Source organism: Python bivittatus, unplaced genomic scaffold (assembly GCF_059951505.1).
Source record: "Python bivittatus isolate LINGU-HERP-01145 unplaced genomic scaffold, Pbiv_v1 ctg000580_np1212, whole genome shotgun sequence".
NCBI classification, from domain to species: Eukaryota; Metazoa; Chordata; class Lepidosauria; order Squamata; family Pythonidae; genus Python; species Python bivittatus.
This window is the reverse complement of record NW_028277087.1, coordinates 18,605,920-18,750,098: the sequence shown is the minus strand read 5'-3', so window position 1 is coordinate 18,750,098 and position 144,179 is coordinate 18,605,920. Positions and strand designations below refer to the sequence as shown.

At 39.0% G+C, this 144,179-nt stretch overlaps 1 protein-coding gene across 1 annotated transcript; it reads left to right on the top strand.

Annotated features, from left to right (window-relative positions):
* Positions 1–62,050: 62,050 nt before the first annotated feature.
* Positions 62,051–132,518, top strand: PELI2 (pellino E3 ubiquitin protein ligase family member 2). The gene is made up of 6 exons (XM_088149700.1): positions 62,051–62,385; positions 90,841–90,970; positions 116,850–116,951; positions 119,966–120,163; positions 122,106–122,294; positions 124,625–132,518. The coding sequence occupies exons 1-6, from the start codon at positions 62,309–62,311 to the stop codon at positions 125,189–125,191; spliced, it is 1,263 nt and encodes a 420-aa protein (XP_088005826.1). The 5' UTR covers positions 62,051–62,308; the 3' UTR covers positions 125,192–132,518.
* Positions 132,519–144,179: the final 11,661 nt, after the last annotated feature.

Here is a 144,179-nt window from a genome sequence, read left to right as displayed (position 1 = left end):
TCTTCATGCTAAGTATCACATTGACTAAAGTCAAAGCACATCAGTCAGTATGGCCTTTGCACATTACAACTTCAGCATCTGAATGACTCTTGAATTTTAGAAGTGAGGAATCAACCCCAACTTTTCCTCTTTGCTTTTTTTTACAACCACAAATCCCAAGTCTGGACATGAGTCGTTCCACTCAGATTGCTGCCTTGGCCAATGACTTTTTCATCTCACATTATATTGTTCATACCTCTGAGCTAATTGTACTCTTACAAATTTGCCTTTCTTCCAAAAAACCAGGAGATCTGTAGTTTCCATTTTCCATAATTTTCCTTTTCCCCAGGTTCTAAGTTGCTAACAGGGATGTGTACAGTGAATGGGAATGCACAAGCCAGATCTGCTTTCTCAGACATTTTTTTTAGGACCACAGAGAAAAGAAGCTTTTGTTTTTTATAAATTAGGATTGCTTCTTGCAACCCTTCCTCATGATACCAGGAAGACATCTGGGTTATAGGTAACAGTGGAGATGGTAATGAATTTTGACGTGCTCGGCAGTCATCTTATTTTAGCCATTATTTTAACCATTCAAACATCTAAATCATGGTATTGGAGTTTTGTTTTTTTTCTATTCCTAACAAGTTGTATTGGAAAACATTCCACTTCACTCCCGTGGCTGGATGGCGATAATATAACAGTGTTTATAAGAGTAAAGCTGTGTTTGCAAAATCACATTTTGTGATTGTGCCAATCATGTTTTAGCTTAATGTGTTACGTAAAAACAACTTGTGTAGTTAGCTTATGGTTAAGTGTGCTGTGTGAACTCAGAAAATTGGGACCCAGGGGTATCCACAGCAGGGAGCTGGGTCAAAAAGGGCATGATGCGTGCCACAAGAGGCAAGGTTTTGATCATGTAGTCATGGCTGCCATTTCGACTTTTTAAACTCCTTTGTGGACACCCCTGATGGGACAATTAAAGAAACCATGGTTAACTGTGGATACACAAATCCTATAAACATAGCCATGGTGTCTCTCCCAATTAGGGGCTAAGCTTCCCCCTTATAAGTTTCTTTCCAGACAAGATTTATTGAGATATTTCATTTGAAAATGTGCAGTGAACCAGATTCAAAGTGGAAAAGGTGATTCAGAGCATGTGTGGGCATGTATGTCACACCTGTTGGCATTGCCTTAAAGAAGCTGCACCCACACATTTTGATGCCAGGTTTCTATTACAATAATCTAGTGGCAAAGAATATAATTAAAAACTGTCATGCAGTAAGGTAGGAATGATTATAAACTTGAAATAATTTTAGGGGATTTTCTCAGGCTCAGAGAGCTTCCCTGACTTTATGGTAATTTCAGGTATTCCCAGGACTTTTAAAAATGTGTTTTGCATATTTGTTTAATATCCACTTCTGTCTCTTTGAAACATTTTATTCTGTAATTTTTGGCATGCTGTTAATGGTCATTTTAGAATACTGTGTGTTTAATTGTATTTTTTCATTTCCAGTAGAGCACACCTGTACAAATCTAAGATAATGGATGAACAATAAATGTGAATATTGACAGCTCTTTCACTAGATATTAGCACTGCCTAGGGAATCATTTAAACATGGTACCACCTCCCTCACAGTTAATTGCAACAATCTCTTGGTAATATTTCCATGCTACCTGTGGCAAAACCAGGTTTATTTGGTCCAAAATTACATAATTTCTTCTTAAGTTTAATTTTGGAGAAAATAAATATTGTTTAAATTTCCGCTGCCATTGGCCCAAAATACTAGTCTTTTTTATTTTTTTATATAATTTTTATTTTATAACAAGATTATAAAAGGTAAACAGAAAGACAGAAGGTAAACAACCAAAAAAATACAAATTAAAAAAAAACTAATGAACTACAAAAAAACCTTAACAGAACAAAAGATAGAAAACCATTATTAAGCATTTAAATACATCACGTATATATCATATTTTAGCTGTTGTATTAAAAAAAACTGGTTTACAATTAAAAAAACCCCTTGCAATATTATTATTATTGTCAAATGGGAAAAATAGCATGATAATATTACTCTATTGTTGTAAAATATCATGAAATCTATATTAAAGAAAAATATAATGCTTCATTTTCTGATTAGTAGAGGAAAATCCTCTTTTTGAAAACAAATAAATTACACAGCGTATTTCCAAAATCCAATCCTAAATAGCTGGAATAATGTCACTTTTCTGATTTCTCAAAATAATTCTCTTAGCAACCCCCCATGTGTGGTACAACCATAATTCCTCAAAGACAGTCAGATTCTAGAATTTTGGAATATAATTTAACATAACATTAACATTTCTAACATTGATGAATTTCCCCATAAATCTAGTTAGATACATTAATTTTTTTTCAAAAAAATGCAAGTAATTTACAGGACCACACCATACAGGTCAGTGAACCCCCCAATTTTTTGCATCCCCATTAAAAGAAATCTGATGTCAATCCTTTCAAAACATTCATTGGAGAATCCAATAAATTCAAAATACAATTTTTGGTGAATCAATTTTAATTTCAAATCCAGTGATATTAAGAATTTGTAACCATTGATATAACCATTATAGAATACTCCAATTTTTTAGTCCCTAAATCTCAGTGGTATCCTCTCTGAAAAAGTTATGTAACTTTTGGCAAAGATATGTTATAGGTTTAATTGGATTCCATCAATGAAGCAGGCACCCTGGATACATCTGAAGCAGCCAAAACATCTGGCCCACATTGAGCCATCAAAGCATGCCAAAGTTGAAGATATGTCCTGTTGTGAGTTAGAAAAACCAAATTGTTTGAAGTTGGAAAAAAAATCCTTAAAATAATCATTACATCTATATACTACTAAAACTCTCATTGTGTTTATCTGTTTGTCTGTTTGTACCCTCAAGTTAGCCCAAATGGTGCATTATACCCCAACAAGTTTTTTGAATCAAGGTACCTACAACCCATTAACTTAAAGAATGTGTCAAACATCCGGGAATCACTACTCCTGTGGAACTGAAATTTCCACAACCTTCAGACCAGTTTTATTCGCAAAGTTGTGGCTGTTGCAGCATCCCCGCACTCACATGATTATGATTTCTGATGCTCCCTGACAGCTTCTCACAAGCAAAGCCAATGGGGAAACTGCAGAAAGTTGGAAGTCGCTCATGCTCTCACTGCTTTTTTGCCCGCCTGTGGTCATTCTGTTTATCTGTTTAGGTAAGTAAATATTGACTTATTACTGAAGTTCATTTGCCACTACAATTATTTTTCTATTTATATATACTGTATACTCTTGTTATATGATCACAGGACCGTCCAGCATTGGGGTAAAAAAAATATGGTCAGCCTACAATTTAATGTTCATTCTGGTCACATCAGACTGCACTACCTTCCTCTCAAAAGATGACCCAACAGGTCACAGGGTTGTCTAGTATTAACTAATTTAAAGCGTCTATCCTAGCTTCTGCCCACACTTTCCAATAAAACATTTTACCACCTATTTTTAAAGTAGAATTCTTCCAAAGTGTTAAATAGTCATGAGCCTCAATATCAAAATCCAGCCTGAACCCCAATAGAGCCCCCAAATATCTCCCAGCATGCACCCCTGGAAATAAAGCACCCTTCTTAGTATATGTTGGTCCACAAACTTTTCAGGACATAAATGAAAATAAATAATAACTTTCCAGCAAGGCCCACGGAGGAGGATGCTCTACTACATTTTCATTCCATGTACTTATGGCTGAGTACATGAGTAAATCTCAATTTACTAATGAAATCTTTGGTGAGAACCCAGAAGGGAAATCTTGGGAGTTCTTTTTTTTTAATACATAAATAATTTTTATTAAAGATTTTTTAAAAAGGAAGGCAAAAACTAATACAAACTAATATAAAGTAAGAAAAAGAAAAGAAAAAGAAAGATCCAAGAGAAAGCTAAAAGTACAAGAAAGGAAAAAAGGGTAAAAGAAAAATAGAAAAGAAAGAAAAAAGATTCAAAGAAATAGCTTCCATTCTTCTTTATGGCAGTTATAAGGACAATTATAAATTTACCTCTTACTCTATGTTACAACATAACTCTCTTCTTTCTATAAACTATCCTGTCTAATCATCAACACCATAAATCATAAGTTCATTTTTTGTGTTTCAAAAAGTCTATAAGGGGTTTCCAGTCAGCAATAAATATAGATATTGTCTTTTCTCTGATCAAAGAAGTCAATTTAGTCATCTCAGCAAGTTCCATCATCTTTACCAGCCATTCCTCCATTGTGGGTAATCCCGAATCTTTCCATCTTTGTGCATACAATAATCTTGTTTTTGTGTTTTTGGGCATAAAGAATTTGTATCTATTCCATATTCTCAATATGGCACTTCTAACATAATGATTTTTAAATTCACATCAACCTTGACTTTATCTTACCACAAATCTCTATGCCACCCAGATCTCAGGTCATGTCCTTCTAACTCCAAAAGCCTTCTATTTCTCAGCAGCACCCACTCTTTCATCCAAACCAAACAGCAAGCTGCAAAATACAATTTCAAACCAGGTAAACCCAATCCTCCTCTTTCCTTTGCATCTTGTAACACCTTATATTTAACTCGTGTTTTTTTCCCTTGCCACACAAATTTAGACATATCCTTCTGCCACTCTTTAAATGGTGCATCAGTTGTCAAAACAAGTATTGTCTGAAATAAAAACATCATACCTAGAATTCATTTTTATCACAGAAATTCTCTCCAACAATGACAGTTGTAATTTCTCCCATCTTAACATATCTTTTTAACTTCATTCCATGTCTTAACGTAGTTATTTTGAAATAACATACAATTCAAGAGAGAGTTTTTATGCTGATGTATCTTTTATCAGCTTTTCTGGATAGCATAGTATCTTAGGCCTGGAAGGGAATATTATAATTTATTTCCCATTTATTCAGAGGAGTAGTTGATTATGAACAGTTAAAATGTTATTTAATAGTCATATTGTATGAACAGATAGTGCAGACTATGTCCGCTGTTTCTGCTTCAAGGTGTGTAAACCAAACTCCTAAGTGCTTCATTATAGGGTTTCTTTTTTCTATTATATATTCCTTATTAACCCCTTTCCTTTTTCCTCTAGTCAACTGCCAAGTACTTGCCTCTTCTTTTAACCCTTCCTTTTCCTGCGTTTTCTGCCTCTATTCAAACAAACTGATTATTTAATCTTTATTTGCTTCAGTTGAAGGCAAGCCCAGAGTTGCTACTGAACTGAGCATCCTTGGAAATCTAAATTATAAAATCAGTGATAAGACTCAATTATTGTTTCACCCATTGTCAACCCTTCAGGGTAGACCAGATCAGGAAAGAGACCCCATTGGAAGACTAGAACTATACTTTAATGAGATAGGCTAATAACAGAATCTTGCCAGCCTGATTGAGCTTTACTCCCCTTCCTTTTATATCTCAATGAATCAGGGAGGAGCCTGCTGGAGTCTCTTCCAGATACTATCTTGTTTCCTGGGACTTAAGGAATATTTTAGCCCTCTTTGCTTAGGTAACAGTTCATGCCTATTTCCTTCAAGATCATCTCTTGATGCTCTACACCAGTGTTTCTCAACCTTGGCAACTTTAAGATGGGTGGACTTCAACTCCCACAATTCTCCAGCCAGCATCTTAAAGTTGCCAAGGTTGAGAAACACTGCTCTATACCCATCCCCACCCATCCTTTCCCCAAGCTCCTGTTTCAATTTTAAAAAGTTCTTTATTGTCATTTCCACTCATCTATAGTGACAGTTCCTTGAGTAGTGGCATGTACAGGGAGGGAGTAAAAAAAATTAAGATGGCAGCCACAGCCATGTGATCAAAGCCCACCCTTTTTTATGTGCTTCACAACACAAAAAACAGGCAGGGCTTCAATTGTGTGGTTGTGCGACCATCTTGACCCTCCCCCCCACGGACACCCTTGAGTTAGAGAAAGGACTATATTAGTTAAAGTATAGGTGGGAGATACCAGTTGGATTGTAAGGGCTAGCAAAGCAAGGGAAGGATGACAGTGAGGATTGATAAAACCCATTTTATCATTTCAAATTTCTACCACCTCATTCAGACATAAGTGCAGGTTGTGCACGCCCACCCAAATTCAAAATGAGTTGAAATTATACTGGGATGATGAATCATAACACCTTTTCTGGGAATATTTTCTTAATTTTTTTTTTCTCATTTCAGTGCTTCATTCCTCTTTTCTCTGACCTTATTAAGGGACTACATAGGAAAACAAAATATATGTGAGATTATCTGGAACAGCTGGGGCAGCACTTAGAAAATCAGTCCAGTGACACAGATTAATGAAAATTGCTCCAACAAAGTGAGGGAGGAGGTGTCTATTATTCACAAATGCCCATTAAGTCCAGAAGTATGTAATTTGCGTCAATTTATGCATTTCAGGAATGTACACAAAAGATGTATATGGAATGTAATTTGCATAATGGCGTCATTGCACAAATGATGTAAATTGTCATGGATGCTGTAAAATTAAGATGAAGTTTACATAAATCTAACTGTAGTCAGGACTACAGATACAACTGATTGGTCCGTTCTTTCGGAGGAGGTCCAAATGGAAATTTTGTCTGTTGCACCCACAGTCTGCTAAATGGGGATCCAAGACATTGAGGTTTTACTATATGGACACAAAACTAGAGAAATGTAATTAGGCTGGGTTCACATAAGGTGTTAAACACTAAACTCCAATGAACACAATTGGTATACTTATCATACAAGAGTTACCACAATCCAACTCTTAACATTTTGTTTATGCTTATGTTTATTTATTTATGTTATTTAAAGTTATTCCCAAATGAACAATGTATGGGTTACCATGATAGCCTCATTCACACAGTAGGGTAAGGCAATGCCCAGGTTCTTGCTCCAGAACTTACTCTTACTCTTGTTCTGGAGTTCATTAACATCAAGGAGATCAAACTTGTTCTACTCAATCTGCTTATTAGCATCAGCCGTGATCTGTACATGAAGGCTACCAGATCTCAGCTGCAAAATTCTGGATGGCCACTAGATGGCAGTTAATTATTGTTTTAATGCATGGCTGGCTGGGGAATTCTGGGAGTTGAAGTCCACACATCTTCAAGTCGCCAAGGATGAGGAACCCTGTTTTAATGTATTTCTTTGCTGCCATCTAATGGTTGTACAGATTTTTGCAGTCCAGATCTATTAGCCACAATAAATCAGTCCCTCTAAATATGAAGGTCTCTTCTCTAAGTTAAAGAAAAAGGTGTATTTTCCCTTCTTTCTGCTTGTCTATGCCAGCATATGAGCAAAAGTGACATTGAGTTGTGAAACAGATACTGCAATGATTAAGAATGAACCAACAGACCAATGTTAAACAGGCATTAATTAGGTGGGAGCTTGGTCTCTGGCACTAAACTTCAACTCTCAGCAGGCTCACATCAGACAACATTTTCCATTGTTTTGCTGAATGGATTCTAGCAACAACATCTGGAGCAAAATGTTGTTAAGTAAAGCAGGGCAACGTTTTGCTGAAATCCAGGGCTATACACCAAGCCAAGTGAATTTCAGGACTTAAGGGTAATTTCTGGGATCTTTTCAATCAAATATCCCCTGATTTGATTTGACCTGATGTTGCCAGCCATTTAATCTCTTTGTATTGGTGTAGTGCTGTTGCATTTTTATTTTTGTAATTTATATTGTTCTTGCAGCAGCATAGAAATATGCTTAATAAATAAATACTGTGTACATTTCTTAAAGGCTATTGTCTCTAAGGAGAGAATAAACATGATGAGAACTGTACTCTTCAACATGATTTATGCATCACAATAAGCTAGAATATTTTATTTTGGCTTAATATGTGGCATGATCCTAGTCACTATGGTTTGGAAACCATGGCTTCTGGCTTAGCATGCTATATGAACAATCAATTGGGGTTTATTCAGTAAACCATAGTTAAGCATAGCATGGCTTAGCATGATATGTCAACCCAGCTATTGCAATGTGTAACCTGCAGCACATGGTTTTCACATTTTCTGAAGCAGATCACTATGACTTGTTCAACAAACCATGATTTGGAATGATACATTCATGTAAAACCTATTGATTTATTTACTACCTAGCTGCTATGGATTGAGAAGCTAACTCTGGATAGGTTTTCTTTATATATTAATTTTTATTAATAAAAAAATAGAACATTAATAATTTAATGTTTTTAAAAAAACACAAAGAAATCAGAAATATCTTGTTTTATTATGCAAGATTGAAAACCCTACTTCAGTGGTGGAAACTATGACATACAATTTTTGATTTGTTGTCTGAACTTGGAATGGCTCCCCATTTTGGAAGCCAATCTTTAAATCCACATCAAGTTTTATTAACTGGGCTTGATGAAAAGCATACTGGTTAATTTGATGATTGCAGGCAGACGTCACAAGGGCCTGGAGAAGTATAGTTTTTCTATGACTACTAAACCCATGGGCTAAATATTTGACCTAGGTTGAAATATACTTGGTTTATTTGGTTCTAAGAGATGAGTGAACAGAGAATGGTACAGTATTGTCCTTCTGGACTTGGGTGGTGACCTTCTTAGCAAACTTCACTTCACAAGCAGTTTATTAAGATTTTAAGCATTAGAACAAATACTAGATATGAGTACACCAGTTAGCTTATAGTGATGAAATATGTTTAATATTCACTGGTGGAACCTCTGAGGCAGCTGCTTATTGAAGATTCAGGCAGGGGCAGGTACAAAATCTGGTGTAGAGTAATTCAATTGCTAGGTGGACATTTCCACTCATATACTTGTTGTTGTTCAGTCGTTAAGTCGTGTCCGACTCTTCGTGACCCCATGAACCATATTGCGCCAGGCCTTCCTGTCCTTCACTGCCTCCCTGAGTTTGCTCAGTTTCATGCTCATTGCTTCAGTGATGCTATCTAACCATCTCATCCTCTGCCGTCCTCTTCTCCTTTGCCTTCAATCTTTCCCAGCATCAGGGTCTTTTCCAAAGACTCCTCTCTTCGCATTAGGTGACCAAAGTATCTGAGCTTGAGCTTCATTATCAGTCCTTCCAATGAACAATCAGGGTTGATTTCCTTTAAGATTGACTGGTTTGACCTCCTAGCAGTCCAGGGGACTCTTAAGAGTCTTCTCCAGCACCACAGTTCAAAGGCATCAATTCTTCGGCGCTCAGCCTTCTTTATGGTCCAGCTCTCACAGCCATACATTACTACTGGAAAAACCATAGCTTTGACTATGTGGATCTTTGTCGGCAAGGTGACGTCTCTGCTTTTTAATATGCTATCTAGGTTTGCCATAGGTTTCCTCCCAAGGAGTAAGCATCTTTTAATTTCATGGCTGCAATCTCTGTCTGAGGTGATCTTGGAGCCCAAATAAATGAAGTCTGTTACTGCTTCCATTTCTACCCCTTCTATTTGCCAGGAATTGATGGGTCCAGATGCCATGATCTTAGTTTTTTTAATGTTGAGTTTCAAGCCAGCTTTCGCACTCTCCTCCTTCACCCTCATCAAGAGGCTCTTTAGTTCTTCTTCACTTTCTGCCATTAGGGTGGTATCGTCCGCATATCTGAGGTTATTGATGATTCTCCCTGCAATCTTAATTCCGGCTTGTGATTCTTCCAGCCTGGCATTTCTCATGAAGTACTCTGCATATAGGTTAAATAAGCAGGGTGACAGTATACAGCCTTGTCGTACTCCTTTCCCTATTTTGAACCAATCGGTTGTTCCGTGACCGGTTCTAACTGTTGCTTCTTGGCCCGCATACAGATTTCTCAGGAGACAGGTAAGATGGTCTGGTACCCCCATCTCTTTAAGAATTTGCCACGGTTTGTTGTGATCCACACAATCAAAGGCTTTTGCATAGTCAATGAAGCAGAAGTAGATGTTTTTCTGGAACTCTCGTGCTTTCTCCATGATCCAGCGAATGTTGGCAATTTGATCTCTAGTTTCTCTGCCTCTTCGAAATCCAGCTTGTACATCCGGTAGTTCTCGGTTCACATACTGCTGAAGCCTAGCTTGTAGGATTTTGAGCATAACCTTGCTAGCATGTGAAATGAGTGCAATTGTGCGATAGTTTGCGCATTCTTTGGCATTGCCCTTCTTTGGAATTGGAACGTAAACTGACCTTTTCCAATCCTGTGGCCACTGTTGCGTTTTCCAAACTTGCTGGCATATTGAGTGCAGCACTTTAACAGCATCATCTTTTAGTATTTTAAATAACTCAGCTGGAATACTGTCATCTCCACTAGCCTTGTTGTTAGCAATGCTTCCTAAGGCCCACTTGACTTCACTCTCTAGGATGTCTGGCTCAAGGTCAGTGACCACACCAGCATGGACATCAGGGACATTAAGATCTTTCTTGTATAGTTCTTCTGTGTATTCTTGCCACCTCTTCTTAATCTCTTCTGCTTCTGTTAGGTCCCTGCCGTTTTTGTCCTTTATCATGCCCATCTTTGCACTAAACGTTCCTTTGATATCTCCAATTTTCTTGAAGAGATCTCTAGTCTTCCCCATTCTATTGTTTTCCTCAATTTCTTTGCATTGTTCATTTAAGAAGGCCTTCTTATCTCTCCTTGCTATTCTCTGGAAATCTGCATTCAGTTGCTTATATCTTTCCCTTTCACCCTTGCTTTTCACATTCCTTCTTTCCACAGCTATTTGTAATGCCTCATCAGACAGCCATTTTGCTTTCTTGCATTTCTTTTTCCTTGGGATGGTTTTAGTTGCTGCCTCCTGTACAATGTTACAGACCTCCGTCCATAGTTCTTCAGGCACTCTGTCTACCAAATCTAATCCTCTAAATCTATTCATCACCTTCACTGTGTACTCACAAGGAATATGATCTAAGTCATACCTGAGTGGTCTAGTGGTTTTCCCTACATTCTTCAAGTTAAGCCTAAATTTTGCAGTAAGAAACTCATGATCTGAGCCACAGTCAGCTCCTGGTCTTGTTTTTGCTGTCTGTATAGAGCTTCTCCATCTTTGGCTGCAAAGTATGTAATCAATCTGGTTTCGGTATTGACCATCTGGTGATGTCCATGTGTAGAGTCGTCTCTTGTGTTGTTGGAAAAGAGTGTTTGCTATGACTAGCTTGTTCTCTTAACAGAATTCTATTAGCCTTTGCCCTGCTTCATTTTGTGCTCCAGGGCCAAACTTGCCTGTTATTCTGATTACTCCTTGACTTCCTACTTTAGCATTCCAATCCCCTATGATGAAAAGGACATCTTTTTTTGGTGCTAGTTCTAGAAGGTGTTGTAGGTCTTCATAGAACCGGTCAACTTCAGCTTCTTCGGCATCAGTGGTTGGGGCATAGACTTGGATTACTGTGATGTTGAATGGTTTGCCTTGGATTCGCACTGAGATCATTCTGTCGTTTTTGAGGTTGTACCCCATTACTGCCTTTCCCACTCTCTTATTGACTATGAGTGCAACTCCATTTCTTCTAAGGGTTTCTTGGCTACAGTAGTAGATATAATGGTCACCTGAATTAAATTCACCCATTCCTGTCCATTTCAGTTCGCTGATTCCCAAGATGTCGACGTTCAATCTTGTCATCTCATGTTTGACCACATCCAGCTTGCCTTGGTTCATAGATCTTACATTCCAGGTACCTATACAATATTGTTCTTTACAGCATCGGACCTTCTTTTCGCTTCCAGATACATCCACAGCTGAACGTCCTTTCGGCTTTGGCCCAGCCGCTTCACTCTTTCTGGAGCTACTTGGAAATGCCCTCCGCTCTTCCCCAGTAGCATATTGGACACCTTCCGACCTGAGGGGCTCATCTTCCGGTGTCATATCTTTTAGCCTTTTAACATTGTCCATGGGGTTTTCTTGGCAAGGATACTGGAGTGGGTTGCCATTGCCTTCTCCAGTGGACCACATTTTGTCAGAACTCTCTGTCATGACCTGTCCGTCTTGGGTGGCCCTGCACGGTATAGCTCATGGCTTCACTGAGTTACACAAGCCCCTTCGCCACAACAAGGCAGTGATCCATGAAGGGGACTCATATACTTAAATCATCCTCAATATCATGAAATACAATCAATCTTGGAAAATACGTACAGGTATTATCCCTTCCTTCCTATTTATATCCCACTTTCCCTTCAATGCATATGTAGCACTTCCTCCTCCAGTTGTTTTTCCCAGCAGTAATGTGCCTATGAGGGAGGTTAGACTGAGAAGTAGTGCTTGTGCTCACACAACACATTCACACATGGTTAACTGAATCATAATTTATAATGGGTCAACCAAATATTTTGGGTTTGCATAAATGTCAGTGAACCATTAACCCACATGGGCTAGATTCACACAAAATACTAGCTATGGTTCAGGGTGCATGAAAGAGTGTAATATGAGCTGAAACCCAGTCCAGGATCTTAACTACAGAATCTCTAATATGTAACTCAACATTTAAACTTTTTGTAACGGACCACTGAATTGCTGCTTCAGGATTCCCCAGTCAGGGGAATTCTGGGAGTTGAAGTCCACATACAGTATCTTAAAGTTGCCAAGGTTGAGAAACACTGTCCTGGAGGACTGGCTTATCCTCGCAAATACCTTTGAAGTGATGCTTCGTCAGGTCATAGCATCACTGTGAAGCTATTGTGAGTTCAGCTGGTGCCAATACCTAAGCAGACTTTGGCTGATCTCAAAAAAGCAGGATTAGACCTGGTTAGTACTTACAGGAGAGCACCACAATATCCCATAACTGTAGAATAGATTAGGAAATTGAAATAAAAACACCTTGGAAGAAGCTCATGGCAAATTATTTCCTTACTATTGCTAAAAGGGAGTTGAGTTTAACTTGACTGAGTCTTTTCTTTTACTGTATTATGAATTTGAAAATTGTGCATCTCACAAACAAGGGCTGTGTCTTCCACTTTGTGGAAGGTGGGGGTGGAAGAGAAGTGATTTTTTTTAAAAAGTCCATTCTGTCTCTAAAGTGATGGCATATCTTTGAAAGTTGCATAGTAGCTTGCTGGCACATGGATTTAGAATTGGACCAAATTGTTACAAAATGCTTTATCACTTGTTCAGGAGGAAGAGGGGAAAAGTATTCTGGAAGGAGAAAAAAACTCTGTCTTGCTAAAATGGTCACCTCTGATTTGCAGAGAATGGGTCTACAGAAGTGCAGCAGCATTTAATGGAGATTTGAAATAAACTAAGTATGGTGAGAACTTCCTTCTGAAGCTGCTGCCAAATTTCACCACTACCAAAAATTATCAGTAAAATTTCCCATTATTTTGGGAATTGTAAGCCATAAAAAAAAGGCTTTACGTAAAGAAATGCACACAGGAAAAAAACAATCTCTGTGAAAAATGAATATTCCACCCCCGCCTGTGGGACTCTCAGCTGACAAAGCCGCCCCAGCATTATAGACTTGAGTATTACATGGTGGCAATGTTCATACAACATAGTAAACTGTGATTTGCTTAACTAGGTTTATTGAATAAATCATAATTGGCTGGGTTGACACAAACATATTAAGCCACAAACAAACTACATTTGGGCATAGCATTTTGAATGAACCTAGCCAATGGTTTTAGAAAAGCTTAGGTTGGGCAAGCTTTCTTAGGTTTAAAATAGGAGTTTTTTCCAGCTTTCAGGTAATGCCTCATGTGCAGAAATTGCAATTAGTAACTAAGGTTTGTAAAATATTGATCTGGGGAGTTCAGTGGAAAATCAGTCTATTTATGCAATTCTTGGGTGATCAGCAGTTACTAACTAGTCAGTTTGTAGATAGACATTACTTGCAGAATGATGAATATAAATGACTGTGTTAACTGCACCTAAAAAAGTTTGCATATATTTAGTTCCTGCATTTGAAGACAAATGCTGGAAGAATAAAAGTTTTATTTGGCCCAATAAAATCAGTAATGGTCCTTGGATCCTGAATTCCCATAATTAACAGAAGGGTTTCAACAGAGAATTGGGATAAAAAGTATGCAAGAGAGGTGACTTGAGAATCATGCATCAGAATTGCACAGGGAATCATTTTATTCCAACTATTGAGCCAACTGCTTGTTGCCATCAATTACATATTTTTTAGTGCTGTTTGCTAATTAAAGTTATTTACCTTGGAAAGTAGGAAGTGGTTTCTTTTCATCACTCACAAGAGTTGCATTACAAATGAAGCTGAGCTTAGAACTTCTGCTTAGAATAAGGGTTGCACTGAGGACAGCCGGTACTGTATTGTATATCAGACTGAGGATAGCCAGTATTGTATATCAGACCACATTAAGGTAAATCTGAATGCAGAGCATTTCTAGATCAGACCAAATAGTCCTTTTAATATAGAGTACGTTTTTCTCAGCAGCCAGCCAGATGTTTTAGAGAAGTTCACAAGCAGTTCTTCAACTGGTATTCTCAGGTAAACTGCCACAGAATGTGGAAGCTCAGTTATCTCATCCTAAAACCTGTAAATGCTAGTGGGTACACTGGCTGTAGATTGGGCCTCCCATCTCATCTTAGCTAACGGCCATTTTCTCTCCTTTTTGAACTTAGGGAAACCAAGCCTGTGAAGGAGGGGTTCTAGGAATCTGTAACAAGAACCTTTTCTGTACCCTCACTGAACTATGCTCACTTGACTGCGGCTGACCTCGAAATATAAGGAGCACAACTGGATCACTGTGAACCAGTCATGACTTGCCCGTAGCTGACTAACAGAGGGCATTAGAAACACCACCGAGTCCTACCCATGAGCTCCAGCAACAGGAGTCTTAAAAGAATCCCCTTGCTAACACTTGGCGACATGAGAAGTCTCTCCCCAGCAAGGTTTTGCAGAATGTCTGTTCTGTTGGCAAAATGATAACTACAGAAGAGGTGTGCAGGGTACTACTGTGTGTGTATACACCCACACACACATAGTGGCTGGATAGCGAAGTGGTTAGAGCACTGCCTTTGACGCAGGAGACCAGGGTTCAAATCCTGGCTGGTACCTACCTTACCAGTAGGGGTCCTTGGGCAAAGACCCCCTAATGCTTTACCTGCCTACCTCAAATATGAGAGTGACACAAACTGAGAGAATCAAGCTGGCTCGAACGTCCGGATTAACAAAGTCCGTGTCAGATGCTGGGGAACCAAGGCAATCTGATGATAAGTGGGCTACTGGAACAAATCATACATGGATGAGACAAGAGAACTTGGAATCGATGGAGTGCTACTACAATGAGAGGGGATATATGAAATGTATGAAGGAACTATGGATGGACAGAGGACCTACTTCCACACTAAGAAACAACTAGTTACCCAGAGCTTCAGCATAGTGAAGAGGAAGCTGCTCTCATATCTTGAGATAGACCAACTCCACATTACAACCCAGACTCAAGCAGACCTGGAAGAACAACTGAATGTACAGCCAACACCTGAAGCTGGAATGTCATTGCCACCCCCTCCATTACAGAACACATCAACTGATATGAGGCATAAGATCATGGACAAACTAGCTACAGTCAACCTTCGAGACCGATTACCAAGGCTCAGTGGAGAAGTACCATCAGATAGTATGCTAGAAGATGCCAATAGAGCCCTCCAGACAATCCTTACTACCACCATAACTCAAACCAATGAACTGGTATATGCTACAGCCGCTGTAATCCAGGAAATGCTTGGCTACACGATCAAGAAGAACAGCAGTACATACCTCCCCCGTCCCCAGAAAACGAGGTTGGAGGCTAAGATCAAGGCAACTCGAAGTCAGTCAGCTGGTGGAACTACAGAAGGGTGTGGGGATTAAGGATAAGACTCGGCTACTGAAAAAATACAAGGGCCTGACTCCATCTGAAGCCCTACAGACTGCTAAACAAAGGCTCACAGCACTGGCTGCCAGGCTAAGGAGATACACTAGAGAAGCAGAGGCCAAGAAGATAAATGCCCTGTTCTCCAAAGAACCATGTAAGATGTACTCCCAACTGCAGTGCAACCACACAGTAACAGCAGAGCTACCAGCAGCGGAAACGGAACAGTACTGGAAGAACATATGGAAGAAAGAGAAGACGCATAACACCAGTGCAAAGTGGCTGCAGGACCTGAAACCAGATAGCAATCTCCCAGAACAGGAACCAGTCACCATCAGAGTAGCAGACATCCAACAGCGGGTCAAGAACATGAAAAGCTGGACAGCACCTGGCCTGGACATGATCCACGCCTACTGGCTAAAGAAACTAACAGCAGTGCGTGAACATCTAGCAACACAGATGAACCAGCTGCTAGCAGCAGGCTCCCACCCATACTGGCTAACACAAGGAAGGACAGATCATGAAAGACCCTCACAAGAGAACAGCACCATCCAACTACTGGCCAATAACCTGCCTCCCAACAACATGGAAAGTTCTATCAGGCATCATAGCCGCCAAGCTATAAGACCATATGGGCCAGTACATGAACACAGCTCAGAAGGGCATTGGGAACAACACCAGAGGCTCAAAACACCAGTTGCTCATAAATAGAGCAGTTGGCCGAGACTCAAGGTCTAGGCAGACCAATCTGAGCTCAGCCTGGATTGACTACAGGAAAGCCTATGACTCAATGCCACACACATGTATCTGTGAATGCCTGGTGCTCTACAAAGTCAACAGGACACTAAGGACCTTCCTCAAGAACTCAATGGGACTGTGGAAGACAACACTGGAAGTCAACTCAAGACAGCTCACACAAGTGGCCATCAAGTGTGGCATATACCAGGGTTATGCACTGTCCACGCTGCTGTTCTGCATAGGCTTAAACCCCCTCAGCCAAATAATCACAAGGACTGGATATGGGTACAAGTTCAAGAGTGGAATCACCATCAGCCACCTCCTCTATATGGATGACATCAAACTGTATGCTAAGAGTGAATGAGATCCACCTGACATGGATCTACAGTGAGGGCATTGGAATGTCATTTGGACTGAAGAAGTGTGGCCAGATGATAGTAAAGAGAGAGAAGGTAATTAAGACTGATGGGGTGGAACTACCAGTGGGCCACATAACAGACATAGAGACCAACTACAAATACCTTGGTATCCCACAGTCACATGGGAACCACAATGAGAAGGCAAAGAAGACAGAACATCCAGGTACCACCAAAGGTTAAGACAGGTCCTGAAGAGCCAGCTCAATGGGAAGAACAAGATCCATGCCATCAACACGTAAGCCCTGCCAGTCATCAGATACCCTGCCAGTCATCAGATACCCTGCCAGTATAGTGAGCTGGCCAAAGGAGGAATGGAGGCTGCCAATGTTAAGACCTGGAGGTTTCTGCCCCAAGTCCAACACCCAGAGACTGTACACCAACCGCAAAGAAGGCGGGCGGGGTCTGATGAGTGCCAAAGCCACTGTCCTGGACGAAACCCGGAGCATCCAGGAGTACATCACTAAGATGGCACCCAAAGATGAGCTGCTGAGAGAATGCCTGAGGCAGCAGCAGACATGGGAGGAAGTTCAAGTAGAGGAAGTACCATGGCAAGACAAGCCCCTGCATGGGATGTGCCACTGACAGATAGCTGAGGTGGCTGAAAGGGCCGGACTAAAAGACAGCACTGAGGCACTGATCATAGCAGCACAAGAACAGGCACTAAGCACCAGATTTGTAGAAGCAGAGGTCTACCACATTAGACAGGACCCAAGGTGCAGACTGTGCAAAGAGGCCTCAGAGACAGTCCAACACATAGTGGCAGGGTGTAAGATGCAGGCACAAACAGCATATACTGAACAGCACAACCAAGTAGCTGGCATTGTATACAGGAACATCTACACAGTGTATGGGCTAGAACCCCCCCAAGTCCAGATGGGAGATTCCACAGAAGGTTGTGGAGAATAATAGGGCTAAGGTCCTCTGGGGCTTCCAGATCCAGACGGACAGGCAGGTACTGCCCAATCAACCAGACATCGTGGTAGTAGACAAGGACCAAAAGAAAGCAGTAGTGATAGATGTAGCAGTGCCAAGTGACAGCAACATCAGGAAGAAGGAGTATGAGAAGCTGGAGAAGTATCAGGGACTGAAGGAAGAACTAGAGAGGATGTGGAAAGTAAAGGCCAAAGTGGTCCCAGTGGTGGTAGGAGCACTTGGGTCTGTGACTCCTAAACTGGGAGAGTGGCTCCAAGAGATCCCAGGAGCAACATCAGAGCTCTCTGTCCAGAAGAGTGCAGTGCTAGGAACAGCTAAGATACTGCACAGAACCCTCAAACTCCCAGGCCTCTGGTAGAGGACCCGAGATTGAAGAAGACACATACCACCCATAGGGGTGAGAGGGGAATTATATATATATATATATAATACATATATATATATGTATTATATATATACATATACATATACATTGGTCGGGTGGTTTTGTTGGAGGACAAGCTACCATGTGTGTGTCGTTGCGAAATGTTGCGTTTTGCAACAAGGCTGTGCGTGGGGACAAGAGGAGAAAGTTGTGAAGTCACGATTGCCCTCCATAAAGTTCCTCAGTTGATCCTTTTTTTTTTTTTCTTCTGCAGATGGTGAATTTTTTCATGGCTCGCCATTGTGTATTCATTGCCTTCTCAATTTCATTCTTTCACAGTTAAAGGTGTCTGTGCGTGTCTTTGGAAACCCAACTCAGCTATTTCTGCTCTACTAACTCCCCTGCTTTCAGGACAAAAGAGATGTTTTTCCATCTTTCTCCTCCTCCATCTTGGGGGAGAACAGCATAGATTTCTTTTGTGTGTTAATGCTTAACAAAAGCAAGTGACTTTGTTGTTTTCTTCCCCATGTGGTTTCTACAAAACAGGCTGAGGAGTTGCTTAAGTTGATTATACCTTTGGATCAAAGAGACAATGATTGGCTCCACACTACAGAAGATTGTTTACAAAATGTAGAAAACTGCTTTCTATTTTGCCCGACCATTGGGCCACCTAAATTGATACAGTCTAAAGGGAATGGCAGTGGCTTCCTAGCAATTTTTTGCAGAAGACCTTCCCCTGCTGTATCTGGAGTTGAACCTAAGGCCTTTAGATGCCTCCCATCCCTCCCATGTCAAGTGGGATTTATTCTTTCCATGAAAAATATTTGCTAAGAGCTGTGCTTAGAACAAACCGACAGTCTATTTAGTCCAGGAGAATGCATAGAAACCAAGGAAATAGACAGTAACCAATTGAATATAGCTTACTCCTTAGGTAAAGTGGTGTTAAAAATAGCATAAAGTGGTGCTAAAGCACATGGAAGGACAAGATTTGCTAAAGAATCAGCTTGACTTCGGCATAAATCCTATTCCTAAATTTTTGGAGTTCTATTAAAGCAGTGTTCCTCAAACTCGGCAACTTTAAGATGTGTGGACTTCAATTCTGGGAGTTGAAGTCCACACATCTTAAAGTTGCTGAGTTTGAGAAACACTATATTAAAGTGTTCACAGATCTGTGGTCAAGGCTGAGGCTATATTCGCAAGATATGCTGTGGGAAAAACAGACAACATGAATCTGGATAGTGCCATTTTTAACGTCTTCTGGGCCACATTTTACCCACAGTTTCAGATTCAGTGATCTTGTTCCCATAAACTGAGTCATTGAGAAGTTAACATGTTGTGAGAATACCAAAAAGGGTCAGAGCATTCTGCTCGCTAATCCTCTGGGAGTTAAATTTAATCTGAACCAGACCCAATTGGACACAGGGGTACACTAATACCACTAGTCATTTGAATACCTTTTGCAATTCTAATCTTCCAAGAAAGAACTGAAAGAAAGAGCAGCTGAAAAAGCAAACCTATCCATCACAGATCTGACTTCCAAGCCTGTCGCACAAAATATATTTCTTAAGCACAGACAGGCTGCAAAGGACAGTCCGTGCCCTCTGCTCCCTAGGAGATGCTTTTGGGCCCAGTTAGTTTGATTGCAGAGATGTCTGGGGTGGGGGGGCGGGGGGGAGGTCAAAAAAATCAAGGAGCTACAACTGTACAATCGAAGCCCAGCTCTGCCAATTTTTGACATGAGTGCTGGCGGGGCTTTGATCACATAGCCATCTTAACTTTTTTGACCACTTGTGGATGCTTCTGTGTCACTGTATACCGCCAACATCACTGTTAAGGAAATGTGACTGCACTAAATGTGTTATGAGAACAGGGCCAGTGTACTGAGTTAAAAAATGGCCATACGCTGGATCCTTTTATCCTGGATGGTCTGTTTGTTACAGGCTTCCAAGACCACAACTGTTCTGAATGCTCATAACACAGGGCATCTGAAAACTTGGGTCAAAAGTGGTATGCAAGGAGTGATATGAGCATATGCCAACTACAGTTTTCTCCTTGGATGTCCTGCAAACAAGTCCATTGTTTAGTAGGATTTTCAAATGGCTTATGATAAAGCACCTCACCAAAAATACCCAGGGAAACTTAGCTTTCATGGCATAAAAAGAGATCCTTTAACAGTTGTTAAAGGACAGAGTAAGTGCGTTTGTACTGCATGTAAATATTACTTGAAAAAGGCTAAAAATTCTGAATGATACTTCCCTGGGAATACAGGTAGTCTTCATTTAGCGACCACAACTGGGACTGGCAACTCAGTCATCAAGCGAAGAGGTCGCTAAGTGAAACTGTGACTGTGCTTACGATCTTACTTCAGCTTGCCTTTGCTTTATAGGCCTGCAAATGTCATAAATGTGAGGTTTGGTCGCAAAATTACTTTTTCATCACTGTTGTAACTGTGAATGGTTGCTAAATGAGGCAGTTGCTAAATGAAAACCCGTAGCCATCTTATCTTTTAGCAGTAGAAGTTGCTTTGTTGTAGAAGGCTCAGCTGCTCAAAAATATAATTCTAGTCTTCCTGCAGAATTGGTTTCTTGATCTGGTCTACCTCGTAGGGCTGACATAAAGATAATTGATTAAAACCTCTGAGATCTACTCCCATCAATATAAAAGAACATTGGAATGTATCAAGGATAAAGAACTTGCTGGTTTCTTGCTGGTGAGAAGACTTGTTTTAAAGGACACTAGTCTCATGATGCTAATAGAATGGATGCAGCTCAAATATTTGACCTTTTGGGGACCCTGGAAAATAAAAGGGGTGACATTTTGCCCCTGAGAACTCTCAACAAACTTGTTATAATTTGGGGGATGGGGCAGAGATTCTCTAGAACTAAAATGATTGCATTAAACCTCTGCTGAACTTAAGACATATTTTTTTTAAAAAACACACAAAATTCATCCCAAGCCTACCCCACCCCATCCCCCAAGAAAAAAAGGTTCTCTGTCCTTGAGGGCTACTAGATCTGGGCTGCAAAACCCCAGATGACCACTAGATGGGGCAGAGTTGGAGTTCTCTGTATCTGTTTGCTGCTGGATGTCTGGATTTTTGCACCCCAGATCTGGGAGCCCCATTAGACCCTGGGGACTCTGGACTCAGCACAGACCACCAAAGGGGTGAAGAGGGTTGGAAGTGGGCTGTGGACTGCCGGTTATGCATCTTGATCTGTTATGATCAGAAACCCTCCTTCTCTTGGTTGCTGAACGTCAGCTTCCAGGACTGTCCGGCATGGTCCATGGTGAAGAATGTTGGGAATTACAGTTCAGAACCTTTGAAGGGTTACAAGTTGCCTACCCGTGGGCTAGATGGACAAAGACTTAAGTTTGCATAAAGCAATTTCACATGTTGCTTGGTGAGGGAAGGGATAAAAAACTTTCCTGCTTCTTCCCCATTTCGTTTAGCAGCTCTGCTTGCAAGGCATGGGATTATGTCACTCTGTGCCTATGGATACCTACTTCCAGGTTTGCGTGATTTTGTTTTTTTCCTGTCCCTGTTACTGCAAATCTTCCTGCTTCCCCCAACTCTTTAAATTTTTTTTATTGGAAAGTTCAAAATCTTGATCCTCCGCACCCCATTGAAACTTTGCAGCCTTGATGTTCCAGCCTTTGCTGTACAATCACCTTTAGTGTGTGAGGTGGGGGCTCTGAGTGGAAATAAGAAAGTATTCCCAGAAGCGTCAAAGAATGGTCTAATTCACTGAGAACAAGGTGTGCCAGTGTTCAAGGGACGCTGCTCAAGTTTTAAAATTCTGTTGCTGTAAGCAAAACCAACTTAAGAAGTTGTCACTAAGTAGTAGGAAACAGCCGAGCAGAAATAACACCACCAAAAAGAGAAGGGAAAAATACCAGGATGTATTTACAGGGTGTATTTTAGGTTTCCAGTGTTGTTTTGATGCCATTTCAGGAAAGAATGTAGCCATAGACAGGTGATTAGTTTCTAGGTAGCAATACAAATAGATGCTGTTTGGTGGGCAAGCCAGCCCAGGGAGAGTACTAAAATAAACAATTCCAGTTGTGGTGATGTGGCAATGAGCTGGGGACTCCTTTCCCTCTCTGTCCTCCTTTTTCTCAGGGGCCAGCCAATTTTGTGTTTGGAGACAGACACTGAATCTGCATTGAAAAGAATGCGTGTCTATTAATGAGTCAGCAAGAGGCTCACCAGTGACATCAGTTTAAAAAAGGAGGTTCTGTTCCACGTTTGGAAAAGCCATACCTGTGTGCAGTCTTCCCCAACCTGGGTGCCCTCCAGATGTGGGAACTCCCACTATCAACGTTCTCAGACAGAATGGCCGTGGTTAAGAAATCTGGAATTTGACACCCACAAAGTTGGAGAACCTTCCCATAATGCTTTGTTGTTTCACTGTGGCTGGTACATGATTGAAGTCCAAAGAGACTTCATAGTCATGAGCTAAGCTAGCCCAGCTTTTTTCAACCTGATGTCTTCCAGGTGCTCTTGTGGCAGTTATACTGGCTGGGGACGATTGGTATCTGGAGGGCATTAGTTTAGGTGAGACCGGTAAGAAGTTCCTGCAAGAGAAGAACGGAGAAGCAAGCACTATGTTAAGGGTGCATTGAAACGTATGTTTAAGTGTCCCCTTCACTCACATCAAGACTGGTGGTACTTGTGGAGTTTAGGGCAGCTATGGACATTGGCAGCTCTCCAAATATTCCCATTAGCTGTAGACAGCATGGCCATTGCAGAAATCAGGATGAGAGTTGCAGTCCGACATCATCTGGTGGTCTAAAGATTGTTCACCTTTCGTTTGGCTGGGGGTGGGGGGGGGGCAGGGGGTATCAAAACAGAAGCAAAACATTTGTCTTCCTGGGACTAGCAGCATTTCTTGGATGGGTGAATGCTGCATTCCTGATCCCATCCTTCTGAAATCTGTAAGAATTATGCTCTAGGAAAGGGTAAACAATCTTGTTTTTTTCTTTTCTGTCGTTATCAAATGGCATAAGTCATACTATCCTGAACTGAGAAAGGAGGGAATTTGGAAGTTCTTTATTTCTTTAAAACGTTTATGCTATATTCTTTGGCTTGCAAGTCTCCCAGATATGTTTATAGAGTAAATAAAACAAGACAGTCCTTGCCCTCAGGCTCGCACACTGAAAGGATATGGCACAGAAGGAAAAGGGGAAAGGAAAAGGAAAACAGGCCTCGGTCCTTAAGTGCTCTTACAATGGCCTGCTGTGATGGAAACAGATGGTTTTGCTGATCGTTCTCACAGGACGGTCGGCCCCAGTGACCTTTGAAGAGTGGGGGGATCCCAGCTGGAAATAACAGCAAGGAGCAGAGCTGACCGTGTCTCTGTGGCTGCCTTGTGTTTTGACACTTCCCTTCTTTAAATACTTCCTAGAAAGCTGGTGACAACAAATAATGATTTCTGAGATTTGCATCCAAATCCTGTTTCCGCATCATGTTTTTCCTTCATCTGTACTCCTTTTGTCCCAGAATGGGACTGGGTGAGGAGTTTGTATGCTGGCCAGAGCCTTGGATAGTAAACTGCATTTAAAAAATAAGGAGGAAATGGGTTGCAGGTGGGATAAATGCTATTCAGATGTCTTCTAGGTCTGGAATGGATGCTTTATGTCTGCACTTTCAAAATGTTCTGGTCCTGCAGACCTTTTCTGGATCTGACCCAAAAGAGCTAATTAGATGTTGCAAAGGGCCTTTCCGGAAACGTTGGTGAGCTTTGGCTCTGTTCAGCTGGCGCAGTCTGTAATTTTAGCTAAGAACTCTGTTGTTCTGCCAGTAGCTGATGACAATTCATGCTATTTAAAAAGCAAAGATCAGGACTGATATCCAAATAATCCAGTTATTCACCAGGAGTTATGGAATGTATTGAAATCAACATGCTTCAGAGAGAGAGAAACGGACCAAGCTTATAAAAACTGCACAGCATTTCACTACACGATGCAACCGAATGCCTTAACTGAGGTCAAACCTTGCTTTTACTGCCAGGACGCACTTCTGAAAGGTGTAAGAGGACACCCTTCTCATACCAACAGTCACTGCCCAGGCTGTTTCTGTGGGCTGTCTCCCCCCACTCTTAATTATGTTTTAATTTCAAGGAAGAGAAGAGAGATTGTATGTGATCAGCATCTGAAGTGGAATATGGTTCACTAAATACACTTTTTTTTTCTTGACAGTAGAGAAAGGAAGAAAATATCTTGAGGTAAGATTTGCATTCTAATAAAAGGCAGGCTGTGTTATGAAAATCCCTGTAATGTATTCATCCCTGTAAAAATGCCCATAAATCTTTATTTGTATGTTAATAGGTTTCAAATTAATGTTGAATCACTATCTAAGGATTCATGCTGAGTTGCCACATTCCTCTTTGGCACATCTGGGGACTCTCCAGGGAAATGCTGTTCCAGAGGCCTGGGAACACAGCCACGTTTTCAACTGCTTGTGGCATTCTTGTAGGATGGGATCAGAGAAGGTGCCTGCTCTCTAAAACAGCATCCCCCCTGGAGCAACTATCCTACAAGAGTTCCTACAAGAGTAAGCAGCTGAAAAGATAAAACAACAAAAATATGTGCCAGTGAGGATTTACCTGAGGCTCTTTCCAATGAAAGTAAGGCAGTAAATATAAAAATTTAAAAAATAAATAAATAACAGGCTGATCCAGACCAGGGAAGTTGCCATCAGTTCCCACTGAAATCAATAAGGCTTAAATTGTGGCTAATTTATAATCCAGTTCACCATGAATAATCGCAAATATCAATAACTATGTTAATAAACAGCATTGTGCATCGGATCTGGCCAAATCCCAAATTGAACTGGATTATTTTTGTACCAATTCTATAGCTCTGCCAGGAGCAATGCCTTTTCAGAACAGAGAGTCATGAGGCTCTAAATCAATGTTTCTCAACCTTGGCTGCTTTAAGCTGTGTGGACTTCAACTCCCAGAATTCCCCAGCCAGCCATGCTTAAAGGGCCAAGGTTGAGAAACACTGCTCTAAATGTTTCTTCTCAGGGTGCTGCATAGAGTCCCTGCATCTCTAAAAAAGATTTTACTTTTAGATCTGTGTCTCCATAGAACACTAAGGAGGTGAGAGGGAAGTGGAAGAGGCAAAATGTGGCATGACTATCAGGGCTACCTTGAAAGTTGGGGAAATGTTTCATTGGGAGACTCTGATCAAGAGTTTTGAAGATGGAATATTGAATGTTACATTACCTTTTTGTCTGCAAATGCCATCTCCTTCTGTTCTAAAACAAGAGTTACAAACATGTTACTTATTTTTTAAAAACCCATAGAATTTAAAGAAACATAGCTCCAAAACGATTACATCTCTTTCTGCAGAATACCTCAGAAGGTGCTATTCCAAAGAATTTCTCTTTGGACATGAAAAATAAAAATTAAGCTGACTGTAGGTTTCAGTGGGAGGCAGAATTTTTTCCCCCAAATCTTGTTTCAGAAATGTATCCTGAATTCAGTTGTCAGCCTCTGATGGATTCTATGTCAAAGCAGCCTATTTTACAACGTGGGGCCAAAACCAAATCTTGTGGTTAATTCACATCTGTATTAGTAAATTGATCAATAACTAACATCAAATCCGGTTGTGTAAACCGAAGCTCAACAAAGAAAAGCAATAGATTTCTTAGGTGTTCAAATAGCTCTCTGTTCCATATTAAGAAGGGTGTGGAGTTTGTTCAGTTCAGTACCTTTGTACTTGTGGTGACACAATGCATATGTCTCACTTCTTGCTGTTTTTAATGCATGGCCTTAGAAGGCATGAGGTATGGTGAAGAGCTGGCCTCCCAATACATGGTTTTGCTCCCATGAATAAACAGGGCAAGAGGCAGACATGAGAATTTGTGTTCCTCCTGAAATGAAGACAGAAAAAAGTCCTCTTTCCAATGGATTGTAGTGTAAGGCGGAGTTCTCATAAATCCTCATAACAAGCTAGTGCTAGATTTTCCAGAGGGGTTTGAAACAGTTGGAACTGCTTTTTGGATCCTGCATATGGTTTAGAGCTGGCCGTTCCCTCAGCAATGATAGCTTTTTATTAAGTTGTATCTCCTTTCTTAGTCCTCTCTCCCAAGCAAGAAAGTGGGGGTTACCAGTACCTCATCCACTCAGTAGATAGGGTAGATTTAAATCATCTTTATAAGGGGACACCCATTTTCAGAATGCCTGGTGGAAGTTTCTGGACTCTATATTTCAAGAAAGGTTTGCATGTCTGAAAGTTAAATCTATAAAACTTTGCCACAGGTTTTCTTCGGTGTATAATGATTTGCAGAGTCCCTGAGCCTCCTTTGAATTTATCTCCATTAAGTCTTTGGTTCAAATTCTTAGTTACTATAGTCTCTTAATCCACATTTCCTCTGTTAATAACTCTAATAATTTGTAATGTGGAAAAAAGGGTAAACTCCCCAGTTATATCTGTGCATCTCTGTCTCTTTCTTCTGCTGTCCTTTGTAATGGTTGTGAACATTTATGAAAAAAATAATAAACATTGATAACCTACAGGCCCTACTTATTTCTCCTTATTATTTGCAATGCCACGTTGGCCCCTTCTCTTGTCAATGATATTCTGTTGTATGAAAGCAGGCAGTGCCGTGCTGTGCCATGCCAGGATGTGAGGGAGAGCTGTGCATGGCCAAGAGACAACCTATGCTTGTCCTTGTTGTCTAGGACAAAAGATACCACTGTGTGCTCAGACTCTACCACATCAGGATGAATGGACAGAGGGCAAGTCAGATCCTGGTATGGGGGGGGTTAAAGAGCTTATCACTATAGGAGATAATTATTGAAAATAATGCTCATTGTCTCCTAGAACTAAGAAATAGTTCTCTGTAGAGAAGTGTTTTGCTAACCTACTGTATATTAGCATAAAGCAGAGCTTAAAGGCAGTTACCCATCTAGGTATATCTGTTGCTCAATTACATATAAGATTCTCTGGCTGAGTTCATACAACATGTTGAACCAATGTAGTGCACTGTAATTTATGAATCACATTTTATTGGTTTAATGTGTTGTGTGAATCCAATTAAGTGTGGTTTGTTCAGTAAACCATGATTAATCAAGCTGTGGGTTAATGTGTTGCACAAAAACAGTCTAAATGTCAATGTTCCTCATGATGTGTAGACAGGAAGCAGGTGGGCTGTTTCTTGCTGTAGTGTTACAGTGAATGAGACAGTTGTTAGTATCTACACTAGGATCGTCTAACAAGCCAAATCTGGGTTAACAAAACACAATTGCTGCATTTGCATAACCTTATACCTAAAACTAGCTCCCCACAAAGGAGCTGGTTTGTAGCCTGGAAGTCTTTCTGGACTCCCAGCGCCTGCTAGATCAGCAGATAGAATGGCAAACTAGTCTTGGCCATTCTTGGAGCAGAAGACACTGGCAGCAGTTCCTGTCACCTTGAAATTAGACTACCTTAACTTGCTCTGCATGGGACAGCCCTTGAAACTACCGCTGGTGCAGAATGCCACAGCCCATGTATTAACAGGTACACCTGTACTGTAGCAACTGCATTGATTGCCAGTTTGTTTCTAGGTGCAATTCAACCTATAAAGTCCTACATGGTTTAGAACCTAGATACCTATGAGATCACTTGCTTCACTTAGGATCTATCAACCCTTCGAGGTAATCCAGATCAGGAAATCAAAGTTAGAAATGCAAATACTACTTTTATATAAAGTTAGAGTAACAGAAACTTGCAAGTCTGAATGTGCCTTCCCCCTTCCTCCCTTTATCTTTAAGAGACCTAGGGAGGGTCAAGCCTGAGGTGCTTTCTCAAATTACCTTCCTGCTTTGGATTTAAGTTTCATTTATCTGACCATTCTCTTGGCTGGGGCTCTTCCTGCTGTCCCTCAAGGTCATTCTCACAGTCCATCACAGGATCTCCCTAATTCAGGTGTACCAGTTCAGAGCACTCATAAAGAGTCCCCACTCTTGGCCAGGTGCAGTGGGAAGAGCTTTGGAGGTGAGCACCCTTCCCCTGGAACCGATTACCCATTGGGATAAGAACTGCACCCACACTATTAATAGTCAGAAAATTGTTAAAACTTGGTTATTAAACAGGCATTTGGGGATTAAGGATGTGACAATTAATACTTAGACAATTATACCTACACTATAATTAGGATTTTATGAGGAACAGAATGAAATGATTGTTTATGGTTATATTGCAATGTAAAATTATTTACTTTGTTTGGTGATATAAATTTTGCTGTACTTATAAGCCACTTTGATTCATTCAGCTGAAGTGGCATAAAAGTACTTGAAACAAACAAATAAAGAGCAGCTCTCTCCACAACACCTCTCAGTCAGTACTGCTTAAGTAGCCAAGGCGCCTGCAGAAAATGCTGCCTTAAAGGTAACTAGACATTAGTTAAATATAGCATAATTGATGTCTCTTGATTTTGTTGCTGTTTAAAACTTCAAAATATTTTGATTTCAACTGGTCTTTTTTATCCAGGATGGTGGTAAATAAAAAATATGCACAGTGATAAATACATTAATCTTTAAGGTGCCATAAAACCCTTAGTTATTTAAATTAAGTTGATTGTGAGCCCACTGGGGATAGAAGTGTTAGTGAGGTGCTGATGAGAATGACCAAGTCTCGATAGTCCAAGTTGCACTACAGGTATCTTCATGGACACACCTGCACAGAAGATTTCTGGGCAACCGTAGAGATGTGGTTTGCTCTTCCTTCCTTCCTTCCTTCCTTCCTTCCTTCCTTCCTTCCTTCCTTCCTTCCTTCCTTCCTTCCTTCCTTCCTTCCTTCCTTCCTTCCTTCGTGTTTTTTGTTTTGGTTCTCCAGTCTAGTCTTCAGTTTTAGGATTTACTGGGGATTTCCTATCCAATAATTAACCAGGTCTAGCCCTGCTTAGGTTTTGCAAGCAGCCAGTGACAGCAAGCTAATAAATAACAGCTTATGACTCAAAAATGATTAACTAGGAATAGGGAAGATTTATTTCATCTCTACTTTTCCAACTAATATGTGATTGGTATACAGTTATCCCTTGGATGCTGAACTACTATGAACTGTATAAATCAGTTCTGTCCGAAAATGGTGGGTGCAATATACACAAGTATTTGAAAAATTGCAGGCAAAAACAAATATCAGTGTACGTCAGAGACTTTCACGCATAAAATGGCATGCAAAATTAAAGGGAATGGGTGTGGGTCTATCTGTCTGTCTCTGCATCTTTTAAGTTTACAATGATGCTGAAACTGTGCAGTGTGGCTTACAGTTGAACCTTGCATGAACTAGAAACAAGCCTATTTAACCAACCCTACCAGGGGTGTCTGCAGGATGTGGTCAAAAAAATCAAGATGGAGGCCCTGATAGTGTGATTGAAATTCCGGCAACCAGGTGCAGCTTCAATTGCATCACCATGGACTCCAACTTGACTTTTTTGACCATACTTTGTGAACATGCCTGATCCCTGTCAATAGCTTTGTAGCCTTCATTGCCATTGAGAAAATCAAGAAGGCAATTGTCTGCCTCCTACAAGTGCAGTTCCACTGCTGGGTAAGCAAACATAATTGAACTGCATGCAGTGAAGGTTATGCTTAACAAAGCATATAATTTTATTTTCCAGACTATACAATGTGCCAAACCTACAAACTTGCATTTGGGATTCTGCCTTCTGATGCAACTCAGGGGGAAGGGCAGGAAAATAGCAAGGACTCCCAGGAATGCATTGCTTTTTAATCAAGGCCTTATTTATGCACAGTAATTGTATTTGGGATTTATTTCACTACTGCTTTCTTCCATCTACAGAGCAGTGTTTTTCAACCTTGGCAACTTTAAGATGTGTGGACTTCAACTCCCAGAATTCCCCAGCCAGCATGCCAGAGTTGAAAAATGCTGATCTATAGGTTGACATTTCTGCTCCTGGCTCCTCTGATGGGCCAGCATCTTCTGGCATCCACATCATGGTGACATTGCTGAGCGATTGTTTATGTGGTGGGAGGGATCTCATTAGCAGCAGCTTGAGAGGAAACACACCGCTGGCAGGGGGGAGACAAATGCAGAGGCAGCAGTGTCATTTATCAAATCAAGTGGAAATGATTTTGGCTAACCGTTCTGAGGTGATGAAAAAGGTCTAAGACTCATAGGCTGCCTGGAGATGGAGGTACATGTATGCACACACACGTACCTAGTGTTACAGAATGCATTTTTAAAAAAGGATCTTTGACCATCCTGATTATTGGTTGAAATTCCTCACCTCCTACACTTGTCCTTCTAATATACAAGGAATGTTGCAAGGGCCTTTTCTATCCATTCATTACATTAATTCAGCTTTTCAGTCAAGATTGGCTCCAGAAGCAAATAGCAACGGAAACCCGTATTTTAATAAAATTAAGGGTGAGGGGGTAATACAGGAAATGGGCTGCACACATGGAGGGAGCCCCCATCCAAAATATGCTTTAATGTTTCAAATGATCGCATGGATCCATAATGTTAATTCAAGGCAATAAAAGTGAACTGTTAAAATAGAATTACAGTTAAAATATAGTACTTCAGTATTTTCAACTCAGAGTTCTCACTCAAGGCACAAATGACCAGGCTCAAATTATCTTACTTCAGACACATTATGCAAAGACCCAGCTCTCTGGAAAAGGCTGTAATATTGGGAAAGGTGGAAGGAAAGAGAAGAAGAGGACAACCAGCAGCAAGGTAAATGGACTCAGTTACGGTGGCAATGAGTGCACCATTCAGAGACTTGAAAGAACATATTAGGGATAGATCATCATGGAGAAGACCTATCTATGTGCTTGCTAGGAACTGAAAATGACTTAATGGCACATAATCAATCAACCAACCAACCAACCAACCAACCAACCAACCAACTTCAGTATTTTGTGTTTCTGCACATAGTCATCTTGATTTCAGTAGAAAACCAGAAATTATGCTGAAAATACACTGCTGGGAGGATGGGGAGCAGGTGCACGCTGAAATGAACATTCTGTCCCAACTATCCCTTTCAGCGGATATATTCACACGCGCACACATGCACACATGCACCATTTCTACTTTCCAATTACTCTAAAACAAATGGCCACCACAATTGTCTTCATTTCTGCTGATGTCCAAGCACAGGGAATGTGGAGAGATACTCAGGAGCCAATCTCTCATGCCTCCAGTTGTCCATCCTTCATACTTCTGGTATGGTGGTGGTGGTGGTGGGAAACAAACATGCCAGCTACTTTATCATCCTGCCACCTTATCCTGTGAGCTGTGATGGCAAAATGATAGGACGCTGGCAGTTTTGCAACTAGGCTCTGCTCTGGCAGTGGGAGCAGGAGAGGGGAGGGAGAAGCAGGATGAATCAGGAGTTCTCACCAATGGGAAGATGGACTGACCACAAACTGAGCCTGAGATATGCAGAGTGCAGGGCACCCATCCTTTATTGAAACACTGGTTCTTAATCCTCTTCCCCCCAGGGTGGTTTCTTCTAAAGACATTTCATACACGACAAACAAAAAATGAATCGCTGAATGCTCGCAATGCACTATTTCTCAACAATGACATTAGGCATTTTAGAACTCTGCTTCAGAACTTTGTCTAGTTGCATGACTGAGTCTACTTCGCAAAACCCACCCACTTGAAGTTGGCTCCTCCCACTGGCTATACTTGCTACTGGAATATAGAAAAAGTAAATGAAAATTTCAGTTGGAAAAAAAAAAGTTCTCCAGTCTTGCTTTCAAAGCATCCACATTCCAAAGATCCTGAGCCTGGGCCAACCCATGCAGCAGAATAAAGTGAGGAGGAGATGATGGAAAGGACTGGACCATTTCAAAAAAGATGTGGAAGATACCATTTCTCACCTTCTTTTGCAGATGAAAAACAGACTTTCTGCAAGTTAAAACCCTGTGGAGGTCTCTTGTTATGACCTTCTTCTCTACTTTGCTAGCTCTCTCTAGGATAAGGGTCATCATGTGAGAAGGCATTAGAAATGGGAGTCCCTTGTATCTGCAAATGTATATAGAGTATGCCAGACGAGTCAGGTATATTTAGCCCCTTAAGCAAAGCTTCAGCATTTAGCATTCTGATGTGTATTTATGTGTTGTAGCTTCAGAAACCTGTTTTCCATTGCAAATAGAAATTGGAGAGAAGACAAAGACAGAAAAGGATGATCCTGGAAAACACAAAGATTCCATTTTGATGCAAATGTATGAACAAAACAGAATTGCATACAAAATAAAACTTCTTATAGGAAAGAAGTTATCTCTTTGTGGACTTTCTTATCAAACATTTCCCTGGATGAATACCCTTTTCTATGTATTTGTGCATTATAATACTTGCAGTACCAGATCCATTTTCTATTAAGGATGAACAATATCTAAGATTTGTAGAGTGCTGAATTTCAGCATTTCACAATGGTGAATTCACCAATTGTTTGAGTTCAGCTTGCAATTCACATTCCTTTCTGGGATAAGCAACATTATCCCAACTGAGTACTGAAAAGGACTAAGAAAGAGTAATCCAAATAAATTAAAGGCAGGAGATAAGAAAAAAAAAAAGGAAATGTCATAAAAACTAGTTTAGATGAACTCCATTCAATATACCTCTCTGTATCATGCTATCCTTGCAGACTGGATCCATACACAGTTTCACTTAATTTTGTTTTTTAAACTTCTCACCACTTTCTTTTTCAGGAGTTCATCACCTACACCCAACCATGATCTTCAGTCCTCCATTCAACCATTCACTCTTCCTTTATATATTTGTTTTGTTTTATAGTTCGATCCTCATTCATTCTCTCTATACCATGTTCATTCATACTGGGTACTGATGATAGGCAAACAGACACACACACTCACACATACGTGCAGTCATGTGTACATATGAGTATACATGTCCTTTAAACCATGTATTGCAAATAAGATGTAATGGAGGATCAAGGTTATCAGGAGGGAGGGGAACCATTCCAGAGCAAGCGCCTCCTCAGTCTGCAGCAAGAGCGCGGGAATAGTAAGAGAAGGAGGCTGGTCCGTCCCTAGGGTCTCACAGGGTTATATCCACTAGTTGCTTTAGCATAGGTTTAGTCTGGCGAGATTCTGTCTATTAGGTGGAGGCTAATAAAGGAACTGAACTGTACTGGATTGCCTCGTGGTTGTTCTTCGGCTGAACCTGACACAAGCAGGCTTTTTTTCTAAAACAATAGTCACAATTCTCATTAATTCTTGGATCCATGAATGATCCACTTTTTCTGTATTCTCCCTCTCATTCTGGTCCACCCATTTATGTCACCCAACAGAATAATTTTTCTCTGGAAAAAATTGAGAATGTTGCACAGTTTTTCCCAAAACACATCTTTGGTTTTTCCCATTACCATGACACTCTGGAGTACAACATGCGTCTATCATCAAGCTATGGACTCCTATGCTCATAGACATCCATAATAACCTAGATGATGCCAATCATAATGTTCTGCCATACAATTTAATCCTTTCATTCATAATTAAGCTTTATACTGTACCTTCACTTTCCTGCATACTGTATATGCAACTTCACTATACAAAATCAGATAACCTTCACTTAGATCTATTACACCCATCCTTTCTCTTGGTTTCACAGACACATGGCATATCTATTTTTTCTTTCATTTCATTTTTCAATTCAGTTTACCATTGATTCCTCTTATATATGTCAAGTCACAATCTTCCATGCGCCAAAGTGATTGCCAAATGGGCCCATAGATATTGACCTGCGCTGCTTATCACAGCTTTGGCCAGTTAAAGCTTTCACATAACATTTTTAGTAAGATAGAGAAGGTATAGCTAGGATACTAGCCTTAGCTGTACTTATGCCCCATGCAACGTTCTCTAGTAATGACAAGGTAAGAACTGTACAAGTCAGTTTGGGCATTCATTCAGTTTGATAGATAGAAATTTGGAGGAAATTGTCATGGGTCGAGTGTAGTTTTCTGGTACACCTGTTGGCTGTGTTCGCACAATGTACTAAGCTTAGATACTTTTAACTTGAGTTGGTTATTTGTGATTTATTATGTTGTCCACATTTACCTATTTGGTTAATCTATGACTCAATATATTAATACCCTAATGGATTACTTCACTAACCAAACTGTTTTGTGAAAATGCAGCCATTTAGATGTGAAATGGCCAAGATGGTATAAGCATGTCCTGTCTTAAATCATAGGGTTATTTCTCCAATGGTCTGCACTCCCTAGCTTCTCCTGCTTGCCTGCACTCCCTAGCTTCCCTGTTCCATGGGAACAATTCTTCCTATGGGTCTTTTTCATTGGTATTGAGAAAACATTCTGCCCTGGGGAAATAATTGGAGAATTTCTCCTTTCCCTTGAGAGATTTGGAGAAATGGTCCCTACCCACATTTCCATATTCACAAATTGGGTAGAAAATTTCAAAAGGCCATTTGTGCCCATTGTGAAACTGCCTCTGCCAAGCTGTTCGTTTTAAATACTGGAGAGAAGGGAAAGAAATTGTGGGTGGGAGAGAATTGATGCTGGGTCTGAAAAGGTGCTTCTGACACTTAACAATTCACAATTACTTTTGCAGTCCTGTTTGTTGAAGAGATGTGATAAACTTTAGTATAGAACCAGCCACTGCCAATAGATAAATCATAGCTGTTTCAGGATCAGTTAGCTGGAGTTCAGTTGGGCTTCTGCCACTGCTATTAGCCCCATGGAATAGGTTGGAAAGGTCTCCCAAGAGTCAAGTAATATTTTTTCTTATTGCTGTCATGGCTGACTGCATTCCAATTGCAGAGATGCCAAGCGAAACCAAATGGCCTTTGATGAGAGCAGAGGAATGGTAAGAAGAAAGGTGCACAGGATGTGCTAAGACAGCACCCAAAGGATTAGATCTATTTTTTCCCTAATACCCTCTTGGTGTCATGCTGGGATGTGGGACTATGATCAACTTTAGTGGAGGTTTGGTATTATTCTTAAACCAGACTTGGGCAAGCCATAAGCAGAGTGTAAATGTGCAATGTGCATTTAGACAGTTGTGGTCTCTAAAAACAAATTAGGTGGCAAATCCCTTAGACACAATGGCTTTTACCATTGAGGGCAATGTCAGCACTTGGAGCCTTTTTGCAGCTATATAAGCCTGTTTTCTCTAAACATGGACTCTAACTCATATCCTGGCTAGGGATCTGGGAGTTGCAGACCCAGCATCCATGGAGGATGTCACATTGGGGAAGGCTGACGTAGGCCCAAGTGCCCTCACAGATACATTTTGATTCTAAGACCAGCAACATAGTTGGTGAATCAGCTGCCTTTTTAGATGCTCTGATTGATGCTATATCAAAGCACTGTGGTCAGTTAAAAGGGCAGACATCTTACTGCCATCCACTGTGGACAACAGTGTTGCTGTCAGCTGTAGATACTGACCAGGAGACAATCCTTATAACATTGTCAAGATGCAACCTCAGGCTTGATGCTGTTTAAAGCTATGGAAGGGGATTAAAACCCCATGTTGTGCTTTTGCACCCCTTTAAACAGAAAATAGCAGAGCAAGGAGCAGGCTGGGTAGTATTCAAGGTGTTTAGACTGGTAGAATCTATAGTAGGAGATTTTACCATATCTCATTCTGGTACATCCAGGCCCCAAAGGCATCCATGGAGTCCATCATCCAGCTTTCTCCAGCCTGGTACCTCCATATTGTTTGAGGATAATCCCCTTGATCCCTGTCCAGATGTAACCCAATAATCTTCCTGCTCCTCAATATTCTATTATTTTCCTTCTACTTTCACAAATCTTATGAAAATGTAACAAATATTGCAGGTGGTACTGTGACCTTAGATTTATGAACCATTATGGCTACATCCATATAAAAGTTAGGGATGGGTGACTTTGTCAATTTCAGTTTCTTATAATTTTTCTTTTTTTTCTGTCATTAAGTTTGGTGTACCCATGCCTGTATTACATTGCTAATGAGTTCTTTATAAAGGTAAACTATTAAAACATATTGGATCATGGAACATATTATAGCAAGATATAGATCTGCTCCACTTGTACCCAACCACAGTAAAAACATAGCTTGGTAACATTTTTTTCCTGCCATATCCCCTTGACATTTATTTACTTATTGGATTTTTAAGGCCACCCGGCTCCAAAAACACTCTGTATGGCTTACAATATTTTAATAAAAGCACAGTTAAAAACTCAAAATATTGGCTTTGTCTCATCTCCAGACGATGAGTGAGAAAGGCTTAAAGTGTCCTTAGTTGTGCTGGTGATAAAGCAGTGTTTCCCTCCTTATTTAGATGGTGACCAAGGGTACCCTCAAAGTGTATAAAATCTGTCGGCCTTTTGCACCCGTTACCTTGGAGAGAAATAAAGGGACTGCAGAGATGAGAACAGAGTCAGTAGAAGCAGGATAGGGATCATCACTAAGGATAGCAGATTTCATGCCAGTATAATTTATTGCTGACTCAAGATGGGTGGATACCATGAACTCAAAAGTGGGAAAATGTCCATGATATTAATGCACTGAAGTGGAAAATACATGGTTGATGCATTGGGTGCACCTCCTAGAAAGCTGTCCCAAATACTGTAATGCATTTGGTGGGGGTGGGGACAGTAAGATTCCAGCTAATTAGAAAACAAGCAAGAAATGAAACATACGGATGATCCAAAATCATGCATGTATAGGGTACAGAGAGCGCGAGCAATGGTTATCATCTTGAGTCCAGCGCTGCTGTCGCTTTTGTGCTTTCTGCTTCTTTGCTGCAGTGTTAACAGTGTTGCATTTCAAGACCAGGAGAATGAGAAAGGAAGAAGGAGAGGCTTTGTCTTTGCAACTTGATGGTGCCAGCCATATTCCATGGGCAAAGGGCAGTGGAGGAGGGAAAGACTAGAGAAAGGGAGCCCCTTCAGTCCCAAGGCTTGTTGAATCATTCATCAATACGAACAATGGGAGGCCAAGCACGTTGAACGTGGGCAGCTGCTAATAGGAAGCAGGAACATTCATTTGATTTGGCAGGTGCATTTATCTAAAACTGCAGAAAGGCCTTTAAATACAGTGGTCAAAAGATAAGAATCAGGAGCATGCAATGATAAATTAGGTTAACAAAGCGACTGTGGCCAAAATGATAGGCACGTGTTGAGTTTTCCGTTGATATTATATACTACTCAATTTGTGTCACTACATCAGCTGAATCCACACATTGCATTAAATCATATTTTGCTAACCAGTTTTCTGAATGACCCACCATTAACTGCCATTCTTGGCACAGCCCTATTTCTCCTAAATATGTAACTATAACCTAACTTTAATCATATATTCTGAAGCAAAGGCATGTGAAATCCAACCCTAAGGTTTTTATCATTCACAATTTTTTCCAGATATTCTGTATTTATTCAGAGTTTTTCTTATAGTGCACGTTAATCTTGACCAATTTTTATATACTTGCAGACTAGAAAATCCATGCGAGTCAAGATGCAATTTCACTACATTTTTATTGATCTACTAACTGACTAAATATTTTGCACTGTCAGAAAAGGTTTCTCAAAGAGTGGCTGAAACTGTGTTGTGATCATGATCAAATGGAATGTGGTGGATATTTCAACTCCTACTGCGTACCCTAGAAATATCAGATGTAGACATGCAAATTCCAGTTGTGGCACACAGAACTTTGCTGCTGTGGCTCTTGATAAATGACTGTTAATATGTGGGACAACCATTGCTTTGGAAAGAGAGGAAACATCTTTATTATGCATTTTGGGTAGATGAACAAAAAGAAAGACCAGTTCAAAGAAGGAAGAAAAAATTGCAGAAATGATTTATACTCCAACTCCATCTGTAGGCAGTGACCTTTGCATAATTGGAGACTTGTTCTGCATGCAAAACTGTTGGGTAGTTGCTTTGAGTTGGTTGATTACAATCTTCCTTTTATGGACTCAGATTCCCAAAATGGGTGATAGGTTGCACACTTTGAATATTTTGGAACCAAAAAGGCCTTTTAGTATACCAGGTCAACTAATGAAATGTGAGAAAGTAAAGGGGGTACTAGTAAGAAGCCTGGCTATAGCTGTACTCTGTATCTTCATTCATAGGAACTGATTCATACAAATCCAATGGTCTCCTTGGTACTGTACCCCTAAATAGTGCTTGGGTCAGGATGTCTAAGTAATTTCATTATTAAGCAGTATTTATCTGCCTTTCTTCTATATTGGTTTGGGGATTGAATTTGAAGTCCAGGATGCATCTAACAGGGCCAGAAGTGCGGAAGATTAGAATAATGTACGCTAGGGCTATCAGATCTGAGCTGCATAAATCCGCATGACCACTAGATACAGCATAGAGATCCAGAGAAAACATAACACTTTGCTGCCATCTAGTGATTATCCAGGTTTGTGCAGTCCTGATTTGGTAGCCCTAATCTACACCTATCTCTCACCGAGAAAGAAACAAATGCAGATCAGGTTCAAATAAGAAGGAAAGAAGGGTTTGAGGGAAATAGTGGGAGACTGCAAACAATGAAGAAGCAGCAGTCTTTAATTCAAAACTACTTTCAATTACAAAAGGTTTATTTTAAGGATCCTCAATATGTTTGAGCTGAGGGACTCATTTGGAATTTTGAGATCATGTTGTGGGCATTCTCAGAAATACCTCTCTTCTGGGCAGGTGGGCCCATTTCCAAAGAAAACATTAGGTTGCAGCCATTGACTTTGTTTCTTCTTTAAGAATGCCTGCATGCCCAGTGACGTTCTTGCAAACAGATGCTACTACACCCCGGTTGCTTTGTTTCGCAGCATGCCAACTTCCTGTTTAGGTGTTTTTAAACTTAAAATAATCTTTTTTTTTTTTTAAGTCATCAGTAAGATGACCTGCAGGCAGTACACTCTAGAAATAGTGAAGAAGAATCTCAGCCAGCCTCTTAAGTCCAGGAACTTAAATGCTAGTTAAGATCTTTCCTGATTGGAAGACTTTGAACTACGTAAAGAAAGATACACAAACTGAGAAACACAAAAGCTGTGGCTTTTTGATTAGCACTTGATAGTGCTAATCAAGGGATGGTGGAGGCATGGTGAGGTCAGAAGGAGCCCTGTGTAGCTTTCTAAGGAATGCTTTCCCAGAGCTGCTCCCCAGTTCAGAATCTACCCGCCCTCCTTCATTGTTAGGGCTGGAGCTATTTATTTATTTGGTTTATATGCTGCTTCAATCACATACAAATCTAGGCATTTTACATTCCTAATTCAGGAGTAAGATTAAAGCAATATAAAAAAACAGTAAAAATACAATCAATTATTCCTCCATGAGGGGTCTCCAATCACCAATTAACAGACGCTCTCCATGCAGGAGAAATTAAATTCAACCTATTAGACCCTGAAGGCTTGCTGAAAAAGCCAGGTTTTAATTGCTTTTTGAAAACCCAAGACAGTTGAGGTTGATCAGATCACAGGGGAATGCTGTTCCAGAGGCAGGGGCAGCATCTGAGAAGACCTGCCCTTGTGGTCCTTGCAGATGGCAGGCATAGGGACCTAGAGGGAACCTTCGTTTACATTTATCTTCAGATGGGCAGAGGTCACTGGGAATAAGCAGTTCCATAGATCTCCAGATCCTGAGCTAGGCAGGGCTTTACAGGTGACAACCAGCGCTTTGAATTGCACCCAGAAGCCAACTGGCAATCACTACAGCGCTTACAAAGTTACCTGGGCAAGCCCATGACTGGGAGGAGAAAGAACTGCATCCTTCTCTGAGTAAGATGCAGAGAGGGTCACTGTGTGGGGCCCTTGGAGTGAAAGACCAGGATTGAGTCCCTACCAGTCCTGGGTGAGAGACAGGGAGGTAGGTGGGACTAGTTAGTAGTGTGGAATTGGTGGGGAGAGAGATGGAAGGTTGGTTGGAATTGTCAGCCCTTAGAGGTAGGTCAGGTCAGCAAACAGACTCCAATTATTTTTATATATTTAAAGCTATATATTTTTAAAAAATAGATTTATTTTTATAGGCTATGGTAACAGAATCTTAAAAGCCTGTGTTTTACCTTCCATCCTCTTATACTCCAGTGAATTAGGATGAAGCCAGTCTGAACTTCCTACTAACACTTTCTCTGGAGCTTAAACCATGTTCTTGGTTTTCTAATTATTTCTTCATATTTTCTTCAAGGTCATCTCTGTGGCTCTCTACAGTGGGTCAGGTCAGGAAACAGCCACCATAAAAACTACTGGAATCCAACTTTATTATCATGGGGTATAATACAGCATCTTGAAAGTCTGGCCTAATTTCTCTCTCCTTCCTCTTATACCAAGGAGAGCTAAGGCAGGCAGTCTTGAGTTTCTTCCTTGCCCCTATCTATCTTTCCAGGCTAAACTGATGTTTTCATAATGGCTGTCACATATCTTCTTCAACCCATCTCTGTATACTTCTCCAGGAATGTTGTACTCTGGGTAACTTTGGGTCAGTGACACTAGCTTAGACCAAATGACATTGCAGAGTTGGGTTGTGGGAACATTTATGAGGAATGAGTGCAACATATGGCACTTAGAGGTTGGGGTGGACTGTAAATCTAACTCACCAATCAATCAATCAATTAATAAAATCAGGCAAAATGAACTTCTGTCTATAAAACCTGATGTTACAAGAAACTTTAAAGGACCTCAAGACATTTCACTGTCAGATGGCTAGAACAGTGGGTTTGGCTGAACTGCAGAGTGGATGGGATCTTTCTGCTCCTGCTTTATTGGGCAGCCTTCATTACCCATTCCCTTGGATCAAGCACTGCAAGCAATCAGTAAACTGGACTGGGGCTGACAAGCTGGTTGCTCTGTGAGACAGTGCAAGCTCTTCAGCTTGCGCTGCCCCATAAAGGGACCTCCCTGTCAGATGGGGCATTTTTTTCCCTGCATGTCTTAACACGTGTAGGAAAAAAATGGACAAGCAGGCCGGTCAACAGGGTGTGCAGATTTGTCAAAAGTGGCCAATAGGAGCCGGACAGATCCCAGCCTTTGCTGTATCAGCACCACCAGTTGCAGCCAAAGTGCTGCACGTTGTAAATATATCATGAGGCTTGTGCCAGGAGAAGATGGAAAACACCACTTTCACATTGGACCAGAAAACTTCCATGTTGGGTGGCCTTGCTGAGGATGAGAGGAAGACTGTGTTAGGAAGATGTGACCTTAACTATTTATTTTATTTTTATTTTATTTATCAAATTTGCCACTGCCCATCTCATTGAAACAACTCTGGGCAATTTACAGCAAAGATAAAATTCATTAAAATACAATATAAAACAGTCCTAATAATCAATAGCTTCCAAGAAAGATGGAAAGTTGGCAAATAATTCAAGGGAGTATTGTCAGGGCACTAACCTGACTATGCTATTGGCATCTTCGAGCTGAATTTGGGGGATGCATGGATGTGTTCCTTGTCAGTCAGCCACTTTTTAAGTCAACTATTGCAATAATTTTTTGCATTCTTGAATTTTAAGTTGCACGTGTCTCTTCCTGAAACTGCATTTAATAAAAAGTCTGTGTCACAGGTCTACCATCTTTAGTACTTCTAGTGACTGAGCATCCTGGGAACTGGTTTAACTAGATAGATATGTATAAACTAGGCTTACCCCTTCTTTTTAATGAGAAAAATTGTGATCTGCTCAATACTTTTTCACTGGTGATGAAAATCCTCAAGGGTCCTTTGACAGGCTGAAGAAAAGCAAGTGAACACTTAATTCAGAGATACTCCTGGTCCACAAAAAGACAGTTTGAAGAACTGTTAAAATTATTAGTGGCATTTTGGTGAATAACACAACATAAACCTCATATATACATACCTACACACTTTATCTGGCTTCCTTCAGTTATGTAATACCGTGATCCATCTTGCAGTCCGTCTAGGGTCTGCTCTTTAGATAACACAAACAAGATTCAGATATTGTCCCATTAATAGGTTTTGTTTTTGTTTTGTTTTTTAACAACACAAGAGAAAACACTAATTTTTCAGCAGAGGTGTCCCACAGGACCCATTTCAGCACCAAGGCCTACTTTAAGATTTAAGATTGGAGAGAGGTCCTACCCAGGAGGTAAAAGAAAAGAAAATGTGGAGCCTTATTTAAGTATATGCATACATACGCCACAAATCCCTAACACTAGACTATTTTATGGGGTGTCATATACCATTCTCTTCCCCAGTTCAAAATGAGTGATATTAACTGAAATAAATAATAGTAATGACAAATACAGTTTGACTGAGACCATTATCTCTTTATGGAACAAATGTTATGTTTGATACAACTCCATGATTCATTTCTGCTCATATTTTGAACCTATGTTCAGGATTTATGGCCCAGCCATTAACTGCACTGTGTAGCTCTGCTTTTGATTATGATTTCAGCTCTGATATATTTAGCACAGCAGACCTGTCTTCTGAAGAAAAAGCTTAGAAGAAAACCATTCTATTTTCCTTTTAGCCGTCACTGTGAAACCTTGTCATTGCAATGACTTTTTGGTTTGGTATTTTCATTCATCCTGTCATCCCCTCCGACTGAGCTGCCTATCTTCTCCTAATAATGGTGACATACACACACAAAAAAACTGTGAGTAAGCACAGTGGAACTAACATGTTGTATGAATGTGGATCATGGATCAATCTATGACAGTGTTTTTCAAACTTGGCAACTTTAAGAGGTATGGACTTCAACTCCCAGAATTCCCCAGCCAGCATCTTAAAGTTGCCAAGTTTGAAAAACACTGATCTATGATTGTGGTAGAACATTTTGTTGTAAGCTTACTTACCTTAATTTAAACTAGCTTGTGTCACCCAGTCACAGAAATTATACTTACTTTATGGTTAACTGTGTCATCCAGTCTCCAATCACAAAGATGAGAAACTAGAGGAGTTGAAGAATTGGTCTACTCTTACCATGCCATCCTCTCCCTTCTTCTTTAAAAGTCTTTTGTAGACACATAGGAAAATTAAATGGGAGTTTAGAGAAAGCTTTACTTACAAATTCTATGGCTGAGATTTCCAAATCCATGTTTCCGAATAACCAAAATGATATTCATTTGGGACTGGATTATAAGGTAAGCCATAAAGATTGGTTAAAGTATAGTGCTGATGGGGAATAAGATGATGACATGCATAAAATAACTGAGTTTTCAGCTCCGTGGACTTTGCAAACAAGCCTCTGTGGCATCACGGAGGTTCATCACAAGCACCAGTGAATTCCTTACAGCACTGCCATAAAACACAGGAACAATGTTCAGAGTTCCTCCCTGTAGGAGAGGTGATAACCCTAAGCAGAGGCCTCATTTATTTTGTTGAAATGAAAGCCATTTTTTAAAATTACTGCAATGATGCCAATAGCTGGGGAAAAGGAACTTGGCCAGAGCTATTTGTAAATGTCATTGAAGAGGAGAACCCTTCAACAAAAGGTCTCCTTCACCACTTTAGGAAGCCAGCATGAGTAATCCCAAAGCCCCACCCACGAGATATTTAAAGTTCTTGCCGATAATCGACTGCAGATGCGAGAACACTCCTAAATGACTGCTGCTGTGGAGCTGCTGAGAAAGTATTTGTTGCTTCAGTTACAAGGAGGAATGTCTGCAACTGTTGGAAATTGTGGTTCTGTGCTTCATTGCAGGAGGCCGGGGAGGGAGGGTGAACCCATATGTAGAAAGACAGATTGAGACGTCTAGTTCAATCCATCCTGCCCACTAGTGAAATAATAAAGTATTTTTTTTTCCTAACTCTTTTACACAGGACAGATTTAACATAAACAGAATGGCTTGGCAAGACTTCAGAAATGGTGAGGAAGAAGAGGGAAGGAACTAGAATAGTCTCTCCCGACTTGATGGCCTTTAATTATCTTCAGCGAACGTGTCTCTTGGACTGCAGTATCTGGTATCCCTGACATTACATATGCTGGTACCAGGTTAGAGTACAGTGACCATATGTCCTTTATTACACAGGAGAGTCCTTTATTTGAGAAAGCTGTCCTTTAGTTTTATTTATTTTTCAAAAACTCACTTTTGTCCTTTATTTTGGTGATTTAACATTTACCATACCAATGGTAGCACTTAATGCACAGTCTTTCACACTCATGTGAAAAATATGGAAATGGAATTGTCTTTTTAAAATAAATTTACATATACTGTTTGATTTTAGGTATTTTAATTAGAATGTGTGTGTTTTTTAAGTTTTTCTTGGTTTTGCTCTTGAATTTTCCTTTGTAAAGCAAAGTTATAAACATAAACATTTTTTTCTCCCTATGACCCTCTTTCAGATTTGCCCCTTTTTCAGGTTTGTCCTGTATTTTTTCCAGGAAAATATGGTCACCAGGAATTCTCTTTCAGCTCAGTGTACCTGATGGGGTTGTCTTATGGGGATAAAATGAAGAGAGATCCCCATGTAAGTTGCCTTAAGCTCCTGGAGAAAAGGCAGGATAGAAAGCTAAAAAGCTAAAAAAAACAACAAAACCCTAAATATATTTCTGCGATTTTAATGAAAACACTACTTTAAAGAGAGTCCACGGTTTGCAGAATGTCTCAGGTTCAAGAGGTGCCACCATTCCCAGACTGACCTTTCCCATTTAGCCCTATCTCTAATGCTAGATTCTGTAGGGCAGTTCTGGGGTAGGAGGCAAGGACCATACCAAGAGCTGCATTCCAAAAGATAAATGGAGCTAGGACAAGCATTAAATTTGAACTTCATTTCATTTGATTTTAATTTAATGTAAATTAATTTGATTTTAATTTAATGTAAATTAAACCTACTTTAAATTATTTAAGTATAGTTAATATGATTTCTCTCTCCATTGGTCCTGGGAGATGCATTTAAATCCTCATGGCAACAAGCAATGTGAGGGAAACTTACCCATTATGGTTTGCCACTTGAGCAACTGCTCCTCTTGGAATGCACTCAGGATTAAAATAAGAATTAGAGAAAAATCCGAGATATTGAACTTCAGGATGAAGTTAACCATATTCCAGGTCAATTAGTTGCACTTTTAGATGATATCTGGCAGGAGCAGGATGGTGGTTGTCCATCCATCCTTGCTTTGGTTGACCTCTCAGTGGCCTTTGGTACCCTCGACCATGATATCCTTCTGGACTGGCTCTGGGGATTAGGGGTGGGCAGCACTGTGTTGTGCTGGTTCTCCTCTTTTCTCTGGGGTCAATACCAGTTGATGGTGATTGAAGAGGAGAGATCCCACCCTCATCCACACCCTAGGTGTGTGTGTGTGGTGCCACAGGGTTCGGTGCTCTCTCCACTCCTCTTTAACATCTACGTGAAGCTGTTGGGTGAGCTCATCCATCACCATGGGTGAGGTATCAGTATGCTGATGATACCCAATTATACATGGTGAATTAAGCAATGCTGTTGATATCTTATCCCAGTGCCTAGAGGCAGTGGGGGTCTGGATGGGAACAACAGGCTTCAACTGAACCCTGGCAAGACTGAGTGGCTCTGGGTTTGGGGCCTGCCAGTTCTGGGATTATGCCATCTTTGGTACTGAATGAGTTTGCACTGCCCCAAACAGACCCAGTACGCAGCTTGGAGATCCTCCTAGACTCACGACTCCTACTTGAAGAGCAAGTGGCAGTTGTGGCTAGGAGGGCTTTTACACAGCTTCGTGTTGTGTGCCACTTGTGCACGTTCCTGGATCGGGAGGCTCTGCTCATGGTCACTCATGCTGTGGTCACCTCCTGGGTGGACTACTGTAATGCACTCTACATGAGGCTGTCCTTGAAGAGTATCCAAAAACTTCAGCTGGTACAGAATGTGGCGGTGCGGGGAGTTATGTATGCCCCTAGAACAGCAAGCATTACACCTCTGCTCTGTGAGCTGCATTGGTTACTAGTTTGCTTCTGGGTCCAATTCAAGGTGCTGGTTTTGACCTTTAAAGCCCTTCATGGCATGGGGCTGGCTTATTTGAGGGACCGCCCCCATTACATCTGCCCATCCCATCAGGTCTGGCAGAAGAGATATGTTGCAAGTCCCATCTGCTAAGGAGTTACGTCTGGTGGGACTCAGGAGATGGGCCTTTTCTGCTGTGCCACCCACCCTGTGGAACATCATTCCCCGCTCCAAGGTGAGACTGGCCCCATCTCTGTTGACCTTCCAGAAGTCTCTTAAAACCTGGTTGTCAACAGGCCTGGAGGTTGCAAGGGAACAGTGATCTGGTGAGGTGGCTCCATTGTTCGTAATCCGACACTCTCCCTTAGCCTTTCTAAAATGATATTAATTTTGGTACTTCCTGAATATCTTTAAAATAATTTTTTATGGTTTGTTTGTACGCCACCCAGAGTCATGTCTGAGATCACCAGAAATGGGCCGTGAGATGGGCGGCCATATAAATATGCTGAATGAATGAATGAATGAATGAATGAATGAATGAATGAATGAATGAATGAATGAATGAATGAATGCTCACATAACACAGGTTAGATGGGAACTGGGCAGATTCTGAACTACCTGAGCCTCCCCTGCCCAATCGGGAGTCTTCTTTAGAGCTAGGCTTGATGTTTTGCCCTCCTTATTTCTTAATGGGAGATTTACCAAACTCCCTGTGTGTGAAAGGACTTGTCCCTGTAGCACAGGTGCCCCTGAAGCTATCATACACGTGCTTTTGCACTGCCCCTGTTACCAGAGCAGCCAACAACCCTTCATTGACCTGTTTTATAGGTCAGAATGAGAGTTTTTCATGCTGATTTTCTTTTGTCAGACAAGAAACCATTTATCACACATAACGTTGCCAGGTTTTGCTTCACGGCAATTAAAATTCATACATTGATAACTATAGGGACAGAGCATGGGTAAACATATCATTTTTTAAAACTCACAATTACAATTATTGATAGATAGTATTTTAAATTGAGGCCAACCCTCTTCATTTAGACTTTACAGTGCATTTCCTTTTTATTAATCAAACAAATCTTATTGATCCTGGGAAAGCTTAACTGACTATCTGAAGATTCCTGGTTTATAAACTTTTAAAAATAAATTCGATTCTGATTCTTTGATTACTTCTTAGGTATTTAATGGTTTTCCTCTTCTACCATTCAGAATTATAATTTGATGGCAACCTTTGGAATGAGACCTGCAGCTGTGCCCAAGGCCCTTGGGGCTCCGTGATGCCAGGTATCCAGATTCTGCATCTCTGCTTTGGAGCCCAGGGAGCACCTGGATGCTGATCAGTAAAATCCAGGATGCACGGCCTTGTTCTATTTTTTTTTTTTAAATAAGTACCCATTTAAGAGGCTATTAGTTTGCCTCACTTTTTTTTGCCAGCTTCAATTCCATAGAAGAGACTGTTCTGGATAAGTCACTGTTAAAACAATGGACAAGTGGTTTTCAAAAACATATAGTATGTTCATCTGGTACTGAATGCTTGCTCTCCCAGTTTGGGGTCCAAATCTAATAGAGATGCTGACATTTCAGCATCTCATGAGCTACTGACCCAAACTGAGAGTTGGGTGTAGACGGAATGTTAAGGATATACTCGGCCCGCCCCCACTTCTCTCTCTCTCTCTCTCTCTCTCTATATATATATATATATATATATATGTTCCTTGTCTCTGAGATTGCTAATCTGAGATCACTTCCTTCTGCCTTTCTTCCCAAGCACACATTTACAGAACACATGTTCTTGGAATCTCTTTCAGATAAAATGTAGCTAACTAGGTGCTAGGTTTTACATATTCTTATAATGTATTTCCTGTAAATAGATCTCCTTCACTAATCCTTTATCTGGGTAGATTCCTGCTCCAGGGAATGCTGATACACACACACACAGAGAAAATTTCTATCTCCAACATTCTTGAGGGATCTCCAAGCTGAATCCTACAACTAATCAGAAGAATACAAGTCCAAATGCCTTCGAATACTTTTTTTTTTTATATATATAAAAATCAGCTTTGCTCCAACAGAACTGAGTTTTTGGATGCTTTGTGGTCTATGAAATAGCCTGAATAACTGAAACACCAAAACAAAATATGTATGATGTCTCTTTGCAATCATTCTGATTCTCTTTATCTTCACGAGCTTCAATGGGTCTCCTGTTATTATCATACACATAACATGCATGATAATATTGCAATTGTCCAATATTTCACAGATGGAGAAGAGGACCATTCTTCAGCCTATTTCAATGTGACAATGATCAAATGAGTTAAAAAGAGCATTTATTTTTCTTGGGTAGGAATATACTAGAAAAACTAGATTATTCTATACAATTAGCACTTTTAGCAGCTCAAAATCCATGTCTCTAACTGTAATGTGCCGAATTATATTTTGTGTGTATACTACATAGTTCTCTAAAATCCATTTGTATACATTAATGATTATATAGTGCAGCTTTCCTGAAACTTGTGCTGTCTAAATGCACTGGGATTGCAAATTCCAGAATACCCAGCCAGCAAACACCAGATTCCCAGAACTGTCCAACAAATGTGGAAGGGAGTGGGTTAGAGAAGGCTTAAATAATTTGCTTAATTTTGGTTTGGAATAGTGTGCAAACCCCGCTATTGGCATTTGTAAATTGCTCCAAACTGTTGTCCTGGTAGTTTGCCACCCAGGGCAGCTGCTCCCAAAACTCAGTGTCAAAGAATCATAGTCCAGTTTGGCCATCACGTGCAATCTGTGCTCAGTGCAGGAATCCCATTTAAAGCACCTGTAACAGATGGCCATTTAGCCTCTGCTTGAATATATCCAATGAAGAGGAGTCTGTCACCACTCTGGGGATTGTCTACTCTTATTGTTAGTAAATCTCTCTAATGTTTAATCTGAATCTGCTTTCTTGTAATGCAAATCCATAAATCCATGATCTGTATTTTGGAATAAGATAGAACAGGTCTGGACCTTTTTATATGTCATCCTTTCAAGTATTTGAAGAACTCCATGATATTCCCTCTCCATTGTCTTTTTTCAGCCCTAAACATATTCAATTCCCTTAATTGCTCTCCTAAGGTTTGGCTTATAGCCCTCCTGATTATCTTTGTCACCATTCTCTGAACCTGCTTCAAAAATCCTTTTTAAAGTGTGGTGCCCAAAATTGGACATTGTACTCAAGCTGGATCTGACCAAAGCAGAATAGATTGGAATGATAACTTCGGATGATTTGGAAATTATGTCTGCTGATGCAGTTTGAAATCACAATTGCCTTCTTTATAGCTAGATCACACCGCTGGCTCATATTCAGTTTGCAATCCACTACATTTTCAAGATATTTTTTACAAGTAGTATTACCATCTTATACCTCTGCATATGGATTTTGTTTCCTAAGTGATGAATTTTAGGCCTGTCTCTGTTAAATTTCATTTTGTTACTTGCAGCTCTGTTAAATTTCATTTTGTTACTTGCAGCTATCATATACATTTTCAATGTCTGCTTCTAGGATACTCACTATCCCACCCAATTCTGCATTATCTGCTAAATATATACATTTTAAAATATTTTTTTAATCCCGCCTTTATTGTTTTTATAAATAACTCAAGCGGAAAACATACCTAATACTCCTTCTTCCTTCTATTTTCCCCACAACAACCATCCTGTGATGTGAACTGGGCTGAGAGAGAGGGACTGACTCAAAGTCACCCAGCTGGCTTTCATACCTAAGACGGGACTAGAACTCACAGTCTCCTGATTTCTAGCTTGGTGCCTTAACCACTATTCTTTCTACCTCATCATCCAAATAGTTAAGAAGAAGAGTTGGGTACTGAGGACTGATCCTTGTGGCACCCTATTTAATTCCTCTCTCCAATTTGACAAGAAACATTGACGAGCATGCTGAATACGATTTCCAAGCAAGCTGTATATCCACTTAGCAGACATGCCATCTATCCCTTAACTAACTTGCTAATCAATATGTCATAGGTACTTTGTCAAATGCTTTGGTGAAGTCGAGGTATATTATAGATGCTGGTTATCACCTATAAAGCCCTTCATGGCACAGAGTCAGGTTACTTATGGCACCATCTATGTCCAGTTGTCTCTGCCCATGTCACGAGATCTGAGAGGCTGGGTGTGCTCTGTATCCCTTCTATAAAATAGTGTCATCTGGTGGCACCAGGAGGCATTCCTTCTATGTCGAGACACCTGCCCTTTGGAACAGCCTCCCCCATGAAATTTAAATGGCTCTGACCCTACTGGCCTTCCATAAAGCCTCAGCGGTCTGCTTCCCCCCAAGGCCAGGGTGTTGAATGAGCCTGTCTGTAATGATTGGAAAATTGAATGATTGTGAGTTGGCCTTGGTCATGCTATGTTTTTTTGTGTTACTTTTTATCTTGTTGATCTACATTTTTTTATTTTAAACCTATGTTAGCCACCCAGAATCACATCTGAGTTGGGGCAGCCAATATGTAGCCATATTCCTACATCTGTTAAGAAGGTTTGGCAAGATTTGTTCTTTAAAATCCCAAATGACTTTTGGTTACTACTGCGCTGTTTTCCAGGTATTCACAGATCGATCTTTTTATTATCTGATCTGGGATCTTTCTAGATATCAATGTCAGAATCTTCCCGGCATCAGACTTAAACTGACTGATCTGTAATTTTTTGGATCCTCCTTCTCCCCCTTTCTGACAACTGAAAAAAATTTTGATTTCCTCCAATCATCCGGCACTTCACCAGTTCTCTGGGATTTCTCAAAATACAGAAGGGTTTGGCCAAACCATCAGATAATTCTTACAGTATCCTAGGATGCAAATCGCCTGGTCCTGGAGATTTGAAAGAAAGAAAGATTCCCTGACCATCTGTCAGTCTCAGGACTCGATCCTGCTTCCTGCCCCTTCATCCTGTTTCCCACAGTTTCCTGGTAGAATACATTTTTTGTTTTATTTTGTTTTTGCTGAAAAAGACTGAAGCTAAGCAGGAGTGGAGTAGCTCTGCTTTTTCTCTGTTACGCATTAACATTTTGTCTTCTTCAATGAACAGCTGATTTATTCTCTTCTTTTCCGTTCCTTTCCAACATATCTAAACAAACTCTTTTTGTTAATCTTAGCATCCATGGCTAAGCTTATTTGATACAAGCTATACAGTATCAGACTATCAGAATACTAATAATAATCTTGTATGCCACCTGACTCTGAACATCTCTGGGTGGCTCGCAACAATTAAACAAAGAAACTACAATAAAATCCATAAAAAATAAAGATAAAAGATGGCAAGTGTGATTAAGTGAGTGGCCACACTCTCCCTCGCTGAAGGGCTCGGTGAACAGCCAGGTCTTCACAGCTCTTCTAAATAACAAGAGAGTGGGGGCCATCTGAATCTTGAGGGGAATCTCATTCCAGAGGGCAGGCACTGCTACAGAGAAGGCGTGCTTCCAGAGTCCTAAGAGACGACATTGTTTAATCGAAGAAACCCAGAGTGCCCCAACCCTGCAGGATCAAATCGGCCAGGCAGACATTATGGGAGACAGGCAGTCCCTCAGGTAATCAGGCCCTATGCCACATAGAGCTTTACAGGTAACAAGCAGCATCTTAAACACATCTGGAAGCAAACTGGCAACCAGTGCAGTTTGTGAAGCAAAGGTGTTACATGGGCATGCCAAGGCATAGTAAGGCAAACCATTATTGTTTGCACTGCCACATCCTGCATCAATTGAAGCTTCCAGGTAGTCTTCAAGGGTAGGCCCATGTAGAGAGCATTGCAGTAGCCAAGCTATGAGGCGACTAGAACATGAATGACTGTCTGAAGGGCCCCCTGTTCTAGGAAAGGGCACAACTGGCACACCAGATGGAGCTGAGCAAAGGCCTTCTTAGCCACAGCTGACATCTATTCTTCAAGCAGGAGCTGCAAGTTCAGGAAGACCCCCAGACTGCACATCAACCTTGAAGGAGGAAGTGCTACCCCATCCAAGATCAAAGATAGAATATCCTCAGATCTGGGTGGTTCAAACATCCACAGCCACTTGGTCTGGGTAGGATTGAGTTGGAGACAGTTCCTCCCCATCTAAACCCACACAGTCTCCACTGGAACAGAACCTTGTCAGTATCACTTGGCTGGCCCTGACTTGAAAAATACAATTGGGTATCATCAGTGTACTGATGATACCGAACCTTAGGCATTGGGACAAAACCTTTAAATATAGTCCTTGCCTGTAGCTTCCTTTGTTATATGGACTGTTTTACATTTTGGGTAGGTGTCTTTTTTGGTTTTAGAACTTCACTAAGCTTTTTGTGTAGCTACATTTTTTTTTGCTGACTTTCATTTTTATTCTTTATTAGAATTGTTTTTACTGTAATTGTGCTGTGCTTTTAATATCTACACTTCTTTAGGAACTCCTACCTATCTTGAGTATTTTTTCCCATTAGTTTCTCCTGACATGGGATTGCACTTAGCCACTTCTGTGTTTACTAAAATATGTTTTTTTAAGTCCAAAATATGCAATTGACTGTGTTCAGTTTTAAATTCTCTCAAGATCAAGAATTCCATCATTACATGATCAGTTTTGCCCAATGTTTCTGCTACTTTCACTACTTTCCTTCCTATCAATTAGTATTAAATGTGGGATAGCTGATCTTAAAACATACAACAATAAAAACACCATAAAAACATACAACAATAAAAACAACATGCACAATCAGCAGCCAATGTTAAAAACAGAACCAACAACAAATCAACATAACTATTCCACAGGCTCTGCCATGTAGCTGGATCCCCAAGCTCATTGACAAACCCATGTCTTTAAGGCCTTATGGAAGGCCAGCAGGGTTGGGGCTAATCTAATCTCTGGGGGAATGATATTCCAAAGGACAGCCACCACGACAGATGGCACTCCCTAATAGACGGGACCCTGAGCAAGCCTCTCCTGCTGGACCTGATGGGACAGACAAACATAATCAGGAAGAGGCAGTCCCTCAAATAACCTGGCCCCATGCCATGAAGGGCTTTATAGGTCACTACCAGCACCTTGAATGGAACTTGGAAGCATCCTGGCAGCCAATGCAGATCGTGGAGCAGAGGTATAACATACACTGATTGAGGTCACACATAACTGCCCACACTGCTGCATTCTGTACCAGCTTCATGATTCTTCAGAATATCTGCAATTTGCTTTTGGGAGACATCCACATTTTTTCCTTGGCTGAGAGGACAATAATAGTCACCAACAGCAGTACTGCTTTTATTTGTTTCTCCACTTATTTTAAGCCAGATGTTCTCTACAGCATTGTCAACTTCATTCATTTGGATTTCTGAGCAAGAACGGATAATTTCACGCCATTCACTGCAACACTTCTGCCCTTTCTATTGCTTTTGTTCCTTTTGAACAAAGAGTATCATTCTGTTGCTGGTCAGGGATATCTGCATGGAGGAGGTAAAAACATTCAAGATGGTAGCCACAACCATGCGTGCATGTAAAAAGAGGCGGGGCTTCAATCACATGGGCTTTGGCTGTCATTTTGATCTTTTGGGCTCTCCTGTGGGTACTCCTGGCTGGATTCCAGGTCTTTTTGTACTCAGTCCTCAACAGTCTACCTGGGTGCTTTTAGCTATTGTCTTCTCAAGCACGAAATGCTAAATCAAGATTCTGGCCAGTTAGTTTTGGATTTATCTGATACGATTTATTGAGACATGTATGAAAAATAACTATTTTAATTTAGAAAGGAGAAGAGAAATGCAAATCTTTAGATAACTGCATTTGGGGTCAAATGTGGGAAAGAGGAGGAAGATATATGAATGATGCTCAGCTGGTTTCTTTTTATTTCTTGTTTGTTTTACCTAAAAGTGTGTGTTTACTCTGACAGTGAGTTATGGCACAGCTTTCTTAGCTGCAGCCTCATCCTAATAAAAAAGATAACTATGTAATAATTCAGCTCCTGGTTTTAATAAAATCTCATCCTTCTCCTTGGAAGCAGATAGGAAAACTCTCCATGTTTAAAGATTAGCCGCTTTTCTCCATTTCCTCCTTATCACTGGAATGAGCAGCAGAATGTCTATGCCAACACAATTAATGGCCAGATATTGTTTCAGTCAAGGCTATTTTCCTTACTCAAGCAGGTTAATAATTTTGACTGGTCTGGAAGAATCTGAAACCTGCTCCCTGTATTTTCCTGATGGATCAATGTGTGTATTAGGTGAGTGCTGCTGGTTGTTTACAGTCATTTCTCTAGTATCTTTGAAACCCACAAATAATTTTGTTCATACTTTTATTTTAAAACATGTAAAGGATAAAATAAACGATTATGCAAAAGAAAAAAAGGAAGACAAAGAAAAGTCAAGAACCCACAAATATTGGTAAGTGAGAATGAGATGGAGACAGAGGCTAAATTGTTGGAGAAAAGCTGGACAACCATTTTAGAAAATTATACTCTTACCAGTTTTAATCAGCTTATCTCCCCATCACAATCTGTCCTACAAACATTAATGGAATGAGTTTTGGTGCATAAATACAGGCTGAGATCTGTTTGCTTCTGTTTTGTAACTGAAGCACAGAGTGGGGCAGTTTCTAAGGCAATGGCTGCTGTTCCTGCCATAATGCTGCAGAACTTCAACCAAGTGGGGTGCCATGTGGTTGGCAGGACTGAGCAATTTGTGGCTCTGGAACTTCATTGGCCCTAGAACTGCATGAGGAATTTTACTCTCAAGAGAGAAGGAATGCTTTACCAACTTGTTACTGCTTGATTCTGCAATTCCCTGTCTACCTTTTAATAAATTGCCTCCGAGGGACTGCAACCCTTAGCAGAAAGAATGTTTATCATCCCTGCCTGGGAGAAAATGGAGTAGAAGTCAGCAGAACACCAATGCTAACTATTGTACAACAGCTTCCCCAATTCATCAGAAGGAGTCTGATAGTACCTTTTCTAACGAACAAATAGTTTTTTGCCTTTGAATAACATTTGTTAGTCAGAAAAGGTGCTACCAGACTCCTCCTGATTTGTTGCTGCCATAGACTAATGCTGCTTTTCTCCTGCAATGTCTACAAGGAAAAGCTTCCCTAGTTGGTGCTCTCCAGATGTGTTGGATTTATCATTTCCAGGCAGTATAACCAAGGCCTTACTGGGGCAAATGTGGAGAGCAGAAAATCTGTGCATTTGGAGGGCACAAGACTGGAGAAGCAGTCCATAAAATGGATGAGCACTGTTGTCTTAACATACTGAGGTGTGAGTAGAACTGAGGGTTATTTTAATAAATCTACACTTATCAGTCATTCCAGTACGCTCAGCTCACTGGCCAAAACAAGCGGACCACTGGTGGAACACAGCCTTCATATTTTTCACAATGGGAGCAAGAGCGAGCATGCATGTTTAACAGCAGAGTCCTATTCATTTCCAACTGCCCCCGTAATTAATCTTACTTCTCTGTAAGTGCACATAGGTTACTTCAGAGTAAGCAAGTTCAGACTGCTGTGCTGGTATGTTTTTAGGTAATGAAAGCCCATCCAGCTCTCATCTTTCATTGGTATAGTTCCATGTATGATAAACATGTACTCTGTGGCTACTGCTAGAGGATCATTGAAGCTTAGCACTCATGATTTATATGCAGTACCAATGTTTTAGATAATACGTATGTATGCGTTTTTTCACATAATGCCTGTCTGGGCTGCTGTGAGTTGCACAGAATGTTCAGGAACCTTCTATAAAAGGTTCTATATCTAAAATCTGTGAAGGTGTTAAAGGTCAATTTCTGCTAGGGTGTGAGGATAGGGCTGCTCTAGCCTGATGACCAGAAATGTGCTGAGCTTGTGGGTAGGATATCTCACCTGAAAGCAAGCAAAGGGAGAAGGAAGTAATGATTTCAATGGGTCAAATGAAAACAAGACACCAGGAAGTAAGCTGGAAAGCTGAAGAGAAGATGAGGGGAGAAGAAGCAGAGAGTGGGAAAAAAGTAGAGGAAGAAGCACATTGTTAGCAAAGGGGGATAGATGAAGAGGTGGGGCTGGGGAAAAAGTTATCCCAGGCCTATGAACAGGGAGAGCTAAATCTGACAAGCAACAATGGACTGTGCACCACTGAATCACAGACACTGGATCCTAAGTGATGGCATAGAGGGTTGTTATGGACTGTACATGCCAATTTGAACATCAGCTAGTCAATGTTCAAATTCATTCAGCACTTCAGGTTTCTAAGAATTAAGTAGTGCATGACAAAGACAAAAGTTCCTATCTTAGATAATCAGTTCTGAAAAACAAAATAAAATAGGCTAAATATAGGTTCTTAAACTTGTTCCAGCTAGACATTAATTGATTCCTTTTATCCAGTAGTCTGCAAAAAGGAAAGATGAAAAGAAAGTGTTTCTTTTAAAGAGAAGACCCACACAGGCATTTACACACACAAATCCCTAAAGAGAGAGAGAGGGAAACAAAAATAAAAAGATTAAACAGCATATAAATGGCTCCAAAGTGGAAACATGGATTTTAAAACATTTTTACTTTAGAGTGTTCATAAAAATAGAGTGTTCTTTTTTTAAAAAAAAAAACTCCCTGAACAAAGAACCTAGCAGTTAAGACAATTTATTTTAGTCTTAGAAGATGAAATTGAATAGGTGGGTGAAACTTCATAATGTCATTTCCAATTGCTGATAAATTACAATCCAGAGAAAATGTATTTTACTTCAGCTGCATGTTCAGTGATCCCCAGACAAGCCATGGTGAATTTAAATGGGCACTGGCTTTGAAAACCATATAATGTGCCAACTGTAGGTTTCTTTTCCCTGATACTGCTATATACTTAAAAGAAACCTTGCAGACTGGTATCATGAGAAGATGGGTGCCAGGAGAAGATCCATTTATATCCTATATCTGCCAAGCTTAGGATGTTAGAGGGATGACTGGAATTTTGATTAGACTAAGACTAGCTCTACCAACTAAAGCCAACTAAACCAACTGATTCAGGTGGCAAATACTTACCTTTTGTGTGTCACATGAAGTGACCTTTGTCCCCAAAGCTAGGCTGTAGTTTTCAGATGATGTAGAGAAGATAAGGGCAATTTTTGGGTGTCTGGGATTTGCACTTTGGAGAGGGGATGCAGTGACATTCATGAAGGGCCTTCCCCCATTGCTGAACCAAAGTGCTCTCCTTTCTTGCTTGAGTCAGCAGAAAACCTCCTAGCTTGAAAATTGCTATTCCCCCTTATTGATTCCTCCCCGACTTCAGCTTCTCTGTTTCGACTGTTTCAACTCACTGCAGTCTGCTGACTTTGCCTCCAAGGTGATAAAGCCTAACAAATGCTATATACCTTGAAGCTACCCTTAGTCTGTGTTGGAATAAGGGGGGAAATAGTCCTCTAACACTAATATGGTTGACTTAAGCCTGTTTCACTCATAGACTGGGGATGTGATGAGGGCAATAACATGAGGACACAGCAGAAAAAAGATGCTGTATGTTGTTGCTATGGTTGTGTTGTGTGGGAGAAGGCCCCATTATAGGTGGTGTTGAGATTTTTAGGATTTTTAAGTTTATTTGTTGCTTGTTTTTGCATGGAAAGGCTTGTTTAAACTAGAGTTTACATCTCTTTTTAGTAGTTTTCTATGGGAAATGAAAGGAAATTGTATCTCCATGCCTTATCAATTTATTGTTGAAATTCAACACTGAGATCTCAACAATGAGTTGCAAAAACAGAGTTTTGTGCGTGTGTGTGGGATGGGGGGAACTGCATGGATTTTGTCAACCAACAAACTGCCCATCCTGCAAAAGAAGATGTAGTATAGTTCTGTAGATACACAGACACATGCATACATCCCCATCACATTATTTCCATTTGGTTAATTATATTATGCCCAGCCCAGAAAAGAAGAAAGAAATACTAAGCGCCAAAGAAACTAATAGGCATAAGAGAAGATAAGGAAAAGAAAACACAGCTATACAATAGCTGTATCATACCAGTAATGTGCACCCTACCTGTCCCTTTCTCTCCCTTTCCTCCCATACTTAATTCTACCATGTCCATATACTGCTTCATGTATTGCCTTTTATTTTTTAAACTATTCACTTCTTATCTATTCCATCCAACTACAACATTCTCAGCCTTCCCCTTCTTCTCAACGCATTCACTTGTCCTTCATATATTTGTTTTTTTCAATTAGATCCTCCTTCATTCTCTCTATAAGACCAAACCACCTCAACATGTTTGTTTCATACTTCATTGATTATGCACCATGAAATATTGGATTGCCCTAAAAATGCCCAATTTTGCTTTCCTGTGCCTGATTATTACTTGTATCCACTGATGATCTCACTTACCTTTGCTTCCCGTAATATCCCTTTCAAACCTCCCAACAAAGTAGGGAGACTAGGTTTCTATTGGCCCTACTCATTACTTTTCTACTTTAATTACAGTGGTTCTTTCCAAAAGGATATGTCTACATATAAATGACCATATGTGAATATTGTACAAATAGAACCTGCATCAATTGAATTCATAAAGAAAAAGTATAAAGGACAGCATTTCCCAACCTGATGTTCTCCAGACAGTGATAGACATTGTAGTTCAAACCATCTGGAGCAGTCCACCTCGCAGAAGGAAGTGTTAATTCACTAGGTGAGAGATGTAAAGCTGATCTACCACTGTAATCATTGATCACAGATTTGGTTTCTAGAACACAATCCCCACTATCACTACCATCACGTATCCTCATGAATGTGTGTTATGTGTATACATGTATGTATACATCTTTAAGGCACTTCTATGCTTCCTCTGCCCCCAAAGGTGGCAGCACCTAGTGACCCTAAATGATTTTGAAAAGCTAAGGTGTACTTGAATAGGAGATCACTGAGAAGTTCCAGGGTTATACACTAGACTAGTGTTTTTGAACCTCACAAATTTAAGATGCGTGGACTTCAGCTCCCAGAATACCCCAGCCAGTATGAGGAACTTGCTGAGGTGGAGAAACACAGCATTAGACAGTGGAGTTGAAAATCATCCTGGATGAAAGCACTGAAAACCATTTCCATATACAGTATTGCCAAAGAAAAGGACAGGAACTAAGCTAAAATTGAGGGAGTTTGTACCTTTTCATACCTTTTTGTTTTTATTACTGTACTCATTTAATAAGAAACCCTTAAGAAGCAAGCAATTCTATATTAAGTTTAGATCATTCTCCTCCAGACTGATGTTTCCAGAAATGTTGGACTAAAATCTTTAACATCTCTTAGCCAGCATTTTCCAGTTAAGGCCTCCCAGGTTCTGGAATTCCCATTTCCATAAAGGGCTCCTCCTTTCCTCACCCTTCAAAGATCCACAGACCTCTTCTTATCACAATTAGAATACAATTTGCTCTCCTAATTATATCATAAATAATTTATATGGTTTTGTCATTGGTATAGTAGCACATCATGTATATCCTATCATTACAGCTGTTGATCTGATGCTGTTAAATTTGCTTTGTTGTTTTTATTGGCTTGGATATGCACAAAATGCTTACCTTGGCTGTGGTTAGCCAACTAAATAACAGTTTATACAGTTCACCCAATTTTGGGGTTCCCATAACACGCTGAAGAGTGAACTATCTGTATGGGCTTAATCTGTACAACATGTTGGGTGACAATACGGTTGCTTAGTTGTGACTTAAAACACTGCCCACACATGCTGCACACAGCTTTGGAGACATTGAGGTAAAAAAACAACAATATAATGGTTAAGAATGTTGAGTCACAAGCAAGCTCCATGAGCCTAGTGAGGCTTCTCTCTAATAATTCTACATGTATTTTAAATTCTTTTGAACTCAGCGAAACTTAGTTAAAGGCTTTTGGCCTTAGGATTGCCTCTTATAGCTTGATCATATGCACATTTCCTGCAAATTGGGGAGCTGAATTCTAAGCAAGCATCCTGTGTGATGGGCTGCTGTGTTTTTAATCCTTGTAAACTGCTCAGAGTCACTTGTGTGAGATGGGTGGCTATATAAATAATATAAATTAATAAATAAATTGATAAATAAACTGTGGTCTACTCTTATACATATGTGCACGCTAGGAAGAAAGGCTCATTTAGCTTCTAAGGACATAAGAACTGTAGCTTACGGGTAAGTCAGGACCAATGAGAAGAGACCAGTGTTTCTCAACCTTGGGAACTTTAAGATGTGTGGACTTCAACTCCCAGAATTACCCAGCTGGCCATACTGGCTGGGGTATTTTGGGAGTTGAAGTCCACACATCTTAAAGTTCCCAAGGTTGAGAAACACTGGAATAGACAGTACAGTACAGGGTCTTTGCACTTGTCCACACTCAGATCTACAGTGTGATCCTGTGTTGTCTGCGTTTAATAGCTGAACCAATCCCCTGCCTCCCACTCCACATGCAAACTTCCTAGTTGAAGCTTTGCAGAGCTTGTGGGTGAGCCATTTTGCCATTATCAGAAACTGGTCCTACCCCACCTCCCTGGTCCTGGGCTTAAGCCATTCCCTTCCCACCCCCTACAAAGGCTCTGCAGCTTGATGGCTTTGCATCTCCCCCTCATAAAGAGCAATTAGTGGAAAAGCACCAGGGAAATTCAGAAAATGCAAATGAAAGTTGTGGGGGAGGATATCGACTGAAAGATGTTCTTTGGGCTCTTCTGTCGCACAGCTGGAAGAATGGATTGGCTGAAGGCATTCTCAGTTTTTATGGTTGGTAGCAGTGAAGCAGACCTCAGGGTGGCTTCAAACTACTTTTGAAGGACTGGGAAAGGAAGCTGTGGAACTGTGGAAGTGCTTCATGTCTATTTCACATGAAAATATTGCTAAAGATCCGACTGAGGCTGCCTCATTCTCCATGGAAGCCTAACCCTAACCCTAACCCTAACCAAATATTTCAGAAAATCTCACACTTATGGCATGAAGACCAGATCCCTTTCCTTCTATGCTTCCTCATGAAGTAACATTTTACAGGAACACCACTCCAGAAGTTCTAATTATTTACAGAAAGTTACCCAGTCTAAGACACCTATTCACTGGCAACAACAGGCCTCATGGTAAATGTCATTCACAGTATGAAATTTTTACATTTGCTTTGTCTTCCAGTGGTGACAATAGTTTGGAATACCCCACTGCAGTTTTGAATGGCCACATACCTGACACGAGAACTGACATGATTAAGAAAACAGTGGATGAACGTCTCTGGATAGCCTGCCACTTACTTCAACATGGGCATTTTGAACTTCCGAGACAGATACCAAGATGAAGAAGCTAAAGTGCAATGAATCAACTCTGTATCTCCCATTGGCTTTAACAGAGAAAAGTTTTTTTAAGGCACAATGTACAGTATTTGTTAACCAGTTCACCAGTAAAAGAATCTTGCTACCGAACCACTCATTTATGCACAGCCACCACTAAAAATTACTGTTTTTACCTTCTGTATTTAATTTCCCTTTTCTTCACTGTTTCACTCTAATCACATAGTAGCACTTGATGCTTCAGCTATATAGTGCAGAAAATGTTATGCCATTATAAATTTGTTGACCTTCAAGGTATTATAGAATTGTTTTTCCTGCAGCTAGAGTAACGTGGTTACTACTCAGGTTCTAGTTAGAGGTATATATCCATCTTCCCTTTTAAGCTAGATAGAACAATGGCCACCACCATACCTTGTGGCAGAGAGTTCCCTAAATTACCTACATAATACTTTTTCGTCCACTCTTAAGCCTCCGCTCATATTCACTGAGTAATCCCGTCCCGACCTAACCGAGGCAAAAAAAATAAAATCTCCTTAGTCAATTGGAAAGGAGAGAGAGGGACAAAACCTCCGGTAGACGGCGCTAGACAACTCCTGTCTTTTCTCATGAAGGAAACATTGATTTAAAAGGGCAGCAGCCCTTTAAGAACTTCCCCCTTTTCCTCTTCGTACTCTATGTTTACATAACAGACTGGAAGATACCATCACGGTTTTTGACGGAAGGCGAGGGGAGCGTGGAAGGACTGGAGAAAGCCGAGGGGAGGGGCCGTTCCACGCCTCCTTTTTGGGTAGGGGAGGCGCTAGTTGGTCTCTCCTGATTCCCCCCTCGGGCAGTCGTGTCTGTCGTTGTTGGCTCGAGCGCTGAGAGGGAAGCGAGGGGTCCGCGTCGGCGGGCGCGCCAAGCAAAGGCAGCCGGGCATTTCGCCCGACCGCTCGCTCGCTCCGAGGAGGAGAGCCGGACTATGAAGGAAAGGTCTCCAGCCAGACGTCCTGTCTGATGACTATTATTGCTGTTCTTTTTGTGAATGCCATTTTTGCCCCGCATGGGATTATAGCAACGACGAAGACCGTGGCGGTGGCCCCATGTTTTCTCCTAGCCAGGAGGAGCACTGCGCGCCCAACAAGGAGCCCGTCAAATATGGGGAGCTCATGGTTCTGGGGTAAGGCGGCCAAGACGCGGGACTGGGGCGCTGCGCTGCGGCGCGTCAGGGCTCCGGCGGGGCAGCCCCTGCTTGGAGGCTGAGGGGACGCCGGCGTTAAGGGCGGCGGGGTGGGCGTCGCGGGAGACCCCAGCCTCCGGTGGCCAGTCCGCGCCCGGAGGGGCGCCAGCGCGAGGGGCTCCGCCGGCGCTGCCTCCGGAGCGGGTGCTCTTTCGGGCGAGGGGGCGGCCGCGGGGACTTCTCGGTTGGGGGGCCCTGCGAGTGAGGCGAGGGGGCGAGCTGCTCCGCGAGAGAGTTGCGTGGTGCGGGTGACCCCGAGGCCTCCTGCCCACGGTGGGGGGCAGGCGAGCGACGGGGAGGAGGCGCAAGCCCGAGGGAGGGCGACGCGGGCCGCGGGGAGCAAAAGGGCCTGGCAGCTCAGGGCGCCGAGAGGGCTGAAGCGTGGGAAGGTACATGCCTGCCGGGTGGCGAGCGGAGGAGAAGCGGGGCAAGATTGCTCCTCTCGGAATGCCTGGACAACATTTTGAGGCGGGAAGAGGTTGGGAGTCGGGTCTCCCTCAGGGCCTCCTCCGGGCAGCGGGGCGTGCGCGGAGGGCGGTGTTGGACGTAGGCGATGAAAGGATGTGCGAGAACACTTTAATTAGCTGCCTCTCCTCCCCCCCCCCCGAAAAGTTCGTTGCGGCGGGAAGGTGTGCAGTGTGGGCTGGACGGAAAGTATTCCAGGACGAGCTTCGGCGAGGGGGGCTCCCTTGCTCTCCACTTTTTGAAAGTAGGGGAGGGGTCTTGACGCGGCGGGAAGGCGGCTGGCAGACATGTATCCGCTTGTTGGGAATGGTGGGTCTTGAAGGTCAGCGGGGAGGAGGAAGGGGGAAAATAAACGTAAGTTGCTGGTTTAGAAGACCCCTGCAAGGGAAAAACTAATGCCCGAGTATTAAAAGTGATGGGGGGGGGGAGTAGTGGGGGATTAATGGGTGCAAGTGAGGAAAGTGAGTACTCTGTAGGAGAGAGAAATTGAAGAGAGTTAGGGGTGAGGAAGAAGCGGCAGGCAGGTGCTACCATGTTTGTAGCCCCATGCTGGATGCTTAACAGTGAGATTATCATAACGTTCATCCACTGATTTGAGAAAAAAAAGACCCTATTCATTGGGACTAAGCAGGTTCTACTCCTGCCTGTGGCTTATTCTCTCTCACCTGCGTCTTTCTCCATCTTCTGCCTGAGGTGAAAAGTGTTAGATGTGTGGAGGAAGACCTCAAAAGAGTGAAATATTGTGATAATGCTGGGAGCTTGCTAATTGACCATCAGTCCCATAGATTGGGATCAGGGATTGGTTCTTGCCAACCCTGTTATCTTGGGCCCTTAGCTTCCTTAGATATAGTTTGTACTGCAGGATATTTGTTTGGACCAATAGCTGGCCCACAGTTAAGACTGTTTCCTTGGAGTTTTGTGTCTGTCTGCTGAATTGCCAGTATAATTCTTAAACTTGTTACATGGGAGCTTTCTAGGTGGCAGAGGAGGTGCACTAGGCCTTCTGAAATGTGTATTGTTTCAGAGCTTGGGAAGAGAGCAATCTACAGTGTTGTTGTTTTTAAAAAGAATTGCTTCTAAATTGGATGCCTCTTAACATGCTTTTTTAACATTGGAGAATGTAAAAGGAGATTATCCTTTGCGCAGTTTCTGGTTTGGAGATGACTGTTGTCTGACTCTGGGGTACTTTTGCTGTTAACAATTTCATGCCATTCCAGAAGTGTATTAATTATAGTGATAGTTATTTTATTCCTCTGGATGCCATGTGATGGAGAACATTGGATGGTGATGGTGGTGAATATATGAAATGGTAAACATGTACTTCAGCAGCTGGGGCGCGGGGGATGGGAATCTGTGTCACGGTTTGGTGTTATGTGCCAGCCCTGCCATTCGAACTTGGAGTTTCTTTCTGAGTGCCATAAAAGTTGAATGTAAAACATTTAAATCTTTGTTTATTGAGTCTCAGCAAGTCCTGTGTTTAGACTTGTTAGATAAAAGTGCATAAATTCACTGTATGAAAAATTTACTATGAAATAGCAATATTGAGTTTATTATAGCAGCTGTTTGCTTATTTCATTAATGATATAGAAGGATTGGATTTGAAAAAAGCATCAGTAGCAGAAACCTTTCTCTTATCTAAGTCTTTTTTCTAAGCAGATCCTTATAGGGTTGTTTTTAATGATACTGTATTTGGCAGCGTAAGAAACCTTGACAAAATCTGGTTCCAAAGGAGTTGATTGTTCTAAATATTTTTCTGAGATTATATGTGAAATAAATATAAAGACTCTGTCAAGTTGAATTCAACTCCTGAGGATCATATAGGAACATCCATTTAGTTTTCTTGGCTGAACTATGGATGTGGTTTGCCATTGCCAACTTTTTGTGAAATTCATTGACTCTCCACTCTAACCTATAAAGACCTTGGATTTCTTAGTGGTCTTTTGTCCAAGAACTAATCAGGTTTAACCTGGTTTAACTTGTTTAGGGATCAGTCACATTTTTGGCTAGGTGATGCCACCTCCTATGGTTGATTTCAGAAAATTATGAAAATATAGCATGATTTCAAATATTTGAAAGGTTTGATTTGCAGAAAAGCTGTTTATCTATGCAGTCATTGTTGGAAATATCTAGGTTATGTTGCTATCAGCAAATAATAGTTTACTTGGAGAGGAGGTATGCTAATAGCAGGGACCTCATCTGTGTTATTAAAGTCTTGTCACTACTGGAACTCTGTTCAATATATAATCTTTAATTCAGGTAAAAAAAACATTGTGCTGTAGTTTGCTTTTTACAAGTGGAAGCCTTGGAAGAAATATATGTACGTTCAGGATAATTGACTGCAATCTCAACTGTTTCCAAATATTTGTTATGAGATTTTGCCATTGAATGCTTTTCTTTTCTTTTCTTTTCTTTTCTTTTCTTTTCTTTTCTTTTCTTTTCTTTTCTTTTCTTTTCTTTTCTTTTCTATGAACCAATCATATGCTGTGTTAGGCTTGTGGATTTTTTTTATTGCACTGTGAAATGGTAAATAGCTTTCATCCACAAAAGCTTGCAGGACTGAATTTATCCTTCCTTTTGTTCTGAATATCTATAATCTCTTACCTCCCCCACTCCCCAATGTCTTGTGGAAGCACTTGAGATTTTTAATGCTAAATGACTACTTATGCTAGTTATTAAGGAACATTAAAGATGTACTTAAGATGCATGAGTATTTCAGTTTGAGCAAGAGATATGTTTAATCTTACTCTGGCTTGATTGTAGCATGCCACATTTAAAAAAGTGTTAAAGTTAAAATTCTCTTTAAAAGATGGAACACCAAGAATGAGAATTTGAGACTAAAACAAAATCAGCTCACAGTAATACAGAGAAACTGTAGATTTTAAATTTGTTTTTACTCAGAACATCTATATCCCTTCTCAGACACCTTTTCAAGAAGCTTAATCACTCAGTAATTCCATAAATAGCATAATGCTGCTTCTTCCCAGAGTTGGATCATTAGTAGAAAATAATCACAGAACAGCTTGAACATCTGTTCAGCATTTTTTTAAAAAAAGGACCGAATATGTAATTGTGTAATCTTCTGCTGTTAGTTGTGTTTGAGAATGAAGAACTCTAGGTAACAAGGTTGTGAATGAGATAATCACATCCACAGATTATTAGAATTCTTAAATGGTTTATGGGTTAAAGATGTGACTATTTTAACTATATTTTGTGACAATTAAAAACCTATTCATTGGCAGAAAAATGATTTATTCAATCAGTTTCTTTCTAATGAATTTCCCTTCAGTGTCAAAGATTGGTTGCTCTGGAATTGGCTTAAGTAAGAAATAAATAAAATTGAATCAAATAATTATTTACTAAGGTGACTGAGGAAACATCATCTGCACAATTTGGATGATGATATTAATGAATTAAATATAGACAATCTCCAAGAAAAAAGAAGTGATTATATGCCATAAAACAAAAAAGGTTTTTCAGAAAAAGCTAACAGATAATGTGATAAAAACCATCTATATTTCTTACCCTAACACTGACCTTGGTATCTAATGACACCACAGCAGTGGAACTCAGAGCAAAAAAAGACGATAAAGCGAGTGGGGGCGTTGAGTAATACATGATTTGCTTGATAGGAAGACCTCACAAAGTGGCAAAAGACATTAAAGACACTGCACGGATATTCCTAATTTGGGGAGTTATGCCAAGGTAAATATATCACAGAAAAATATATACTGGTAAAGATATTTGAGACAAGAATACTTTCTGGTTTGGGATGGGAGAGAACATGGTACTAAATCATGTTAATCTGCTCATAAATATTTGTCACATATGAGATATGAACAATTAAGTACTGGATTAAGAAAACAGTAAAAGAAAAAAAAACTGCTGAAACCATTTGAGTTATCCAAAATAACCTAGATTCTTATTTGTACATTGTTTAGATAAATACACTAACCAGATTCATTTTTCATCAAGGCTTGTAATGTGAATTGATGTTATGAACTCTTTGGGCCTTTACAGTTTTGTCTATTTTAACTAAAAACAATTTAACCAGTATTAAATTGTTTTTAGTTAAAAAAACATTTTGCTTCAGTAAATATTTTTTTTAAAAAAACCATATTTAAATCCACAAGAAAATTGTCTTAAGGAAAGTATTTTGTAAAAAGTTGTCAGTAACTGAAAAGTTTAACTAAAACAGTGATATATAAAGGCAGCTTTATAAGATGCTGAGCATTTTACCCTGATGTGTCAAAATAGAGATACTTGTACAAATGTAAACTTGAAGAAAAATCAACTGTGTTAGAAAGCATGTGCTTATTGCAACCATTATTTTTTCTGCTAATCTGCCCACAGAATATTTTGTAAAGTATAAATGCATTTTAGTCCAGCAGTAATTTTTTAATCTTCATGTCTGAAGACTATTATCTGGTATATTTTTATTACTTTATAGCTGATATAAAATATGTATTTGTATACATTTGGACAGACAGGTTGAACTGTCTGAGAAGGATGATTTGTGTGATTAGAAAGGATTTATGTGGTTTGCGATTTGTGTGGTTAGAAAGGACATCTAACAGATTTCTCTGTTTTCTAAAACCTTTTTAGATTGTACATGGATAAGTCCTGGAAATAAATATTGGGCTATATCTTGATTTTTTAAAACCACAGTTGATTGGCAATGTCATAATTAAGATAATACTAAATCTATGTTTTAAAGATAACAGTAACTGGGTTTATACAATGTTTGCTTTTGGCTTAATGTGTTTTGTGAATCAAACTTGTGTGAGTTATAAATTATAGTGTTTCACTTAGCATGTTATGCCAACCCAGTGATTTGTGGTTTATACTGCAAACAATGGTTAAACAACTAGAAGTACAATATATGAACTTTGTCACAACTTTAGGAAGGAGAAAATGAAAAAAAAAAACAACTGTCCCTGTGCTGGCAGCTGTATCACCTACATTGCCACAACTACATAACTCTTATTTTAGCTTGGTTTTCCCTAAGATTAGGGATGTATTCTGTAGAGAACTATGAAGAACAGGTTAAAAGAAAAGGATTGAAACTTGTGACTAATAGGAACATGGTCAAAGAATACTAATTACTTGGACTTTAAACTCCAGAACCGGATGAATTGCATCCTAGGGTACAGAAGGAATTTGCTGAAGAACATGTGAAGTGCCAGTCACATATGGACTGGCTTTTTTGGGGGGGGGGGGCTTATGGAATAATAGTGTTTTGTACAATTTACATGAAATATAACCACATATTTTAATCCCCATCTTTGCACACAAAAATGATTTAAATGTTACTGGACTATATAAATGGCAACCAATAGTTTGTCTCTAGTATAAATCAATATTTAAAATAGATCATATTCCCATTTGGTACACTGTAAAACAGCTAAAGTACTGACAGTGGCCTTTTGCCCTGAAATTGTTCTTATCCTTTGGGTCTATTTAAATATTTAGATAATGCACACTTTGCAGACTGCTCAACAATTCAATAGCCATTACCCATGTCCTATCCTCTTCAAATAATTGATTTTTCACAGAAGATGCAGTATGTTAAAGGGGTACTTGAGAAGCTTATCCTTTGGATGGACTTTGTTCTCTGGCAGAATAGTTTGATGCAAAGCCAATGTACTTTAAGGGAATTTAACATTTGCTTTCTATATTCTGTACCTCATAGGAAATGGCCATGTTTTATTTGTACCAGTGTGATCCTGTCAGTTTTACCTCAACAGATTAATGCAAAGCTGAGAATTCTCAGTACAAGGACTATAATGTACCCTCTAGACTCCAGAAAAGCTTCAGTGGTGAATTTGTGAAACATTTAGAAGTGTATACAGTTGTGCCTCGGTTCATGAACTTAATTTGTTCCGTGACTCTGGTTGTGAACCGAATTGGTTGCGAACCGAATCAAATTTTCCCATAAGGTTCAATGTAAATACGGTTAATCCGTTCTGACCCCTACGAATGTGGTCGCCAACCGATTTTGGTCGCCAACTGAATCAAATTTTCCCATAAGGTTCAATGTAAATACGGTTAATCCGTTCTGAACCATATGTATTTTTTTTTTTAACCACAAAAATATGAAACAAAATACAGTACAGTACAGTATGAAGAGAGAGAACACTAACCTTGCTTGAGGCAACTTCTGGCGTGGAGGACAGGAAGGCGGGTGGGGAGGCAGTTATTGTTTGGAGGGAGAGTCCCCCTCGCCTACAGGAAGCCACAACCACGTGTCACAGCAGGGAAAATGGCCGCGGGTCGTGTTCATCACCCGATGCAGAGTTCGTGAACGGAAGCAAAATTTTGCGAACAGTGCTGGTCGCGAACTGAATTGTTCGTGAACAGAAGCGTTCGTGAACCAAGGTACCGGTGTATAAATCTGCAATACTATTACCTACAGTGTGATCAGAGCTTCATTTAAATCTTCTTAATACAGTTGTATATAAAAGTTTAGGCAGCCCCAAGTCAAATTGTACAGTATGCTTCAATGAATCCTTACATGAACAGAAGCTGACACAATGTCTGCATAGTACAAAGTTAAACAGGATATCTTTCTGCAAATTTGGATATAGGCTTACTGTTTAAGTACAATTATTTACAGATTGAAAATAAGAAGACAGTCAGTATGGCAAATGCAGAAGTTTGGATACTCTTCCAGATCATATCTTATAGCTCCTACTTTAACAGAAATAACTATTTCTAAATATTTCCTGTAGCCAACTAAGGTTTTCTATTCTTGCTTTGGAATTTTTTCTCACTCTTCCTTGCGCAACTTTTCTAGATCAGAAATATTTTTGGGTCTCTTTGCATTTTAGATATCTCTTCAAGATTTTAAGTAGTATTCAAGTGTGGGGATTTTGAGGGCTGTTCTTTTATCTTTTTTCCAATAAGTGCTTCATGGTTGATTTGGAGGTATATTTAGATTGTTGTCTTGCTGAAATATCCAACATAGGAATGTGGTGGGCTATATATATTGTGAAATAAATAAACACATATTTTATTTGATAGTGCAATAACAAATAAATGCTTGGTCAGTGCCACCAGAAACAACCTAAGAGGTTGTTTTAAGGTAGATAATCCCTGTAGGGAGAATAAAATGCAGATGTGTGTGATACATCTTGACTGTGAAATGATCATTGCAGTTCTGATTTCAGAATATCATACATTGTGCTTATAGCTGAATTTTTAAGTGCAGCATAAACAATTATAAACATTATGGCTCATTACTTTTTCTTACAGTACTGTAATTGTAAATTTCCACTTGACATCTTTGATTGTTTATTTATGAGACAATTAGATCTGAAACTTTGTCTGATAATGAGCCACATAGTTTCCCCTTACTTTTGCCATTCTGGGAAAGAGATAACCTCTCTTCTCTCCATGGTGCAGTTTTTGTCTGGGATGGAGTCCTGGTAGCTTTCTCTTTCTATAGCTGGGTATCGCAGAGTTATAAAATAATTGTTGCATCCACAATAGTTGAGGATCAGAGAGGAACATTTAAATAGCAGTAAACATAAAGGATTTGGTACCTAATAATATCCATGGATGAAATTGGTGGTAGTTGTAGAATTGCATCTCTAATTGTCTATAACAATTTTAACAGATGACAGCCATTCTGACACAGTTGCAATGTATATTTCAGAAAATAAATACATTATGATTTTCACTTGTTGCTGTGTGTTCCACTGCAGAACAAAGGAAGTGTTTAAAACTATTTCCATTTTTTAAAAAGGCGAAGTAACAGGAATCTTTCTAGATATGGTTTCAGACTTACTGATGCAGTTCAATTCATGTCTCTTTTGAAAAAGTAATTGTGAGTTCATTGGAACTTATTCCTAGGTAGGTTTTTATACTACATGTTGTTTGGAATTGTAGACAATCCCTAACTTGTTTTTGTTCACTTTCCTTTACTTTCTTTGAACAGTATTCTGCCTTGATCTGCTTTTACCAGGGTGATAAATATTAAATTGAATGAGAATGTTTAATATTATTTTAATAGTGTAATGCTCTTAAATTGTGACTTAATTTTTGGAAGAGATCTGAGAATGGGCAAGCTTATTTTTGCCTCTAGGTAGAGTATGGCTGTATTGTTCTTGCACACTCTGGGCTTGAGTAATCTTAAAGTTTTGTAGCCCTGAGGCTAGAAAGAAAATGACTAGAGAGTTTTGTTTCGTTGGAATTTGCAGTTGGCACAGCCCCTCTGAAAAACATAAATATAGAGTAAGCACAATTAAATCATATAATGAGCGGAGTAATAATGTTAACATGTCTAACTGCTTGTTAAAATTGAACTTCAGAATAAGAATGTATAACTTTTATTGTGTGATCCGTGAAAGATTATGTAATAATCTATTCTCTAAGGAACTAGAGGATTATTTGTTGTAGATAAAAAGTAGTGTTTGGGAATAGTTGGTTACATTCTTATTTGGGCTGCAGTTGGGTAATACAGTTATTGAAAATGGATATCTTTTGTATATTATTTACTAACTTAATATAATACATTTGAGGATGAGGATGAGGATTTTTAACATGAAGGCTGCCCGTATGAATTAGCATTTACTGTGGAGAATTCTAACCTAAGCTGGAGCTTCTAAGGGTTTGTTTTTGTTTATACAAGGAAGCTAAGTCCCACCTTCTGCTTTCCAGATTAAATGAGATAAAGATCCTTCTAATATTTCCAAAGTAACAAGAATTGTTCATATGTTTCTATCATGGTTAATTAGATGCTTCACTTTGAATTGATATCTAATTGGGAGCATATACTACTTTGCGCAAATATCGTTGAATAATGTGCTGTTTGCATTCTAGTGTAAAAATTTGCATTGGAAAAGAGTTTATAAATAATATTTTCTTTGTTTTTTTAAGATAGTGAACTTTCTTTTTTTCTAGTTCATACTATTTTCCTTTTTTTTTTTTTTTTAACAAAATAGGGAATATAAATATTTAAGACATGACACATATATTCCATTCTGTATCCTCTATGGCATTCTTCTCTAATCTTGTGCTATCCAGAGGTATTGAAATATATTAAGGTACAATTTCCAGAAGGTTATAGTTTGCCAACACATTTAGAGAGCAGAAGACTGGGCAAAGCTGCTCTTAGTAAACCTACTGGCATGCATTTTCCTATCTGATAAAGATATACAAATGGTTTGGACACTTTGTTTGTTTGTTTGTTTATTAGCCCTGTGTTGTATAATATGTTGCTGATAAAGCTGCACAGAAACTACAATTATCTGTTAGTTATGTATTCCTATTGTAATAGCTGGAAGGACAGTACTGTGCATGAATAGCTGTCATTCAATTTTGTGAATATAAAATATTGCTTGGTGACATCTACTAGCAAGGTCAAACATAATTGTTGCTTAAGCAAAATTAAATATTGTATTTTTTTTAAGTCCCCTGTAAAGTCTTCTGTTTCTGAGCTTGCTATACTCATGGTTGTGAATTGTGATTTATATTAAATTATCCACATAAGAGTTTGCAAGTTGTATGTGTAGCATTTATGTGCAAGTTAGTGTTACAGGGCAGGAGACAAAGTTCCTCCCAAATCCAAAGCAAATCCAAATCCACCTCTGCAAGCTGGGCAATCACTTCCTTATTGCATTATTAATCATTAATAATAATAATTATTATTATTCATTGCATTAGTACATGCTTGCCTCCAGCATTACTATACTGGACCATGATCACAACTAGCAAAAATTATCCCCCAATGGGAACCCTTGTGATGATACTCTCCCTCCCTTAAAAAACAATACAGGTAGTCTCCAGTTTAAGAACGAATTCCGTTCCCAAGGTCTGTCCTTAAGTCAAATTTGTATGTAAGCTGGAACAGTATTATTGTATAATACTGTATAAGTAGTATTGTGTATTTAACTTGAACTATTGTGTATTTAACTTGAATCATTGTGTATTTAACTTGAAATTTGCTACAACGGGCTCCGTTCTTAACTATGGGTTGTCCATAAACTGGGTGTTCTTAACCTGAGGACAACCTGTATTTCTAGAAATGGAACGCTTAACAAGCGTGATAAAAAAAGGGCAGTGCATGAAACAGAAAATGTGTTTTGTTTCATGCATAAAACTAACACATTGTGGCTTGAAAGTTCAGCTGAACCATTCTGGGTAAGTCGTGGTCCGTTTGAACTGAAACTTAACTGGCCCACCTACTTCCCTCCCCAGTCTGTCCTTGCATATCTAACTGGCTCACTTGTCGGTGCCTTCTCCTTTCTCTCTTACCTCCCAGAAGACACTGCCACTTCTAATGGCTTTGTCTTTCCCCCATTATCTCCCACTTCAGAATGCATGTGCCCAAAACACAAATGCACTGGATCCATGCTTGGAGAGAGCACACGTGTTTTGGACAGGGCATTTCTGTAATAAAAGTCATAAATAACAATGAGGAAGAAAAGTGTGTGTGTGTCTTCTTTTAACATCTAATGGCAGTACCTACAAATGAAGCCTCTACTGATAAACAATGTGGCTCAGTTGTTTTAGTAGCCTCAGAATTGCCTGCATTTCTAGGATCCTTAAGATGTGGTGGACTTTACACCACATGACCACTAACCCCATGACAAGAGATTATTGCATACAGAAAGTTAAGCAGCAACATGCTTAAATGGCTGCAGTGAAACAGGACTTGCTTGTGGCCTTTGTTGGATTGAACATTGTTGGTGGGATATCTCTTTATTTTATTCCTACAACAACTTAGGTTGGGCTGAAAGAGTGTTGTTTTTCTTAGCATTTGTCCTGCATGGTTGCAGGATCTCCTTGTTTTTGCGCTGTGCTCATCTAGTTCTTATAGCAGAGCTGTCAAGAGTGATGCAACAACTGGTTTTGTTTATCTGCTGGCTTATTGTAGAGCCTGATGCTGATTAGGGCTGAGAAGGAGTGACTGGTCCAATATCACCCAATTGCCTTTCATGCCTAATCCAGCACATTAACGACTATAACACACTGGCTCTTTTTGACTGAAAGAATGTGACCCAGTGCTGCTCAGCAGCTAACGGGAAAGTTGAACCTGGGTCTCGCCAGTTCTACACCATAATTGCCACATCACATTAGCTCTCTTTTGTGCAAGTATATTCTTTTGTACTTGTATAAAATCATGGAATGCGCATAGCTTTTATTATGGGATATGCCACATAAAAGAAGAGAAAAGGGTTTCTTTTGAAAAAAAGTTTGAAAATATCTAGTAGGCCCTCAAAACATTGTATTAGAGAACTTTCTGAATTATTTAACTATTTGGAGTTCTTTGGTTTAAGTGGGTGCTGGTAGATTTAAGAGACAAGTTATTTGGGCTTTTTTTTTTTTTTTTTTTGGTGGCTTCTCTGAATTCAAGGGTTGAAAATATTGCAAACCCTGTAATCTGTAAGAGAATGCATGATGCAACATTCCCTACAGCAAGGAATAGCCGTGCTTTAGTTAATCCATGCTTCTCTAATGTACAGATATCTTTTAAAGTATCCTTATAAATGACAGAAGTATTGATGGCAGCTTTGAAACACTATTTTTTTCTGGCAGATTTCCCATGTCTTTAAAAGACAGAAATTTGACAGCTAATGCTTTTTCTGTGATGTAGTATGAGAAGAGTTTAACATGTTGCATTTTTGCTTGTTAACTGTTGAGTCCTCTTGACTATTCTTTTTGTTGCCATAGTGTTGAATTAACAGAAGGTCCATAAAACTGACTGGGGTCTTTTAAGCAAAACCATGAAACCTGCTAGATATGTTATGGACAGAAAACAACTGAATCAAGTATTGCTGGTTTATATATATGCTATAGACTCACAATGGCTTTTTCTTGACCTTACAAAGCATTTTAATGTTCACAATAATATATACAGAATAGTAATTTACTCAGAGTCAGATTTTCTGTGAGAATGTCATAGTCCTTCAGTATTACTGTTCTGATCTGTAGAATATGGAGACAATTCATGTTGTTAATACTATTGTGCCTAAGTGCCATGCTCTCTCTTGCAGAGCCTTGGCTTATTAGAGAGCTGAGAGCAATGAGCAGTTGCAATATCAGCTGCAGCACAAATGAGAAAACTCTTGAGACAAATCAGATCAAACACAGAGTGAGACCAATTTCTAATTCACTGCAGTGGAGAAGCTGTAAAGAGATCTTTCTTCTCTAGCTCTTGCATCTGCACAGAAGAGGCCATCTCCTCAATGAGGGAGGGAGAAGAAACAACCAGTTTCTGTGAAGAGTTTGGATTGTTTTTTGTGGGCAAATTTGACTGAATCCATTTTGGTTACAACTCCAGTCTTAGGGCAGATTATAACACTGTAACTATGCAATCACTTTACTGTTACTTTGGATTTTTTTCAGCTTGTAGATCTCTCTTTTTTTAAGTAATTTTATTAAATATTACAATTACCACAATAAAAACTAATACAAACTAAAAAAAAATAATAAAAAACTAGAAGGCACAGAAAAGAAAGAAAAAAGAAATAGAGAGAAATAGAAAAGGAAGAAAAAATAAGAATATAGTAAAGAAAAAGAAAAGAAATATGTAAAGGTGTCTTCCCCCTTATACTTATAATTTCACAAGTATAAACAATTTTAGTAACTTATCACCTTCTCTTAAAATACAACAAATGAGCTCTTCTCATTTCTTCAGAGATAACCACATATCTATTTTAATCTTGATCAAATAAACCAACCTTATATTCCTTCCTTTTACTTCTAACAGTGTTGATCTTTAGTCCCTTCAAATAATGTCATAGAACTTGATTTCTTTTTTCTTTGTCCCTTCTCACAAAATTCTGCAAAACTTTGACAAGCCTCTTTTGTAAATCCAATATAGGAAAATTACCAGGTCACTCTCTTGGTTTGTTATTTGTATATCCCTTTTAATTATTAAGACATCAGCTGGTTTCTTTTGTATGTCCAGTGTAACATCTTTTTCCATGTCATTCTCGTAGCCTGTCATTTTTAGATCCACTTTCAAATCAGTCTCGATCTTGTTAGGTAGAACTTATCGTCTTCCATAACATCTTTTAAACACAGTCTATCAATAGAGGCAGATACTATTAAAATTAACTTCTGGGTCCATTGTTCAGAAATATCCTTCAGTATGTTCAATGTTGAAATATTTTGCTTAATTCTGTAATATGTAAGTCGAGTTTGAGTGTTCTTCTCCTTTAATTGTAATCTTTAGTACCCTCTAGTTCCCTCTAGTGTCCAGTCTTTAAAGTCTTATCTCATTATGTTTTTTTTTTAAATTCAGAACAAAAGCATTTTCCCATGGGAAGAATTCTTTATAATTAATTCCAAAATCTTATTTCAAATTTATCTGGACCCTTAATCCATTTGTAACTTTCTAAAATCAAAGTTGTAATCACTCTTTTGCTATTTATTTCCAAAAAATTGTTTTAAGTTCTTAAATTTGTAGTTAAAACTTCTTTCACTAAGGATTGAAGAAAACTCACCTGGTGCTGTAAAATTTATTGAGCCAAAGCTTCCCAATAGCTGAAAAGCAGTTAACAAGCAATTTTTGAAAGTGATTAGAAAAGGAAGTATGCAAACTTAGTGTCTTTTCAAAGGTGATGACCATGGTTTGAGAAAGATGGTTATTCTGTCTCCCAGAGCTCTAAACCTGCCAGAGACTGCTGTCTTGTGGCCTCCTTGCAAGGAGCATCTGTCTGGAGCATTTGTGGGCAATCTCAAGTCCTCTTCTTTTCCAGAGAGGAATTATCAAAAAGCCGGTCTACTCGCCAGCTCTTCATTCTAACGCGGTCATGAGCTCCGCTTTTCACAGAGTCTTCAGTCCGCCATTTCTTCCCTGGAAGTCTTCAGCTTGTAGATCTCAAGGCTGGGGACAGAATGTATGCAGAGATGAGATCTCTTCCTTGCAAAAGAGATATGCTCCCCTCCTTCTCCCACACCATGGCCTTAAAGAAACAATTGAAATTTCCACTCAAGAAACCTGTCTTGACTGGGAGATCTATACAATTATGACTAGTCTCAAATATCCAGTTTCTGGGAATGTTCATCTGTGTCTTGTGGCCTCACAGTTTCAGATGCATCTGAATGATACTGCTTATCTAGACCCATGTCAATCAGGCTTTCAGCCAAGATATAGTATTGAAACAGCATTGGTTGCCATAGTAGATATTCTGCACCAGAATTAATAATTTAATATTATCAAATGCTTTAGAACCTTCTCTAAAACCAGATATTATAGGATGCATAATCAAAGGTAGTATCATTTATCATCTGCACACCAGGGTCACTGTCAAGATTTTTGCATTAGGAAATCAGACAAGGTCTTGCACAGTTAGCGAGATCTTTACCAACCTTCAAGATCACAGTTACATCACTGAAGTAGGCTGGAAAAACCTTATTTCAAGGCATTGTTTTAGATCCTTAGTAGGATTGGCTTAAATAACTCACTTTATGTCTTAAAACATCAAAGGGAAAACTATCTTGAATGAGAGTTTTTCTTATTATACATGAGAGGCATAATCAAAATAATCAAACCAGACAGGTTCACAAATCCTCATGACTTGGTGCCTGGGGGAACAAACAGGTCTTCAAAGCCTTACGAAAGGATCCAGGCTATCTGGATCTCAGGGGTAATACTATTCCATAGGGCGGACACAGTAATGGAGAAAGCACATTTTCTGGCTCTCATAAGATGAAATTGTTGAAGCATGCTGGTGCTACCTGATCTTATTGGACAAACAGAGATAATTAGATTAGACATGATCTGACATAGAGTTCCTATATTACACTTATTAACCTGTTAACTAAGGATTAAGATACCAGGAAATAATCTAGTTGTGAATAACTGATGTGGAACTGGACAAAAAAGTATATTCTTGTTCTAAAGATTTATCAGTTACTGCATGGCTACCTAATTAACCTCCGATGTCTAAGCTAGCAATATTTTCCATGTACTAGAATTGGATTTAGATGGAGCAATATTGTGATTTAATAAAGGATTGAAAACTTGATTAAAATCTCCAACCATAATTATGCAATACATAGCCAGACTAAAAAAAGTTTAAGTAATCTATGTAAATATTTAGTAAGGCCATGATAATTAATAAATGCAGTATTTATTAAAGCAATTAATCATCATTATTGAAATTATCCTTCGGAATCATTTGTTTTATTTTTCCATCACAAATTTTGAGCATTTGTTAATCAGAGTTATTATCCCTCCATCTAGCAGAATTTTCATTTATATATACTTGATCAATCTATTTCCTAGATAAGAGATCATTCTTTTGTGGAAAAATATGATTTCCCTGTCCATTCAACTTTTGATTGTCTTCACCTTCTGCTTGCTTTATCTTTATTATAGATAATAGGTTTTTTGTGTCTATCATCTACTCATTTCACATGCCCAAAATAATGTGAGTTTCTGATTGTGGATTATCAGCTTGAGGAATAGCTAACCTGATTGATTGTCCATGATACTCTACTCATAGTAAGTAACTATAAAGCAACTTTAAGGCATCTATATTCTTTCTATATATTCCATATATTCTTTCTTTATGTCCAGTTTCCATAATAGTTACCCTGGAAAGAGAATTCCTTTAATTATTCTGAACTTTGCTGATACTGAAATGTTCTTACAGTATTCTTCATGATCTTGCCTCAGTTTGATATTGCTCTCCTTTCTTCAGTACACTGATCTCCTTTATCTATTCTTAAGTCCAAGAAAACTAAATTAACTACTGTTTTCACTTTTTTGCCTAAAAGGTCAACTGCCATTGCTTTTGTAATATATAACACTAGCCTTGATTTTTTGTTTTCCATTTTACTTTCAAAATGACTCTTCTTAAAAGTCTTCTTTACTTTCAGCGAATGCAATAGTGTTGCCTGCTTATCTCAAATGGTTATTGCTTCTTGTTCATTGTAATGGTTCCTCAGAGGAATCTGATGTTGTGGTATGCCCATTAGTCTTGGTGTCTTCCATGTTCTAGCATGAACTTCACAGCCAAAAGTCTTGCTATTGTCAATAAATCAAAAGTAAACCACTTTCTTATATTCTATTGTTCTCTCCATTTGATACTAGCTATCTGGTCTTGTATCCATCTGCCTTTCCCGAAACCTGCCTCCATACTGACATTTCTTTATGTATGGCTCTATTCTTTGTAAGATCTTAAGCAAAGCAATGTATGGAATTAGTACAATGGTTTAGCTATTTGTATGTTATTGCATCTCCCTTCTTCGTGTGTGTATATATTGCATCTCCCTTGTATGTATGTGTGCATACACACACACACACACAAAACACGCAGAGTATATATATACTGAACTTTTCTAATCTCAAAGGCACATAGTCCCTTCCTTCCTTCCTTCCTTCCTTCCTTCCTTCCTTCCTTCCTTCCTTCCGTCCTTCCTTCCTTCCTTCCTTCCTTCCTTCCTTCCTTCCTTCCTTCCTTCCTTCCTTCCTTCCTTCCTTCCTTCCTTCCTTCCTTCCTTCCTTCCTAGGCCATTCCAGTCTGCCAGCTCTGAGTAGCATACAACTTCCCAATATGTAATCGGGCTTAAAATCATACAGTTAGAAATACTGTATTCCTGTGAAGCTGGGAGTTACAATTAAAAACATCAACAATAATGAAAGGAAACCTGACCTCCTGACCAAGAAGTATTACAGTAATCCAGCTTCCCTGGCTTGAAGGAACAACCAGCTTTTTGCCCATTTTCTAAAAGCGAAGAGGGAAGGGGCCAACCACATATTAGGAGGAGTGCTGTTCCAGAGAAGGGCTTGGTAACTTAAAAGTTATGCTTAAGTTGCCCATGAAGATGACAGTCTAATTGAGTGGACATGTAGTAAGCCAACACCTACTAGAGGGAGATGGTCCCACAGATATCCAAGTTTTGAACCAAGAAGGGCTTTAAGAGTAATAACCAGCACATTAAATTGTACCTGGAGCCAACTGACAACCAGTGCAGCTGGCCTTCAAACCCACAACCACTTCAATTTATGATAATGAATCTCAGCTTGTTCCTCCCCATCCAGACTTGGACAGTCTCCAGGCACATCACTTATTCTGCCAAGAGTCAAGACATACAGTTGGGTATCATCAATGTACTGATGATACCCGACATGTGCTGCTAAATGATCTCACCTAGCAGCTTCATGTATGTTGAATAAGAGTGGGGAGAGTGTCTAGCCCTGGGGCATCCCCCCCAATTGAGGGGTCTAGGGCTCAACCCCTGCCCCCTGGACTAGAACCATCCTTGGAGATGGCTCAGAAGGATACTATAATCAGTGGTACCATAAGCCACTGAGAGATCAAGCAGGACTAGGAGGATTGCACTATTGCTATCCTAGCCTCACCAGAGAGCATAAATAAACATGGTCTCTGTTGTGAACCTGGGCATGAAACCAGATCGAAATGGGTTAGGAAAATCTGATTCTTCAAGGGCCCTCTATAGGTGCAATGACTCTAGTTTCTCTGCAACCTTCCCCAATAAGGGGAGGTTGAAATCAGGTTGATAAATTGTCCAGTATATGAAATGAATGGCTTCTGGAGGAGGGGGTGCCCCTGCCTCTTTCAAATAAAGGGGTAGCACTCCCTGTCTCACAGACACACCACCATCCTAACCTAGCTCCCTGTCACTTCCCTGGAGGCTCTCAGCAACCAGGCTGGGCAATATTGAACTGTTAGCACTTTAACTGTCACTTCCTCTGCAGTTTTAAATAGTTCAGTGAGCATTTTATCTGGTCCCAGAGCTTTCCTGTTTGATAGCTGGTCTGTTGCACATCATATCTTTTTGGGAGAACAGCCCTTGAATATATTTTTTCTGCAAATGTTTCTGTTCAGTAATTTTGTTTCTAAAGTATTTCAGTATACATAGTCTTTTCATCTTGGTGTTAAGGTGCTGGCCTAGAAACCAGTAGACTGAGTTCTAGGCCTTCCTTAGTCATGAAAGCTGGCTGGGTGATTTTAGGCCAGTCACACTCTTTCAGCCCAACCCACTTCAAAGGATTGTTGTTGTAGGGAAAATAGGAGGCAGGAATATTAGGTATGTTTGACCTTGAGTTAATTTAATTTTGTCTCTGTTACGTCTCTTTTGTGATTTCTCTTTTATTCTTACTTTAGTTGTAAATTTTCTTGAGATTTCTCTGACCATCTTAAAATTATCTCTTTTTTTCTTGTTATAATACTCCATTTGCTGACATTCTTGATCAAGCTGTTTTTCTTTCCTGCTTGACATAAAAAGGTCAGATGTTGACTGAATGCACACTTCTAGTCACCTAAAGCTTTCAACTTTAGTCTTCCCTTGGCTATCACAACTGCTTATTCTGAAAGCTAATTTTCTTTTTGAAATTTTGAGAATATTTTTTCTCTTCTGGTTTTCACAGTGTCTCTTAGTTCCTCCTGCAACTCCTCAGGTTCTTTATCAGATAATTTAAGTATGCCAAATCTGTCCTTCACATTGATCTTTAATTCTGATCTTAAGTTTTGCATGTCATATCTTGCTAGTACACATGATCTCTTTACTTTTTAAAGTTTACCCTGTACATTTGAAATCAATAATATATGCTCTGCAGTCTGTGCCTGGAATTGCCCTGTGCCTGGATTGCACTTCTTCATTTCCCATTATGAAATCAAATATTGACTGTCTCACATTGTTCATGCATAGAGATTGTGATTGTATTGCTTGAAGCAGTTGTTAGCAATATACAACAAATACTTGCAAAACTTTATTAATCTTATCTCCTTCATTACCCAATCAAAATCTTCCTTTAATTTGTCCACATTTTGCATTTCCATCCCTATTAATAGTACTATGTCCTTTCTTGATATTTCATCTAAAACCTCTTGTAATTTACCATAGTATTCCTCAATTTCTTTTTTTGCAGCTGTAATTGGTGCATAACTTGTATAACGTTGATGTTTGCTGAATATCCACTAAATCTAGTATTTATGATTCTACAAGTATCTTGGAACTCCATTAGTTCAAATGGATTAATGCCCTTAATCCATTGAAGTTTACTAAACAAACTTATTCCTGAAACACCCAGTTTTGGTATGTTTCATTTTCATTTTGAGCTTTTCACTTTTTTTTCTCACATTCCATGTTCTAATTTTCATGTGCCCTTGTAAAGTGAGGAACTTGTATTTCTCTGTTCACAACAGATGTGGCACTGTTTATCTGGCCAAGTCATCACTTCTAAATCTACTAGTAGAAGTTTGATATTTTTCCTCAGTAACTAGAGGAGTGTCTTCTGGCCTGGAGGTCTCTTCATCTGATACTGTTTTCTTTGGCAACAGTGCAGAAGTGATTTGCCATTGCCTTATTTCATTTTTTATTTTGAAATTATTTCTCATAGTGGATTTGTTTTTCTCACACCTGCATAGCCTTACCTGCTATTATTTCTGTTGTGGATTGTTTTTAGCTGTTTTCCTCCCCTTTCAAATGTACAGCCAAGAGTGAGTCCTAGAAAGAGTTCTCATTTCCACTGATGACTCTCCCTGAATCTTACAGAGATAAAGTGGTAATCCCCCAGGAGAGAAGGGAGAAATAGAATGCTTCAGTTAAATATTTTGCTACTATTTGTAATCTAAACTTACCCACTGTTCTATGACATCTTCTGCAAATGTTTTTGCCTGAATCTAAAACAATAATTTCATGAAGTCAATAACATTGTTATATATGTAATTTTTTGGCAAGCTAAAATCTGCCTATATATTTCATAAGGATTTCCTTTTTGTAGATGAATTCACATAGTTGCTTGTTATTCAGAGGTATTATCAAGCTCTTGCATTTTCATGTTTTCAGTTTTGAATAAAAAATGGTTGGCATTACTGCATGGTTTTTAATTTCCCAGCCAGGTAATCTATAATTCTGAGTTTTGTTGTTTTAGAGAATTTAAAGCTAAAGCTAATACCAGTGTTTGAGGAAAGCAAGGGAAGTTATGGAACAATTTCAGAAGTGTAACATTTCTTTTTATTTGGATATTTAAATTGGATATTTTGGAAAAGCATACTTGGAATGAGTACCTTAATTCCATACTACCAGAGTACTGTATTATCATCTCCTAGGTAGTCACTATTTGGATGGGAATATTCAATATATGAGTAGAAATAAAAACCTGGCTCTTTGAAAAAGTATCTGGAAACAATTACGTTTTTCAGCTGTCCGATAAGGATTATTCTGGCTACTGTGGCAGGTTATTGTTAGTTTTTCACTGTTTCTATTTAAAAACAATATTTTGCTATCTGCTTTGATTTATTTGTAAGCTAAAACAAAATAAAGCATTTAAAAATAAAGTATAAATTAGAACAAAAAACTTGCTGTGTTTTAGTTGTGTTTATTTATTTATTAATCAAGTTGGTATGCTTCCCAACTCCCAGTGACTCTGGGTGGCTCACAATAATCAAAGAAAGAAATTACAGTAAAATCAGTAACACATAAAAGATAAAACGTGGCAAGTGTAACAGACTTGGAAACAGATGGAATGAAGCATGGGATCTCATACTCCCTTGCCAAAGGCCTGGGTGAAGAGCCAGGTCTTGATGGGTTTTCTAACCAGCAACAGTGGGGGTCATCTTGGGAGGAATCTCATTCCAGAGGGTAGGTGCTGCTACAGAGAAGGCATTCTTCTGGGGTCCTGATAGATGACATTGTTTAATTGAAGGAACTGGAGCACACCAACCCTGCAGAATCAAATCAGCTGAGCAGATACTATGGGAGATAGGTGGTCCCTCAAGTAACCAAGTCCTATGCCATGTAAGTCTTTATAGGTAACAACCAGCACCTTGAATCACACCTGGAAGCAAACTGGCAACTAGTGCAACTCATGAAATACAGGTGTCACATGGGCATATTGAAGCAAGCCCATTACTGCTCTTGCTGCCGCATTCTGGACAAGTTGAAGCTTCTGGGTGGTCTTCAAGGGCAGCCCCATGTAGAGTGTGTTACAGTAGTCAAGCCATGAGGTGACTAGGGCATAAGTGACTGTCTGAAGGGCCCCTAATCTAGGAAAGGGTGCAAATGGCACACCAGATGGAGTTGTGCAAAGGCCTTCCTGTCCACAGCTGACACTTCGTCTTCAAGCAGGAGTCCAGGAGTACCAACCTTAAAGGGGGAAGTGCTACCCCATCCAGGATCAAAGATGGAATATCCCCAGATGGGTGGCCCAAACACCCACAGCCACTCGGACTTGGTAGGATTGAGTCGGAGATGGTTCCTTCCCATCCAAACCCCCAGAGCCTCCAAACATTGGGATAGAACCTTGACAGCCTCACTTGGGTGGCCCAGGGTTGAAAGATATAATTACATGTCATCAGCGTACACTGATCATATCAAACCCCAAGCTGGTGGATAACCTCACCCACTGGTTTTAAACAACAACAACAATACTGATGATACCAAACCCCAAACTGGTGGATAACCTCACCCAGTGGTTTCATATAGTTGTTGAAAAGGAGAGGAGAGAGAGTAGAACTCTGTGGCACCCCACACAGGAGGGGTCTCGGGAGTGATCTCTCTCCCCAACCAACACAGACTGGAACTGGGCCTGGAGAAAGGAAGAAAGCCACTGTAAAATGATGTCCCTAATCCCCAGCCCATGGAGCCAGTTCAGAAGGATACCATGGTCAATAGCATTGAAAGCTGCTGAGAGATCAAGGTGAACAAGGAAACAACCACCTCCATCCTGGCTCTGCTATATGTAGATCATCAACTAGCACAACCAAAGCTGTCTCAGTACTAAATCCTGACCTGAAACCAGACAAAAAGGTGTAGATAATCGTTTCCTCCAGAGTTCTCATTAACTGCAGGCTGATCACCTTCTCAACAACCTTCCCAAAAAAGGAAAGGTTGGAGACTAGTTGAAGGTTGTTGGGTCCAAGGATAGCCTCTTGAGGAATGAGTGCACTACTGCCTCTTTCAAGGCAGAAGGTACTACCTCCTCCATCAAGGAGGCCCACACCATGGCATGGATCCAGCTGTGGGTCACCTCCCTGGCACCTTTTACAACACAGGAAGGACTCACATCCAGTAAACAGATGGCCAAGCTGGCAGTACAGAGAACCTGTCCACTTCCTCAGGAGTCACTGGCAAAAACTCATCCTGGATCATACCACCAGACTCTGCCCCATGCACTTCAGCCTGCCCTACCCAGTCAGAGTCCACGTCAGAGTGGATCTGAGTAACTTTACCTGTCAGATAGCCTGAGTAATCCTCACAGCAGCCCAACAGATGGTTCAGGAAGTCCTCCCTACCCAATTGGAATTGGGTCACCCTGAACAGGGCTGCTGGACAGCTATCAGCAGATGCAGTAAGGGTAGTGAAATATTAATGTTGCGTTGCCATTATCACCATGAAGTAATCACTGATATGAGTTCTTACCCATGGCCAGTCATATTTGCTTTGAGTCTTTCTCCATTTGTGCTCCAGGGAAGATAAACCAAGGTGCACCCTGGGATTGGCACATAGGGAGAGGCCATGTAGGGGCGATATGATTCAAGGCTTCACCCATTCCAGGCAATGAGTAGGGCCTCAGCCAATCTGCCCTCCAGATCCTCAGAGAAAACCCCAAGCTCTCTCTGGAACCCCATTGGGTTCATCAGTTGCCTGGGGCAAGACAATCAAACAGGCCTGTCTCCTTGCAGGGAGGAATGATACCTGTGACTTGAAAGGCAACCAGAAAGTGATCTGCCCATGGCAAAAGACTGATGTTAATGTCCTCCATTCCAGATCACATCTCAACCATCCTGGGACAAAATCCACATCTAGTGTGTGGCCTCCATTGGGCCGTCAATGAATTACTTATTGTCAGCATCTTATCCTCAGTTTTGTTCCTTTTTTAATTTTATAGTCTGAAGATTAGGAAGTTTGCTCTCTCATAAATTGAAGCAAACAGCTTTATAAATTACTGAGCAGTCCCCTCAATCAGGAACCTGGGAAATGCATTGAAATACTGTGGAGAGTTTTAAAGCACTAGCAACATCACATAACTCTTTAGAAACAATTTTTTTTTTAGACTTGGTAGAATCTATCTGCTGGTTCAGGTTCCCCAAAAAACTGGCATGGGAAAAAAAAGAAGAGCAAGATGTTTAACATACTTGTTGTGTGTATGTGTGTAATATATATGCTGTTATTTGAAGCAGCATAGAGTAAGGAGTAGGTAGTTAACTGAAATTTTTAAACTTCAACATTCTTCAGCCAGGTCTAATTTGTAAATGGTGTATTTGAGTTTAACATTATTGTGCTGTGAGAGATGTAAGTAATAACTGGGTTGTGAGACAAAGTATTGGGATGATGGGAAGAATCTATAACTCCAACCAAGTGCAGATAGGTAATAAAGTGTAACTTTTCTAACAATGCAGTGCTGAACTATATTATTAGACACCTGCACTGATCTACCACTTGATAACTTGTGCTGCTGACTCCAGCAACCCAGTTTCTTCCTTTGTGAATAACTGTTTCTTAATATGGGTGGGACATGGTGTGTGTTTAAATGGGCATACAGAATTTCTTTCAAGATTGAGTGTTAGGATTATATTACTCTGCAGTTTGGTTAACATTTAGTTATAGCAGGCTTTTCAGGCACAACTATTAACCTTGGAAGAAACTGTTATAACCTGTAAGGACAAACTGTCCTTTGGATAGTGAAATCCTTAATGCTTTGATAAGTTCCAGTGCTGTAAAAAGATTAAAGCAGTTCTTTGTGAACAATTAAGTAGCTCTCTGTCATTCTAGGTATGGAGAAAAGCAGGTCTCCAGTGTTACTACCAGAGGTTCTCCATCAAACTCACCTGTATACAGCCAGAAGATGGCCTAAAGACTTTTAAAACTGAATTGTGGCATGCACACACAATATTATTTATTGCATCTTATTCTAATAAGAGATAAGCAGCAATACTTCATCTCCTTTACTGCCTTGGTGTAGGCTTGAATTTGAGCTCTTACCTGTGCTTTTAGTCTTCTTTTGATTTCTGTTGGTTCTCCAGGTATCATCTCCCAGTGTTGAATTTGCAATAGATTTAAGTGCCGTTGGTTTTGCTGTTCAGGGAATAGTAATTTTGAGAAATTTTGCTTACCATTACTGTATACTAAAACTCATGCAAAATGGAGAACAGAATTTATTTGGTAGAAGAGAATATATGTAGCTCAGGGTTAAACTGTTGGTTTCTTGGGAAGAAACAATATCTTAAACAAGGAATCAACAGGAAGGAAGCCACACCTCACCAAGACCGGCAGGGCAGGCAAACCTTACTCTTGCTCACACTGAAGTTGTTATCTAGCCCAGTAATGAAATGTCTGCAAGAAAATAACCAAGCTCAGAGAGCAAGAAGAACCCAGCAAGAATTTATTCAGTGTTATTTAATAGTATGTTTATTCCCCTCCCCTCTGAACAATCCCAGCAATGGAAGTGGTTGGCTGTTTTCTTTCAGGATGTAGTCTATAGTCTTGAGATTTCCTGGTAAGGATCAGTAGTCTGATCCAGCTTTGCTTTTTGAGATCAGCAGAGATTTGGCTAGGTGCTGCTAACAAACATGTAGATATTTGCTGGATTTATTTATTTATTTGCTGGATTTATATTTGTAATGAGTATTAACATTAATTCAGAGTAACCAGTTTATCTTATACCTGCATGAAATTGGAAGCATGGGGAAAATCTACAGAAGCAAATGCCCAGTATATTATATCCAGTGCTCCAAATCTGTGTGACTGTTCTGGACTGTAGTCCTGAAACTGTTATGAGGAAAAGCTGTATAAAGTAATTAGCATTTTAGATTAATTGTATAAGAATAAATGGAATTATGATTATAATTCCCAGGAAGCAAATATATGTTGATATAAGCACTGATGATGTTACCTAGATGGGTAATGAAATGTCTGCAAGCAAACAACCAAGCTCAGAGAGCACCATGAACTTCACAAAGCAGATATATATTTGTAAAGTCATTAGGCAGTTAACCACCCCCAGTTCAATTAATTTTTGTGGCTACTGAGAGGTTATTTCTGCCATGATGAGATTGTTCTGTTGTCAAATTATTATAAGCTCTACTGTTCTACAAATAATATTGTTTGTCTGTTCATTAACTTTTTTATCTTACCATTTTTAAAGTGAGGTTGATTACTGAGTCTATTTAACTTACATCTCATTTCTGTTGTAGTTTGTAGAATAGAATAGAATTAGAAGTTATATTTATAGAGTTATGCAGAGCTTTGGATTCAAAGGCAAAAAGGTGCCTCAACATTTGCATGGGTGTTCATGTAATTTAAAAAATTCTTTATGGGATTGAGTGATTTACCTTTGTTGCTATAGAATGATCCCAGGAAAAGGTGCATTTGGTTTAAAGAGCTCCTTACACATGCTGAATGAGCACCCATGTGTGCTCTGTTGCATATTTTCCCCTTCAACTCTGAAGTGCTGCATAGCCCTACTAATATCTTTGAGACATACACACAGAGTTTTATAAAACATTTTACAGGTAATCTTTGCTCACCACTCGTTCAGCAACCGTTCGAACTTACAGTGGTGCTGAATGAATGGTAGTTACAACCAGTCCAGTTGCAACATCCCTGCAGTCACATGATGGTAATCCAGGTGCTCGGTGCCTGGCTTGCAGTTATGACATTGCAGCTTCTCATGGTCACATGATCACCATTTGCAACCTTCTTTGCCAGCTTCCTACAAGTAAGTCAGTGGAGAAGCCAGCAGGAGATCGCATATGGTGACTATGTGATGTCCTTGCTTAATGACCCGTGGTGATTCACTTAATGACACCAACCAGAAGTGCTGGAGCTTCTGTCACTGAGCAGCCCGATCATGTGATGTTGGGCTTTATGGCTAGGTTACTTAGTGATAGAAGTTCTGGTTCCAATTATTGTTGTTAAGTGAGGACTGCCTATAAAAAAAAGGGAAAATCCAATTAAATTGGGAAATCCAATTTAAATAAAAATGTTTTTTATTCATTCTGTTTAAAGCACTTAATAACTCTGGGCTATGCCTTCTATGAATCAGAATAGATGTCCTGACTTGAGAGTAGGTCCCTGGAATTTGCTTATTTAGATTTCTGTCAAAGGATAAGATGTTAGAAACAAAAGAGAGGTACTGTTTTGTAGTTCTGAGGCTGTTGTGCTGGCATATGCTTTGTTACCATACACAGAGATGATAGAACTTTTTTATGTTAGAGCTTTAAGTTGGTTATTTCAGAGAGTCACATGTATGTGTTTGTTGGCAAGGATATACAGTATACAGTTTGAATATTTCCCAGAGGAATTTCATCAAATCTAATCAATTGAGGAATATAGTAAACTCTCCTTATTTCAGTTATTTATGAAGACACAATAATATTATATTATATTATATTATATTATATTATATTATATTATATTATATTATATTTATTATATTATATTTCAAATCTCTTTTGTTCCTGGTAGACCTTCAAGTCTATGCTACCTAGAGTGCCTTTTGGAGCACAAAACGCAAACTAAACAGAAGTCCTGAGCCAAGATCTCAGAATATCAAGCAAAGCATAAGGCACCAGAATATAGTGTCTAGACAGCCACATCGGAGACCTTTCAACAGTAATAAGCTTTCATTGATCATCATTGAGAAGGAAGCATTTCTTAGTGCTGAGTTGAGAGAGCAGGTAAAGGCTGGTGGAAGGGGAAGTAGCTAGTCAGCTGGATAGGAATATCTATAGGCTGCTTTGTCACAGGTATTCCATGTCTCTCACAAAAGATTGAAACATATATATCGTGGTAGATTTTTTTTACTCTTTTGTTCTTATGTAGTTCCTTTGCTGAAGTTCACAGTTTGTGAACTCACAGTTCTCACAAAACTTACAACTTACATTTACTCATGCCCTGGTAATTTCCTGGTTGGATTACTACAATATATCTGTATGGGGCTGTAAATAGAAATTACAACCAGTCCAGAATGTTGTGGTGGATGTACTTCTGGGCAGTCCATGGTTTGCCCATATTACACTGCTGCTGCAAGAGCTGTACTGGCTTCCATTTTTTTCCCAGTGCAATTCAAGGTAGTGGTTATCACCTTTAAAGCCATAAATGACTTGAGGGCAGGTTATTTGCAGGACCACCTCTCCCTGCCCATTCCACCAGGTTAGATATAATGGGCACACTCCAGGTCCCTTCTCTTAAATGTCATCTGGTGGGACCTAAGAAATATGTCTTCTCCATATCTGCCACTGCCCAGTAGAATACCCTTCCTCCTGAGACCCAGCAGGCCCCTACTCTCCTGGTCTTCCAGATGTCTTTGAATAGCTGGTTCTTCCTACAAGTGTTAGGGTAGAATGAGGCTGGAGCCCAACAAGGTTGAATGCTGATGTCTGAGAGAGTGTTACCCTAGGGTGCTAGGAATTTTTATTGTAACTGTCTGGATTTTTGATGTTTTTTATTGTTTTGTGATCCACTCAGGATTATGGTTCAAAATATGAGCAGTTATATAAATCTTTTAAATAAAGAAAGTTGAGTGCTTATGTGGGGTGGGGTTGGGACATATTAGAAACTGAACTGTGCAACTTATGATCAAATAATTTATCTGAAATTGTTTCATTTGTTGTTAACTTTTAGGTTGTGTCTTATAGATTTGGCTGGTTGAACAGTTTGGGGGCCTTTTTTTTATAAGAGACAGCTGAGAGTTGCTGCCCCTGGCTTGATTTATTAGATTCAATGCTTTAATTAAACAAAATCATGTTCGTTGCATAGTAAGAAGATTAGTAAAACTAGTATATATAGTTAAGCATCCAAGACAGTTCTTCAGATCGTTTGCAGTGAAAACATTTGATGAACTATTTACAGTTTCAGAAGTGCAGAGTTGTGAATAATTAGAGGTAAAAAGTTTTTATTACTGCTGAATATAAAATGTATACATGTCTACAATGACTTTTTAAATTTCTTTTTCACTACATGCTCAGCAAATGGAAATAATGAACACACTTGTGTTTTTCATAGGTACAATGGCTGCCTCCCTAATGGTGACCGGGGTCGTAGGAAAAGCAGATTTGCGCTTTATAAAAGACCTAAAGCAAACGGTGTCAAACCTAGCACTGTTCATGTGATTTCAACACCTCAAGCATCTAAGGTATTGTCACTAATTCTCAGAGTTTGGGAGGTAATGCTGACTTTTGCAGAGCAGCAGTGATTGAATGTTTTTAGGTAACTACATGTCCTTCAGTGGTTATCTCTTTCTAGTGCTGGAAGATATTTTTGCATTGAGAATACTTTATTGGCTCTTTGAGTACAATGATGCTTGTATTCACAATTCTTTCATCTTGGCTAATAAATAGAGGTTGACAAAATGTTTCAAATCTGCAACTTCTGAGCTCGAATGTTCTTTAAGCTCTAACATTCTGTTTCTAATTCACACTAGCTGTTTGATCTTATTGGAAATATCCAATCCTATTCCAGTTTTCCAGAAGTTGTCCAGACTCAAAGAAGTGCTGTTCCAAAACAAAACATTGCCCACCCATTTGAAGGGATTTGTGGCATTTCGAGTCTCAGAACAACTGTGGAATACTTTTGGCAAAGTCAGAACAAAACCTGTGTTGAACTTAAAAAAAATTGGTTTTGTTTTTTAAATGTGATGTTTCAAGCTTGAAATATTTCAAATTTAAAGTGCTTTACAAATAACTAATAATAAAGTCAGATTTTTGGGGGGGGTTACTGAAAAATGTCTTTATGATTGATGCAAGTGTTTAAGAAGGAATAAATCTCATATCTCTTGTTGCTAGCTGATCTTTTATGGTAATATTCTTAAGGAACAGTGTTTTTTTTTAAAGGTAATCTTACAGTTTACTGTTTCATCTGTATTTCTAAGGTCATGATTGATACACTTTTTCCTTTTTATACTTTTTCCTTTTATATATAAAGGCCATTTGGGCTGGGACTCAGACAACAGATAATATTCAGTGGGTTTATGCAGAACTTTGGATTCAAAGCCAAATGATGCTTTGGAGTCTGTGAGAGCACACACATAACATGTGTCTACAATTCCTTAAACCAAGCATGTCTTTTCCCAAGATCATACTGAAGCTGTGGAAAGCAGCTGTGCATCTGTAAAAAGATGCAGCTACCTTAAGGAATTGTAGTCAGGTGTGATGTCCACTCCCCTACATGCTTTGAAGCACCTTTTTCCTTTTGAATCCAAACTGCTACATAGTCCCAGCATCCATTATCCATAAGATAATGTCCCAGAGATATTTATACTAGTACTGAAAAAATCCAAGCCATTTTGGCATACATTCAGTTCTGTTGTTATACCCACAAACAAAATATTTTCAATTCCTTCTATAGATAGCCATTTTAAATACATGGTACATTATAAATATATTGATTGTTACAAGTACAAGCAAATACTAAACTCTTCTAAATGAAGGGGGCACTGTAGACATGACATGGAGCTGCTGCTGCTGCTGCTGCTGCTGCTGCTGCTGCTGCTGCTGTTATTATTATTACTATTCAATTTTATACGCCACCCATCTCACTATATAAATGACTCTAAGTGGCTTACAAATAAAAGAATTATAAAAACTTACAAAAATATACAAAGCTAAAAAAGCTAAAAAGGCGGAGAGAGCATCCTCAAGCTACCAACCGCCCCCAGTGCTGCGAACTCCCAGTGGGTCCCTGTGTATGTTGGCAGAGCCAGGTCTGCTTTGATTTTATTTGAGTTTTCAAATTAAAACTATAATTGGCTGGTGTGGGTCTTCCGGGCTGTGTGGCCGTGGTCTTGAAGTTTTGTTTACTAACGTTTCGCCAGCACCTGTGACCGGCATCTTCAGAGTGCAGGAGCACAGACAGGAGCAGTTCTCTCTGTGCTCAGGGTGAAGTGACCCTTCTGTGGGTATTTATAGAGATCTGGGGAGGGGGAAGGGGGGGATAGGGGTGTGTGGGGGGGTTGGGTTACTGAGTGGCTGCTTGTTTTGGTGTCAGCATCTGTGTGTATCTTCCTGGGGATTAGGCAGGGTTTTTTCTTCTAATGAATTGTTAACGAGGGGCTGCTGGGGGTGATTAGCAAGTTCATTGTTGGAACTCAGCTCAACCACCAGGACATGTGAACAGTCACACAATGAACTTGCAAACCACCCCCACCAGCCCCTCGTTAACAATTAGTAGAAGAAAAAACCCTGCCTAATCCCCAGGAAGATACACACAGATGCTGACACCAAAACAAGCAGCCACTCAGTAACCCAACCCCCACACACACACCCATCCCCCTTCCCTCCCCAGATCTCTATAAATACCCACAGAAGGGTCACTTCACCCTGAGCACAGAGAGAACTGCTCCTGTCTGTGCTCCTGCACTCTGAAGATGCCGGTCACAGGTGCTGGCGAAATGTTAGGAAACAAAACTTCAAGACCACGGCCACACAGCCCGGAAGACCCACACCAGCCATCGTATGCCGGCCGTGAAAGCCTTCAACAAAACTATAATTCTTTATTGTAATGACGATTTAATAATATCTGTTGGGATGATAGGTATTTTGTCAATGCCTAGTTATTTTTACACACACACAGACAGACACACTTAACAACTGTTAATTTTTTTCCCAATGATAGTTTTACTCTTTGATCCAAACATGTTTCTAATGACTTTTCCCCTTATCACATTGGTAAGAGAACAGGTAGGTAAATGAATGCAGGTTAAGTGATGTTATAGGACATAATTGGATATGACTTCAGTCACTGGCACTACAAGAGTTAATTTTATTCATAACCAAAATAGGCAATGATTGGAAAACAGTTCTTTTTAGAAGGGTACAACTGAATATTGTCTATTCCATACCTTTCTCCCTTGGGAAGGTTGAAGGTGGAGGAGAACTGAGAGAAACATTGCTTCTAATTCCTCTCTGAGAAGGGCCTTACCTGAGATCTCACAAGTTGGATAAATGAATGAATGATGATTTAGGCATGCAGGCTAGTGCTTTTCCATCTGGTTTAAAGCATCAGTGCAATGGATGCCTGCTGTCCTGTTAAACAGATAGAAAATCCAGAATGTCCAATGTTCCTTTTCAGAAATTGGCTGTACTAATAGTGCATGAGAAGGAATATCCATAGCTTCTCCACAGTTTTATATGCATATGTATATGTATATAATTTAGAGACCACCCAACTCCAAATGATTCCATTCTGTAAGTAAGAAACAATAAAAAACAGAAGAACAAATCATGCGTGTCCAGAAGAGAAAACCATATATAACAACAAAAGGCTCAACAGTTACCCTACCCCAAGATCTGGGGAATGGTTGAGATTTCAAGGAATTTCAGAACATCATCAAGGTGGGAGCCATATGGATCTTGGGGGGTTACTGTTCTAAGAGGACAGATGCTACAACAGAGAAGGCTTGCTTCCTGGTCCTAATAGATGGCATTGTCTATCAGGGGACTTGCAGCACACTCATTCTGTCCAATTTACTGGTTGGGCAGAACCAGATATAGGCAGTCGCTCAAATAACCAGACCGTATGTCATTAAAGGCTTTATATGTGATGAACAGCACTTATAACCAGTCTGTATATATGACAACTGTATAGATGTTACACCTGAGGGAAGGTCATAGAGAAACTGTAATTTTCCAGTTACCAGTTACATCACATGAAACCTATTTAAAGAGATAATGTTGTGTTTGCACAGTTAGTCCCAGTAACTGAACAGCTGGAAACAAAGCATAACTCTACTATTCCAATATATATATATATTAAAATTGACCTTTGCTTATTCAAAGTAACATGCATCTAAATATTATTTTAGCTATTTATTTTGTTTGCATTTTCAATCCCACAAAGTCTTTCAAATGATGCCAGCCTAATTATGGAAAGCATATCAATATATACTTCATAGGGAACTTTTGTGTGTGAGAACAATGCAATTAACTGTAAAGTGAGACAAACATTTGGACTGTTCTTACTCTCAAAAGATGGAGCCTATAAGTAAGGGACCTATTTCAGCTATGTTCCCAGGAAAGGTCAATACAGGTTAAAGCACCTCTGGAGCATCATGCACCTGGAGGCCACAACTGTGGAGGCAAACTTACCTATCTTATAATTTTAAGGAATAGAGGTGGTTCCACAGAGGTTGCTAGCCTACAGATGTCTACTAGTGGGATCCTTAATGTTAGAACTGTTGATATAGTTCCTCCTGATCAAGTGATACTGGAAGGAAACTGTTTCATATTGGCTGAGAACCCTAGAGTAATGCATTCCTTGACCCGCCTGCTGATGGAGGATCGTATAACTCATCTCAGGTTTCCTGTTTTGTAAGCATGGAAGGATAGCCCAGGTCATTACTGCACCTGTGACTAACTCTCCTGAATATCATGTCTAGCACATATGTTACATACACATTTACTTTTTCTGGAAGGTAAGAGGCAGCATCAGAGTTTAAATAGAGTAATGGGACTTGTAGAATTTTTTGGCTGGTGACAACAGAGACTCTCAGCATGGCATGATGGAGGTGGCTAGTGAGGAAAATAAATCTGAAAGTGAGCTAGGAAGAAAAGAAGTAAAAGAGCCTGAAGAAATTAAACATCTGAATGCTCAGGAGATGTCCAGGAAGAGAGGAGCAGGTACATGTGTGTGAGAATGAGCCAGCTCCAGGGTAGCATTCAAAAGGAAGGGAAGCCTTTGGTAGCAATGGCATCCTGCCCCATTAAACCAGAGAATGCCAGCTGGGTAGGTTCAGAAGCCCCAACAAATGTTCACTTCTGTGTGAGAGAGGAAATATAGTGAATGTGCTGCCTGGTGTACAAAAGTGACAACAACCAAGACCAGAAGGGAGGGTGAGTTGAGATAGAAGCATGCCCAAAAGTTGTTGGTATGTGGATATGATGGGAGCTGAAGAGCCATAATCTGCAGTCTGACCAAACTATAATTCTAAAAGTCCCAGGGAGAGTAGCCTGGAAAAAGGAGGAGGTTGGAGAGGCAGCCTTTTTATTTCTCCCACCCCTTGACCGTGCAGACCCAGTAAAAATGGTGGTGGCAATTGGGAGGTCATAAAAGGAAGAAGTCTGGAATGCATCAAGAAAGAACTCTGATATAGTTGAGGGTATCCACAAGTGCTGACAGAAAAAATGTATGTTCACTCAGCCAAGAACAATATGCAGTGTTAGCAAACAGCCAGGCACTAAAAGGAATTCACACAATAGCTAGGGAAGAAGTACAAAGGATAAAGAGGGACAAGTGTCATAGCATCAGTGAAAGAAGATGGGCAACAACTTTATGTGTTTACTTACTTATTTATTTATTTGCAAGACTTATAGGCCAACCCAATTGGTTGAGTGTGAGCTGTGTGCTGTTGATTAAAAACAAATAAGTACCTAATCAATTGTTAAAAGAACCATACATTGTAATCATATATAAAACCAGAATCCCATTCAGTACAGTAAAAGCTAATTCATCTGAATGGATACTCATAACAACCCAGCTCCCATGGCTTGGTGAAATAACTAGGTATCACTGATTTTTAAAAAATGAGGGGAAGATTGTTCGGATATCTGAATGCTATTCCAGTAGAGGGGATGGCAACTGAAAAGGTATTCTTCCATAGCCCCTGATTATGGCAGTCACTAATTGAAGGAACATGCAGAGAGCCCACCCTTTTGATCTTGTTGGGTAAATAGAAGAAGTCCTATAAGTTATCTAGTGTCAGGTTCAACCCAAGAACCACAAGATAACTGATAATATCAGTTATGCCAGGTTTATTCTTTAGAGTGAGAAAAATCTAGGCAGAAATTGGGAAGCACAATCTCTTTGTTGTTGTTCGAGTTTGGAATTCACTTTAAGCACGAAGCCAGTATCTGTGCTTAGCACCTAACTTCCAGGTGAGGATGTTAATGGCGATTTGTCTCATGGGTTCAAAGGGAACAGTACTTGGAGCCCCAAGAACCAATCACAAGACCCACATAGAAAGACAGTGAATGACTAGGGAGAGAGTATATTTGCTCCTCCAAGAAAGTAATGCTCATGAAGGTGGCCAGATACAGATGCCCTTTGCCTATCTAGAAAGATAGAGTCCAAGTTTATGTAATGTATTCACTGCTAGCCTCCTCTCCAGTCCTGCTTGTAGGAACTTCAGTTGTTCTGGAATTGCTGCTGTCACAAATCTTTGTCTTTTGTGTTATTGTTGAAAGGCATGCAAAATCAATTGATCTTGATGGTGTCTAGATGCTTCGAGATTGATTATGTGCCAACAAGTCGTTTTCAACTCCGAGTTACCACATAGATAGATTTTCTCCATGAATGCTTAGAGACTAAGATGCTTTTCACTGTTGGGCCTGGAAGGCTGGCTGTATTTCAGGAGATCCTCATTTATCTCCACTAGAGCAGAGAACCACAGCCTCCTGGATGAAAATTGAGCAATTAAAATAATCCAAGCCTTAAATATAGTATCTTCAATTTGTGTACCACTTTGAATTACACTGAGGCTTGTGGGGAAGCACAAAGCAGTCCTGGTCACGGTGCCACCAAATCAGTAATTCCCTCTACTCTGCTGGCTTGAAGTCAGGAGAAAATGCATCTCATTCCTCTGTTAGCCTCTGTTGTGAACAGATCAGCCAAGGGAGATAACCATGTTGCTGAAATCTTTGAAATTATGACCCATTTTCCCTGAGATGAGCACAGATGACTTTACCAGTCACCTGTTGTGTTTAGTGACTCCTTTATGTATATGCTGATTTAGTGTGAAAGTGTCTTCAGAGATATACCAACTACCTTCAACTCCAGTTAGTCGATAGGCAAGAGTTTACTTATGATGGACCATGATCCCTGCAGTGAGCTGTTTTGGAAGTGGGCTCTCCCTCTATTAGACAGATGTCTGTTACTTGATCCTGATCTGAGTAGCATTCCCTGAGCTAGATTCCTGAGATAATCTACCAGTGCAATGATTGAGCTATCTGAGGTTATTCTGATGATCTGATCCTGGACCTGGAGGACAAGCCATTGGAATGGACTGGAGTAGAAACAGGTCTGTAGTACTGAGTCTAAAGATATAAATGGCATCCTCTGTAATCTTGCCGGTCTGCTGAGAATCTACTTCCTGGGTAAATGAAGTTCAGTCCTAGAATTTTGAGTATTATCTTCCTAGCCTTTCATATTACACATAAAGTAACCAGTTAATCAAGGAAGCACATTTTATTCATTATGATATTTTCATAAATTTTTGATACAGAACGTGCTAGTTTTGCTCACGGGTCCAAGACTTAGTTCTGATTTCACTGTCAATTAGGGGTCTGAAAAACAACCAAGTGTCAGGATTGGGTCAAAAGTGTAATGTGCTTTTAAATTTTCTTATTATACTATTGTAATCAGCAAAAGAAAAATACAAACACATACAACAATATTAAAGGATCAGTTCAACCTCAACATTAATAAACATAGCCCCCCCAAAAACATTGAAATTGCTACCTCCCCCCAAAAAACCTGCCACTACCCCAAGACTTTGAGCATATTGCTCAGAAGTCATCTTTGCTGAAAAAAAAATGCTAATCAAATTTTGACAAACAATACACCAAAAATTCATTGATGCAAATCAAGTTTCTCTTTCTAATATTATTATACAAGAATAACACAATCCATAAATAAACCTTTTAGCCAACTTCTATGGCTGAAAAATCCAGAATTCTTGGTGTCTTGATGGACTCCAAATACTGAGACTATAGCCAAGAAGAACATATGCGTCTTTAATCTGTTAATGCTCCATCTCCTGAATTATGTGTTTGTAACCAATTGTTATAGAACATTATCAGTGGTGTCAACACACACACACACACACACACAGAGTGGTGCTTAAAAGTTTGTGAACCCTTCCTTTTTAATTTTCAATATTTCTGCATAAATATGACCTATAATGTGATCTGTTCTTCACACAAGTCCTAAAACTAGATAAAGAGAACCCAATTAAGCAAATGAATGAAAAACATTATAGTTCATTTATTTATTTATAAAACTTTTTTTTATTGGAGAAATGTATGTGAACTGCTATTTTCAACTTTTGAGAGAAATGAAAAATTGTGACAGGTGGAAAAATATTCAATAAATGATTGCTAAATATATTATCTATACCCATTTAAGCAATCCCTAAAATAAATGTTTTCTGAAATGAAATTGTTGTATTAACTTCCAGTCAAATATAGATGTTGCTTGTGTTGTCTCTTGTTCTCTATTTCTCCCTCTTTCTCTCTCTGTACATACATATATGTGTGTGTGTAATATATTGGACAGGGTCTGGTAAATGCTTGATTCCTGAAATGCAGTTCTAAGAATCTGGTGATGTTGAAGGAGACTTATATCAATAAGGGCTTCATGTATTTTTCAAAAAGTGTTTGGTTCATTTAGACAAATAATAATGCATTATAAGAATACCATTGTAACAAACTGAAGCTCAAACTGATGAGAACTGTTAATTAATTTGTTTTATTATGGTGCAGTGGTAGGAGGAGAGCTATGCTAGTCTAAGGTGGTAAAAGATCAGGAGTTTGCTAGCATCTTTTCCAAATTAAAAAAATATTAAAAGGCATAATTTTTCATGAACCGAAGCTCACCTCATTAGATGCATAGAATGGCTAGGCTGATGTAAGATTTAAACTGGGGTGAGGTGGAGAAGGGGGAAGGGACGGAAGAAAGGGAGGGTTGGTTATGCAGATGCAGGTTACATGTGAGACATATTACAAGTACCTTATTAATTAACAGTTGTGCATTACAAACCCATTGTGTTTGTTGAGGCCTTTTGAGATTACCTGAAACTTCTGCTTCTTTGTTTCTTCAAACCTTTGTTGAGGTCATGGTGGAATCTGATGAGAGATTCATTTTCATAGGTCCAGATGATGATAGTGTCATAAATGAATTACAAGTAAAGGACAAGCTTCAGGGGATAAGAATTAAGAAATGTTGTTCTAGATCAGCCATGAAATGTTGGCATATTGAAGAACCATGCATGTGTCCATGGCTGTGCTGTTGATTTGTGGGTACATGTTATTGTCCAAGTGAAGTCGTTTTGGGTGACTACTAAGTCACACAGTTTGGTGACAGGGCATGTTGTTTTGGTATCAGTGATGATGTTCTTGATGGTTTGAAGTCCATGTTTGTGGGGAATGTTGGTATATAGTGTGTTAGCATCCATGGAGGCTAAAATGATGTTGTTAGAGGGATTCCCTATGAACTTCATTTTTCTTAGAAAGTATGTGGTGTCTCTTATGTACCTGGGAACAGTGGTGGTATAAAGTCTGAGTATAGGGTCCATGAGCCCTGATGCTCCAGTTGTGATAGTTCCAGTGCTTGAAACAATGGGATGGCCTGGGTTGTCTGCTTTGTGTATTTTGGGAAGTACAATTAGTAGAAGATGCCTGGTTGGGGCTCCTGGGGTGTTTCCATGTAGATGTGGCCCTGTATGTCTTTAGGAAATTCTTTCAGCAGATTGCATAGTTCTCTCTGATACATTGCTGTGAGATCTGAGGAGAAAAGCCAATAGAATGTGCTGTTGGAGAATTTCTTCTTGGCTTCCTTGATGTAATCCATTTTATTCATGATATAATGCAGGTCCTATGGATGCCTCTAGCAATTTAAGCTTCTAGAGAGAGGGAGGGGTTTGCTGAGGGCTCTTCTGATTTTTCCTGAGAACAGCAGTTGGCTGTGGGTAAGGAAAGAAAGGAATGCAACCCCTTCCCCATTGTGAGTGAAATCTTCCAGGACACAGGAAGGAATCTAACCAACATTGAACATGCTCACTGGGTTCACTCTCCTAGGAATACAGAGAAGTGTAAAGACATTTTGGTCAGATTTGTAAATTCAAATATAAAAGAAAATTATAAGAAAATCACGTGAACTGGAGGAGATTAAATAGGACAGTGAGAGATATCCTTCTTCCAAGACATCAGCGTAGCAACACTGCAGTGAAGAAAAGAATTTAAACCATTGACAGAAAAACTTATGCAGGACGAGATTTGTTACAAGTGTAGATTTCCTTTCAAATTAATTGTTTTTATGTCACAAGGAAGAAAAGTTATTTCAACTTTGACTGAGATGCACAGCTTGACAGCAGAGCTCTTTAACAAGGGATGGAAACAATCTAGGACTTGTCCCTGGAACTGTGGAAAGCAGGCTCAACCACAAGCTGAAGATTAGATAAGAATGCTGCAGAGAAAATATATTGATTGCATTACTCTTTTTTGAAACTTTAGATTTAGAGGAAGGGGGAAAAGGAAGGAGTTCAGTAAATATGAGAAACCAATTAAATAAAATGTAAGTAAAACATTAAGAACTATAGAAATTAAATTTGGGAGTTTACTGGCTGGGGAGGGGGAGAAGGAATCTCAGTAGGTCACACACAGCCTTAGACTGTGAAGAGGATCCTTAAAGGATCCTCTGTGATTCTTTCGCTGTCTGTTTTAAGTGGGATCGGAGGGTAGGGAGGTTAGATATGGAGGCATGCCACAGAGTGGGGGATGGGGTAGAGGGAGGAATAAGGCAAGAGGGTGATTTTCAAAGGGGGGAGGGATAATGGGAGGAGGGCATCAATGCAAAAAGAATATTAATGCTATATATGTTTAATGTTATAATATCAGGCAACATATTGATAGATTCTGTGAGCAATAAGCTTTCCAAAATTTCCCGGATGCAAGAAAATTTTGATTGCATAGATTAACAAAGTCTCTTCAATTGCCACAATAAAAAAAGTCAGATAAAGTTAAAATAATGAGACATCAGAGACAGGAACCACACTTTTATCAAATTTGGATGGATTTTATGATTTACCTCAATAGCAATAGACTATAATATGGTACACTTTACATATATGGTAAATTTGTACATGTGCAGTACCTGTTTCTTTATTTACATTACAGTAGTTCTTTTTTGTATTTTCTATATCTTTTTTTTTCCTCTATGTGCATCTTGGATTTATGTTAATGTAGTTACCTGATAACTGTTTGTTAATCATAGTTCAATAAAAACAATGGGAAAAAATGAAGGAGCTTTTATGCTTTTAAAATTACTGTGTAAGGTATGGCTTCTGGGTGTCTGTCCAGGAAACAATGACGAAATGAGTTACAGCTATGGTAGTGCTCTTTCTGAAGTACACAAATAGTTCTGAAGTCTTTAGCAAAACCAAAAATCACTTTAGCTTACTTTTCTGGTGGCTTAAGGAGCTGTAACCTAAACCAAAAGAACTAGATTTACTTTTGCATGTTCTATAGTAGCATGGTTTCCAAACACAGAACAATACTGTTCTCTTTGAATAACTTCCATGTTAGAACAAAAACGTAAAATTATTTCAGATATCTCTACCTGATGTTTTTAGGGAGAGTTTCTTAGTACTGAATTGTAATTGTTCTGTAAGCTAAAAGTAGAATTCCCATTGATTTGTCTATGGAATATAATCTGTGGTATGTTTAGTATCACATGCAAAGTTGGTGTGATATAATTGGGCTGTAGTGCCCTTTGCCCTTTCCTGGCTGCTCATGTTCCAGACATATCCTTTCTCCTGACACTAAACAAGGATCTCAGTAACATGTTTTCTTTGTGCTTGCTTGTTTGTATATTTAAAAAAGTACCTGGAAAGTAGATAGCTGACTTTTTATAATTAGTTTCATATATGTCCCCTTACACTTATTGATTTTTCTGATCACTTTCAGTACCAGGTAGGGAAAGTCTTCTGTTTGATTTTTAAGCCAATTTTAGTTTCTTCAGTTTTTTTCTAGATGCTTTTGTAACCCAGCTCTAAAACCTAGAATTTATTTATGTTTTCAAGGTCTTTAGATTTAACAGGCCTCTTAGAATCATTGGTCTATGCATAAGGGTAAACTATAACGTGACATCTGTTTTTGAATTGAATGTGATGTGTGAATGATGCTGAAAGTTGCTGGCCAGAAATGGTCGACACTTCAGCGGTTCGAGCCCAGCTCCGCGCAGCAGAGTGAGCTCCTGCTTCCTCCCCAGCTCCTGCCAACCCAGCAGCTCAAAAACTTACGTGAGTAGATAAATGGGTACTCTCACTCCAGTGGGAGGAAAAATGCTGGCGGCACCTTGCAAAGGAGACGGGAGCAGTTGCTGGTAATGCAGAAGCCGCGCACGCCCGAAAAAGGTGGTTCTGAGCCTGTAGGGGTGCTCATGTCATATTTGTTGACAACTCCATAAAAGAGTTAAATCTTTTTGTAGGCTCTGCTCAGTCTCAAGGAAAGACAGACTTATTATGTATTATTAGACTGAGAAATTAGAGGGATAAGAGCACAACTTTAATAGACCAGCAGGAAACGTCTCATATCAGGAGGGAAAAATAATCTCTAACCATTAGTAATGGAATCACAATTTTGTGTTCTCTACAAACATCTGAAAACAGTCTGTGAACTATGGAAAAAGTAGAGGCTATGAACAGAAACCTAGACAATAAAATGCAAAATAGATTTCATTAATCACTGACTGCAGCATTTGGGATTGAAAGAGCAAGCTGCTGTTGGTTTCTTATTTATGTGAGGTGGTAAGTTGAGGAAACGTCTCATATCAGGAGGGAAAAATAATCTCTAACCATTAGTAATGGAATCACAATTTTGTGTTCTCTACAAACATCTGAAAACAGTCTGTGAACTATGGAAAAAGTAGAGGCTATGAACAGAAACCTAGACAATAAAATGCAAAATAGATTTCATTAATCACTGACTGCAGCATTTGGGATTGAAAGAGCAAGCTGCTGTTGGTTTCTTATTTATGTGAGGTGGTAAGTTGAGGGCATTGTGCATTTATGTTTTTAAAATAACAAAGTAGTTGTGCCCTACATCCCACTGTGCTTTAGTCTGGGAAAGAAAATGAAGATGCAGTAAAGTTTATGTGAATAAGAGCGTGCCTGCTTCTTACAGAAGAGAATATGTGTAGCTCAAGGTTGAACTGTGGAGTCCTTGGGGTTCTCTGAGCTTGGTTGTTTTCTTGCAAACATTTCATTACCCGGCTAGGTAACATCTTCAGTGCTACTTCTGAATGATTAAGTTGGCAATTGGAGTAATGAACTGAATGGTATGACTGGATGCACATGCTGAGAAGAAGTAACAGAATAATTGTGATTTGTTTATACTTTTCTTAGTAATGAGAGCAAATCTGCTCTCCACACTTGCCGCCTAACTACTGTGGGGAAACCATGAAGTGAGATATATTTTCATGTTCTTGTGAGTGCCTTTTCTGCTAGAGATAAATTGTATCTGTTGTAATGAGAGACACTTCTATGTTGTTTTAGGGCTGTGCAAATCCTTCAGAAGGGGTACTTTAGAATGAGCAAGGGCAGATACAATATACCTTTTTCTAAATTGTTAAAGCAGTTGTATCTTTTTTCTATATTCCTAAAGCTGTTTCAGAGCTGCGTATAGATGTCACCTCAAGTGTGTGTCTGTGTACTGCCACTTTGTTTTGTATGAAGAACCAGCCAGGAACAACTTTAACAGTAGTTGTGTGAGCCTGGAAAAAGAAGTGGTTGCTTTAATAGTTTGAAAAGAGTACTTTGTACATGCTTCTGCATGTTCCAAAATAACTATTATGAAGGATCTCATAGCTCTATAATGAAAACTGGGGTCAAAGTATTATAGGCAATTCCCTTATAGTATATTAGCATGCTCGAGAAATTGCTTTTGTAAATTCTGATACAAAATTGATGTGGAAATGCAGTGAACATTGTAATAAATTAGCACATCAAAAATTAACTTTGGCCCAAGCTACTTCACAGGATGAGTGTTAGATAAAATGAAGGAAAACTCCAAGTATGCCACTTTGAGCTTCCAGAGGAAAGAAGGAATGTAATAGTAACAGTAGTAATAACAACAACATAAAAAATCCCATAAAGATAATGCCAAGCAGAAGAAATACATTTTGTTTGCTCAAGTAAGTATATTTGTGACAAGTATTTATGCAATTAATGAACTTCTGTAATGCGCTCTACATGGAACTGCCCTTGAAGAGTATCTGGAAGCTTCAGCTGGTGCAAAATGCAATGGCACAGGCAGTTATATGTGCCCTAGAAGGATACACATTACACCTCTGCTCTGCAAGCTGCATTGGTTGCCAGTTTGATTCCAGGTCCAATTCAAGGTGCTGGTTTTGACTTTTAAAGTCCTTTATGGCATGGGGCCAGGTTATTTGAGGGACTGTCTCTCCCTGATTACATCTGCCCCTCCCATCAGGTCTGGCAGAGAAGGCATGCTACGGGTCCTGCCTGTCAGGGAATTACATTTGACAGGTCCCAGGAGGTGGGCCCTCTCTGCTGTGGTACCTGCCTTGTGGAATCTTCTCCCTCCAGAAATGAGGTTAGCCCCATCTGTCTTAACATTCCGCATGTCCCTCAAGACCTGGCTATGTGATCAGGCCTGGGGGTCCCAGGGGACTGGGGAGATTTTGGGATGGCTCCCTTACCACAGTTAACATCATCCTTTCCTGTTTTGTGTATTTTTAAAATAGTTTTTATAGTTTTAATGATTGTTTTATATGTATTTATTGGTTCTTTTTAATTGAGCGTTGTACGCTGCCCAGAGTCACTCTCTTGTAAATAAATACATAAATAAAATTAAGCTTTATTTTGTATAAAGATTGTTTAGAAGTAACTCCAGAAATTCATGTTTGGTATTCTTTGATAAGGTAGTTGAAATTTAGCTATGCTTGTGGGTACCATGAATTTTGCTTTGATTAGGTACAAATGATTTGAGCCATATTAGGATAAAGACCATGAATTTTGTTTTACCTGAAATGAAGTTGAGAATGCAGCAAGAGTACCTTTTCTACAAGTTCTTGTCATCTGACAGATTATCATATCTGAAGATGGAATCTTTGTCGCATCTCATTGTTGATAAGGTTCTGTATTTTACATTTCCATTGCATGAGTACATGAAACAGAACTATACTTAGGATCATGAAAACTTTGGCCCTGGACAGATATTGTAAATTATGTTGGGTATGCTAAATTGATCCTTAGCCAAGCCATATTTCTTTTCTTTCTCTCTCTCTTTTTTTGTCTGGTCCTAGAATGGTTTATTATAATTTATAATATTGTTTGAGGTAGGCTCATAACATTCTCATAATGTTAATCTCCCCAATATTTCAAAAATTTAAAACCAACATCTCTGTGTATAAAGCAGACCATCTTTTTCAAAAACCCTTGTTTGTTTCACAAAAGCCAGGATATAAATTTTCAAGAGAGGCCTAATTAATTAATTACTTCCTTTCTTGTGATATTTCTATACTGCTGACTCCATATGGACTCCTGGCAATTTACATATCAAGAAAACCATAATCCATTAAAAACATAACAAAAAGCCACTCCTTAGCAACTATTGCAGGCAACATTATAAATCAAGTGCTATGTGGAACAAATCTATATTCACTGACCTCAGCCACCAGGGCAAGTGCCATTAGAGTCTCTGGGAAGGCTGTTTTGTAGGAATTAATTGATTGCTTATGTGCCATCAAGTCATTTTTGACTCCTACCACATAAATAGATTTTCTCCATGACGATCTATCCCTAACATGGCCTTTCAGGTCTTCCAATGGTGCACTCATTGCCACTGTAACTGAGTTCATCCACCTTGCTGCTAGTCGTTGTCATCTTCTATCTCCTTCCACTTTTCCCAGCATTAAGCCTTTTCCAGAATCCTAGGTCTTTGCATAATGTGTCTGAATTAGGATAATTTGAGCCTGGTCATTTGTGCCACAAATAAGACCTCTGGGTTGATATGTTTGATGATCCATTGGTTTATTTTCTTGGCTGTCCACAGTATTCTCAGGAGTCTTCTCCAACACCAAAGTTCAAAGGCATCAATATTCTACCTGTCCTGCTTCATTAACTTTTGTTTCCACAGAGTGTCACAGGGAATACCATTGCTTGCATGATTCTGATCTTTGTAGGTATAGACACATCACAGCATTTGAATACCTTTTCCAAGGCTTTCATGGCTGCTTCATACAGCACTAGTCTGTGGTGTATTTCTTGACTACTTGTTCCTTTACTGTTGATGGTTGATCCTAAAAGGCAGAAGTTATCCACCACTTCAGTATCTTCATTGCTAGTTCTAAGGCTGATTGTCCTACCTGTTGTCATTAGTTTGATCTTCTTTATATTTAATTTTAATCCCATTTTTTCACTTGCTCCTTAACTTTTATTACTAGAGCTTGCAGATCCTTTCTATTTTGACTGTCAGGGTAGTGTCATCAGCATAGCACAGGTTATTGATGTTTCTTCCTGTAATTTTTAAACCGTGCTCATCTTCTTCCAATCAAGATTCCCTTAATATATATTTAGCATATAGGTTGAATAAATAAGGAGAGAGGATACAGCCTTGTCGCACTCCTTTGCCAACCTGGAGCCAGTCTGTTTCACCATGTTCTTTCTGTACTGTGGCTTCCTGACCTGTATATAAGTTTCTCATGAGGACAATGAGTTGTTCTAGGATTCCCAATTTTCTGAGCAGATTCCAAGCTTGACATGATTGACACAATCAAAGGCCTTTTTTAAATCAATGAAGCACATAGTGACTTCTTTTTGGTATTCTTTGGCTTTCTCAATTATCCAGCATGCATCAGCAATAATATCTCATGTTCCTCGGCCTTTTTGAAAGCCAGCTTGAACATCTGGCATCTCTTTTCCCATGTAGGGCTCTAATCTGTGTTGGATGATTCTAAGCATTATTTTGCTAGCATGTGAAATTAAGGATATTGTACAATAGTTTGCACATTCCGTTAAAGTATTAGAATGTAGATTGACCTCTTCCAATCAGTTGTCCACTGTGTCATTCTTCAGATTTGCTGGCATAGCTTGGTTAGAACCTTGACTGATTCTTCTTTTGTTGCTTGCCATATTTCAGTGGTATTCCATCAGTTCCTGTTGCCTTCTGACTTGGTAATGACCGGAGTGCTGATCTAACTTCATCTTCTAGTACTAGAGGTTCCTGTAAGTAGGGAATATCTTATAAGGTACCTTGGAGGTTGACATCTCATCTGATCTCCTTTTTATCTGTCCATTGGCATCCTTTAGCATACCAATTCAAGATTGGAGCTTCCTTCTGAGTTGAGAGATATTTTGAAAGACTTTCTTTATTTTTCCATGTCTGTTTCCATCTTCAGTGTCTTTACAGATGTTGTAATACTGTTTTTTGTCTCTTCTAACAGCTCTCTGAAACTCTTTGTTAATTCCTTTCTGAGATTTTTGTCTTTCTTGTCTTTGGCTTCTCCTCATCTTGGCAATTTCTATAGTTTATTCTGAATCCAGTTTGCTTTCTTCTCTTTCTTCATTTTTGGCAGACTCTTTTCACATTAATGCTTAACAGCTTCTTTAAGTTCATTCTATAATTCTTCTGGTTCTCTGTCAATGAGGTTCAGGATTTCAAAGTGGTTCCTGATGTTCTCCTTGAAAATGGTGGGTATATATTCAAGATCATATCATGGAAATTGGCTGTCTTTCTTCTTTAGCTTAACCTGGAAACTACACATGAGCAGTTTGTGAACTGTTCCATAGGCAGCATGTGGCCATGTCTTTTATACTATAATTTAGCTGCTTAACCTCCTTTTAGCAATAATATAGTTGATTTAATTTCTGTATACTCCGTCTGGTGATGTCCATGTATAAAGATATCATTTTGGTTGTTTGAAGACAGCGTTAGCTATGAAGAAATCTTTGGAGTGGCAGAAACCTGCTTCACTTTGGTTTCCTAAGCCATATTGAACTTGATCATAAAACTCAACAATCTCTTCTTCTTCGGTATCAGTGGTTGGAGCATAAACTTGAATGATTGTCATATTAAAGGGTTGTCCACAAAGTCTAATCAATATTATTTGGTCATTGATTGCATTGTGGCCAAGTACTGTTTTTGCTGTGCCCTTCTTAACTGTGAAATAAACAGACTGAAGGTATCTGATCTCAGTCCAACTCAACTCACTGATGCCTAAGATGTCAATTTGGAGCCATTTTATTTCATATTTCACTGGGTTGAGCTTTCCCGAGTTCATGCTGCTTACGTTCCATGCTCCCGCTGTAACTGTATCTTTGCAGCTTTGGATTTTCTTTTCCTGTATGGCAGCATCAGCAACTAGACCTCCCGAAGGCTTTGATCTAGTCATATCATAAACACCATTAGTATTCTGAAAGATCCTCGGCTCTTCCTCAGTAGCATGTTGAGTACCATCCGACCTGAGGGGTGCATCATCCAGCACTATATAGTCAATCATTTTATATTTTCTATCGGTATGTTTTTATTGGTAAAAATACAGGAGCGGTTTACCATTGTCTTCTCCTGCACATATGAATTGATGCCTTTGCCATTGTCACTAAAGTGATCATCTGCCTCCAGCATCTTCCTGTATCACTGCTGCCCAATATAGGTGTATGCTTCCCTTAGCTGGGCAGCTGGGATGACCTTCATGCCATGACTGACCCTGCTGGGAATATATACTCTTGGCATACACTGCCAGCATTCTTCCCTTACCTCTCCCAGGAATACCTTCCCCACCATGATGAGGCAGCACAGCAGGACTTGGGGGGAGGGGTCTGTAGGGATAGAGTACTCACAAAACTTTGGTTTCTGACACCACCACCCCACCACCCCAGTGCGTGTTCTAGGTAGTAGGGCTGTTCTTTTTCTTTCTTTTTTTACCAGCACTTTGAATTGTTTTTTGAGCAGTGGAGTATTCAGTTAGCAAGCTGCTACATACAAACAAGCCAGAGTGCAATTGAAACTACTGGTGCTAGCATTTAGAGCCCTCTAATCACAATCTCCAATGTATCAATCTGCCCTTACTTCTCCCTTCTTTTTCTTCCTTGCTCCAGGATTGTGGTCTTCAGATTCTGGACCATTAGGTATCTGCCCCCTTGACACTGAAAGCAGCTCCTTTCAGCCCTGTAGAAATGTTATTACCTTTAAAAAGAGTTAAACGACCTTTATTATTATTATTAAAGGACTAGTATAGGGTTTGGTTGTTTTACCCTACCCTGATTTAGCTGACAAGTCCTGGTTAGTACCTGCTTCAAATAATTATAGATGTATGCATACTCTAAATGGATAGGTTGTTTTAGTTTACCCATATTTGTTTACTGGGTTCTGAGATAGTTTTATTGAATTGATATGTAATTATTCTATTGTGGTTTTTATTTTGTTTTGTTTTTGTTTGGTACTGTGCCATGGTAATAGTGTGTAATTTATTATTGATGCTCTTGTTTATTAATAGTAGCTTCCAGGTAGCCTTCAAAGGAGGCCCTAAGTAGAGTGCATTGCAGTTTCCTAGAGGTGGTAAAGGCATGGCTAACTGTTGCCAATTAGTGTTGCCTTATTTTTGAAAAGCTTCCTATTTCCAATTTGTAATCTATTTCTATATAGATTATAGAATCTTTTTTATAATATGAGAGCAATATGTTTCTATTTGTGCTAAATCTATACATAATAAATCTATATGCAAATATATTTTACATTTTGTTAATCCTGGAATGTATTCTTCCTTGGGACTCCTGCATGTAGGCTTTTCTGAAAACATCCTCTCCAATTGCGATTTGTACCCTTCTCTGTTTCCATTGCTTTAATTTGTCTATTTGAAGGAAGATGAGCTTGTAGTTTTGTTTTTGTTTGCAGTATTTGTTCATTTTGTAAATGATAATATTATTTTGACATGTGTATTTTTATTGCAAAACAACAAGAAGCCAATGAAGTGTTCTTTATACTACCATAATAGGAAATTGAAGTTATTTTGGTGTGTTGTTGATTTGCACTGCCAATGTTTCATTTTTTTATAGTAGTTGATTTCTGTCAATTCAGTAATATTTTAGTCTATTTCCCTTTCTTTCTTGCCCTGCAGTATTATTCCTGAACAGTCCTATAACTGAGAACATATCTTGAGTTCATCTGGAACAGCTGAGAACAGAATAACCATCTTTAGAACTTGTACTTGTTGCCAAAGGCTGTTCATAAAAAGAATATAAGTCAGTGTAGCTTATCTGTGTATCCAAGAATTACAGATTTTTCTGTATTCTGATGATTTGGCTACTTCTGGTATCTTTGTAAGACTAGTTGCTTCTCAATGTATACAGTAAACTCATTCTTCATTCACTTTTCAGCTCTGAATCTCAAAATGTCTCATTTGATTTTAATGTAATCTCTTCATTTTGTGGGGGGTTACATCAGACTCCCTGCAAAATCAGTTTCTTCTTCTAGTGGAAAACATCTCTATAACAATCACTCCACTTTTACGAGTATTTGCTGATCTGTGTCCCTGCATTCATAATCTTCACATCTTTTGGGATATGTGGTGTAACTTTGATTAGTAGTAGAGTATGCCTGGCTTTATATAAGATTCCTTCAGTTTTCGTTTATGAATTGCTTCCTGTTCCTAATAGAACAGTTTTATGAGGTCTCAAGAAACTCTGTCTGCCTTATTTACCAGTGCCTCCTTCATGGTGTGTGTCAGTTGTTTTGTCTGCTTTAATCAATAGATCCTTTGAGTGTTTAGCTTTTTCTGAACTGTGTTAAATTCCACTAGGGAGGTCTGTTTTCTCTTGGCAATATCTTGGTGCTTCAGGCAAGTTCAGTAGCACTCTAATTGGATATACCATGTTATTTTTCTCAAAGATAATGTTAAGTTGTTCCCAGATACTGCCTTTCGTAAAGATTTTCAATTTTTCATTTGAATCAGTATTTTATTTTACACACCTTTTTTCTTCTCCAATAATACCTTTAGAATTATCCATGCACTTTTTGGGCATTTGCCAAATTCTAATTCACTATGTAGCCTAGATGCATTTCTTTAAGGGACACGGTTTATTTCTATGTAATAGGTTGCCTAAGAAGGGCTTTCTGACTTCCCCTTAGATCATAGCTTCTTCAGTCACAGGAACAATTAGAAGTCTCTCTATTCTGGATGCTGCAGGAGTCCATTCCACTACAGCAGCCATGATGTTGACAGCAGACCTACAAAGCATTTATCATACTGCCTCTTGGGCTCAAACATTACCTGTTACCTAGACACTAAGATCCAAGCAGATACTGTTTTTGGATGGCCTTTTCTCTTGTCTGTGTTTCATTGTCCACTGCATTGCTTGTAATTACACCTAGCTGTTTTCCTCCATTCACATGTTACAGAGAAACCACAGTGAAGGAGAACAAGTTGCGAACCTGTACTTGTAGTTTTTTTGAGTGGTCATTTGTGCATTTATGTAAACTTTCCATTGTCTCTTTTTAGGGAGATACTTGCATTTTAATAAATTATAATTTGAAGAATGAAATTTATGATGCAGAGTATTAGCATAACACTTTTGAATATTATCTCAATTGTTCTTGTAGTAATTGAATGAGACAAGTCTAAAGCATAATATATCATCCCACTGAGGAAAATAATGCATCTTTCCTAAAGTTACCTCATAGTTTCTATTCTCGTTGAAGTAAGGATTAGGGACCAGCATGTAACTCCAGCATAAATCATTGTAGTATTTTCTGTAATATTGTGTTTAGCATTATTTGCTGTTGTGGTTTTGATAATTGGTTAAAAAGACAATGTGGCACTCCTATCTTTTTAGCACCCTGAACTTTGGCTAAACTTTCAGCATTGCTAAGAAATAGTACTTCTTTGAACTGATTTCTGTGTGTGTGTGTGTGTGTGTGTGTGTGTGTGTGAGTCTGTTTTAACTCCTGACAACTGCCTGGACTAGTCCCTTCAATTTTCTTGGCATGATTTCAGAAGTGGTTTGTCATTGCCTCCTTCCTAGGGCTAAGAGAGAGTGACTGGCCTAAGATCACCCAACTTGCTTTGTGCCTAAGGTGAAACTAGAACTCACAGTCTCCTGGTTTGTAGCCTAATGCCTTAATCAAAATACCAAACTGGCTCTCCCTTTCAACTGATACATAGAGATAAATGATCAAAAGCAGAGAAAGAGAGAGAGAAAAAGTAAATAGCACTGTTTCTGGAACTGAGGTAGTCATATTCATACCAACTGTGCAGCATTCATTCTTTCTCCATTCTCTTATGGCACAGGAGTTGATGGGCAGCAATATACTTTGTTTGCCAAGTGATGTAGGATGGAGGCATAACTTGCATGTGATACAAGGCTTTTTGCATCTTCTGTGTCCAGTTTGGTATGTAGGTAGGCTAGCAGGAGTTTGTGTCCTTATGCTTTGGGTGCAAAGTTTGTGTTGGATAGGGTCCAGTAGGCCAATGGTAACAACAAAAAGTTTATTAGCTTTGCCTGTTCGTTAGGTTAGTTCTTGTCTCTGCAACTGTCTTGGTACTCTTTGAAAAATGAAAGCATTATATATTTATAGAAGATAACTGGCAACTCCTTTTAAAGTTGTGAATAATATTTTTTGTTGTTGTTTTCTTCTTAATAGCCATTGAACTTCCATTTTAAAGACCATAACTTAACCATCAAGAATAATGGGTTATCAGGCCCTTTTTTCCACTCAAATGGGCAGAATGTTTTGGTATTTAGAAAGAAATGTTGAAAGAAACTTGATAAAGGGACCAAACTCCTATGAAAGTGGTTTTTGAATTGTACAAATGGTTTCAGTGAAATAAGATTAAGTACAAGTTGTACTAAATGAATAGTTGTTTTAGAAGCACAGGACAGTAATTTTGTGTAATTATGAACTAAGGACACCCTGTATCTATGTGGGAGGAACATATGTATAATCTACCTAGTGAAAATAGAACTAAAAAAAAGAGTGCTAAAGGATATTTCAGAATGCCAGTCTATGAAGCAGGGGTTGGATTGTACTCTGTAATCATCTGTTTCCAAATAACCTTTCAAACACATCCTTAATTCTAATTATTTGACTGGAAGTGGCTGAATAGTTTTCAGCTGTACCTGGTTACTTAAGTATATCTGCATTACAAATATTTGTTAAACATTACCTATCAATAGGCTAAGCATGTGTTAGATTGAATTTAAGAGATATTTAGATTTACAAACATGGTTATGCAATTTAAAATGGGGCAATTAGCAGATGTAGAATAGTATCTATCTCTGAACATTCAGATGCAGCTCTGTAATTGATTCATATGAACACATTTGGCTTACCTGTTGAAATCAGCTCTTTTAATCTATGTTTTAAGGACAGAATTCTGAGCAAGAAGGGCTTTAGGCAGATTTTTTTCTTTATTTTAATGGAAATTATACCCACTTGAAGCTTTAGTAAGTTCTAACACTTATGGAACAATTAAAATAGATTAACTATATGACTAGGCAGTTTATTAATATCCATTATATAACCTCCTACTTGTTACACAGTATAATCAAACATTTCAAAATAGACATGTTATATCAGTACAAAAAGCAAGGATAAGTATTTTGATTTTGATAATAAGCTTGCAGTCATAAAAATTGGAAAAATTAGGGAACACATAGACAAGGTAATAACTTCATAACTCAAGTGCTGAAATACTGAAGCCTACCGCCCCTCTCAGAGTGTATAGTGTTAAAATTGATGCCATCAATTTTTTAACCTTTTTTTTTTTTTTTGGCATTTTTGGAGTTTATGAATACTAAAGGGAAAATAGCACCTTAAGTATCGGTGGACTGGCCCCATCCGCTTTTGGAATGAAGCCTTTGACATGTTGTGCAGAGTTCAATGTGGCTGTCAGACAGTCGGAAGTTACACTCTTAGAATAATGGGAAACGTTTGTTCATTAGCTTGTATTTCTTAATTGCTTCTATAAAAAGTTTTTCCTGACAAATCTTTCTGTTTGGGATGCCAGTTACATCAAGTGCATTAGGGTTTGGCTTTGATTATATAATATATGCGGAGCATCTATAGAGCTGGAGGGTGGGGGTCAAAAAGTCCACAGGGTGGCAGTTATTACACACAGGGGCAGGGCTGTCACATGGTTGCAGCTGCCATCTTGACTTTTTTGATGCCCCTTGCAGATGCCGTTGTATGTTAAAAGCTCTTTCTGATAATATTTGATTTAAAAAACTGTTACCATTGTTAATTTGCACCCATATAAAGAATGAGAGATGATTTTACTGTAAACTGTGAATTAGATTTGTGGTATTTCACCATAGAAAGGTGTAATTCAATTTACAGTTCACAGAGTTATTAAAAATATGAGGTAATTGCTCAGAGTGCATTTTCTGTCTATTTTGAATCTTCCCAGATTTCTGGTGTGTGAAACAAAATGACCATATATAAACACACACACATACATATGGTATTCAGAAAGGTATATCAAGTGAATGGAGTCTTAACAAAATACGAACATTTGAAAATAGTATCCACAGATTTCTTATTGTTAATTACAGTAAAATTAATGTTTAATTTGAGAAGTGGTGTTTAAATAATAATACATTTAATCAATATGCACATACACACAGGCACACACAGCATAGTATATACAGTAATATGTACCATTAACTGGAAACACAGAAGATGGTAGGTGTGGAGCCCTGTTGATATCTTTCAGTTTGTACCTCCCTGATTCAGCACTGCACATCTGTCAACAGAGAATTACAGATTCCTTGTTGGGCTGTGCTCCAAGCATTGAACCCCTTTGTCAATCACTTAATATTTTTAGCATGTTCTCCCTTATTTTGGGAGGGGCTTTAGCTGATCTGGATAAAGAACAAAGATGAATAAATATAGTCAATAGTTGATAGAATTCTTACCCAACATACTTACCCAACCATGAAGGTTGAAACATTCATTTTAATTTTTTTAATCATTGTTTCACAATAATTTCTGCTTTACCAATAAATAAGTGACAGTTTTCAATTATACCTAATGGTGCTTTAAAATATTTGATGTTATTTGATCTGTTTATGAAACCTTTTAAAATCAGAAAATGCTGCACTTGTTTTGTATGCATATATGCCATGTAAAGCCCATTTTTAAGAAAGGAAATAATTCTTCAAGTAGAGTAGCACTTTTGGTGACTTCAAGGAATGTATCTGTGTGGTTTTCTTGGGAACAGTGTTAAAGAAATTTGCTGTTGTCTTCTTCCAGGATGTTTTTCAATTTCGTAGTCTAGTATACCTCTCTGGGATCTTGTAGTGGTCTCTAGTCTAAGTACTAACCAGGCCCAATCTTGCTTAACTTCCAAATCCATACTAGGCTGACTAGTTACTTTTATTTAAAAACCATCTGATAGGTGGGCAAGGAAATACATCCCTCATTTCTGGAGGCAAATATCTGGGGCCTGATACATAATGCTAAGCCATAATATGATTTGGTTTTGCCTTAGCACTATGTATAAATCAGGCTACTATGGCTGTAGTTAATAATGATTTGGAAAATCCTGGTTTATAGGTGCTCTTTACAAACATTTCCCCATTTTTTGATCAAGATAGAATATTATAAAATTAGGTATGTACTGAGACAGACAGTGAGAGAGACTTGGATTATTACATTTAAGATTTGTCTCAATTGTGCTCAATTGTTTTAGTCACACCAGTAGTCTTTATAGCTCTTTTTCACAGGAGATGGATCTATAAAGTTTCTTATGATAACAAATACTATATTGTAGTACTTAAGTATAAAAACTGAAAGAAAGTGTTATATACAATCTGTAGAAGTCGGTTTTGATTTATAAAATATAAATTTTCTCCAGAAAATCTTCACCAAGCAATATTTCCAGTGTAAAAGATAGAAAAAACTACTGTGGAACTGAAATCACAGGAGGGCACTTTTTTTCCTGACTTTGTGAAGTAGATCTGAAAAATAATGCATGTTTTTAAATACACACACACACACACACACACACACACACAGATCTTAATATTTTCTACCTCCTGTCCCATGCAGAAATTCATAAATGATTGTATCTTACATGGGAGGTGATTCTGAGTTTCCAAGAAATGTTATTTTTATTTGTTGTGACTAGACTTAACAGCTGTGATATATGCTATAGTGTACATAAAACTGAAAACTCCATTTGAAGAATGTAGCCATGTTTATAATAGCATTTATAACTGTTGTTATACTGTCCTTTCCCAGGCAGAGGTATTACTTAAATAAAGCAGAGATTGTTTTATTCTACAGGCCATCAGTTGTAAGGGCCAACACAGTATCTCCTACACGCTGTCACGAAATCAGACGGTTGTAGTAGAATATACACATGATAAAGATACTGATATGTTTCAGGTAAGTGTACTAACATCACATAAAAGTAGCTGCTTGTGGTATGATAAAATAGATTTCCTACAGATTTTTATGTATCATATGTGTCCTTATGGTTTGGAAATTTTGTCATATAAAAAGTAACTCTCAGCAAGCTGGTGTGCTCTGCCCTGTCTCAGTCTTTGATATTAAGAACATATACAGTGCCCTGCTGGATCGGACTCCTGGCTCATCTAGTCCAGCAGTCTGTTCTCACGGTGGCCAAGCAACTGCACAAGGAAGCCCGCTAGTCTCCCAATAGATGGCCTTCAGAGGCAGCCACACTGACTTTAGGGCTAATAGCCATTTATCCCAATATTACAAATTTAAAAGAAATAATCTGTATAATTAAAGAGGTATCACAGTTGTTGAAGAAGAATATTAATTGCTTCTCTGTACAGTTTACGGCTGTGTACAGAAAAAGATACAGTTTATGTATAGATTGCAACAGAGACCTGCTTCTAGTTACATGAACGTACACTAGGAAGCTGTGATCAGCTGTATGGTTTCCTAGCTTAAGTTTATGCAACAAAATAATATTCTCATGATAGTGATACGTGACTCCAGTTGCATACATTTTCTGCCACTGAAGAGTTTTACATGTGAAATATTTGAAACACCTTTGTATTGCTGATATTTTGACCCATTAATGCATATATTTCCTGTTATTTACTTAGTTGATCATGCTTTTGAAAATTTGTTGGTTGACAAACAAGCAGTGCCTTAGAATAATATTCCTGAGCCTGAATGGATCTTCAGGCATTTTTGAAAGCACTCTCAATGGGAACTAGTGTCGGCTGCATTGTTTATACTTTAATGTATTGGTCTTCTCAAGATTATTTTGAAAGTATGTCCATTCTACTGTAACAGATCCACAGAGATATCCCAAATCCCCACTCCTCAGGAGCATCCAGAAAGCCCTTAGTTAAGTGTGCTTTTTCAAGATTTATTTGGAAGTAGTTGTTCATCCAGTAGAACAGGATTTTCTGTGGGGGTTTTTTTAAACCATTTCCCTCACTTCAGTGATTTTCCAAGCCCAGAACATGTAGCATTTTTTGGTCAAATTTATATCCTGCTTATTTTTTGAAAACCTCAGACTGGCTTCATTTGACAAGGTCTCCCATCTAAGAATTTATCAGGTCATACCACCCCTTGCCTTCACCAGTGTTTAGCAATTAAGACTATATTTACTATAGTCTAGAATGTAAAAAATAAGTGTTTACATCACAAGATAAGCAATCCTGAACTAACTTGGGCTTTCTGCGTGTGATAATGCTTTGCTGAAATTATAAAAAATAGTATCTGATACAAAACTCAGATAAACAGGAACCAGCACCAGATAAACAAGAACAGTCAAAGAAGAAACAATATCTAACTCAAAAGCAATCCAGGAAGAAGCAATACCTCAATCAAGGCTGGCAGGACAAGCTACCTCATCTAAACAGCCAGCAAACACCACTCCCCTGTGCACTGATGATGTTACCCAGCCTGGTAATGAAATGTCTGCAGGAAGAGAAGCAAGCTCAGTGGAGTTCTCTGAAATCCAGCAACTCAGCCCTGAGCTACGTATATGCACTCTGGCAACTGTCTGATACACCCTTGTATTTAAGTCTTCTCTGGTAGTCTGGACAACCAGGAATTGCTTTCAGGCAAGTGAACAGATTGGACCGCTCCATCCCCTCTTTGCCTGTGCACTTTATTTCCATGCTAGGACAGGAAGCCTCTTCCTCCTTAATTAGCATGGAAATGTAATAGGCTGATGGAGAGAGACAGATTGTTCCACTTTTTCACCAATTTGCTTGACAGAAGGTCATTAAAAAATTAGCCTGCATTTCTATGTTGGCCACAGATAGGAGGGGATTGTTCCTCCTTCCTGCCTGTTAGCAGCCTTGTTTTTTTTGGAGCTTATTTAAAACACTGGTCTGATAGTTGACAAAGTAAGTCAGATGGATATTCAATGGCTAAATGGGAGAAAAGCACTGTGTTTGGCAATATGTTTCACTTTTTTCACCTATTTGAATGAAAGCTACCAGATAAAGCAATAAAGTAGTGTTATGTCTGTCTAAATGGCAAACAATGCATGGAATGGCAAATATAGTGGTGTTTCAGGTAATTCATCTGACAAATGTTACATTTTTTTAAAAAATGCAATTGAATTTTTTGCAGCAATAGTACTAAGTAAGTTTTGGTATATGCTTTCCTATAACTTATATAAGCTACTTCACCCAGAGAGTTGGCTAAATGCATTTTAAAAATTGGATCTAGAAAGTAATACTTAATAAAGTAATTTGTTAGACCAAACTGTATGCCAGGGTGGTTGTTGTGGGGAAAAAGAAATGAGGAGGAGCATTGTATATGCTGCCTTGAGCCCTCTACTAAAGAAAGGGAAAAATTAAATAAATACATAAAATTTCTAGCTAGTAATAATTCCATCTGTGGCAATATAGACAGAATTCTATGGATACTAAATTAAAAAACACAGCAGTTCAGGCACAGATTTTGAAAAGTGTCTGTGGGACCCAGATATTTCATACTTCATTTGCTGCAAGTTTACTGATGTCAGATTTAAGTCCAGGATATCAAATACTAATATATTGTGATAGTACGTATATCTTCTTAAATAAAATAAGATGGGGCAAAGATTTTTGAGGGATCAGGCAGAGGAAATATACAAATATCTTCTGGTAAGTGATATTTATTGTGAACATAAGAAGCTCCTGATTGCATCTAACAGTACATCTAGCACAATGTTATTTAACCTCAGTGGTAATAATTTTCAGGCTTCAGGCAGAGGTCTTTTTCCCATCCTGCCACCCCAGATCCTCTCAACTGTGATTGAATATAAGATGTTCTGCATACTGAAACGTGTAGTTTATCACTAAGCTATGTCCATTTCTAGTGGGGAGGGCTTGTGTGAAGAACAGTTAAACTGTTCGCTTGTTTTTTTCACAGGGGTTCATTTAAAGGATTTCTTGAATATATGCTATTAATACTTTCAGGTTGGCAGATCAACAGAGAGCCCCATAGATTTTGTTGTAACAGATACGATTTCCGGCAGCCAGAACAGTGATGAAACTCAGATCACCCAGAGTACTATTTCCAGGTTTGCATGCCGCATTGTCTGTGATAGGAATGCACCGTATACAGCCAGAATCTTTGCTGCAGGATTTGACTCTTCCAAAAACATATTCCTTGGGGTGAGTATGCCAAGTTTCCATATAAGGCAGGACATGATCTCTATGTCATATGAGGAAGGGCTGCTTCATATAGGGGTCCTCAAACTTTTTAAATGGGGCCAGTTCACAGTCCCTCAGAATGTTGGGGAGCCGGACTATAGTTTGAAAAAAACATGAGAGGAGGAGAGCCGCCGGACCTGGCATACCTGTCACGTAGAACAGTCCGGCTCTGCAATCTCCCTCCTCATGCATTGCCTGCAGCTCCTGACACAGCCCCGACACTTCCGCTTCTGACAGACAGCAGCGGTGGCCAATCAGGCGGGTGGGCTGGATAAATGACCCTGGCAGGCCGTATCCAGCCCGTGGGCTGTACTTTGAGAACCCCTAATATAATAGCTTCTCCCAGGGTGGTGGCTGTTTTTTGCAAATCCATCCATTTTATAAAAATGGGAATAAAGAGTACTGAAAATAGTCATACCTTTATATATTTATTTATATATCACATTATTCTCATTGCAATAGCACACTGACTCTTGGTGGCTCACAACAACAACAACAAAAACCAATAACAATGAAAATAAAACCAACAGTCAAAATAGACAAACCTACACTCCAAAAGGCATCTGGCGTTAGCCCCTAAACAGCCTCCAGAAAAACTCTGTTTTAAGAAACTTCCAGAGCTGGGGCTAAATGCACTTCCAATTTAACTCTGATCAAATAAGTCCACTTTGAACTCCTTTTTCTTCTTTTTAAGAGGCTTGATCTTCAGTCGCTTCTTCAAATAAAGTCCCACATAATAATCTCTTGTCATTTTCTCCCTGTTTTCATACTTCCCTTCTGTGGACCCAAAATAAGATGGCTCTCAGAGTCACGCCTCTGATTTATAACCTGAATATCCCCTTTAATTGTTAAAACATCCCATGTAGGTCCCATGCAGATTCTTTCTGCATAGCACTCTTATAGTCAAACATTTTTAAGTTCAAATCCACATCTTCTTCCGTGTCATCCATATCTCTTTTATAGTCTGACAATTTTTTAAAGTCCTTTTTAAGATCCCTGTTCAAATCATCCTTAGCCTCTGTTTTATTCAATAAAATCTTTTCTTTTTCAATAACCTCTGTTAACTCCACTTGTTCCTCCATTATGTTAGTAAGTATCTTCTTTAATTGCTCTGATTCCCTCTAGTTAACCTTCAAAGCCCAGTCTTATCATTTGTTTCTTTTCAGAGTCAAAAGTTTCCCACATTAAGGTTTCTTACAGTTAATTCCAAAATCTTCAGGTGTATTTTTATAAAATTTAAAACAGTCTATAAAAACTATTCTTTCAAATCCATCTGGTCCCTTAACTCCCTTCTAAACATTCTAAGCTCCCTTTTGTTGTTTCAAAAATTAAAGTTTTTTTTTTCCTTTTAAATCTTTAAATTTACTTAAATCTTCTTTCTTCAAGGATAGAAGGAAATTCTCCTGGTATGCAGCAACTTGCCTTTATAGAAGGTTTTTAATTCCAAATAAACTATTAATAGGTAGTTTCCTTTGTCAATTAAAAGAGGGAGTATATGCGAATCTAGTGTCCTTCTGAAGGCTCCAGGCCGCGGCTTGGGGTTGATGTTTCCTGTGACTCCCAGAGTGCTCAACCCACTGGAGATCGCTAATTTGCGATCTCTTCACAGGGAACCTTTGTAAGGAGTAATTGTGGGTGATCCAGTCATCTCCTTTCTCCAGAGATGGTTCCAAAGCACTGGATCCTTTGTCAGTTCCTTTTAACCACCACACCCATCAACTCCACAAAAATGGGATTGAAGCTCCATCTTCAATCTGCCATTACTCCCCCAGAGTATTCCTATTATTCTATTTATCCTCTGATGTGTGGTTGCTATTCTACTTGGCTGTGTTAGGCAGTTGGTATTTCAAGTGTGGAAAGCCTGATATTTATTTTTTATTTCTTGCTGTGGCATTCTGTCTAGGAAAAAGCAGCAAAATGGAAGAATCCTGATGGGCACATGGATGGATTAACAACTAATGGCGTTCTAGTCATGCATCCTAAAGGGGGGTTCACTGAAGAATCTAAACCTGGTGTTTGGAGAGAAATTTCAGTCTGCGGTGATGTATATACCCTACGGGAAACAAGATCTGCTCAACAAAGAGGCAAGCTAGTAAGTTAATGATTAAAAACATGATTTAAAATTATTTCTAGCCTTTCTGCTAAAAAGGACATCTAAAGTGGCTTTTAGTTAAGCAAGCAAACAGTAAAGATTGTACAGAAAAAGCTTAGGGAACAAGGCAACAAAAAAAATTTCTACAAAGGTAAACAAGAATGCAGAAAACACTAACTCCATCTGAAAGCCCTTACAACAGAACCATTTTACCTCCAGGATGAGAAGCCACACAGCGATTTTGGGGGAAAGGAGTCCAGGTAGATGATACACTGTTTAACAAAAGGGATCTGGAGCATGCTTACCTTGCTGGATCTGGTGAAATAGGTAGAGACCATAGGAAACAGGCAGTTCTGCAAGTAACATTACTCTGTGCCTTGCTGGGCTTTATGGGTGGCAACCAGCACCTTGAGTTGTACTCAGAGGCACACTGGAAGTCATTGCAGCTCACAAAGAGCCAATAGCGTGTCACTTAGAACCTTTCCTGGATTGGAAGGTATTACTCAAGGTCACTCATGCCTTAATCACTTTGCAGTTAAATTGTTGCGATGTGCTATACATGGGGCTGCCCTTGAAGACCATTTGGTAACCACAATTGATTCAGATTGTGGTGATGTGAGTGGATATGGGCATACCTTGGTACACTCTAGGTTCACTTCTGCTCCACAAGCTACACTGGCTGCTAATTGGCATGTGGGTGGAATTCAAAGTGGTGGTGGTCGTCTACACCCGCTCCTCATTTAGCGACCAAGTTCCATTCCAGTGACCAGTTGTTAAGTGAAATGGTCGCTAAGTGAACACATGACAGCATGTGTTGTTATCAGATGCATGAAATTTGGAGGTAAATGTATGCATTGGTTGGAAAATGAATTTTTTTATTACTGTTGAATTGTGAATGGACACTAACTGAGGTTGCTAAACGAGTGGGTGTATAAAGCCCTTCATGGCTCAAGGCCTGGTGATCTATGGGAACACCTCTCTCCATTTATGTCTGTCCATCCTATTACATCTAGTACAGTGGGATGCTTCAGGTTCCATCATTAAAATTCTGTCAGACCTTAGAGATGCTTCTTTTCTGTAGCATTATGAGATAATATCACCTATCCACTCCTTCAAAGTCCACACAGCCTCAACATTATTGTTGTTAGGCAAGTCTTGGAATGTGGCTCTTTCAATAGGCCCTCAGGAAAGGCAGTTTTTCTATTTGTTTTATTGTTTGAATATGTTGCACATGACTAATTATCCTTAGAGTTGCATAATTGAGGTAGCTTATAAATTGGATGGATGGATGGATGGATGGATGGATGGATGGATGGATGGATGGATATTGGGAAGTATATCTCACTGATGTTCCTTTGCAGGATGTCCAAGGTCTGTGGTTTACTGTCCTCTCAAGTTTTGTAAGGGAAAAATAATACATCTTGCAAGCCAAAATAGAATATCCTTCCTGAATATTAGACAGAAAATGTACTTTACATTATTTCCAGCTTGCAGTTTCTATGACTAATGGTTTCTGAACAAGAGAGTCTGCAGTATGAACTTTCTGCCTCATTTAAATCCAAACATGGGATACATTATGTACCCTGAAGGAATTATGGCACCAGTTCTTAATAAAAATTGGATGAATAGATTTTGAAAATACCTAATGCTGTCTGCTGTAAATGTGTGGTGAATTTTTCTGTAGGTTTACATATACTTACCAAGATAAGGCATCATTCAATAAAAGTTGCTTCATGTTTTCATAAGTGCTTGTTAACTTTAAAAAACCAATACTACAACATAACATCTCTACCCCAATGTATATTTTGAATAATAGTACTATGTAAAATGTCTGTGTAGAGCCATCAATGATTACCTTGTAGAATAATATACAAAATGAGAGAAGTTCCTGACCAGAATAACTTACTATCAAAATTTAAACTGTGATGGAGACAACAAAGGTTAAAGAAGAAATGCAATTGCTATGGCAATCTTCACCTACTTGAAGACTCTTTAGATGTTTGGACTTCAGAACCTAAAATTCTTGGCAGATGCTGTGCTGGCTAGGAAATTCTGATAGATGGAATCACACATCTTGAAAATGAGAAGTTAGAAAAGGCTATAGTAGAATAATAAGAAATAATTGTTTTTTGTTCTAGCTTTTAGTCAGGAACTTATTATACAGATGCCATTGTCTCAGTGTTCTACACAGGAAAGAAGAGAAGGCTGGATGGATTATCATAATATAAGAAGTTAAAGAGGAGAATGAAAGTCATTGCTTCCAGTAGTGTGTGGAACATTGCAAAAGGAATTGTTTTCAAATTGTTCTTCTTTTCTGCCTGGCATTTTAGGTGGAAAATGAAACCAACATCCTACAAGATGGTTCTCTCATTGATCTGTGTGGGGCCACACTCTTGTGGAGAACAGCAGATGGCTTATTTCACACACCAACTCAGAAACACATTGAGGCTCTTCGGCAGGAAATCAATGCTGCAAGGCCCCAGTGCCCTGTGGGGCTGAATACACTGGCTTTTCCTAGCATCAACCGTAAAGAAGTGGTAGAAGAAAAACAACCATGGGCTTACCTCACCTGTGGCCATGTCCATGGTTATCATAACTGGGGACACCGCAGTGATACAGAAGCCAATGAGCGTGAGTGTCCCATGTGCAGAACTGTTGGTCCATATGTTCCTCTTTGGCTTGGGTGTGAGGCAGGCTTTTATGTTGATGCTGGTCCGCCAACTTATGCTTTCACCCCTTGTGGGCATGTATGCTCAGAAAAATCTGCCAAATACTGGTCTCAGATCCCATTGCCACATGGTACTCACGCATTCCACGCTGCCTGCCCTTTCTGTGCTACCCAGCTGTCTGGAGATCAGAACTGCATCAAACTTATTTTTCAGGGTCCAATTGACTGATGATGCCATTTTACAGATGACCATTATACAACTCACTTTGTTAACAATTTACTGTGAAGATGAAGAATTGCCACTAACTCTAGATTTTACCTTTTTAAAAAATAAGATTGTTATTAATGAGGGCTTTGGGGTGGGATTAGCAACTGGGATGTGAAGGTATTTTGATACCTGGAACCAAACAGTTATCAGTGGCATTGCATGCTGAACAGCAGCATGTTCATGATGACATCTTTTTTGGTTAAGCTGTAGTATATTTGTAAGATTTGTAAGATTAGAAGAAAAATACCAGTGTCTTAATGATTTTTTTAATATTGGATTTTTTGACAGAAATGTTTTCTTCTACACTTTGAATGACAAGCCTTTAAAACACATATTTTTTCAATCTAAAAGAAGCATACAGAATGTAATTTGTCCTCTCTTTTTAATTTGCAATATAGTTAACTTGAATAATTCATTCTCAAAGAGGATGTATCAAATGTTTGGGTAAACCTAGGTGAATGTTCACTTAATACATGGATTGAACATAGAGTGAACTCAAAAGGTTGGCTTTATGAACATAGCACAAAAATATGAAATTCTGCAGTGTGGTCTAATACAGCTGTCCAGATGACACAGTTACTTGAAAGTTGGGGATCTCTGTACATGACTTTCTGTGTTCTTTTCTTTTCTTTTCTTTTCTTTTCTTTTCTTTTCTTTTCTTTTCTTTTCTTTTCTTTTCTTTTCTTTTCTTTACTATAAAGGTTCCCATGTTAAACAATGCTTATAAAACATAATATGGGAAGTTTGAGATGCAGGTTATTTGCTCCAACATAGGTTTAAGACAGTGTGTGCAAAACTATCATTTCTTTGTTTACTTCTGACTTTTCTGAGTCAACTCAATTATCTAGCAGGAACTATGCTACCATTCTGCCCTGTATTTTGCTAAATTAACTCAGCATAGGATTGTCCTGTAAGGACTAGCATTAGGCCAATTTATCAGAGTAGCACAAGAACCATTCTTTTTCCCATAGTATCTGCCATGTGCTAATGCCATGTGCTAATAGTCTTTCATGCATGTTCTTCCTAGCTAGGTTGGCCCTGCTTAGGTGTCATTCTTTTAAGGTGTTCTTGCAGCACCATGGGCTGAAGCAATGAAAAAGTGGTTCTTTCACCAGTGTAGTGATGCTAAATGTATCTCATTTAAATTCAGTGGTAGTAAGTCACAATGTATGACAAGTCTTTTTTCAGTTTTGCATCTGGTGTCATTTGTATTTTTTATGCATATCCAGTTACTCATACCATCTTAACAGTTTTTATCTCTTTCTAATTCTGCCTTTTGGCTTTACTTGTATTAACTTGCCCTTGCATGCCTGGGACCTGTGAGCAAATGGAAATGTAGCAACTTGTTATTAATCCAGTTTTTCAGTAGCTGCACTTTCTACAGTAGTGAGAAGGTTTTGGATTGTTTTTTGTAGAACATACACAAACTGCCCTTGATCTCATAGTCAGTTTGATGCCCTTTTCAGTCTTAACCATCTGCAGAAGAATTCCTAATGATTCACATGTTTAAGTACTTGGTAATTATTTTGAAATAATTATTAAAAATAAGTGGTTTTGTAGCGCCTGCTTCTTTTATGTTTCCCTTAATGTGCAAATCTTCTCTGATAATACTGCTGATTTACTGATTTTTGGTTTGCTATTTTTCTTTTCTTCTTTCTAGTATCAGTTTAATTTAGAACTTGCAACTTAAAAAAAAAAACCTTTTAAATAGCCAGGATCAATTTATGTCCTAAGTAACTTGAAATTTTTGATTTAGTATGGGGGTGGATAGGAAAGGGGACAGATTACTGCTCATTTTGAAAATTATTCTCTCATGTACTTTATTGTCACTTTTGTGATAGCAATTCCATTTTTCTTTTGTTTTTGTTTTGTACTCATGCTATCAAATTTATTCAATTTTCCATATTGGCATGAAAAAAATAGTCATTACCAGAGAGAAATTAATTGCATATCTTGAAGTAAACCTTGCAGTTTGGATCTCCTGTTAAATTCAGAGAAATCCCTTGGTTTACTTTGTTCTTTGTTTAAATATATAATTTATGATTTTAATATATTGTATATATACTTGAATTGGCCTGTTTATACTTAAGATGTAATATTTTATAGTAAGTTAACCTTTTAAACACTTCACATGTCCATGCCCATTGACTGATGGGGCATGTTTGTTTTTATCTGCTGATGTTTAATACATTTTTGCTGTATAAAAAAGTTCAGTATTTTTAAATTGAAATATTAGTTTCTTTTGTCTGAAAAGGCTTCACTCACTGCAGTATTTTGCATCAACTCTGTAGCTTGCCTACCCCATATGATAGATTGGGAGAGCCAGTTATTTTCAAAACATTTCATCATAGTGCCTTCTAAATGATTCCATGATAAAACATGTAATTCAAATTTTGATTAACCATTATCTTTTAGGGCAGACTCTTTTAGTCCTTTTTTAATGGCTTCCTGTTAATTGGTGAAATGCTATAAAATCAAAGTTTAAAAACTCTTATCCTTGTTAACTTAAAAGGTCAAAACAAACAAACAAACATGGTGGCCATGTTTCACCTTTTCATGTGCAAAGATATATATAGAGAGATCCTACTATGCTAATTGCTCCAGGTATGTTTTTTCTTTCTAATGGGTCTTATGAACCTGTTCATTGTACAATTCTGAATCCTTTTGTGATCTGAGCAGCATGTATAGAAACATTCCCATATTTCCTCATATTGGAAGGGATCCTGAATCCCATTTTTCCCTAAACTAATTTGATTTGGCTCTTTTTGTTTCAGAGGGCTGGCTATATGAAAAACTTCCTATACAATTTGCATAGGAATTTATTAAAAGAGCGTTCTCAGTCTCTTCCTCTTTTAAAAATTTGGAATTTTTAAAATATTTTTGGATATTGTTTTCCTGAGCCTGTCAGCAATAATGTTTTCTACAGATAGGATTTCTGCAGCAGTCTGTCTGTCAGTGTTGTCTGAATAGACTTTAAAGCCCCTGTTGTACAAACTTAATTCAAAGTGTGCTTTGTGTCTTATTTTAAATTTTTGTTTATTGGCTCACATACTATATAGCTCTGTCATTCCTCATATAGGAAAATAATTCTTGTTTTTTCTTTTGCTTGTAATAAGGCTGCAATCTACTTGTCCATGTTCTGCCCCTGAAATGTAGTTCTTGTTTAGTAATTCTTTGATTCTGTCCGATGCTAAACCATCCAGTGATGGTTCCTCAGTGCCTCAGTCTTGCCAGATATGGATAGAAGAAATTTACTTTGGATTCCAGGTTGAGGGGGGAAAAGAGGAGTACTGAAAACTGTGTGCACTTGTAAGAACAAGCCAATTCTAGTGCAAAGCAAGCCACTAAGTGGCTTTTTCGCATGTTTTAAATGACTAGCTCATTTCTTGTAGAACTTTTCCCCAAAGAGCTATGAACTTGTTAGTGTACTCTTTCAATCAGTCATTTTCAGTCTATATTTGACTTAAATGGGCATATTTGTGTGACATGCTTCACCTAATTCTATGGATTTATAGGGCTTATCTGAAAGGGGTAACACAGATTAAATTGCACAAAACTCTGAGCTAAAATGTGGTTGGGTACTTTATATTTTCATGTGTCATGCCAACTTAACCAATATTACTCCTCAAATTTTTCTGTGCACCTTTTTGAATGTTTGTAATGGTGCTTGCTATCATCAACCTTCTTTTTCTGCAATTTCTCAATGTCAGATTGAGAAATCTTGACTTGTTCTCGGTCATGGAGTAGTTTAGAAATATTGTACTTTTTTAAAAGATAGGCGTGATTCAGAATTCTGTTTTAAAATGTGTTTGGGGAAGTTGATATGCTTTTGTTTTCATGCTTGCATGATGTCAACCCCCCCCCCCATTGCACAAAGATTCAAAGTATATTCAGGAACTAGCCAAAATTGACTGCCTATAAAATGCATATGAGATTCTTGAAGCATGTGCAAGCTTTCTCTTCCCTGCTTCTTCCAATAGCCAAGGTACTATCTTGAAAAATATTCATTCAAAAGTTAATGCAAGGCACATTAACCTGGGTTGGGAGATCCAGTAATATCTGTATAAAATCTTAACTAATTGAAGAATCTTGTAAGTCTCTCTGGACAAGTCCTCTTTCTAGTCAGTTCAGCTGAGACAATGTTTCTGTGTTTCTGCATTAGTGGTAACTTGTCTGCTCTAGAACTCAATGCTTATTTCATTGAGGATTTACTTTGTACTTTATGGTATAAACAGCAAACTTTCTGAAGTCTTAGTTGTCCCTCCAATTTGAATTTCCGGAAAATGTATGCTAGCTTTTTCTGAAACTTCATGAGATCATGTGATTTTTAAGAATCCCTATCTGTCAAGCAAATTACAAATACAAAAATGCATTTGAACAAATTGACCTGTACAAATAAGTCAAGATACATGTTTGCCTTCCCTTTTGTTAAACAAATAAGGACATTTATATGCCTGCATATACATCAGTACCATGGATCATTAAATAGTACCAGTTTAGAAACTGTAAAACCTCAGACGTTTTATGCCATTGAAAGTTGCTTTATTTTACATCAGCAATAGTTGCTGTATGTCAACTGATGGATTTGCATATCCTACGTGCACTAAAAGCAATGTGATTATTTTTACTAAACTAATTAATTACTGTCTAAGCAGCTTCAGATATTCTAGCTGTAGTATCCATTTTCCTGTTTATGTTTATATGTCCTTCTTATTGTTTCCAGGCTATGGCATATGAAGAGTTAATAATTTCTGTAAAGAGATTATGAATGTTAAGCCATTCAATTCCCTATGATGGATTTAGGAAGGCTGAATGTTCCATGGAGATTACTTAAAGCAAATTCAGATGATTCCCTCCAGTACATGTGCTTTTACAAATCTGAATCTGATTGGAGAAATCGATATTGTTCATCTAGCCCAGCATTCATTCCCCAAATTGTCAAAAATGGCTCACATTAATTCCATTATCAAATATCTCTGAAACATTGAAATAGGACAGTAACTCTTTTAAAAAATCTTAAATAGTCGTAAATTGCTCTTAAGGTGATATTTTTAAGTAGTTAGAAAGCTGTTCTTCTTTCACAAAACAACCTAGGTTGTTCAGATATCTTATAAAAAAAAATCTCTTGGCTTCACCAAGAGACATCTTCTAGTTTTGGTGAGTACATCTAGTGAGCACAGAAGCAAGAGCTAGAGGACATAAGGGAGGTGGTGCTTGATATGTAGGATATGCGGGATATCTGGGATTTAAACTTAGTTAGGTGTTATTATTAGCATTATGTTATTATTTTAACAATCAGTGTATGGCTGGAAAGTGATCACAGTGAATTCCTGCTTGGAGTCAAGGTGAGAATATGACTGATGGAAAATTGCACCAATAGCTGGGATAATTACCAAGAAGTTGTTCTAAAAGAGAAGCAAATCTTTTTCACTAGTTCCCTTCCTTATGAATAGTTGGCAATACTTATTTTAAGCAAATGCACACTCTTATTTGTAGTAGTTTTGACACAGATTTCCAGGTGTCTTTTTCAAACTCCCAATGTTAAAAATACTTCAAGTAGGAATGCCATGGATTGAATCTGGGCCTGTATTCTTACAAAATGGTGATTTGCTAATGAGTTAAAAATATCTTGAGATCCTGAAGTTGGCCACGTAACTGAGATGATACCAAAATCAGGTCTGCATCAAACTTGAGATGTGTGTGAAATGGGAAATATGTTTTATCTTTTATCTCAAACTTGAAACAAATTATTGTGTTCTGAAAGTTCTGCCATGCCATTTTAGATTGTCTGAAGTACAGCAGAAACAACCCTGAAAGTTTTTCATTGTTTTGGATTTTGGATGAAACAAAAATCTAGAAGAATCCCATAAAGATCCAGAAGTGATTTTATAGGATAAGTAGGGTAAGGCTGGTGTCTGTCACCTTCTCCCCTCTTCTAGTGGCTCTGGGTGTCACACCCCAGCAGCCTGCCTGCCCCCAATCTCCCTCCTTCTCTTCCCCAAACTACTGCTTGGAACAGCATTGTTTTGTTCTATACACAGTCCAAAGATTAAAAAAACACACATGGTTCAGTTTGAGTACTGGCTACCCAAAGCAGTTGTTCCATGCATGGAACAGTTTGCACATTCCTTCAGAAAATCCATTCTATGCAGGCAACCATTATAGTAACCTTAGAGTCTTAAATGATTCTAGGTCTTAATGTATCTTTGAATGATTCTGAATAGTATATTATTGGTCTATTCCATAAAATTAAAAAAAAAATGTGTCCGGCATATTAGGTCTGCTTCATGGATGGATGGATGGATGGATGTATAATCTGATAACAGACACGTATATATAAATCAAATGTGCTCAATCTTCATACAAGACAGTGTTGACCTGCATAGGGATACTTCAGACTTGGAGGCCACTTTATACATATTTTAATGTGTTTAACTTATCTGATGATTACAAGTTTCCTGATATCCTTCTCCACATAGAAATGACTACTAAAAACCACCAATCTGCACACTAGAGTGGGTGTTGATTGGTTTGTGTGTTAGCCAGGCTTGGGGGCATTTTGTCCTATGAAAACAGTGTTCCCTGGAATCATGATAGGAATGTGGGCCTCTCTTAAATGGAATCTTGAGCTCACTTAAATATTACTAGACAATGCTTTAATCAGTCCTCATCTGTAGTGGACAGGGTTGACGGAAATTGTAATTCAGCCATATTTTTCACCCTTGCCCTAAAACATCATGAAGATTCCCTAGCTAGAAGTTGGAGGGGAATATCAGTAATGATGAGTGAGCGGTCATTTGGCATCTTATTAAAGACCCCTCAGTAATAAATTTAGGGGAGTCAGTTTTCTAGGAACACCATTTAGAAACTCTTGTATTAGCTGTTGATCAGTCATGGTAAAATAAATATGCAAGGAACTCATCCTGGTAAATGTTATTCAAATAATTATCCAACTAATTCATTTTTTTTATGTAATACCTTTTTCCTATGGTAGGCAATGCTTTGCCTAGTAAGAAGACTAATTTGAAAGGAGCATAGTTAGAACTCATTAATCAAAACCAGTCCTAAAGATTTGGATTTAGATCCTATCTCATTTTTGACAAGTCCACTTGGAAAGATGGAAATGGCAATATCAGAGTGTTATCAGCTGTTAATGTTCTGAATTATATTTGTGAAATTGGCCTTTTGTACATCAGTGTGAATGGATAATAACATAATTTAACTATTGTATGTTTTGGAAGTACAAGCCATTTTACAGGAGGGGGGAAATAAAAATAGTATTCCAGTATTATCTCTTGACTCGTTTTTATTCTTCATCTTTCAAAGCTATTACAGGAATCCAGTGTTTGGTTTGTGAATTAAAGTCAGCATTACCTTTAAGGCTATCAGATAAACAGCTATTATAACACTCGGTGCATGAAGATCTGAATCTTAGCAGCTATGTTGATCCTTTGGAGCAAATGGGATCCATTGCCATTCAGAATTCTGGAAGTGAATGCATTAATGATGGAAGTTCTTATGTATGAGATTTCAAGAGAAAAACATTAGTGAAATCTACTAAAAGGCTGTTAATAATAGGTGTGTGTTAAGACCAAGCAGCAGGAAGATTTTATGTCTTATTACAGTTGCTTCTTCTGACTTGAGAGTTTTATCCAATTGACATAACCAAATTGAACAGGCCATTCAGAACATTTATTGCATATAGTTTTGCATGCACTTTCAAATGCTTGCAGTGAAAATTCATAATGTAATTCAGGACATACAGAATATTTAATGTGACTTATTTGGAGCAAACGTAAGTGATTTAAGACTTGTGAGTCTTTTAACAGAAGCCAGGATTTGTGATGTTCTACAAAATAACATTTTTGTGAGAAAGAAGAGGGCTTGTGCCAAATGAAACCCCAGAGCAGAAGTCAGCAGTCCAATTTCCATGGGAGCTAATGTGCTCACAGACATCTTCATCTTGTCTACCCTACTGACTTAATCATACTATTCCCTTTTGGGGTAAGTAATGTTACATAAAATGTAGAAAAATAATAAAGAGTAATCAAAAGAACCACAAAGCAGGAAATAAAGAGAAAAATCTTGTTTACACCAACAGTAATCATTATAAATATCCCTCTGTACCTTTCCATCATTCAAACTATCCATGTTTCTGTCGCATCCATATGCCACTTAATATATTGTTCTTAATACCTCAGCTCCTTTTTTCTGAAGAATTCCATCAAGTTCACCCAACCATCATTTTCTCAGTCTTCCCCTTTCTCTCGGCCTATTCATCCTGCCTTCCTAGATTTGTTTTATAATTCAGTCATTAAATTTTGTCTATATGATCAAACTACCTCAAAGTACTTACTTTGTATAGGCCACTTTTTTCATTCAATTCACTTTAAAAAAATCATTAGCCATTCTTTCTTGTTCCTGTATCTTCTTTTACCACAGACAAATTCTCATTATTTAATTCTCTTAAATAACTCATTCTCACTGTATTGAACTTTAGTTTCTTATATCTCTCTCCTCCATATAATAAAGTAGGTAGAAATGCACAGATACTTTTGCTTCTTTTGACAAATATTTCATTCCTCACAACAGCATCTATTTATTAATCCCTTTACATCTACTAACATTGACACATCTTAAAATTTCTCAGATTTCTCATCTTGGTAAACTTACTGTCTGGGTAAATTCATCTATTTACTGTTATTTTTTGCCATTTATAGATAACTTGCAATCTTTCATTCCATTTTCCCTGAGCCACCTAGGTCTTTGATACATTAATTTTTTGATCCATAGTCCTCATGGACAAACTATCTAACATTCTCTGCAAATAATTCAGAATCTTACCTAACAATACAGCATTGTCTGCATACAAAAGTACATAAATCTGCAGAGTTATCTTACTTCCTGATAATTGTTGAACTGATGATCCTATGTATTCTTACACACGTTTTACTTCTACCATGTATTCTTGGGTCTCCAAAAAGCTCAGTCACTTGTTCTATACTCTTGTCTCAGTTCCTACCTATTTTTGTCGTCTAAGATAATCTTTCATTATCACTATTCCCTGGTGCAAAATGTACCTATCACCAACTTCTGAATGCCTATTTTTATATTCACTCACAATAATCTTAACATTGATTCATACTTTTTGACGTATACTGTAGTCATTTCATTCATAATTAAACCTACTCGTTCACTTCCATATGCGTACTAATCAGTCCACCTTTGTTTATAGTACATATTCTCTTCGTTAGTTTCAGGAGAACATACCTGCTTTCTTCACTTTCATGTTTCATGCTCTGGCATACACTCTTCTTACATTTCAAGTTGATATATTTTCTGTATACCATGCTCATCACCGATGGATCCATAGAGGGTAATCACCACCACCTAATAAGGCTTTGGTCAATCAAGATTTTCATACAGCACTTTCTAATAAGCTAGGGAGGTGTATTAATTTACTAGCTTTAGCCATATCCACTATTTTATGCAATCTAGAGACTATTGCTGCCCACATCCCACCAACCAAGAGGTAACTGCAGTATACTGATACAGGATATATATTTTTAATTAAAACAAAAATTAAATTGGAAAATTCCGTAATCGTAAATTTCCAACACCATCTTTATTTGCAAAAAAAAATCCCTGCAGCCTATATACAGTGGGGCAAAAAAGTATTTAGTCAGCCACCAATTGTGCAAGTTCTCCCACTTAAAAAGATGAGAGAGGCCTGTAATTTTCATCATAGGTATACCTCAACTATGAGAGAGAAAATGGGGGGGGGGGAAATCCAGAAAATCACATTGTCTGATTTTTAAAGAATTTATTTGCAAATCATGGTGGAAAATAAGTATTTGGTCAATATCAAAAGTTCATCTCAATACTTTGTTATATATCCTTTGTTGGCAATGACAGAGGTCAAACGTTTTCTGTAAGTCTTCACAAGGTTTTCACACACTGTCGCTGGTATTTTGGCCCATTCCTCCATGCAGATCTCCTCTAGAGCAGTGATGTTTTGGGGCTGTCGCTGGGCAACACGGACTTTCAACTCCCTCCAAAGGTTTTCCATGGGGTTGAGATCTGGAGACTGGCTAGGCCACTCCAGGACCTTGAAATGCTTCTTACAAAGCCACTCCTTCGTTGCCCGGGCAGTGTGTTTGGGATCATTGTCATGCTGAAAGACCCAGCCACATTTCATCTTCAATGCCCTTGCTGATGGAAGGAGGTGTTCACTCAAAATCTCACGATACATGGCCCCATTCATTCTTTCCTTTACACGGATCAGTCGTCCTGGTCCCTTTGCAGAAAAACAGCCGCAAAGCATGATGTTTCCACCCCCATGCTTCACAGTAGGTATGGTGTTCTTTGGATGCAACTCAGCATTCTCTTTCCTCCAAACACAACGAGTTGAGTTTAGACCAAAACGTTCTACTTTGGTTTCATCTGACCATATGACATTCTCCCAATCCTCTTCTGGATCATCCAAATGCTCTCTAGCAAACCTCAGACGGGCCCGGACATGTACTGGCTTAAGCAGGGGGACACATCTGGCACTGCAGGATTTGAGTCCCTGGCAGCATAGTGTGTTACTGATGGTAGCCTTTGTTACTTTGGTCCCAGCTCTCTGCAGGTCATTCACTAGGTCCCCCCGTGTGGTTCTGGGATTTTTGCTCACCGTTCTTGTGATCATTTTGACCAGATCGAGGGAGATTATCAGTGGTCTTGTATGTCTTCCATTTTCTAATTATTGCTCCCACAGTTGATTTCTTCACACCAAGCTGCTTGCCTATTGCAGATTCAGTCTTCCCAGCCTGGTGCAGGTCTACAATTTTGTTTCTGGTGTCCTTCGACAGCTCTTTGGTCTTGGCCATAGTGGAGTTTGCAGTGTGACTGTTTGAGGTTGTGGACAGGTGTCTTTTATACTGATAACAAAGTCAAACAGGTGCCATTACTACAGGTAACGAGTGGAGGACAGAGGAGCCTCTTAAAGAAGTAGTTACAGGTCTGTGAGAGCCAGACATCTTGCTTGTTTGTAGGTGACCAAATACTTATTTTCCACCATGATTTGCAAATAAATTCTTTAACAATCAGACAATGTGATTTTCTGGATTTTTTTTCCATTTTGTCTCTCATAGTTGAGGTATACCTATGATGAAAATTACAGGCCTCTCTCATCTTTTTAAGTGGGAGAACTTGCACAATTGGTGGCTGACTAAATACTTTTTTGCCCCATTGTATGCCTTCCAGACATTTTTTGAAAAAGATGAATTGTTGCAATTCAATGTTGTTTGGAAATATGCTCACCTGCTTCTCCCTCCAAAATGACAAAAATAAACTCGGATTGTAGAAAACATCCTGCAAACTAGAGAAGGCAGTGGAAAGCAATTTCACTTTGTTGCTTTTTAATGAAAGGGGGATCTATGATGGTTCATGCCTCCAATAGTAACCGTTTTATCAATTTGCAAGCACACCATGGCAATCTTTCTTCAAGAATGCCATTTTGGGAAGGAAATCTTCAGCAAGCACCTCATCAGTCTCTTCAGGGAAGCCTTAAACAAGAGCAAAAGGGTGGCCAAAGAAAGGAATATTTGAGAAAGCATGGGAAAGTCACGAAGGGAACATAGAATTTTATCAGATGCTGAAACAGTGACTAGTAGGTGGTACTTAAAACCTTAAATGTTTCTATACCAATACACAGAATAAACAGAGAAGAGGAACTAGAGATCTTAACTAAGGAAGAAAAATATGATGCCATAGGCATCACTGGAAGACTACAAGCAGAAGACCCTATAGAAAGTATACTTGTACAGAAACTCAGGAATCAGAGTATGGAAATCCCATTGAAAGTAGGAAAAAATAGAAAAGTGATACCATTTAGAGAGTTTATAATAGACCACCTGGGTGGGCAGAAGATATGGAAGAGGCCTTTCTAAGTCAGCAAGTTTTTTAAAGAAGCGTGCAATAATGACAATGAGGGGTTTCAGTTATTCTAACATGGATAGAGATTGAAAGGAGGAAATGCACTCCAGGGATCCAATAGCCTGAAACCCTGAAGGAGAAAAGTGTCCAGGAAGAATGGGAAACTCTATGAAATTAGATGCTGAAAATACAGTTGGAAATAATCCCCTCAAGAAAGAAATGGGAGAAGTCTGAAGAGGCCAGCACGGAAAACTAAGTGGAAGTGTGACAGCGGTCTTCAGAAGGATTGTCACAAAGGAGGAGTGCACTTATTCTCTACACTATTGTCCCAGGGGCAGGGCCAGAACCAATGGGTTAAAATTACAGATTCAGGCTAGGCATCAGGACAACGTTCAGACTAGACAACTGGAGGAATGAGTATATGAGCTGTCAGGCAGTGCAACAAGCTGCCATATTAAGTTATTGGTTCTCCTTCATTAGAAGTCTTCAGACAAAGGCTGGAGGGTCATCTGTCTGAGATGTTGTAGCAGGTCCTCCACTGGGCAGGGGGTTGGATTATATGACTTCTAAGGTCTCTTCCAATTCCATGGTTCTATGATTCTAAGGAAATACTTTCAAAGTTCCCAATGTGCTCATCATCAGCCATAACCTCTCTGACTCTGTGTCTCTGTCTCTCTCTTTCAAATGCCCAAAGCGGCCCTCTTGCATAGCTTTGTTAAAGGTCTTAGCTTAGGTTTTGAGGGCATTCTCTGGTTTCATATGGGTGATTCACTCAGCTTCTTCTATGGAGATATGGCTGTGTAAGCTAGTTTTCTCCAGCTGGGCCATGCTAGCTGGAAATAGTTCAAAAACGGAAGGGTGCCAGATTGGGGAAAGCTGCCCTAGAACTTCAGAGAAGGGAAAGTGATGACAATGGTAACTAGGGGCTGAAGAAACATGGGGACAGAGTCTTCTTACAACCAAACATTTCCCTGCCTAATGGCCTTATGAAGTTTTTATCACCATACTGAAGTTTTTCCATACAATGACTCTTATGTTTGTATAGAATTCATGTTTGTAACTGTGTGGAATACTCAGGGTCCTGGTTACTGAATTATTTACCTATCATTGCAGAAAAGCAGTAAAATTCTCATTGTAACTCACTCTCTCAAGAATCTTTTGGCTTCTTTTATTTGAAATATTCCTAGCTTGATCAATTAGGAGCTTTAGGGTGTGGTAAATCTAAGATCTGAGCCTTCATTTGCTCTCTTTTAGTGATTAGCTAATATTGGACTTATTCTTCTAGTGTGGATGACCTTACATTGCATTCAGCTGCCTATCACTTCTATTAATAGGATTATTATGTAAAATGCTTAGTAATACCCTGAAAAAATCAGACAAGAACACAGAGGAAAAATTATAGTGGCTGGCTCGGCGACTTTAATTTATTTAGCTCTCTGGAAAAAACAAGCAGACAACAAACAGTATAAATTAGCCTCCTGTGTTGGGGGCAAGGAGGAAGGAAGAAAGCCTGTTTAAAGGGTACACGTAGCTTTGTCGTTTTGGGAAATAAGACTGGGTTCACACAATCTGCTAAATCCTGAATCTAAGTTAACAAATACAATTCATTCACATAACATACTATGCCCAAATAAATTGTATTGTAGTTTAACATGATGGTCTCATTCATACAACATGCTAAGCCAAAGACAGATTCCTATAATATGCAAAATCACTAACCCCCTAAATGCATCCTAGCCTTGTTTGTTTATTTGTTTATTTATAAGATAAGGCTGCCCAACAGTGTGACTCTGGACACTGTACAGCTTAAAAAAAATCAAAAAGAACCCCCCCCATATAACAATAAACAAACAGATACTGTAAATACAAAACATAAAATAGAGACCAAGCACATAACAAAACAACCACATTGTTGTGCAAACTGTGCCAGAATCAAGGTTAAGGAGGAATAAATGGAAGCTGGTTTAAGAAAGAATGTGATTTAGGGGGAAAATCGTTAAGATCTCAGAGCACACCAAAACGGGCAAAGTAAGCAGGAAGGGTACATTCTCAAATGGGCACAGAGAATGGAGACACAGCATGACTTTGTCAAATGGAGTGGGGCAAAACAGAGGATCCAAAACAGGGGTGTCCTGCTTCATATTAAAAACAAACAAACAGATGCACTGTCATGACTCCCATTTTGACTTTTTTACTATGCCCGGTGGACATCCCTGAAGTCCCATTGATATAGTAGGACCAAGTGGTTGCAAATATCAAAAAGGATCCATTGAAGACCATGTTAATTGCCTATAAATTGATAGAGATGCACCTAATACTAGCTCTGGGAGCCAGATGCAGCTTGTTCTGTGGTCATTTTAAGAGAATTACTTTTCTTGTTACTATGAGATCCTATCTATCGATCAATCGATCGATCGATCGATCGATCGGAGAAAAGAGGCAGGGTTTGCTTCCACATGTAGTGGAGACACCACCCGCAACAGCATTCTACCAGCTGGGAACAGATTGTCAGGTTGCCATTGGAACATGAAGGGTGAGGCTCTCCTTTCCCCAGGAAAAAATTAATTCACCAGCCTTGAGTCTTCCAAAATTTTATTAAAGCTTTGCTGAAAAAGATTGCGGGACTCACATCACTATACAGTATTTTGACATGTTACACATTGTATATTTTTATGCATAGTTCTTGTTCTCCCATTTTTCTGCTGTTACTGTAACAAGTTCCACCAGATTTGTAAAGAAACACAGACATCCAAGACTGCCTTCAAGTCACAAGAGTGCAAAATATCAGAAATGTTTGTGTTTGTCCCATGTATTTTTATGAAACAGCAAATACCAGTTTGTGTATGTTTCAGGAGGGTGGGGAGGTAGGCAGGAGGGAAAGAGTGGGAAGGTCCAATTGCCTTTGTGTGCTGCTTATGGGATGTTTTCAGAAGCCTCCAACTGACAAAAAGCCAGGCTAGGCAAAACCTCAAGAAGGCCTTTTTTAAAGCAAAATAAACCCAGCAGGGTTTTTATCAGAGCACCCAGTTTAATTAACTGAGACACAAATTATATGTGCCAGCTGGCAGCATATTTGATTTTTGTCCTGGTTCAACTAGCCTCGGGTGTCTGGGACCACACGTCCTAAAGGCAAGTTTGGTTATGAATCTCATTGTTTGGGCCTTTTGCATTTTTCAAACTTTTCCTGGCCACAGGAGGTTCTGCACTGGTTTGCATTTTGTGGCAATGCTGCATTAAGCATGCAGCTGGCTGTGAAGTCATGGGCAGTTGCCTGTCTCATCCTGACAAAGCAATCAATGCTGAGGATAAGGTGATAAAGCTTTTCAGTTTGCTTCCTAAAATAACTTGACTTTCACAGTTTAATATAGTAGATGATGAAGCCTACTTTGATAGCAGGGGCATTGAAGAAATGACTTAAAACAGCCTGCATACCCTGAAATAAATTCCCAAACAGTCTTTTCTTTCTTTTTTTCTCTTCTGTTTTGATGTGCATGAAAAGATGCTTTCTTAATCTACTTTGCCTCTCTTCCCTTCTCCTTGTCCCCTTCAACAACTTTATGGGAAGCAGCAAAAAGAAGAGGAAGAAGAGGAGGAGGAGGAGGAGGAAAATGGAGACAGAAAGGTTTATCACTTGGTTTACATGAAGAGGTACCACTGTGCTGAGCTCTCTGGTCATGAATCGCTGGAGCAATCTCCTTTGAGGCAGTGCCTCCTCTCAAAAAAGTGAGATATTTCTTTTTAGGTTTTCAACAGGAAGCATCAAGGTGGGACACTTCACTTCTAGCTGAAAGTGACAGCAAAAGTGTCTTCTGTACATCAAAGCAGTTGTGTCAGTAGATACTCAGCATCTTTTCAAGGCTTTGTGCAGTCTTAATTATCACAAGTGTCTGCTTAGTTTTCTGAGTAGGAAGTCAGTCATTGTTGCTGGGAATTACAGGAGTCATAATTCAACATACCTGAATGGCGACAATTTAGAGAAGGTTGAATTGCATCCCACTTTTTAAATTTTCATTTGCTATTGAATCCATTTTGTTAATGCAATAATTTTGCTTTCATGTCTATATGATTCTCTTCAGTCAAATTGTAGTGTAGCTTATACATTAGGAGTATACCCACTGTGGTTTTTCTAGTTCTTAATGATAGAAAATTAGCCTTCAAAACACTGATCTAAGCAGACAGCTTGTTAGTCATCTGTCACATTTGCTAAACTGGCCAAATATTTGCTGAACAACTTATTTTAAGCATTCAGTTGTGCTGAATGATGTCATTCTGCTACTGCTAAACTTCAGCTGCATTAAAAAAATCTGTTTCCATTTTTAAGTAAGTATTAAAGTGAATATTTTGAATCAGCTTGCAGAAACCTTTGCACAAATTGTTTCAGAAGATGTCTCGCATTTTTTACACAAGGTGTTGCATTTTCTGGTTTCTTCAGGATTTGTGGTAGCTTTCAACGGGGGAAAAAAATCACCTCTTTCATTTTTTCCCATTTGCTTAATGTTAAGTATAATACCCTGGACCCCTTAGCAGACAATGCCTTGAGATGCCAGCATTCGTTTTCCCCCACAAAAAGACCAAGATATTAAGCAAGAGAACCAGCAAGGGGACAACAGAGACCTCTTAGCACAGTTTGTATATTTACCTTTGTAATGATCAATGCTCAAAAAAAGTATATTTGCCTTCCTGCCAGATTGGAGGAAATATTTCATATGGCTGCATATCTTACAATATGCTTTAGTCCAATGTTATTAAATATTAAATCTAACTAGTTGCTTTCCAGTTTCATTTACTCCTCCCTTATAAAGGCTGGGCTACTCTTTTGATAATCTCTGTGTGACTGGGAAGATAAAAGTTATGATAACACAAAACATCTGAAAGGCATTAAGTTGGAAAAGGTTGATTTGAGCATCCCTAGAAGGTAGCACCAGAGATGTAGAAAATGATGCATTATGTAGCAAAAGCATATGCAGTACTTGGTCTTCCTATCTCATAATCCTAGATAGATAGATAGATAGATAGATAGATAGATAGATAGATAGATAGATAGATAGATAGATAGATAGATAGATAGATAGAATCTCTCTCTCTCTCTCTCTCTCTCTCTCTCCTGACGTATCTCTGGTAACTGGTGAACTAATGGCTTAACTAACAGAGAGACATTCAAGGTAGTTTCAGAATACTGTATGCAGCAGTCATAACTGGAGGCAGATTAAGCAACACCATAGAATTTAGAAGGAAACCTGGTTTAAGGGAATGGTATTCACATTTATGAAGGCAGAGCATAGTCAAAGAAAGCATCTGATTATTTTAAATGTTGCAAATGCTTCCCAAATCGTATACAATTCTTTCTCATAATGGTCCCAACAGTTCTGTAAGGTAAACCTGGTTCTTGCCACAATGCTTGTCAGGACTGTATTATATCAGTTGGCAGCGCTCTGTTACATCAACTGCATTATATCATCTGGCAGTTCACAGGACTGAATGTTCCTAGAAAATTAATCGGGAAGGACAAGAGCTCTGACCTGGACTTCTCCCTGATATGCTTGTTTGCAATGAGCGTCTTTATTCAAAAGATCAAGTCAGTCATGGATTCCTCTGCTATGCACAAAACCACAATTTAAATCATAGCTGAAGAAGGCTATCGGAATGCTTGTTCTAAGAGGCAAAGAACTGAAATGAGTCAACTTATTAGAAACCCAGTTCTTTAATTTTATAAAGAGATCAGGAATCCTAGTTCTAGCCTTTACAGCTGCTGAGGGAACTCTGAATAAATCATCAGGAATCTGGGTTACAACATTTTTTAAGGTGCACTGTGTTTAGTCCTCTGCTGGTTGGGCAGAGTTACAATGATCAGTGCAGATATCCAGCCTGCACTAAGTGAGCTCTTTCCAGCAGGAGCAGTTCAGGCCGATAATCATAGATTTAGCATACAGTATTGATTAGGGACCCTTTTGGTGCATGAAGCTTGTATAGCTGTCCCCACAGAAGAAATGGGGCTAAAGGTCCAACACAGCACAGCTGCTGCAGAGGAGATCGAATGAAAAAAGCTGCATCTCTACTGACACTTCAAAAAAAAAAAAGGACCACATCCATTCAAAAGAAATTGATGTATGTTTTAATTGGTCTCAGGGCATCAGTATTCTGTGCTTTACTGTGCATGACCAATCTAGGAACTTTATTTGTTAATGCACTGAGATAACTGGGGATAGATTGGGCTTTCATCTGTGGCCAAGTGGCTCAGCAATCCATCTCCCTGTCGTTGATTGATTAATGATGTCTTAATAATCAGCAGGGGGCTTATAGAGCATTCTTCCTTTATTTGAGAACTTCTAGATGTGTTGGGCCTGCAATTCCTGGAAGACGCAGTTCCATTATATCTGGAGAAGGCATTGGGAAGGCTTTTATAGAAGACAGTCACATCTAGGATTGTAATGGGATTTCTTAAACCTTCCCCTTGCCGACCTCTTCTCCATTATTAATCTGAAGAAGAAACATGATGTTTCATAGGAAAGTTTCTTCAGGGACTCTGTGATTCATGTCTTTCCCCCCATTCCCTTATTTTCAAGCATGGGCAGCTTTCATTTGTCTGCATTATTGGGCAACAAGAAAATGTCTTTACCCTGAAGCTGGAATTTGGGACGAGGGTGAGGTTAAGTGGTATGTGAAGAATCTAGAATCCTAGATGATTATGATAAAAAACTCGGGTGACAAAATTCCATGTTCAAAAATACAGCTATTATCAGGGGGTGGGGGTAGAAGAGAAACTAGCAATACTGTTTAGGAAAAAAAAAAATCCAGAAAACCCTTGTTGTTGTTGTTTAGTCGTTAAGTCGTGTCCGACTCTTCGTGACCCCATGAACCATATTGTGCCAGGCCTTCCTGTCCTTCACTGCCTCCCTGAGTTTGCTCAGTTTCATGCTCATTGCTTCAGTGATGCTATCTAACCATCTCATCCTCTGCCGTCCTCTTCTCCTTTTGCCTTCAATCTTTCCCAGCATCAGGGTCTTTTCCACGGAGTCCTCTCTTCGCATTA

What these genes read in the sequence shown, in the direction of transcription:
- PELI2 (XM_088149700.1), top strand. Translation starts at nt 62,309, where the DNA reads ATGTTTTCTCCTAGCCAGGAGGAGCACTGCGCGCCCAACAAGGAGCCC. An exon ending in GGGGAGCTCATGGTTCTGGG is followed by an intron (nt 62,386 to 90,840) that starts GTAAGGCGGCCA and finishes TGTTTTTCATAG; the next exon opens with GTACAATGGCTGCCTCCCTA. An exon ending in CTCAACAAAGAGGCAAGCTA is followed by an intron (nt 122,295 to 124,624) that starts GTAAGTTAATGA and finishes CTGGCATTTTAG; the next exon opens with GTGGAAAATGAAACCAACAT.